The 144179-nt window shown below is 38.1% G+C and overlaps 2 protein-coding genes across 9 annotated transcripts in view; both read left to right on the top strand.

Annotated features, from left to right (window-relative positions):
* The first annotated feature begins 21566 nt into the window (after nucleotides 1-21566).
* Nucleotides 21567-105286, top strand: LOC131536430 (BAH and coiled-coil domain-containing protein 1). Of its 7 annotated transcripts, none has more exons than XM_058769328.1 (29): nucleotides 21568-21869; nucleotides 24267-24571; nucleotides 62747-62929; nucleotides 69170-69292; nucleotides 69504-71684; nucleotides 71991-72105; nucleotides 72195-72400; nucleotides 72546-72701; nucleotides 74884-75128; nucleotides 75686-76031; nucleotides 76752-77618; nucleotides 78146-78315; nucleotides 78619-78755; nucleotides 79171-79284; nucleotides 84655-84769; nucleotides 85013-85229; nucleotides 85621-85815; nucleotides 86914-87087; nucleotides 87175-87449; nucleotides 87836-87916; nucleotides 88136-88265; nucleotides 88381-88498; nucleotides 91237-91312; nucleotides 93768-93876; nucleotides 94185-94295; nucleotides 94894-95031; nucleotides 95213-96426; nucleotides 96912-97148; nucleotides 98625-105286. In XM_058769328.1, the coding sequence occupies exons 2-29, from the start codon at nucleotides 24400-24402 to the stop codon at nucleotides 98832-98834; spliced, it is 8415 nt and encodes a 2804-aa protein (XP_058625311.1). In that variant the 5' UTR covers nucleotides 21568-21869; nucleotides 24267-24399; the 3' UTR covers nucleotides 98835-105286. The 7 variants fall into 7 exon arrangements, with proteins under 7 accessions (XP_058625316.1, XP_058625311.1, XP_058625317.1 ...); XM_058769334.1 differs by having other exon boundaries at nucleotides 78149-78315; XM_058769327.1 differs by having other exon boundaries at nucleotides 69167-69292; nucleotides 98625-105285.
* Nucleotides 105287-140755: 35469 nt separating this feature from the next.
* fscn2a (fascin actin-bundling protein 2a, retinal) overlaps nucleotides 140756-144179 on the top strand; it is a 5056-nt gene continuing 1632 nt past the window's right edge. Inside the window, exon 1 of one of the 2 annotated variants that reach the window (XM_058771232.1) lies at nucleotides 140756-141608. In XM_058771232.1, coding sequence (XP_058627215.1) covers nucleotides 140789-141608 — 820 coding nt within the window. In that variant the 5' untranslated portion in view covers nucleotides 140756-140788. The remainder of the gene's footprint in view (nucleotides 141609-144179) is intronic. The other variant, XM_058771231.1, reaches the window with a different exon arrangement.

Genomic DNA, 144179 nt, shown 5'->3' on the forward strand with positions numbered 1-144179 from the left:
CTGTCAGCTTAACTATGTTGATGGCTGAGGACACTCAGGCTGTGCAAGTAGTTAAAGTTGAAAACTGTCAATGTTTATCTAGCTAGCAGAATAATTGCATATTTGGGTAAATCAGAACTCGAGGATGTTAGAGTTACCTTAAAATATGCATGCTGTTATATACAGTATGTTGTTATTCAGTCTGAGATCAAACTGTCTTCATACTGTTGTTCCTCTGTGACAGTAGTTTGAAGACACTGTAGCAGAAGACAATTAGCGCTAATGGCCACTTATACAGCAGCACTTTTGGCGAGTACTGTGTGCTTCTGTTACATTATAGTTTGTATTCTGACACATTTCAGAACACAACGGTGCATGAAATTAAGCTTGTATTGCGAGATGTTTCTGCGCTCATATACCTGCGGATTTATCTCAGGCCATACTATAAACCGTTAGTCCGCTACGCTGGCCTGTTTTAGTTGTTTTAAAAACCCGTTCTTGAGGTCAGACAAGAGTGGGGTCACTAGAACAGCAGGCATCCAGTAGACAGTCGGAGACAGTGTAGTAGACAGTAGTCTGAGCTTGTCTTTGAGTTAATGCTGTATTTGTGTAGTTGACAAATAAAAATTGGACTATGTCCTATGGTGTGACATAGCAAAAATGTAGAAAAAAAACTTAAAATACAAATAACATGAGAAAAATGTATCTTCATTCTTAGAGTTACAAATAGCATGAGAGAGGTTTATCTTCAATGTTAGAGTTTTTTTTTTTTTTCGTTTTTTTTTTTACATTTTTCCATCACACCATAGGACACATTGATACGTCAACTACCCATTTACACTTCACTTCACTGTTGTTTTTCAGTAATTTGAGTTATGTAAGAAATCACGCAGCCTGGCTGGTGTTTGTTGCAACAATAAACATTTGATCTTTCGGTAAAACGCTCTTGCTATCATCTGAAGCAACACATTAAACATCTGACCTCGAGCACACTAACTAGAGAATTTACAACCATCGTATATTAGAGAGCCACAAGACCTTATGAAGTCCTTCAAGCAGTGTTAGTTTTCGCTCTCCGTCACGCTCTGTTAGTTTTCTCCCCTGTTGCTTTGGAGTGCAATAGCTCTCTCTTTATTTTCATTGGCATTTAAAGAGTGAATGTGCTTGTTCAATGCTGGTGTTTTCAAAGCACACGCGGCGAGCACTGACCCACTATACTCAATGCCCACTATGATAAGTATGAAAGCATTTCTGCCTGTAAACGCATGTCATTGAGGGGCAGTAATTGATCGGTTTGGTTCCTTTCTCCTTTGTGTTTGCTCTGTGCTTCAGAATTCCTGAAACTTTGTGATTTCTATTGAGTTTTTCTTTTCAAATGGGTCTGAGAGCAGCAGTCTAGAAACACACACACACACACACACACACACACACACACACACACACACACACACACACACACACACACACACACACACACACACACACACACACACACACACACAGTCTGGTATATGTGGTTTACGGGGACTCTCCATAGGCGTAATGGCTTTTATACTGTACAAACTTTATGTGCTATTGTCCTACACCAGCCCTACACCTAAACCTACTCCTTACAGGAGACTGTCTGTATTTTTAGATTTTTCAAAAAAAACACCATTTAGTATGTTTTTTAAGCCTTTTGGTTTACAGGGACATAGGCAGTGTCCTCATAAACCACCTTCACATTGTAGTACCCATTTTATTATACAGATGTGTGTCCTCATAAACCATATATACCAGTTCACACACACACACACACACACACATGTCTGGATTGCTATCCTTGTGGGGACTCTCCATAGGCGTAATGGTTTTTCTACTGTACAGACCGTATATTCTATTGCCCAACACCAACCCTACACCTAAACCTACCCCTTACAGGAAACTTTCTGCATTTTTAGATTTCCAAAAAACTTAATTCTGTGTGATTTATTAGCTTGTTTACCCGCGGGGACCTCAATTTAGGTCCTCACTGTGACACGAGTCCCCATGAGTCTGTGTGTATTCAGGTTTAAGTCCCCACCTGAATAGAAAAACTGGTACACATACACACACACACACACACACACACATACATTCTCTTTTGTTTGCTTTGTACCTTTACTATTTCAGTATATTGTCCCAGAAGAAAATATTGTGTAGATGTTGTATTTTTTATATATAGCTCCGTAGACTTACTGGAGGTCCCTATTAACTAACTATTAACTATGACATTTTCAACACAGTAAAGTCCTAATTACTGTTTATTAATAGTAAGTAAGGTAGTTGTTAGGTTTAGGTATTGGGTGGGGATCTAAAATATGGTCATGCAGAATAATGCATTAATATGTGCTTTATAAGTACTAATAAACAGCCAATATGCTAGTAATATGCACACTAATAAGCTACTAGTGAAAATTGGCTTTTAAAATAAAGTATTACGGTAACAATTTATTTTAGGGTCTCTTAACTAGTTGCTTATTAGCATGCATATTACTAGAATATTAGCCATTTATTAGTAGTAATTAAGCACATATTGATGCCTTATTCTACATGACCTTATTCTACATCCCGAATCCTACCCAATACCTAACAACTACCGCACTAACTATTAATAAACAGCAAATTAGGAATTTATTGAGGGAAAAGACGTAGTTAATAGTGAATAAGTGTTCCCTATTCTAAAGTGTTACCACTATTACTAAATAAATAAATATAAATTAATGTGATAGAATGATGATATATTACTGGAACTGTAAAATATTATGGGATTATTTGTATGCTACTGAGAATTTTCATCGAAAATAATGTCACACAAAAATGATCTGTGTTTTCCTGAGATTCACCATGACAAATCTGAGCACAAACTGAGACATTCTTCAGCTCTTCTGAAGCTCTAGAAGAGACACGTGAGGTTTTGGGGAAAAATGGGGAAAAATCACAGCACCAAAAGGCTCAGTTTGCTCTCCATCTAATATCCTTGATTTTTAGGAGAAACAATTTAGATTCCTTCGTTTCCGATGGGATGTCATCTTCTCTCTCTGAGTTGCAAAAGCACTAAATGATTGCTATGCATTTTCTTTAGTGATTTTCCTTTTTTTAAAAAGACAGATTCAAAGTGACTCATCACATCACTCACAAAACAGATGTTTTGCAGATGTACATCTGGCACAGCTGGAGAGCTGACAGCATCTGTGGCCTCCCAAGTGTGTGAGGTGGCAAACATTGCCTTTTTAATATCCCAAACCTCTGATAAGATATTATTGCATATTGGACTCTGCGCTCAGTCGCAACACATGACCCTACATGCTCACTCACGCTCTGAAGCCAGACACAATGCACAATGTTGTGTTTGTCTGCAAGAAGCCAACATGACATTCCCCCCAGCCTGCCACCACATGATCTCATTCTTGGTCACAGTGGCAAAAATGCTGTCCACAGCTTACTGGTGTTTGTATAGAAAGAGCGCAGAAATTACAAAGTGATTATTTATCATCACAGCACCCAAAACCCCTTCTGACAAACAGGTCGAAGAGACAAAAAATATGCGACTAACAGAGACAATGACCTGAACTTTGTCCTTTTACTGTAGAGAGTTCTTCAATAGGCTACTTTGAAACAGAATTGAGTTGACTCAAGTCATGAGTTGAATCTAATCTAATCTCAGACTAAATGTATTAGTCACTGCAGCAATTGTAGTGTTTTTAAAAAACTGAGTCGAATCAAATCAAACTGAATCGAATCAAATTTACATTAGTCACTGGTCCACTTCACATTTATTTTCATCCACACTTATTAACCTGGTTTTCCTTCTAATTTTTCCTTTCCTCTGTTTGTTTTTTTCTTCTCCTGTTTCTACTTCTGCTCTAATGATCCACACATCTCCTGAATCATCACATGTGCTCAGGAAAGTTTAGACATGAGTGAGGATATGAGGAACATTCAAATTAAAGGGAACGTGGAAAAGTTAAACAAATACACATGAAAAAACAACAACAAAAAAAAAAAACGTTAGAACTACTTCACTGCATGTTTGATGTATGCTGGATGCATGAGAAAAAAATGTTTGAGACACTACGATCCTCATTTTTCTATTTCATTATTCTTGCCGTATAAACAGATGTGACTCTGTCCTTGTTCTGTGCTCTTTTTATTGATTTAGAAAGGACTCCAGTTCAGTGTCAGAAGAAAAGATGCATGATTTGTTTCCTTCTCAGTGCATCTGAATCCTCGGTGTGTCTTCACAGTCTCAGGTAATCATTTACTTGTGTTTTTCTTTACTCTCAGAGCAGGAATTGGCTATGACAAAGCTCAGCTCTTTCCACAGCTGACAGGCTATGTGTTTGGTTTTAATTGAGCCCCATTTTCATCTGCTCAAATGGAAAGCACATGGAAAAAGCCGTGCACCTGGATCTGATCAGCTACTGAGTCAAACAGTCACACACCCAAATTCCCAGAGCCTGAAGACTGAGAAGAGAGATTCCTCAGTCTTTTTAGAGAAGATCTAAACTGAATGTTTTTATTGGTCATTATTTAGTCATTAGGCACAGATGTGCTATGTAGGGTATAAACCTTCATTACCTTTGACACAAGAGAGAGTATCAATCAATGGTAGATTTCAGTTTCAACCACCAGAGGGAGATCAGCACACTGTACTTTCATTCATATTAGACACATATTCTGAGCATGCAAATTCAATTTCAAATTAGATATTTAACTTTTAAAGGTACAGTGCACTCAAAAATGCTAATTCTGCCATTGTGTACTTATGTTGTTCAAGACATGTATGACTTTCGGCTATGGAACAAAAATGAGGATATTTTGAGAACATTTTTCCAACAGAAGAAATAGATGTATGCTATTTTGGAACACCAGGTGAGCAAATTAAGAGAGAATGGTCATTTTTCAGTGAACTATCCCTTCAAATGACTCAAATTATTTCTTATTATAAAAGAGTTAAAAGGGTTCAAGTTTAGGTTTTAGCTTTGGTTCTGTAAATAAACAGAACTGAACAGGATCTTTGGTATTTACAACCCGAATTCCGGAAATTTTGGGACATTTTTTAAATTTGAATAAAATGAAAACTAAAAGAATTTCAAATCACATGAGCCAATATTTTATTCACAATAGAACATAGATAACATAACAAATGTTTAAACTGAGAAATTTTACAATTTTATTCACAAAATGAGCTCAAAATAGTTTACCATGGTGTAGCACCTCCTCTTCCTTTCAATACAGTTTGAAGGCGTCTGGGCATCGAGGTTATGAGTTTCTGGAGTTTTGGTGTTGGAATTTGGTCCCATTCTTGCCTGACATAGGTTTCCAGCTGCTGAAGAGTTCGTGGTCGTCTTTGACATATTTTTCGTTTAATGATGCGCCAAATGTTCTCTATAGGTGAAAGATCTGGGCTGCAGGCCAATTCAGCACCCGGACTCTTCTACTACGAAGCCATGCTGTTGTAATAGCTGCAGTATGTGGTTTTGCATTGTCTTGCTGAAATACATGTCATCTGGAGGGGAGCATATGTTGCTCTAAAACCTTTATATACCTTTCAGCATTCATAGTGCCTTCCAAAACATGCAAGCTGCCCAGTATACCGTATGCACTTATGCACCCCCATACCATCAGAGATGCTGGCTTTTGAACTGAACGCTGAAAACAAGCTGGAAGGTCTCTTTCCTCTTTAGCCTGGAGGACACGGTGTCTGTGATTTCCATCAAGAATGTCAAATTTGTCTGACCATAGAACACTTTTCCACTTTGAAACAGTCCATTTTAAATGAGCCTTGACCCACAGGACACGACAGCACTTCTGGACCATGTTCACATATGGTTTCCTTTTTGCATGATAGAGCTTTAGTTGGCATCTGCAGATGGCACGGTAGATTGTGTTTACCGACAGTGGTTTCTGGAAGTATTCCTGGGCCCATTTAGTAATGTCAATGATAGAATCATGCTGATGATTGATGCAGTGTCGTCTGAGGGCCCGAAGACCACGGGCATCCAACAATGGTCTTTGGCCTTGTCCCTTACGCACAGAGATTTCTCCAGTTTCTCCGAATCTTTTGATGATGGTATGCACTGTAGATGATGAGATTTGCAAAGCCTTTGCAATTTGACGTTGAGGAACGTTGTTTTTAAAGTATTCCACAATCTTTTTACGCACTCTTTCACAGATCGGAGAGCCTCTGCCCATCTTTACTTCTGAGAGACTCTGCCTCTCTAAGACATCCCTTTTATAGCTAATCATGTTACAGACCTGATGTCAGTTAACTTAATTAGTTGCTAGATGTTCTCCCAGCTGAATCTTTTCAAAATTTCTTGATTTTCCAGCCCTTTGTTGCCTCCGTGCCAACTTTTTTAAACCTGTAGCAGGCATCAAATTTGAAATGAGCTCATTTAGTGGATAAAAGTGTACAATTTCTCAATTTAAACATTTGTTATGTTCTCTATGTTCTATTGTGAATAAAATATTGGCTCATGTGATTTTAAAGTCTTTTAGTTCTCATTTTATTCAAATTTTATTCAAAATTTTTTTGGTAAAAAAAATGTGATGCACAAATAAATATAAATGTTTTTTTTTTTTTAACATTTCTTCCATCTACTTATATTTGATATATTTTTTTTTCTTTCTTAATAAAAAGTGTCTACAAAGACCAGTGTCCCACAGTGGGGAGCTACACTGCAAAGCCTTTCTTTACGCCTCAGTAGAATCTGAGCAGGTGTGTGGAGTGACAGCTGTGGCCGGATCCAGATGTTTAGCAAATGGAATCCCATATATCTTGATGAAGGTGGGGAAAAAATCTAGTGATGCATGAATCAAATGCACACACTGTTACACAACTGCGACATTTATTGCATTTCACACTAAAATTCAGCTTTAAGAAAAAGTTATGCTAAAAATAAAAAAATAATTTATTCACTCTCATGTCATTTCAAAACAATGGAAGCCCATTTCTGCCATGAAAAAAATAAATAAATAAAGATAATTTCAACTTTTTATGTCTCTTTATTTGTTGCAATTATGAGGAAAAAGTCAGAATTGCGAGATATAAACACAGATTTGTGAGTTTATATCTCGCAATTCTGTTTATCTTTCATACTGCACAATAAAAAAAAATCATAAAAGTTTCACACAAACAGTCCATATTCCAAGTATTTTAAAGTCATTTGATAGTATTTTCTGAAAACAGATCCACATTTAAACTATTTTTCCTTTGAGAATCTCCCATTCTCCTGCAGTTCTTGGAAAAGAGCATGAATATTCTGCCTAACTTCTATTGCCTAAAAAATACTTTTATTATTATTATTATTATTTTTCTGGCTAAACTTTTAGAAGTAGTATCTGTGTATGGACATATACTCCTCAAAGGTGACCAAGAAAGCATCTGCACTGATGATACTTTTCCTCTTCTCCTTCCAGCTTCACTGTCCACATCTGGTTTGACCATCCACCCCCCAAACGCACCTCATCAATCCTTCGTGTCATCATTACCACAGTCTCTCTCATTGCCAAAGTAAGCTGTGACACACAGACGTGAAAATGATGAATGGATTTTTCCGGACAGGAAACGACGGCCTAGGAGACACCCTGCATACTCTCATCTCCACAGCAATTTTTCATTCAGCTTCCCTCTGCCATGTCTCCCCAGCCCTGTCACGGCTCTATAGACGGCGTACAGCAAAATCACATCAAGATACCACAAAAAGGTCTGTTTTTCCTGTTTTGTTCTTCTTAGTATGGTCTTAATCTCACGCTCATGTGAGGCTCCTGCCGCCCACCAGCCACGGGCGGCATTCCTCTGCAGGGTGGACTCGATGTTGGTCAACACAAATAATAGTGAGAAAACTCCAAAACCGGCCATCCTCTCATTTCTTCTGTCTATATTTAAACTGTACATCGATTTGGGTGGAACGGTCAACCAGACTCCTCCACTGTCTGGAGGACATTCACATCTAAAGAGAGTCCAACTACTCCTGCAGAATGAAAACAGAGGTTTTTATACTTTTAAAGGGATAAAGTTCACCCTAAAATGAAAATTCTGTCATCGTCTACACACCCTCATGTCGTTCCAAACCCATAAGACTTTGGTTCTGAAGCACAAATTAAGATATTTTTAATGAAACCTGAGAGGTTTCTGTTCCTCCTCTGTAAGTCCATGCAACCAACACTCAGAAGACCTAAAAAAAGGTCATAGAACCATAGAGATTTAACGTTTAGGCTTCATTAAAAATACTTGACTAGACTTGAGCTGAATAAGGACACTGTTAGATACTACAGAGCAGCTTCTAGCTGAATTGAACTTGTTTCATAATTGACAAACTTTTCACAGTTACTAAATCGAACTGAACTCAAGTCTGAACTCAACTGAGGATTGTTTTTTAGGGCTGCTTTACAGCAGAATTTCAAAGTTTGCATCATTAATCCTGTTATTTGAGCCCGGTCTCATGAAAATGCATTTAAATAGTATGCGTGCATATAAAACGCAGTTTTCGCGTGCATATTGTGACGGAGGAGCCAACGACAGACATAGTGGGTGTGGCGTCAGGCCTCGGAGAGGCTTTTATTAAACAAAAACAATAAAATAAAGTGTCCAAGGGGGAAAAAAAGTGTCCAAAATAAACAGGGGGTCTAGTGTCCTCGTCGTGCTGCCTGGCTTGTGAAGGAGGGCAGTGTTCTGGAAGGGAGGGTCCAGGTAAGGGGCGGAGTCCGGCGGCCGCACGCGCTCCGGATCGGGTCCGGGGCGCGAGGGGCGGCGGCTTCATTCTAGCGGCGTCTTTTCCTCTTCTTCCGCGGAGTCCGGCGGGACTTGTACGGCCCTGCATCCTGGCCCGACGACCGTCCACGGGTTCGGCGGCTCACGTCTCCGGTGGCGCGGAAGTCCCTCTACGCTCCCTTCCTGGACCCACGAGGACACCAGCGTGCATGCACGGGGGAAGAGACCGGTCTCTCGAGGAGAGGCGCGCTCGGCATTTAAACAGCGGCGGTGATGAGGCTTCATTCAGTTCAGCTGTGCCTCATCACACGCCGCCAGCCCTCTCTGTTTCCACGCCCCTCCTCTCTCGCACACCCACTCCCGTCGGGAGCCTGGTGAAGGGCGGCGAATAAGGGACGGGGTGGTGATGACAATAAGGGGGGAGGCAACCGACTCGTCACAATATGATACGAAATTTGTTGGCGTGCATATGATACGCATCTACCCCACAACCCTAATCCTACCTATTGCGTAGCATAGACACGCCAAAGTCCATTTTTGCATACCAATACCACGGGTTTTTGTTTTTATTTGGCAAACTATTTATACGCACTTTCATGAGACCGGGTTGGTTATTTTCCTGTTTGTCTTCAATAAACAAGCTAGTCCAAAATATAGCTGCTAGAGTTCTTACACACTAGAAAATATGATCATATCACCCCAATTTTACAATGTCTGCACTGGCTCCCATTAAGTTACATATCGACTGCAAAATATCGCTACTTAAAATTGCTACAAAATCCATTGCACTCTTTAAGGTTCCAAAAGTCTGGACTTCTGGTAATACCTAGGATAACAAAATCCACTATTTGGCTCTTAAACTCTGGAATAGCCTTCCTGATCATTTTCAGGGCTCAGACACAATCTCTTTCTTTAAATATAAATGAAAGACACATCTTTTTAGCCAAGCATTCACATAATCCATCTCATAACCTTGCACTCCAGTTGCATCTGATCAAATGCACATGAAAAGTCATGAACAGCAGCTACGCTAATTATTCTTATTGTTTCTACATCGAGATGCCCAACCTGAGGTAACTAGGGATTGTGCCTCCAGCATCTTATGAAGACTTCAGATGACCCACCACCTGAGAAGAGATGACACCTCAGGACCTCAGAGGACCTCAGATGACGCCAACTTTGAATAAATATACAATACTGCCAAATTTTCCTAACATTATAATAATCGTGATAACAACATGTAATCAGTGTCTTAATTGTGTCATTGTTTCTGTTTGGAATTTACTATAAAGGCATTTGAAATGATATGAAAAGCGCATATCGTGAAAAGCACTATGAACTAAAATGAACTGAACTAAACCGAATTTATTGCTGTGAAGCTGCTTTGAAACAATCTCTATGGTATGAAGCGCTATATAAATAAAGGTTGACTAGACTAGTGACCAGTCAATAATCTTCTAAAAATATGAAAAAAAAAACTTAAGAAAGAGACAACGCTTAACATTCAGAAACTGCTTGCAATTTAATTGAATGACCTAATTTGATGTAATTAAAGCAGAATGACATATAATGTTATATTATGTATTATACGATTAGGGCAAGGTTTGGATTCTTCCTGTATTCACATATGCTCATATTTCATCATGCGACTATACAGTAGCCCATTTTTCTCTGGAGACTATGAAGCAGTCATTGTTGCATCCAGCCATGCTAGGTCTTCTGTTCTAACAATGAAGTCCATTGATGGCTGATTTTTGGATATTTGTGGTTTGTTGGTTGTTGATCTAAACGGGACAAAATTTAAGTCATATTCCTCATTATGCTAAGCTACCTGAGGTGAATAGAATGGTATGTTTAGTGTTATATCAGTAGTCAGATTGTAGTGAGGCATTTTTTTTTGACTCATACATTCTGGATAAATGATTGTTCTGGTTTTCTCAAAATCAACATTACCGAAAAATTTATTTTAATTCTGTAGTGTGCTGTACTTCAATGTGCAACAGTGTTAGGACTAAACTTTATTTTCCATAAACAGTTCGTATAGTGGTAATGGGCATTACACACCAGTCTGTATTTGAGTTTTCATGTGTGAAGGACTTCTCTTTGTGTGTGAAATGCCATTAGAATAATGTTAAAGTTATTTTATACTGTTAAATGTATTTTGTTGTTGTTTTTAGGTTGTTATATATGCTTGTTAAAGTCTTTGTTTACGCCTTATGGTAAAGCCAAAGACAATACAATAGAAATGGATAATGTAAGTAACTAACTTCATCAGCACATTCCTTTGTCTAGGACATGGAAGCTGAAGGTCAAGTTATTCATTATTTTCATTAAGGTCATTATTTTCTAGTATTGCTGTAACCTTTAAAACATTACTATTGAACACAATTACTGCAGTAACTATTGTCAAGAAAGGCTGCATCACCTTCAGTTGTAACCTAAAACAAAAGCTGGGTTATTTGGCAATAAAACAATAGTGCAATCGACAATTATTAGCCCAAAAATGATAGCCATTTTAGAAGCAGAGTAAATTTAGACATTTGGTAACACGAACCAATTCTCACTATTAACTAGTTGCTTATTAGCATGCCTATTATTAACATATTGGCTTTACTTATAAAGCACATATTCACGACCATATTCTACATCCTTAATCCTACCCAATACCTAAATTTAACAACTACCTTACTAACTATTAATAAGCAGCAAATTAGGAGTTTATTGAGGCAAATTGAGGCAATTGATGGTTTGTTAATAGTGAGAATTGGTCTTTAAAATAAAGTGTGACCAGACATTTTTTTTAATTATAATTATTATTTTGATGAAGGATTACGAAGACAAACATTTTATTTGTTTTGATTTGAGTTTTGATTTCACATATTTCCTATATTAAACTATATGAGTTTTCAATACATCGACAAAAGAAAATCCAGTTTAATTTAGTTTGGCATCATTTGGTTGATATCAAAGTTTTTTATTTTATTTTGTATTTTTCCCCGGATTAATTTCATATAGGTTTACAGCAATAAAATGATAACTAAAATACATGCTTACTGTATCATTAACACGAATCTGTAAATTTGCATGAACCGTAAACCGATGAGCTTGAATGCACCAGACTTTAAAATTACACAAGAGAGTTTCACCTCGGCTGCATGTGCATTGTGACATTAAAAATAACAATTTAGCATTTTGTCACACTACACTGCTACCGCTACAGAAAAAAAAAAAAGTAGCTCATTAATGTAAAAGCTCCACAGTTTTGTAAAAAGAGTGCCTTCACTACTGGTAAAATGTAGTTAAATTAGGATGCTAAAACTTTTGACTTGCCAGAACAATTTTTGTTTTTAATCTAATGCAGTGGCATTCAGACATTTTCATGTGTGACTTAAGTGTCATTTTCTACTGCATTATCACTTACAACACACTTACACATGAGTGCAAACACACTGAAGAAGTAAAACTTGGAATTACTAATGATTTAGAAAGTTGCTGTATAACATCAGGCAATTTCCAAATGGTCTTTTTGCACCCTTTAAGGACGCCATTTAGGCTGTTCCAAACAAATGTGAACGCCTGAATCCTTTCATGAAGACTCTTCAACAAGTATGTTAGCAAAAGGTACATGCAATGGTCACTTCAAGGAAGTAATTTTATAATTTATGGTCATGTGACCCAGGGTGGCAAGTCCTTGTGATTCATTGTAAAGCTAGATGGTGGGAGAGTTAACATATAAACAGAATAAAGTTGTTTTGTTTTATTTGTGATATTTTACACACATTTTCATCATGCATTCCATATGAAGTTTTCATAAGTTTCATAGGTATGAAATGTGTTTAATAGTGAACTGCAATTCCATTAGTAATTGTGTCTATAACATAATAACATAATAGTAATTGTGACTCCATACAGTGTCCAAAGAAGTGACAGCAAGTTTTTCAGCTGAGGGCAGAGATGGATAACAAACTTGGAACCCATCCATCATCAGCAAGCCCACAATTAAAACCACCTGCTGATCAAACAGTTTGTTGTTCCTCTGCAGAGACTAGCCATCACCTTCATACTGCACCAAAAACAGCAATGTCCCCTCACTATTAAACTTCCAAACTGCTACGGCTGTAAAGACTTCTTTGTTTTCAATTCACTTTTGTCATGAGAATGAAAAATCAATGCTGGGATGTTGCAGTTTTATGGACACTATATAATGAAAATACAACACTCAGCACAATACACAATAAAACACAATAATCAGAGTTCGGTGTAACGCATTACAAGTAACGCAAGTTACGTAATCAGATTACTTTTTTTCAAATAAATAATAAAGTAACATTACTTTTCAATTTAGAAGAAAATATCTGAGTTACTTTTTCTAATAATTAACTCAAGTTACTTTGTTTTCCCTATTGACTGACAGCTCTCCTGTCTCTTGTTGAGAGAAAGTGGGAGTAAGTGCAGAGGCATTGTGTGAAGAACATAAATGTGAACATACATTTACTCACTTCACTTGCACAAAAACAGATTCAGCAAGAGTGAAATGCAGACTCAGAATATGATGCAAACCAGCAATAAAAAAATAAATAAATAAATAAAAAATAAACACTAACCAGTCTCTTTGCTGCTGACCTTCAATGATCAAATTTAACCATACTAATAAAAATGACGTGATACATTTCCTTCAGCCTGAGGGTTAATCATTTCACTTTTGGTATGTGTGGGTTTTACATTTGCCAAAAATAGTACTTTTTTATATTAAAAACAAACAAGCAAGCTCAGCACAGATTATAAAATGTAATGCTAAAGAAACATAACACATTACTTTCCAGAAAAAGTAACTAAGTAACGCAATTAGTTACTTTTTAGGAAGTAATGCAATATTGTGCATTACTTTTAAAATCAACTTTCCCCAACACTGATAATAATAATCTGTCTTTAGGTATATGACAAACCATGTCCATTTGTGGTATTAGAATCACCTGCACCATGAATCCTTTGAATAGGTGAAAAACTTTTCCTTCACTTTTTTTTTAGTTTAGAAACACATTATTCTGGTTGGGAAAGCAGCTATGCTATATAATTTCACAAAAGCAAGCATCAGCTTTCAGGCTTGGTCTCAAAACTGGCTTCAAATGGAAAGATAGACTATGGGTCAACATGCACAACAGGTTCAAATGGAGGTGTAAATGAATATGTGTCACAGCTCACTAGCCAAAGTTTTCCCAGCAGAGCACTTCGGGCCTTCCTCAGGCAGTCAGAAAGGCACGGAGCAACCTCAGAATCACATATGTGGCTTTCTTACCATTTGTCTGTTTTGTTCAGATTTAGTCAGTGGTGATTTAGGGGGAAATGGGCACGCTGTGATGTTTTAAGAGCGATGATTGTGCGGTCAGAGCAGCAGACAGCAGATGTGGATTTACGTCTTAGATTAGAAAGTTACTGATGTTCATACCTGCTATACTTCTGCTGCTCCCTGCTCAGAATAACAGAGTGGCCGCTCACCAGAATATTGTTTTTTGGTGGCTGGTTCCCAGCATGTGTAAGTTTGTGGTGTGCTGGTGTCCCCACCAGGTGCCTGCACCACAAAGCCGGTTTAGGTTGCTGGCCACACATCACTCACACATCCCAAATAACTGTGCGCACCAGGACGTTTCTGACACAGTCACTCCTCCTGTCTCTGATGCTTTAAATAAAAGCACACTGCAATAGTTCAAAATCAGATTTTCATTATAGTAATTCATTCAAAAGATTAAAATGTAAAATCAAAATGTTGGTGTAAAATCTAAAAATAGTAATTATATTAATGTTTTAATTTAATTTTTAATTAATACATAAACATTAACAATCCTATATTTTTTTGTTATGGAACTATATAAATTTGCACAAACATTAAAGCATCAACTATTTTTGTATTTTATTTAGCGGTTTTCTTTTCAACAGTCCTCTCAAGCTTCTGTGGCAACAGTGGTGTTTATTCTTGCTGGGTAAATGTTTTTAAATGCTTCATAATTTTACGATGATTTATTGCTCTAATGTTCTATAGTTGATCTGTGTGTTTTCATTCTTTACATTCATAATGATTTTATCACTGTTCATTGTTTGATTATCTCATCATCTTATAAGTCAATTGCAATGTCATTCTTGCTTCACGCTATGGATATTCATGGCAAATATCACCTTTTCCTGTGCATATTCTTATGAACTATTCAGAAACAGACTCAAATTCTGAGCTGACAGAGAATGGTTGTATTGAATGTACTGCTTAAACCAGGATGTATTCATTTGGTCTTGTCAACTTAAAACCATCTTGCAACCCTGAGTTTGTTTTTACTTGCTTCAAAGTACAGGCCCTAAGCCTCATCACTATAGCATGGCTATAGTCCACTAGCTAATCCACCACCACCACCAAGATAGATTGTGTTTGATTTATCCCACCCTAAACAACTCAATGATATATGAATTATTTTTTATATACTCCATAGTGGATTCCAAGTTATCAAGGGATTAGGACGTTCCAATTTAGCCCATTGCAAGAGTTTGCAGTAGTGGGCCTTCGTGCAACGTAGTCAATAACGTACCTCAATGAGTCAATGAGATGGACAAAAGTTAGTGAGGGAAGGTTATAAAAAAACCATCACCATAGCATTGGACGGCCAATGAGGATAGCCAGAGATATGTGTGATGTAAATTTTACTAGCAAGGTCCATGCAGCCCAAAATTTATAGTGTCACACTTCAACATGTGCCTGGAATTGACTGCATGAATGAGTAGGTTCAGTTGGTGGTGAAGCTCATATTCACAAAAGTCTGTTGTTTCTAAAAACTAGATTATGCGGAACAGCAATAAAAACAATAGAAGTAAAAGATTTGGGTTTGTACAGGTTGTGTTAATTAGATGTCCTAACTGGTCCTCTACAGGTCAAGTGAAGTAACACAAAGCTGTTTACTCCTGGTATTAAGATGAGTTGATCCGATCACAAGTGCTCAGCCAAGACGCATTACCATTTACACCTGGTCTTAACATGCATTTCTTTAAATCTGTCTCCTGTGATGATTTGCATTCAGATTTCATCTAGACCATTCCCTCTTATTTCGTCAAACTCTAAATCACTTTTGCAGGAGCGCTGAGCTGCGGCATACGAATATGATTGAATGAATGAATGAAGGAAGTGAGTGGCAAAGGTACGAATTATAACTGTGATTTTGATAAGAAAAAAAAAGGTACCAAAACTGCCACTGGTTACTAAATTGCACCATTTATATAGGTATTACTGTGTACCTTTAACATACTAAAATACACCGTTTTAGGGATAAATAAGGTACAAAGGTTTACCTTTTGAAAAGGGGCCACCCCAGTGACAGCTTTTGTACCTTTTTTTCTGAGCGAAGTTGGAATCGTTTTTTGGTGAGCTTTCTCAAAATATTTTCTCAAACACTCTCACATGTTAGGGCAGTAGACGGCAAGAAGGTGAATGAGTTTTCGAAGCGGCTGAAAGACTCCATTTACACTTGTATTTAACTCCATCCACTTGTGATCAGATCCAAAAAAAAAGAAAACAAATCTTAAAGCCAGGTGTAAATATGACCTTGGCGTCAAGTGCGTCCATACAAGTTCATGGTCAATGGAATACCAATGAAATGTCAACACACAATTTCATAATGCAACGGCAAATACATTCTCAATGTTGAAAAAGGGGTACTAACATGCACCTTTAAGGGGTAGATAAGATTCAAAGGTGTCCCTTTGAGGGTACTGCCCCAGTGACAAGCTGTTGTACCCATTGAGGGAAATGTTTTGTACTTTTTTCTGACAGTGTGGCAGCAAAGCTAACTACCTGAATAGCACATTTAGTTCAGTGGCACAGTCATGTTAATCTAACTCGGTTAGCACTGAGGTGGGTAACCACCACAGCAAGAACAAATGTTATGCACAATGGGACCGACCACGATTGCAGCAGTGGTTCTCAAACCTATTTTCAAGACCCCCAGTACTGCACATTTTCTCCCTTATTGGACAGACCCAATTCAAGTCTTGTAGTCTAAACCAGGATTGCCCATTGGGCCACTTCTTTAGCCTCTTCAAGTGTGTTTAATTGTGGCTGCAGCTAAACTATGCTGGCCCTAAAAGATCAGGACTGGACATGACCAAACCAGTGATTCACAACTCTTTTCCTGGAGGCACCACAACTGTACACATTTTGGAAGTCCTATCTGACCCATCCTTGGAGCCTCTACTAATGAGCTGATTCAGATGTGTTTGATTAGGAAGAGTTTGGAAAAGTACATGTCTTGTGGTGCCTCCAGGAAAAGTGCTGGGAAACACTGGTTTAAAAGTGTTTCTCACTCTCATTTCTTATCAACCACCTCCCAGAATGTTTTAAATAACTGACATCTAAACTTGACTCAGCTCATCAACTTGAATCAAACTTGATTTAACTCATCAGCTTGTTAGTGTGTTAAATAGAGAGACATATAAAACATTCTGGGAGGTAAGTGCCAGGGCCTGGAGTTGAGAAACACTGGTCTAAACTGATGAGTTGATACAGGTCTGTTTGATGAGACATACAAATATGAGCAGTGCGCTGCTCCTAGAGAGCTTCCATCCAGAAGAGTTTGACGCCAACTCTAATCAAAAACATCTAAACCAGCTAATCTAAGTGTCCAGGATTAATTGAAAATAACAGGCAGGTGTGTTGGAGCTGGGTTGTTATGCAGAAAGGTATGCCTCCAGAAGCAGGGTTGTCTACCATGATCCTTTAAGGCAGTGTTTCCCAGCCCTATTCCTAGGTCGTGTTCCACTTCGCTTTTAGACACACTCTCGTGAACTTCCCTAAGCACTTCCCCTCGGGGAAATCCCTGCTGCCATTTTGAAGTGTGTTCCACTTTGTGAAGTGGATGAGGGAAGTTTATATGGACAGGCCCTCAACCCTTTGATTTTGACCAAGGGAGCGAGTGTACTTAATATGTACACTTCAGTCAGCTCCATATACCACAATGCAACACAATTGTGACATCAAGGCAGATTGTGTTTAATTTATCCCTCTCAAACAACTCTATGATATAAGAATTATTTTGATATACTCCATAGCGGATTCCAAGTTATCAAGGGCTTAGGACATTCCAATTCAGCCCATTGCAAGAGTTTCACCAGTAGTGGGCCCTCGTGCAACGTAGTCAATAATGCACCTCAGAGTCAATGAGATGGAGGGAAGTTAGTGAGGGAAGGTTATAAAAAACAAAGTGGAATGCAGCCCTAGGCAAACGAACAATACATATTTTGGATGTCTTATCTGACCCACCATTTTAGGTCTTGAGGTCTCTACTAATGAGGTAATGAGTTGAATCAGGTGTGTTTGATTAGGAAGAGTTTTAGAAAATTTGTACTGGTGGTGTGCCTCCAGGAACAGGGTTGGGAACACTGCTTCTTAGGGATCGAAGGATACATATGTTATTGTACGTGAAGGGGTTTCCCTCATAGGGGCAGATATATGCTGGTCAAATAATGCTCACTTTATGTCAGTAACTCTCATTATTTTACACTTTTGCTTGTGCATGATGTTTCATCCACACCTTTAGGTGTCAGCATAAGCCCTGAATAACCGCCATATTGATCAGCCCATACCAAAATAAAATTACTGAGCGCACCTTTTTTTCACAGAAAAAGTCATGCAAGTTTGGTAGTCATACATTACGGTGAGTAAATTAATTTTCATTTTTGGGTAAACAATCCCTTTATGATTACAAATGCTTAACTGAATGATGCTTGAAAGTGTGGAAGTGTATTTATAAAGTGTGCAATACTAAGCAATACATAAGCAAATTTCCACACAGACAGCATATTTTGAGAGGAAAGCAGAAACTCATCACTTTGGTTTATTATAATCTTAGATATGCATTATATACATATGAGAATGTATTTTAAAATCCTGCTGAAATCTGTTGCTTTTTATTGTTGTATACAATTTCAGATGGATTATGCTTCATGATTTTGTGTCATCAAATTCCAAATTCCAAAGTTTCCAGGTTTTGTCCAAATCCTGGAAACACTTAAAATCTAATTTAATAAATAAATAAAATCAAAGTACAGTCTGACATTTGTTTATTTCCAAACAAAAAGGAAGCACATCAGTGTGGAATACATAAAACAATTAATATAGCCTACAGAACATAGAGATACTCAAATGGCAGGAAAGGGGTTAACTGAGACAGCTGACGTCAGTATTTGGGGGTTGGTAAATTTAAAGTTACAGAGTGATTGTTAGTACCATCCATCTAGGATTTATTAATAAAATATTAAACAAAGTTCTCAGATAATCAGCATTGGTAAAACTGATCTGTCATATGCAAACACATGATCATATATGGCAGATCAATTTTATATCCCTTACAATTGTTTATTAAAGCAAGCAGAACACTGGTCTGTAAAAAGGCTTTCCCAGAAATGACTTGCCAGCTGGTCTGTCCATGTTGATATTCGTGTTTAGCATCTAAGTGTCAGGTTATCTCAAAGAACATCTAATATTCACATTTAGACAAGAATCAATGAGTACAAAAAATAATCGAATGTAATGTAATCGTGGTTACACGTAGGCCTACAGTTTAATAACTGCACATACAGATGTCCCACCTCTGTAGTATAGGCTACCAAATAAATAATAATACGTTTTAATATTGCATGTTTCATCAACCATATTTTCACTGAAGTGTATAGAGAACAAAGCTTTTTTTTTTTTTTTTTTTTTATCAGCATAACCAATGTGTACTAAATTATTCTGTGCTACATTTAAATTCAGACCTAACACAGAGAAATTGTCATTTGGGTGTAAAAATTGTTTTGAAGTGGCATCGTCAGCAAAATCTTTGTTTTTTTTTAAGCGCTTCAGAGCAGACTTTATCAGATGCAAACACTTCAGTTAGGTGTTTGGGCCTATGCAGTCCTGTCCATTGGTTTATTTAATCCATCTATATTTTAATACAACTGGACTGAATGTGACACACACACACACACTCACACACACATTGCTCTCTGTATGCCGATTTTTTCCCTTTCTTTCTTTTTTTCATTCTTTTTTCCTTTTTTTTTTTTTTGAAGTAACAGATGGCTGTATCAAATGAATTACAGTAAAACACACAAAAATTTGAACTGTACAGACAAAGTAGTTAAAAGACAAACAAAGCCGTTTTATTTTATTTTATTTATTAAAAAAATAATTGCATTTGTTTTGCATACATGGAAAACCATGTCCAGGCTCAATTTGTAAGGTGGACCAACTGCACGATAGCATTATTTTTGGAAAAATACCTTATTTGAGTGATTTTTAAAAGGTGTTTGGTCTATTTAGTTTTATTGTGTTTTCCACCATTTCCACAAAAACAGAAATATTGTTGAACCCTTTTGTATCTCCTCAGAGAAACAGTTCTTGCTTCCTTTGAGCTGGAGAGATAAAGCTGGACTGTCAATCAGATTTTATGAGAGTTATTCTTGACATGTTATTCTTTCTATAGAGAAATCACTCATTCTGTATCTACATATATACTGTACATAGGTTATAGCCTAATTCATGCTGACACATGGTCACAACGATGAGGAGAAAATGCAATGCATTAAATGTTTCTCAATACACATTCCAGAATATAAAACAGTTTTTATTTTATTTATTTATTTATTTTTTTTAGACTTTTGCCCAAAGAGCTGTGCATGAGACCTGGAAATCTCAAACATTACGAAGCCAAAATGAAAATATAAATTTGAATGTGTGATTTCAGTATATTATTTAAACATACTAGGCTATATATAAAATCACATTTCCTCTTTGAAGAGCACATACCTTTCAGCGAAACACAGTCGGATACATTTTTTTCTTTTCTTTTTGTCTTTTATATATTGTCATAAACTATCTAGCATAGCGTTTTCGTGCATCCTTGTTTCAATTCTATCGGGCATTATTCTTCATTTGTGTCGCTCAGAATAAACGAGTTCGAGTAAAGCTGATCCAAACACTTCTTTTTTCCCGTTTTTCTTCATTCTTACCGATGTGTCCAGAAATCTGTATCACGTTTCTCCGTTCCAGGTCTGAAAGTATCGCACAACGAATGTTTAATCCTTCAACATATTGAACATTTCTTTCTGCACTTCTTCTCGTGTTCTCCGAGTATAGCTCCAGGGCCATAGAGGGTCCGCCTTTTGGAGCGCCTTGAAACGGTTCCTTCTTATCTGTTTTCATCATCTAACCTGGGACGCCTTGAAACCGCAGATCCAGTTATTTCTTTCTTTCTTTTTTTTTCCAGATAGCCCAATGCGGACTGGCGAGCAGCCAATCAGAGTCTTGTTTACACTCCTTGAGTGACAATACGCTGGCAACGTGCCAACCAATCAAATCCTCCTCCAAATGGAGCCTTTTTTTTAAAAGCATGTTCATAAACCCACACATGGGCTATTAGCGTTAAATAAACTCATTCAAACTATAACATACAGCGCAGTTGCAGTCATTTATACACTTAAGGTGTATATGGATCTGTCACATTTATACCTGGATTTTTGGAGGCTCTGTAGCGTTTACTCCTAATAGTGTTTGTTTTAATTCTTTTTAAATTATTATTATTATTATTATTATTTCAAAGAAAATACATTATAGGCGTACATACCTGCTGGATGTTGTTTTTGAAATTACTACATAGTAATTTTCTCCAGGTCGGAATCCTGTGCTCGTTTGCAAAGGACTATTTAAGGTTTTAACACATTGTAACATGTCTTTAGTATTTTGCTTGAATTTGCCGCTCGCCTCATTGCTCTCGCTCTCCACGGCGAATTCCTATTGGTCACAGATTTCGACCAATCAGAGCGGGGAGTGTCCCCAGGCGAACTACGCCAGCTCATTATCATTCGTGAATCTGGCCAATCAGCGCGTGTGTTTACTCTCGCGGAGTTGAGAGGCACGATCGGCGCCGGACAAGAGAATCGCCGCTGCGAGACTCGATTCGCGACTTCAGTGGCCTATAAAGCCCGAGACCGGCGAGCGACAACTGCTTCAATCGTATGAGGGGAATTAGGACTGAACCACTGAAATATGCTTTTTAAAATAAGCGACATCATTGCTCTGAATACTTTTCTTGATTTCTAATTAAAATTATTTATTGTTATGCAAGGATATAACATACCAGTAAGTAATTCATTTATTTTTTATGTCATGGTTGTGTCGCCTAACGTCGAAAATCAAAAATCAAAAAGACCTTCAAAGAAATAAAGAAAATAATGTTAACTAAACAGCACAAACAATTATGGTGCAACATCCAAAGGGGAAATGGAAAGCCTATAAATATAAAATAATTAATAAATATATACACTTAATCACCGAGGTAGCTATACAGTCCGCATTTATTCGCTTCATTTAAAGATTCTTATTTATATTTCTAAGGCATTTGTTTAATAAGTAATTTTGCGAAAATATTCTTTCTCAGTTAAAGCTTGCACGGCCTTGTTCAGTTTACTACTCAAATTACCAATTATATTTTCATGAATATACCGTAATCACGTAGGCTACATGTTTAAAATTCCATCTGTTTTGATATTGCAGTAGCCTATATTTGCGCTTTTCTGCTCACTGTTTATTATATCTACAAGTGAATAATTTTTTATTGTTAAATTTAAAATATCTTCTCTAAAGATATTGCATCGCAGTCCCTGATTTGAAACATGACAAGGAAAAAATAAAAGTGAAACGTGCATCATCCACATTTCCAGTTGTCCTTTATTGTCATATTCAGATCGGTGTTTTTCTTCGCTGATCAATACTTAGGCTATTTGTAATGATCAATTCTGATTTATTTCGGATCGGCATGAGAGAGGCTCGTTTCACTGCTTGTGTCCGGGCAGCGCGTTCTCCCAGCCGAATAACATTACCGACAGACAAGCTATATAAATAATGTGATTGTCTTTGTGAGTTTCTGTCTTCGATGAACACAAGATTCCCAGTTGAGTTATGCTTTTTGCTAACTTTGATATGTAAAGACACATTTTCTAGCATTTTACTATGTGCATTGTCATGCACGAGACAAAACAACTGCTATTTGCATCGGGATTATACAAATATTTAACCACATTCACGATTCGGCTGCCGATACAACGCATTTAAGTATTCAGTTGCATGCAAAAGCTTAAGATTAAAACAAAGCATGCAGCGTGTGACTGAATGTTGTGTGCTCGAAATGGACGGCTGTTGTGGAGTGTTGGAGCTGCACGGTAATGGCTGACGGAGAGCAGCAGTCCTCGCACGGAGACAAAAGCTGCTTGCTGTAAGGCCACCTTGGTTTGTATGCATGGCCTGCTACAGCGGAAAACACTGAATTTATTGCAGTTGTATATTTTTTGAAAATGCATTAATTGATAGTAGTCCGCGTATATCAATTAAGGAACCCACTGAAATAATTCATTTATTGTGTGACATTCTGCATTTTCTTCAAATCTAGTCTACCAGAAAGAGAGAGCACAAAAGGCTTGTTGAAGAGATAAAACAAAACAAATAAATATTAGTAGGCTACAATATTAGCTGGAACTCGACACTAGATATATTGAGTGCAAGGTTCTGTTAGATTTAATTGCTGTACATAAAAGCTAAAACAGGTCAACCAGATGAAAGGAAATTGCAATTGTTTACATGCGCGCGCGCACACACACACACACACACACACTCACAGACACACATATCTTGTCTTTAAGTGTATTCTGATAAAAAACAAAAAGGACTCGTACAAAATTGGTTTCTGTTAGCAAAAGGTATTTACTGGTTATATGTTGTTGCCTTTGGTTGAATCATAATGGTTTGGTGTGTAGGCTATACTGCTATTTATTAAAAGTAAATTGATGGCATGTTTATTCGAAGTGCATGCATATATCCACTATCCTACTATATGTAAAACAAAATATTGGCATTATGATATAAAATATGGTAGCCTATATAAAATACCACAATTAATTATTTTTTATAGGCATCTATTCAATGTCATAATTTTATTTTTGAGTCACATCATGCACATATCTAAAATCACTATATTATTTATTTTATCTGATTTCATTAATGTGTAAATGGTTTGTTCAAACCTTCTAACAATAAAAACAGACGGGGCTGAAGTCAAGACTTCCATTATTCTGGAAAAAATGTCACTTTCATTGTTTTCATATCGTTTGTTTGCCATCATACGTGAGCATGCTTGCACTTATAAAACATGAAGAGCTATTTCAATTTAAATAATATTTTTTTCCCGTCCTAGAAAAGGTGTCTTTATCTTTATCACGTATCCATACACCAAGGATCGGTCTCTATTAGGCCTATTCAATCACTGTCATCCATGGCCTTTTCACATCTCTTTCACATCATTTCAATGGACGCTTAAAAATCTAATGCAGTTCTTCTCTAAATGAATGTGCATCAAAATTAGGTCTCAATTTATATCGCAGTTTTCTTTTATGTTACGACTACTGAGAGTATGAAGCAGATGCATGTCAGCTGTGGTGGTGTGCCATACCGAGATTATAACGTCTCTTCTTTCTTTCTTTGTAGAAAAGATGATTGAGGACTTCAACCTGAGCAGGAGAGGCGAGCTTTCCACTAAAGCAAACGCAGACGGATTACAGTACATAGGTTTCATCTGATTTCCGCTTGATTTTGGATTATATCGGCTGTTTTCTTTGGAATGGAGGGTCGTGATTTCTCCGCTCCAGCACACCTCCTTTCAGAGCGGGCCACTCTAGTGCATCGCGCCGCCTCTCGCATCTCCTCCTCCGGCCACGGCTCTGTGCAACATGCGCCTCATTTTCCAGCCGGGAAATATTATCCATCTCACTTACCGATGGCGGCGCATTCAGGTTTGTTGCGTTTTCTTTTATTCGCTGGCGTTTCTGTGGAAGCTCAATAAAGATTTTACACTCTATTTCAAAGAATAGCGAATGTTCATGGTTAGATTAAGCCTGTAGCTATTTGATTATTGCTTATTTTGACTGTTTAGCATTTCTTATGATATACACAGCTCTGAAAAACCTCAAATGTAACAACAAAGCCATTTGAATCCACATAGCAATTCAAGAACCACAGCCTACTCTAAATTTGGTTAAAGAAGGTTTATTTATTTATTTTATATTATTATTTTGCTTATTTTAGGTGCTACAAAGAACCAACGTTGATAGATTGGCAATCCTGTATTACCTTTTTGTTGTTGTTGTTTGTTTGTTTGTTATGCTCATATCCTTGCTGAGTAAGTCCAGACTTAAGACTTTAAATCCTTGTGTCTACATGAACCGAATTGTGGAGGTGTAAATGTGATTTTGATAAATATGAGATGAGCGCGGTTTAATATGAATTGTGACAGGCAACGGTTATGAGGATATTGGGCATATAACAGCTAATGTTTTCTGTAAGGTAGTGTATAAATTGCCCCTCAAATTACGATTTAAGAACAGATTAAAAGAATGAACGTTTTGAATGCTACCAGAATGTAGGCTACGTGATATCTTTTAAATATATATTTTTATGTAGGTTATTATTTATTTGTTTTTATTTTTATTGTTATTTTGCATTTGTAGTTATTTAATATTTAAGTATTACCGAAGGAATATTTTAATGTTTAAATTTAATAACCTAAATTCGAGCTTTCTGATTATTTTAGCAAACTACAGTATTGCAGTGTTACTGTAGGAATAAGTAATTAGGTTTAGTCAGATGCAATTTCCTTAATATTTTGCGCCATTCTTGAACAAAGATCCACATGGTCTATTTTGCATTGTTCATCATTAAGGCAATATTTAGGTAATTCACCATCCATAGACATTAATAATTCTAAATCAGTTAAATGAAGACTATGCTTGTTTTGCACTACTAAGGCCTTAATGTTCCAAGTCACCTAAATATTGCCATTCAGTGTCTTGCGTTTAGATGGTTTTGGGAACAAACAGGTTTATAAAACCTATCAAAGATTATGATTTTAGAGTTATTTAGAATAATTATTGGGTTTATAGGTTATTATAACCCAATTTAGACTGCTAAAATGCATTAAAAAGAAACCTGTCTAGTTACTTCTGAATCAAATATATGAAACATATCTACAATAAGGCATTGTTCCAGCAGTTTCCATACACTAATGTATATTTATATTTATAGTGGCAGATGTGTCCAATACTCCAATGAGTATTTAGGCTAATGTTAGCTAAAGGGTGCAGGTGTGCTGTTAACCGGATATGACAATGTCTTTTGGTTGTACACTCACAGCTTGCGCCACCATGCAGCCGTGCCCTTAACTGTCATCACTGTTCAATGATTGAGACAGGTGAGGTATTGTACCTAGAGATAAAATTCGCAGAGCTCAGAGTTTTATAGCTTTCTCTGGAATATTACCGTCTCAACCATGTCTCATGCTTGATTCATGTGGTGACATTCAACCTGTGTGTTATTACCACACCACCACTGCTACGCCTTCATTATAGCCCAGGATGACGAAGGGCAATTTTACATTGTCTAAGGTTGATGAAAAGCACAGGTTTTTACATTGTTCTTTGTATCTAGCAGGACAAGTGAAAGAGGATGCACATTAATGATAGACTGCTATATTAGGCAGAATTATATTTGAGATTTGAAAAACAATTATCATTGACTGGCAACTGTGCTATTTTACACTGTTTGTGTGTGTGTGTGTGTGTGTGTGTGTGTGTGTGTGTATGTATATATATATATATATATATAATGACATCAGCCATCAAAGGTGAAATGTGTAATTTCTGTTTCCTGAACATTCCTCCTGTCTGCCATTTGGCGGCAAACAGATACCAATTGAGCTGATTAGGACGCTCAAACAATGTAATGCTTTGATAGCACCACAGTGTCAATCATAATCTCAAATGTTAATTAATAAAATTAATAAAATATTAAATACCTAAATTAAATAAATAAATAAACATCACATTTTAAAACAATCCCAAATTAATCTACCACTAATGTATATGTAATTTAACAAATACCACTGTTTATTTAATTAAGGCTAAGCTAAGAAAAGCACCATGGTCATGCAAACCAAGCTGGACGGTCACCAAACCAGTTTTTCTCTCATTAAGCGAACGGACTGGTCAATAGCGTCCCACAGGCGTAAAGGGGGTGTAGCTGCGTTAGTGGATTTGCTCTATCCCTCCAGGGACTGCCTCCCTCACGGCCTCACATGAATTCTTTACAAAGAACATGAATATTTCAGGGAATTGATGTACAAATGCATTCAGATGCAGGTTGGGATCCAGGCTCAGTGAAAGACCTTCTGTGGTGTCTTTCAGTGGCTTTATTATTCAGCTGCTATTGGACTCGGAGGCTTGTAGAGACAGAGGCTGCTGTCGCAACACTCTCTTGGCTTTGAAACAGCAATGTTCCTCAAAGACTTATGAAATGTGTGCTCGTTTTGGTGAAAGCTCTCAATTTCACTTCTCCTCTTGGTTATTTCGGTTGTTCCTTTTGCTTTGATGCTTATGCTGGGATTGAAGTTGCCATTTTGTACTAATCTCTGGGAAATATCTGTGCCATAGGACTTTACCTGTTACAGGAGAAGATATCAAATGAATCTCAATTGAGCGTTAAAAAACGTGACTTTGTCTTGGTTTCTTCTTTAGAATCCCGTTCGTTTGGAACTGAGGTGTTCCTGATTAGCATTGAGATTTGGACTATAATAGACCTTCACTAAAGGAAAGGCCATAAATAGAGACCAGAATATCATATAGAAGAACCATTTTGGGTTCCCCAAAGACCTTTCAGTGAACAGTGTTTTTAGTGTGAAAAACATTTTAATAATCTAAAGAACCTTATTCCGCTATAAAGAACCTTTATGTGCAATGGAACGATTCCATGGATGTTAAATGTTCTTCATGGAACCTTCAACGCCGATTTTTAAAAGCGTGAACTTTTTGGCTTGAGCCAATAAGTGAACACCAAAGCAACTTTAAATCAGTTAAAGTTGCTTTTTAACCTTACCAACAACCCAAGCAACCACAATCACCCACAACACCTTAGCATCAACACCACTCACATTGTTTTAAAGGAAATCTAAAAAATCTAGCTAGGCCTATTTCTACTCTTTATGTGCCTTAATTTTAACTGTTTAAACACCATCATTACTGGTTTGTGAAATTGTTTCACAGATCCCTTCTAGAAATGTTCGAATCGTAAAGCATTCTCATGTGTAAGCATATTGTTATTGAGGCTTGATGTTGCATTAAACATTTGGTCTCCATTTCCTCCAAACCCTTGATTCTCCTGTTCTTCTTACCCTGTCTTTTCTGGGGGTGGGGGGTGGGGGGTGGGGGGGTGGTTGAGTTGGCTTCCTTCCTGCAACCCCCCACACCACAAACACACACACACACACACACACACACACAGCTCAGGACCATTGTTTCCGATCACAGCTTTGTGTGTGTTTTACAGCATGTTGCTCAAAGATAAAAACACACCCTCCCTCCTCTTTTATTGTCTTGGAGGGGCAGAACGTCCCTGTCTGTCCCCTCATTCTTATATCCTGCCTGGATATCCCAGCAACCCTGCTCTGTTTACAGGTTAACCCTGCTGACTGCCGCTTACCCTTGTGTTTTACTTTCCAGAGGGGAATAAATAACTGTACTGAGAGATTTTATTAAAGGGCTCATTGCGTGAACGTCTCAGACGAGGGGGTAAGGGGATGTAAAGGCAGGCACAGGTGTTTAGTGGTGTTATGAAAGCATGTCTGGTGTTTATGGCAGACCTGATGAAGGGGTTTGTAGAGAGATATGAGGTTGGCAAGCCATAAAGCCTCTCTCACTTCCAAAACTATCTGAGATTGCAGTTTTAGGGCCCACATCAAGGGCTCCACTGATATTGTTAGAAACCATTTCTATTCTTATCCTGCATGCTATAAAAAAAACATTAAATCAAAATGTGCCCTTTTATGTAATGCACTTACCTGCTCGCTGTGTGAACAATTAATCAGTGCACATTAATAAAAAAGGATGTCTTTGTATTAATCTTTCATCAAAACATATAACAACATGCTGCACCTCTACAATAACCCTCCTCTTCAACCACAGTGCTTCGATTCTGCGATGTTACACAAAGTTTTTACAATCCAATCAGTTTTTGTTGTATAGGTGTTTTGATGTTTTGTTTTGTGTGGGCCTGCTGTGTGTTTGTTGAGGACATGACTAGACATAGAGATTCTCATGACTGGCTTTTCTATAGAAAACCCAACCTGGGGTGTGTTTCAACTATGTTACCAATTGAGTTCAGTGGAACTAACGACCATAGTTTGCTAACGATGCTTTTGGGAAACTCACCCCTGGCTGGAACTAGCACCCGGCCTGTTCACACCAAGGACAATAACTATAACAATAAAGTTTAAATAATCATTTCCAATTCAATGAGAATATGCCACAACGATAGCAATAACGACACAGAGGAACAATATCATTGGAAGCAGTTTCACATTTTTTTTGTCCAGCTGTGACACGATAGAAACATTGACAATCAGCCAATCAGAATCCACCAGACTTTAAAGAGCTTGAGCATGTAAAGCAGCAGATGACAAAACTGCAGTGCACGCTTATAATAAAGAGAATGTTATCATGCATTGGTGTGGATGCTTATATGGCTATAATTATAGTTATCTTTAAAGTTATTGTTCTTAATGTGAACAGAACTTTATTGTACCGCCGGCTCACCTTATCCCTTTTACATGAACTGGTCCAAGATGTCCATACTGGTCCAGTGTTTAACCTATTTCAATGTTTTTAGTGAATTAGCCTATGTGTCTCTGTGACATTACATCGAAACCAACAATGTATCACGGAGGTTAACAAACTATTACGTGCTGAATTCAGAAATTGTGTATGCTGCATGAGTATGCTTTTGTGTATCATTTTGTGCTTAATTTATTGACCTGATAAACAGTTATTTGCTTTGCTGGGGCAGAATCAGCTGTAGTTTTTGGTGTTTGGTCAGTGTGTTTGTGTGTGTATGTGTGTACAATTAGCAATAGAATTAGTTTGGTGATAGAACTGTCCCCAGAAGTTAGCTAAATTGGACAAAACGTAACTTGGTGACATCCAAGGACCTTTAAGATTCATAAATGAAATAAATAGCCTGATGTCTTTTAATGCAAAACATTTTTTAGGGGAAGAATCTGGGGTAACACTTTAGAATAGGGAACACTTATTCACTGTTAACTACAACTTTTCCCTCAATAAATTCCTAATTTGCTGCTTATTAATAGTTAGTGCGGTAGTTGTTAGGTATTGGGTAGGATTCGGGATGTAGAATAAGTTCACGTAGAATAAGCCATTAACATGTGCTAGTAATATGCATGTTAATAAGCAACTAGTTAAGAGACCCTAAAATAAAGTGTTACCAAATCTGGATTAGGGTTAGTCTATAGTAATTACAGCTGGCTTTAGAGAAAACAATAGCTGTCTAGATCCTCATTTCCATAGCTGTGTAAACGTGTTTTACTTTAGTTATCTAATTTGACTTAGTTATCTAAAAAAAAACAATTTGAGGACATTTTAGGACATTGTCATATAAATGAATGAATGAATGATTAAAATTCAGTTTAAAACAAAAAAGTATAATAGAGGAATTTTAAACTGTATTGCATTGTGTTTAGAGTTAACTGAAATGTCCGTAAAATGAATGGATATTGTCCTGGTAATGAGCTGGCAGTAATTGTTCTGTTATTTTACAGATTTATTTCAGTAACACTTCAGTATAGGCACCAATTCTCACTATTAACTAGTTGCATTATTAGCATGCCTATTATTAACATATTGGCTGTTTATTACTAATTATAAGGCACATGGCCATATGTGCATGACCATATTTTACATCCCTAATCCTACCCAATACCTAAACCTAACAACTACCTTACTAACTTAAGCAGCAAATTAGGAGTTCATTGTTTGTTGATGGCGAGAATTGGACCTTAAAATAAACTGACCTTTATTTTTTTTACAGTGTAGGTTTTTTGTTTAGAGGGTTAGTTTATAGTAATTATAACTGGCTTTCTATAAGAACAATGGAAGTCTGTGTAATGTTCATATTTAGTTTGATGAGCGTGTGTATGCAGCGTGGCACTGTGCCACACAGCCGTGGCGTCCCCTCGCGCTGCAGGTCAGGCGGGCACTGCAACCCTACACAAAGAAGACAAGCTGGGCGGGCAGTCCTTCCTGTATCACATAACCCGTATCACATTTTCAAACCCTGCCGCGTGTTTTACACTTCAGCAGAGGAAGCTCACACTTCCCTTAAACTACAGCAGCTTTCGAAGAATAAACCATTAAACAAGACAAGCAAAAGAGATGTTTAGTGGACCTGCAGGTGAAGGGAACCGTCTCTCTCCCTCTGTCTGTCTCCCTCTCATCAGGCGGCCTCGGGCCAACCGCCGCGTGTGGTTGTGCTGCATGTGACAGCTGTTAGACATTATTAACGGCTCAAGCAGAAAATCCAGATTACTTGTTTTTAATTTCTGTTTTATTATTGTAATCTTTCAGAGAAAAGAGCAGAGGAAAGCATGTTGTGCTTTGGATGGAGGTGGAATTGGGGTCTGGGTGTTTAGGGGTGTTTACTGACCTCAATCATGGGTCTGCCTCATGATGAGCCTCTGAGAGCTATCATATTGGTAACAATAATGTTCCATTAGTTAACAATAGTTAATGCATTGACTAATGCAATGACCAAGACATTTCTCACAATATTTATTAACTTTTGTTAATGTTAGTAATAAAAATGTTCATTGTTAGCTCATGTTACCTCAAGATCCGTTACATACTATTTGATTTTAAAATGTAAATTATTAAATGTTGAAATTAACATCGACTAAGATTAATATATGCTTTAGTTACTGATAGAACCTTATTGTCAAATGTTGCCATTATGGTAGTTATGGTATTTTAAAACAGAAACAGTTTACTATAAATTGTATAACTTACACAAAGGAAAACTAACAATTCTGCTATTTGGTCAAACAGTCATGGTTATTCTCTGATAAAAATAAAATAAAATAAATAGATAAGAAAAAAGAAAGAAAGAATGAATGAATGAGCAAATAAATAAATAATCAATCAGACTCAACCCTTAGTTTGTACAAGCAAACAAAAATGTTTTGACAGTTGTATGTAATACAACCTATATTGTCCCATTGAATTTTGTGTTTTTATTCGTAACGCATTTGTAATTGAACTTAACACATATGTTGAAATGAACTGAGAGATGCTGTACTATTTTAGGATGTTACTGTGCATATTTCATCAATTTGTTCAATCTTTCATTAAAGTGAAATTACTTCTGCTGACATTACCAATGAACAAAACAAAGCAAAGCAAAGCAAAGCAAAACAAAACACACACACACAAAAAAAAACAACAGTTAAATCATAGCTTGATATCCTTAACATCCAAATCCCAATTCCATTATTATCCATTAAATATTCAGTTTCACTTGGAAATACGTGGCATATTAAGAAAATTCATTTAGTAAATGATTATGTTGTCTTTAATAATTCCTATGCTCCCTAATACTTCATACACTCTTAAAAATGTGTTTACTCACAGCTAATAAGACGTAAGACACAAAACACCATATTGCTTTGTTTGTGTCGAGTCAGACCAGTTTCTTACTATCAGTTCACACTCACAAATGAGAATTTGTAACTAATTGGTTGTGTAAGTCATCAGAGTGACAGACTTCACTGATACACTGTACTGAGTAAGAGTTGTGCCATTAAATATACATGCTGCATTCTTTTCAAAGATGCGTCGGCCCTTTTGTGCAAAAACAAAGATTAGCATCAGAAATTCCAATTTAATCAGTCTCGAGGGACGCTGAACACAGCTGCCTGTGTCTCAAATGCACAGCGACTTGTTGCACTCGGAGTGAGCTGTGCTACTCACAGACACACAGTTTGGAGAAAAATGTTTTTTTTTTTTGCATTTAAGATAAGAATCTGGCTCAAATCTTTTTAGAACAAGGACTCTACATTTGTGGAACGGTTATAATCATATCGACATCTATTTTTATTCTAAATGGCTTATTGAGACTAATACTGATGAGTAGAGCAGAAAAAAAATAATGTTGCAATATAATGCATTAATGACTAGAATGCTCTTGTCAATCTGTGATTTACTGTACATTTTATAAGATGTTGTAAATAATCTGTATCCATCTATGTATGCAGAAAATTTTCATACTTTACATAATATATATACTGTACACTACAGAAATAGTAACAGTTGTATGGTAATATGCATAGCCTTTGTCCTCAGTCTGACCTAGTGCACACTTTGACCACTAGGGTACACTGCCTCCTTTTTCTATCTCTCTCTCTAGCTCTGATCAGTATTTATTTATTTTTTCTGTCAGATGGGAGGGTAAAATGACAGCACAGTGTCATTCTGTTTTCAAAGAAAAAAATGTGAGCAAATCTGAAATAAAGCCTTATTCACAGGCTTTATTTGATTTGAACAAACACTAAGCATTGAGTTTGGTGTTTTGCTCGTCTCACAGTGTTTGTGCTCCACATGTGAATGATGCCTCAAATCATGCGGCCCATTGAAGAGAAGTGTTCTGTTACTTTTCTAACCATTCAGGTTTATGATTTTTACCTGGCTGATCATAAAAGGTGGCAATGAACCTGGCAATAAATCTCCTAGACTTTCATGGAAGGATCCATATCTACAGACAAGAATCTCACAGACACTTAAAGCCTCTTTTGACACGACCAGCGAGAAACCACCCACAGATCATTTCAAAGCAGCTTCACATTAATAAACAGGAAAATAACAGTAATGTTGTAAAATTAATCAGCAAGTTTAATTCAGTTATAATCAGTAGACAATAGTGACACTATTCAGCTCAAGCCAGTTTATTTAGTTTATGTTTATTTAATTCAGTTCAGGTTCTCATCCGATAGTGTCAGTCCAGTTAAATTGTTAATATTACTGAATATTAATTGCCTTTAAACCCCTCCAGTGTAATCCCCTCACATTTTCTTTCTTCAATATCAGCATCTATAAAGTTCTGCAGGAAATTTGAAACAGTGGCTTTGTTTGAGACTCTGAGCTTCTAGGATGTGTGCGAAAAGCACATCGTTTAGTGTGGAGACGGTTAAAGAGGTTAGTGCGAGGGATTAGAATTGTATAACATCTATCTAATATTAAAGAGACAGCTGCGGTGCAGGAGTTAATCCCGTGCTATGGGGCAGGAGTGATGATGATTCCTCTCTGGAGGCCGTGGGGAGATCCAGGCTGGATTTATGACTCTGAGGGTGTATCGTGGCGGGAGCGGCCCGCGCCGGGCCTGCCTGGACTGATCAACAAACACCCCCCACCCCTCCCCAAACTCACTGTGGCAGGTGTTTTCAGTAAACGGCTGCGGGTCCAGGCACAGAGCCCACTGTACGCAACCAGAGCCAGGTGTCAACACCTCACTCTATCTCTCTCTCCTTGATTATTTACATACTGAACGATATTGCAAAAACCGTGCCGTATCTATCTATCTATCTATCTATCTATATATATACATATCGATTATTTGACATTTTACAATATTGTCAAAACATAAGTATAAAAACAGTAATAATAATATACAGTAATGACTGCATAATAAAATGTGAAAATAAAAAACAAACAAAAATAATAACATTTAGATAAACAAAAAGTATAAATTTATATAATTAAACAAAAAGGCTTAATGGCAAATGTCATTGCTAATATGTCGTTTGTTGATATTGTTTTAAATATTGTTGTGGTGAATTATTTTGATTTAAAGATGGTATCATCTAGCTGGCTAAAATAGATGGCAAAAAAATGATTGTGCTGAAGTTTCAAGAATAATTAAAATTTGCCCCTTTTTTTCAAAAAATGTTATGTTTACTGGAAACCAAGACCTTAACCATAATGGTCATCTTCATTTAAAGTAATAAAATGATTAAAGGGTTTAAAGTGATTTATGCAAATAAAGAAAAACATAAGTACTATACTTATAAATTCTAGTTATTTTACTAAGTAATCCATTTGTATTACAAGTTCACACACACACACACACACATATTTATGTATATACCGTGCCTTGTGAAAGTATTCACACCCCTTTGTTTTTTTCTTGTTTTTTTCTTCAAGTTTTATGCCATATAACTGTTTTAAATGACCTTTTTCCCACATCAATCTACGCTCCATAAACAATACTGACAAAGCAAAAAACAGGTATGTGAGAGCTTTGCAAATTTATTAAAAATAAAAAGCTGAAATAAGCACATTGCATAAGTATTCATACCCTTAACTTAGCTCAAGCACCATTACAGCCTCAAGTCTTTTTTGTTTGATGTGACAAGCTTTGCACATCTGCATTTGGCAATTATCTGCCATTCTTCTCCTCACCTCTTCACCTCTCAAGCTCTGTCAGTTTGGATGAGGGCCGAACAGACACTTTCAGGTTTCTCCAGAAATGTCTGATTAGGTTCAAGCCCAGGCTGTGGAGTTGTCTATAAGCCACTCTTACTGTGTGCTTAGGGTCATTGTCCTGTTGGAAGATGAACCTTCTGAACACTTTTGCAAAACACTGTATACACATTGACTCTTATTTATATGCCCAATATGCCAAAAATGGCTGTTACATGGATTACTTTATCATAGCTTATATTTTCTATTCAAAATGGCGTAATCTGACTAAAAAAATTAGTTTACACCAATAGACATCACTTTTGGTTGTTTAACATTTCTACTGTAAAACAGTTGTCAGATATTAAATGTTAAGGTACGTATATTGTACATTACACTTTTTCACTATTAAAATGGAAGCATTGCTCTGTAAATCACGTTCAGATCACTGAAGCAGACCAGCCTAAAAATGTCAAATTAAACTTTTGTCATCCTAAAAACAAACAGAGAGCATAATAGAGTGCTCAGAGCAGCATCAAGAATATCAAATATTAAGGGCCGACAATTTGGCCATATCTGATTACTGCAGGTGACTCGCCCCTCTCAATGTCAATGGGAGTTATGGCCCTGCTGGGAACTATAAATATATATCTCTGACTCGTATAAAAATATGTTGCTGAAAATTTTTTATGGTAGGTCCAGTAATAATACTGTTAGGCAAGTACAAGCAGTGACTCAGCCAGGCCAGCAGAGAAATCCTGACTCTTGAGCCCTGAGAATAAAGCAGCGTCTCGCTGGCTGAAGTGGCAGGTGAATTAATTGGTGCTGATGGTGTGATAAGGGTGTGTTTGTGAGCGAGGTGTGAACTAAGTCTAGTAATGATTACTCTGTGTGCAATTCTGGGGGTGGAGGTGGTTAATGCTCGTGGATGGAGGCGAGGTTGAGTCGGGATTTGGGAATGGGGGGTGAGGGGTGTAGGATAGCATCTGATTAATAGCTGGGAATGCTTTGAAGTGACACCCAAGCGCAGCGGCACACTGGGTAATGGTGCTAGTGCGTTTCACTTCTTAGTCTTTATTAGCCTGCATTCTTTCACCACCATCTCTTTCCTCGGCAGGCTTCATTACTGTACAGTAATAATGGCGCTTTTATTCTTTCATCTTTTCACACGTTGCTGCCATTTTTCTCTGTCGTGCTCTGTAAAGCGACCGATTGTCTCCCATTTTCTGGCTCTCAGTTAGAAGGACAATGTGAAAAGAGGAAAATGGGTGTCAAGCAAACAGCTAACTCTACACTTGGGTTATGTTTGAAATAGCATTCTAACATACTAACATTAATATTGCTATGCATACTATGGCGTTTACAGTATGTAAATGTTCTGAATGGAGCAGATGCATGACATTTGCCAAAATGTACAACCAGGCACACTGTGTGAGAACTGTAACCCACAAAGCGAATTAATATCATATGAGAACTGTTACATCTCTTTCTCGACTCGTTATTTATTCGGACTACCAGGGGCCAGATTCGCAAAACATTCTTTAGAATAAAATAATGGAATAATATAAAAGGTAACACTCAGTTTTAAGGACCAATTTTCACTATTAACTATTTGCATATTAGCATGCATATTAATAGCACATTGGCTGTTTATTAGTATTTATAAAGCACATATTAATAGCTTATTCTGTATGAGCATATTTTAGAACCCTTAATCCACCCCATACCTAACTTAACTACCGTACTAACTATTAATATGCAGTAATTAGGAGTTTACTAAGGCAAAAGTTGTACTTAATTAGTTATAGTTATAGATTATAGGGTAACATTTTATTTTAGGGTCTCTTAATTAGTTTCTTATTAGCATGCATATTACTAGAATATTAGCCATTTATTAGTAGTAATTAAGCACATATTAATGCCTTACTCTACATGACCTTATTCTACATCTCTAATCCTACCCAATACCTAAACTTAACAACTACCTTACTAACTATTAATAAGCAGCAAATTAGGAGTTTATTGAGGGAAAATCGTAGTTAATAGTTAATAAGTGTTCCCTATTCTAAAGTGTTACCGATTATAGTTATAGAATATAACTTAAGTTGTTATAGATCTCTTAATTAGTTAATAGTGAGAAACCTTAAAATAAAATGGACCAAAATTGCCATTTCCTAACTTTTAACTGTCATTTCTTCTTCTTTTTTTAAATTCAGAAAGTTAAGAATATTTTTACCAAAAAACAAAAAAGCAAACAAAAAACATTAAAAGATTTTATCTTTTGTTTTACCACGATTGTTAAGACACAAAGAACTTCGTAAATTGTAAATAACGTATTAAACAACAAAAAGCAAACAAACAAAAAACTAAAATATTTTATCTTTTGTTTTACCATAATTGTTCTTAAGACAAAAAGAACTTAAATTATTGTAAATAACTTATTCAAATTATTTAACACCCATCCCCAAAAGTAAGATGTTTAATGAATGAATTAAATTAAGCAATTTAGCATTACAACATAACGTTGCATATGGTTGTGCACTATTACTCTGAAGTTACACCAACGATAAAAAATGTAAACAATACGTGACATGACTTTTTGTTGGATTCAATATTTAGAAAAATCCTTACAAAAATATGTCAAATAGAGACATATTTTAAGTTTGTGATTGTTATGGCATAATAATCTATCTATCTATCTATCTATCTATCTATCTATCTATCTATCTATCTATCTATCTATCTATCTATCTATCTATCTATCTATCTATCTATCTATCTATCTATCTATCTATCTATCTATCTATCTATCTATCTATCTATCTATCTTGTGTGTTTTTAAGAATGTATGTGAGAACTCAAAGACTTCTTGGAATTTATCTTAAGGACTTTTTCCTGAAAGATTTCTATGATACCAGTCCCTGAGTTTACAATATACGTGAAATTTGATTACAAAGACTAAATTATTGTTTATTGCAGACGCTATGTGACAGCAATGTAGCATTCTGCTGTTTGCAACATTTATCATTGCATGCTGCATACTGTTTCACTCCTTGTTTTAAAATAGTAGTCAGTATATACTGTGCGTTATTCAGTAAGTAGTCAGTTAGTATCCTCTCCAAACATAAGCTTGGCTTTGGGAGGGACACACACTTGCTTTTGGTCTGCTTGTGTTTGTGTGTTGCTTGGCTGTGAGTCGCGAATTATGTATTAGTCGCAGGACAGCGTGCTGTTTCCTGCGAGATGGCGATAATTGCAGAGAGGTCAGGCTATGATTACAGGCTGCCTGATGCTCTGATGTGTCTTCCTCTTTCTCTGGCGGTGTGTCAGTAGCTTGCTCAAGTGGCTGAGAGCCTCTGGCCATTCCTTTGTAAAGATGGGTGTGTGTGTAGTGTTTTGTTCTTTTACAGGCTGTTTCGTCTCCTCAATTTTCAGCTTGTTGTTGCGCTTAGTCTCGTGTAGCCAGACCTTTGACTGAATGGTAAAGGTCTGCTCCTTATTGCAGCTTATTCTGGCAAAGAACCACCCATTTACACAGAAAGATTGAAGTGACTGACATGGAAAACCAGCGATCAGTCACAGTTGGTTTTGTTTTTATTTGCCGTTTAGGGGTGGATTTATCTGTGGTAGATTATTACACAATAAAAGACATTTAAATAATGATGTGGCATTTTACACAGACTATTTAGAAGACACTGAAATGCTGAAAATAAGTACAGACAACTTCATAGCAGAGAAGAGAGTTCTGAATATATAGAGTTTACTAGTTCTCGTGGTATCAACATAGTTTTCAAGTTTGCCTATTAAAAAAGTTATTAAATTATAGTAAATGCTTTTGTCATGATTAACGTTTTAACACTGCTACCAAATTTATTGTATTATAAGTATTAGAAATAAGTACATTTAATAATAAGTGAATTTTATATAGATCTATATATTTAAATATATTATTATTGTCATTATTATATGATTATTTTATGCTTATTGCAGAAAAATAACAATCACATGAAATGTGCAATTTAAATTTTTGGAGCTGAAAAATGGGAAAACGTTATATAATAGATTATATATATATATATATATATAGTTTTTTACTTCTATTATATAAAGTTTTCCCATGGGTGTGTGTATATATATATATATAGCTTTTATACATATAGCTTTTACTATTAAGTTCGACCTGTTTTGTAAAAATGATTAGTTATAATTTTTCACAGAAAATACCTTATTCTTTCAGCTTTCAATAAAAGTGTTGTACTTTTATGTCCATTTAGCATAGTTTTTCTAAATCCATACCACATTTTCTCCCGCAAAATACAAAATAAGTGCAGAGTCTTCATATTCTGTCTGGGTGAGTTTATCAGTTGAGACATGCTGCTGATTCACCTTGTGAAACTTTATGATATTCCATCAAATTTAAGTGATCAGTAGTTACACAGTGTACTTGTTCCTTGCAGAAAATGCTTGTCTCTACGTTTATAGGAAGGCTGTAACTATAATGTGAATTAGGACCTAACCAGTAAAGCATAGTAAAATCAGGGTATTACCTGCAATCATTGGCTTTACGGAGAGATCACAGGATCTTGTCCCGGGCCTTTTACAGAGGTCATTACATGGCTCCGTTCCAAATCCTAGTAAACCTTATCAAGAGTGTTTGCACTTTTGCAAAATTTTAGTTGAATTTAATCAGAAGGCAGCATCTTGACTGATGGAACCATGGAACATCATAAGTGACAGGCCGCATTTACACGGCAGATCTTGATTTGATTTCAATTATGATTTGTTGATTAAACTGCTTTTTTTTTTTTTTTTATGACCAACTTACATCATCTTTTAAAAGTGACTCATATCCGAAATCTGCATTTACATTGTACACTTGGTGAAATAACCATAGGTAGATGTACTGACCCATAAACAGGGTTGCCAGATCTGGGAAATAAAACCAACCTAATTGACCCCTAGCAGGGAGCTTGACTGACAGGTGATCTGACCAATCATAATGCCGAATCTGCCATTTTGTCCGACAAACAAATCAGACAGGAGAGTAGATTAACGTCAATATACTTCAACAATAGTGTATATTGACATGTTTTTGCGGTTGAAATAAAATATGTTCTGATATTCATTCATGTTTATTTTATGCTTTAAGTAAATATGAAAAGATGATTGGTTCACGTGCCACTGAGGCAGTACCATCTGTCATGACTAATTAAAGAGACACAAAATTATTTTTATTGTATTGGTATTTATTGTTTGAATTTCCTAAACAATGACAAAATTTGAAAGCTCTTGTCCGTTGCTGCGTTGTCAGTTTACTCTTTGCTCTGCAATGTATTTTTCACTATGTGAAAACATGAAGTGTGAAAGCGCCATGGTTTGTTGGACATAGCAGCAGTAACTAAGGAGGGTGGGTATTTGTGATCAAATGCTAATTAGCCCAAAACTTGCCGGTGGGCAATGTCACATTGTGGAAGGAGGGGGGAGGCTGCTTTAACCCGCGGACTAAAAAATGATCTGTGGCAAAAGTAGCCCAATTCCACAAGAAAACTGTAGACTTGGCAACACTACAGAAAAGCGTCCACCTGAGCTGACGTCAGTCAGCACCGTCATTTTTTCAATGACGTACGACTCGCATTGACTTGGGAATATCCCATCTGTCCACTTACATGGCAGACACAAATGCACGTATCTGACTTATTTTCACATTTGAAAAAGGCCTGAATCCAATCTGAGAATATCAGAATCCATGTGCTTTTTTCCCCTGCTAACATGTTCGTGGGTCATATCCGATCTGTGCCACACGGGAGGAAAAATCGGAATTGGGTAACTTGAACCATGTAATGTAAATGCGGCTTGATTTGGATCACTTTAGATATGCAGCAGCTCCCTGCACCACACAAACAGTGTGCAACTTGAGATGTAAATGTGTTGCGTTTAACAAGCACCCAGATATTAGATAAAATATTTTTTTGTTATTAAATGCATTTATTTAGCCGACTTTGCCCTTAACAGCAGGAACATTTTTACTGAGCCTGTCACAATGCATTCTGGAAATGCCTGCCTTATTCGATAAATACGGTGAAACAAATTTTCAGAAGCAAGCCATGAGCCACCACCACTGTGTCCTTGAGTGAGACACTTAACCCCAGGTTATGCCAGGGCCTCTATTGCTGCAGTGAGTTCACAGTACTGCTCTATGGCAACATGGTGTGATTATTGTGGAAAAAATTCCATCAGTCTTGGTCAAGTGGTTAAACATCAAGGAAAAATGTTTCAAAATATGACACATGCCAGATCTGAAGCTACATCTCCCCAAGAGCATCACAGCTTAACATGATTCAAAGTCAACAAAGCAATATTGGCCTTACTCCTAACCTAAAATATTGCCAAAGCATACAAATTTGTATGGAACAGAAATATATTTAATTTTTATTAAAGGCACAAGACAACATAATAAAATGGAGATACAACTTTAGTTTAGGGACCAATTCTCATTATTAACTAGTTGCTTATTAACATGCATATTATAGCATATTGGCTGTTTATTAGTACTTATAAAGCACACATTCTGCATAACCATATTCTACATCCCTAATCCTACCCAATAACTTAACAACTACCTTACTAACTATTAATAAGCAGCAAATTAGGAGTTTATTGAGGCAAAAGACGTAGCTAATAGTGATAAATTGGTCTCCGAACTAAAGTGTGACCTAAGTAGTAAATACTGCTGGTGTTCTGCTGCATACAGTCCCATTGTTTGAGCTGCTAGCTGCTTAGGCAAATGTCTATAAGTCTATTAGACTGTGGTCCCCTGACAGGTTTGGTGCTGTTGTAGAAGTGTAAATGTGTATATGCATATATGTTTCAGCAGATACTGACAGTCACATTGACAGTTGGGATGTGCTTGGAAAGCGAGAGCTTACTGGCATGCAAATGTGTCCATATATATACATACACACACACACACACACACATAGATCTCAGGCAGTGTTCTTCAGTGAGACACACTTATACTGCCACTGAACAGATGGCCTCCTAATGAACACTCGTATGAAGTCCTTCAATTCTTTATCATCAGTTTACCACATGGCCGCAGTTACTTTCATTTATATTCCGCCTTTTAGTTGAATCGTGTCTCTATAGGCGGACTCTTAAAGTAATGAACTGGATACTGCATTCAATTTCATAAAAAATCTGACCTGGGATGGATTGGACCCTGAGCTGTACTTCTTGTGTTTATGTCTAAGATGTAGATGTAAATGTTTAGATGTTTAGTTAACTTTTATTTCTTATTGCTAGAATAACCATGTACTAATGACCATGTTGGAAAATCCATTAAAAGCCCTTCATCTCATTATTTTTATTTTATTAGGAACTTGATTGATGCAAACCAAACATAAAATGACAAATAAATCTGGCAAAAACAGATTCACATTATATAACACAAAAATGTAAAAAATTAATAACATTATAAAATGGATAGTTTAAACTGAATGTAAATAACTATTATAATGTCAAACCTGTGCAACAGTGGAATAATGTATTACAATAATACACTCTTAATAACAAAGTTTCCATTTAAGGGAATTTTCACATTGATGCCACATTGAATCATCATTTTGGGTTCTTAAAAGAACCCTTTTTTAAGGTAAAAATAATTTTAATAATCTAAACCACTATAAAGAACCTTTTGTGCAAATGGAAAGTTGGATGTTAAAGATTCTTCATTAAAAGTATAGTAGCTGATTAAGAACATTTTGTTTTAAAATTGTAAAGAACCTTTTGTGGAATGGAAAGATTCCATGAATGTTAAAGGTTCTTCATGGAACCTTCGATGCCAGTTAAGATCCTTTAAGTGTATAGTAGAAAACATCACCGTAAACCAAAAAATTTACATTTTCAAGGCATAAAAATTGAACAAGATCAACAAATTTAAGATATTTAGTGGTAAGCGAAGTAGCAACTGACTAAAACTCTCTCTGGGACTATGGGCCATCCTGATGGTTGAGCCCTGGGAATTTTATCACCCTCATATAAACAGTACAGCAACACCATTGCACGATATATGCTGTCATCATGCCACCCCAAAAACTAGCTCCTGTTAGCTTGCAATGCCAAGGTCACGGGTTTGATTCCCAGGGAATCACACATACTGATTAAAAAAAATGTATGCACTCGAATAAATAATACAAATTAATAAATGCAAATGTAATGCATGAAGGTGAGTTGCATGTGTTTGCAGTATCTGTGTCTCTCACCTGAACATGTAACGGTTGTTTTTATGTGACAGCGTGTGTGTGTTTGAAGACGTGCTGCTCTGAAACACTGCTATAACTGTGAGTGATTTTATGAGCGTGCCAGAACACCCCGCCAACTCACGGTTTCCCGGCGGGCCGGGCGGCCGTTCCAGCACGCTCCATCTGGGGAGAGTGTGCGTCATGTGTTGTGTAAATCAGTGTGCCTTTACAGTATGTGGCACGTGTGTGTGTGTGTGTGTGTGTGTGTGTAATGGTCAAACAGAATTTTGTGATCTTGCAATCCACAATCCCCAGTCAGGGCTGCAACAGTGACAAAAAATTTAACTAAATAAATAAAACTTGGTGACTATACTTAAAAATCCAATCATCATTTGGTGGCAAATCGGAAAACATAAAAGGGAATTAAAAAGTGAATATGAATTTTATGAAATTCATTTTCTGAGAACGAGTTAGTTAATTTAAACTAGTGCTGTCAAACGATTAATCGCGATTAATCGCATCCAAAATAAAAGTTATGTTTACATAATATATTTGTGTGTACTGTGTATATTTATTTTGTATATATAAATACACACACATATATGTTATATTTATATATTAAATATATTTATATATGATATAATTTATATGAATATAAATATATATACATGTAAATATTTTCAAAATATATGCTGTATGTGTGTGTCTTTATATATATATACATAATAAATATACACAGTACACATAGATATATTATGTAAACAAAAACTTTTATTTTGGATGCGATTAATCACGATTAATCGCTTGACAGCACTAATTAAAACATTTTTTTCCCTGCCTTGCTATTTAGTATGTTTATTTTGTGCACACTGTACACAACAACGAATAATGCAACAATGTCTATTTCACAAAAGAATGACTCTTATGAGCCTTTTCTTTTAAATGAGTCATTTTTCAATGACTGGTCGCTTTGAATCAGTGTAACAACTGACTCACTCACTCAACTATGAATCATTTTCAATCATATAACACTGACTTTAAACATAAATACTGACACGTTAAGATGACTGTTTGTGCTTAAGGATACAAATTTATAACAGAGCTTTGTTGTAATACATGGTATTGTAGTGGATAATATATTCAGTATGTGTGTTTTTTCATTTTTATTTTTTAGCTTATTTAGGCTCAATTTTAAGGTTGAACTGGCTATAAGGAAGAACTGTAGAAATAAATGTGTAAAATGGGTGACAAAGCATAAATTCATAACTAAAAAACATCAGGGCTGTTAGTTGATTTAAAATAATGCATTTAAATTATTAACCTAATATGCCCATTAATTAATCAAATTAATATTTGCAGTGAAAGCTCCCATTTAAAGATTATACAAAGACTTTCTTCTAGCAGCTAGCAATATCATGTTTTTTATTTTTTATTTTTTTAATAATTGATCATAAATGTGTGCTCACATTAGTGGAATTTCAGTAAAATTGTCAATAGTGTATCTAAACTTTCGATCGTGAAAAACCTCCTGATCGCGCAGATTCCTATTGAAATTACTGGATTTCACCTGCAAAATTTTGGCATATAATGCATATATAATTTGACAGCATATAAATGTGACCGCACCCTCAGTCTATCATTTATCTACAGTCTGCAGCAGTCCATACAGCCTGCTTTGCCAGCTGACTCACAAAACATGTCCTTGCATTGTGTCTGTGGTATTTTTTTTTTAATTGTTGTATTAAATTGCTGGTCTAAGTACACATTTGTATAAGAAGTAGTATTAGTATTATTAGCTCACACTAAATAATTGATGGCCCTAAAACAATCAGTTGCCTTCTACATGTTTAATTTTAGGATCCAGTGGCTGCCTATTCATTCTTAGACTAAAACCCTGCTGACTGATGGACTTAAAAGAATAATCTTTTTTTTCTTTGGCTTATAATGCAGCACTGTTATCATTCACAGTATTGTGGCGATTTCATGAAAGTGGTTAAGGGCTTTATGGAAATCCTTTGTGTGTGTGTGGCGGTGCTCTCTCATATGTAAATGATATACACCAGCTTGATAAAGACGCTGTGTAGTTTAAAGGTGGCGTCTCACTTGGCAACTCAGAATAACTTGATTTTGGAGTGTGATACCAAATCTACCAACTGCTTTTGCTGAAATCTCACTCTTTTCTGTCAGAGATCTGTCACACTCACCGATTAAGAATGAAAAATGGGGTGACAGACTAAACGCCTGCCTCTGACGTTTCTCTCCCATATATTGTCACAGACTGCAGAAAAAGAACTGCTGTATTAAGCGAAAATTAACAACTGAAATAAACTGAATCGGTATTGTCCTAGAAAGTACATGTTCATGTGCAGCTTCATTCTCTCCTTTTTATTTGTTCCCTGCTCTTTTGGTAAGATTTTAGATAGAAGACTCCCAAACTATAAAACATTTTCATTAAAACTGTATTTTATTAAGAAAATTGAAGTTAAATTCTTACACCAGTAGATATAATCCCTGTCAAGGTTCTGTGCTAACAATTTTAGTTCTTGGAATGCTAGTGTGTGATTATGAATATTAAACCTAAAATGGCCCATTATATAACAATCTGTAAGTTCTTATTATCTCTCTCACACACACACACACACACACACACACACACACACACACACACACACATGCACTGGGTTTCCATGTTTTATGTAGACAGTCAATAGGTGGAATAGTTTTGATATTGTATAAACTGTATATTTTACCCCCTTACCCTAACCGTTCCTACCTCATACAAAACTTTCTGCTATTTTAGAAATTTTTTTTTTTTAAATCTGTATGATTTATAAGCTGTTTTTCTCATGGGGACCAAAAAAACAAAAAAAGTCCCTACAAGGACAAAATTTACTCGTATTACTGTCCTTGTGGTGACATTTGGTCACCACAATGTAGGGAATATCTGAACTACACGACTGTACCTCTGTTTTAATCAGTCAGAGATTAACACCCAGAGCTAGAACTATCTGTTATATAAATTATACATAACCAGTAGCTCTTGGTTAAGTTTTGGCCTGTGTGATTTAGTGGAGGTGTCTATCTACCATTTGAGTTCTCTGGTCACATTTGCTGCTTTTTTCACTTCAGTACATCTTAGAAGGTCTAGTTCTGCTCAGTAGCCTTATATTACCCTGAACACTCATCCTGCCGCTCCGCAGACACTTCTGACTTGACATGAAAGGCTGCTGAAACATGTTGTTCTGCTTTGCTGCGTGAGAAAGCTTGTAGAAATGCTACATCCCCCTCACCACTCATTCTGCTCTCCATCTGATATTCCCAAGATCCACACCAGTACTCATGCCTTCCTTCCAACCCCTCTGTCAACACTCAGCCAGGCCAGCTGACATGTTTTATGGGAATAAAGCCTCCATGTAAAAATGGCTCAGCTAATACATGCTAAGCCACACCTTCAAAGCTCTGCATTTACTGTAATGCCTGTGAAGGGAAACTGAGCTTCATTTAAGATAAATGGTGCCAGCTCTGTGAGAAATCATCTGGAAAAGTTGTGTTTTTGGAAGCTGGGTAAGAGAATTAAAGAAATAAAGTTTTCTGGAGATCTGGAGAGAGCTTGTACCTCAGTCATTCATTTGCAATGCAATTTTACAAGACAATATAATGTTTTTAACATCTTTGTGATTTTATAATTACTTTACAAAAAGGGTAAAATTATAATCAAGTACTTTACATGTGCTTTAGTATGTCAGTTAACAAAAAACGTGTACTTCTTTAAAGCATGACAAGATTATAACGTGATTTAAAATGCACTCGAAATGAAAGCATTTCATATATCATGACATTCAAAACTATCACATTATACAGGTTAATTATTGTGGTAAATGGTGAAATCACCCTACTGTGTGCAGTGTTGGGGGAAGTTACTCTTTAAAGTAATTTTTACATTACATTATAGGTTGGGCTTGCTTATTTGTTTTTAATAACAAAAAACCCAAAGGTTATATTTTTAGCAACTGTAACGGCTCTTTCACACCAAAAGTTAAATTAATCAGTGTTCGACTGAAGGACGTACCTCTGCCTCTGCACCTCACCCTCAATTTCTCGCAACATGAGGACAGGAGAAGAGTCAGTGAATAAATGGGAAAACAAAGCAACTGGCATTACTTATTTGAAAAAGTAAGTATTTTCTTGAAAATGTAAAAAGGAATATGTTACTTTACTAGTTACTTGAAAAAAGTAATCTGATTACATAACTCGTGTTACTTGTAATGAGTTACCCCAGGGCTGGAGTGGGACTCATTTTCAGCCCTGGAGTTTCATGCCTTAGACCGGCCCACTTTGTTTTTTTTTTGTACTGGCTTTTTCCCTTTTTTTAATCTTTCTTTTTTGCTCGCATATCTCCAACAACTAAGGTTTTTTTTTTTTTTTTTAGCAAGGTGCCGCTGTCAGGGGAGTCAAAAGATAATTACATCATATTAGGGTTGCCAATTAACTTCAGAAATAGAAAATAAGGGACAATTGTGATTCTTTATCTTTTTTTCTTTAAGAAAATAGTGTTTATTCTTGTATTCTTGTAAAAAATGAGTGTTTATTCTATAAGAAAATAAGGGACAGAATAAGGGACTCTCCAAATATTTGTACTGTACCATAATGTATGTAATGTATGTCTGCCTGCAGTTAAAAAGTTCCCAGTAATATTGCTTAACCTATATGTACAATTATTCTAAAAATAATTTTAATGTCATACAAAAAATGTCATCGGCCTTAGTCAATTGTACCAATATAGAATTGTACCTTAATAATTTAGGAGGTGAAAATACTGTGAAATTACAAATGGCATGAAATTTGAAAGCATAACAACTGAAGGTCTATGAAACGTCAATCAATAAAGCATTAAACAATGGCACAAAGTTTTGAACTAAAATAATATTGCAACCATAGCCTTTGAATGAATGAAAATGCATATTTTTCAATTAAAGAAAACTTAGAGAGTGTGGGCTGCTTTAATAATGAGGTCCAAGTTTAGGAATAGGTTATGGGTTATAGGTTTTCTTTCTCTCTCTCTATTTAACAGCATTAACATACAATGACAGACGTCTTCTCTCTGGTAGATTGAATGTTTTCCTGCCTTGCTGGATGTTGGGCTCATGATCAATAAGTTGTTTGCATTTGCCCAAACTGATCAAAAAAACGGACGATGAAGGGAATTACCGTTAGCGCGAGTCCCACTCGCTGTGAAGCAGGAGCAGTCAGCAGAGGATTATACTTGGTCTTAAAGCCTTGCCTTAAACGGCTACTTCACTAATTATCAATTAAGAATTTGTTATTGATATGGTCTAGTGAAAATAGTAATATGGGCTGCGAGAAAATAATAAATAAAAAGAGTGGGGCTGCTATGAGTGCAGGCAGTCTAGGGACAGCATCCATATTTCAACCCCAGTGGAATGACAACACACTGGCCCTCGCAGCCAAAAAAGCAGACCGGCCCACCGGGAATCCTCCCGATTAGCCAATCTGGGTCTGAGTTACCCCAACACTGGCCGTGAGTGTGCATGCAATGTTGTTCATTTGACAGTCAAAGCGGCACTCTAACCCATATGTTTAAATGTGTGTTGAAGCCCTGACACAATGACTTGGTAACTAAATGAATTGATTTCTGCCTACGGACTGTGACATTGGGCTTTCTGTGACCCTGTGTAGAATAAGGTGTTTGGAAAATAGATAAATGGATGAACCATTCTGCTGAAATGAATAGGACTCACGAGGGAACAAACTTTCAAGAATACTGAATTTGATTGTTGACTCAACTCAGTTCTAAGGCTACCCAACACAATGTGACACTACATCACTGCTTTTTTGGGGGAAAGTGTGTTTGTGTGTTGTCTTTTATATCTTGATGCTTTGATTGCAGTAGCAACCTCTGTCCTCAAGCACATAGTCCAGATGTACAGCATCTGTGTTTTGCTTTTTCACCGTCTCAAAGGACATCGGCTAGAAACCTGTTCATTCTCAAAAAGAAACTCTGTACAAACATACAATAAAAATAGCTGAAAAGATCACACAAGACACACAGCGTGAGACCATGTTTGGACTGTGTGCTAACATCACAGTAGAAATCTGGCAACTTGTCAAGACAAGAAAGTACTTAAGTAATGCAATGTGATAATAAATTCAATTCAAATTCAAAAACTTGTGAATTGAAAGGGAACCAATTGTTCAATTCTAAATTTTATCCAACCCTGTAATTGAGTTTTAAATTACTTCAAATTACACGATTTTATCTGTACCGCACACTCCTAGTGTACTCCTCCAAAGCAAAACATCTCAACAATGGGCCTGTGTTGTACCAGATTCTGTCCTTTTAATTTCACACAGGCTTGACCAAAAACGCTAGAGCAGTTTTTACAAGCAGCACTGTTTTATGTTTCTCTTCATCCACTCCTCTTCCAGCTGCCATGACCTTCTATCTCTTCTACAAATTTCAGGAAACACTCCTAAATTTGCTCATCCTCCAATGAAGGCCCCATTCGGGCAGATGTTTAACAGACTCTAGAATGACATTCCATGAATGACCAGCATCTGTCCATAAGCAGCATAACTCAAGTTTAATGCAGGTTCTGGCATATGCAGCTCATGTTTAGTGAGCTGATTGACCTTTAGTTAGTCACAAGACAATGGATAGAAGAGAAAAGATAAAGGCGGGTGTGCTAAGTCATATATGTTCGTGAAGGAATACAACCTAGTGTTTACAAACATGGAATTCTAACATCTTCTAAAATCTTCCAAAACGCTTCAGAATCAAAAAAAATTTGGAAATTGATCACATAAAACCAAAATATGATTGTTTCTGGTGCAAGAAGTCAAGGGCTCAGTGTTAGCCCCTGCTTGTAGATGTCATAAATACACAATCATGCACCCGAAAAGCCATTTCTTCATTGACAGTAATCTCAGAAATGCATTCTTATGAAATAATTCCTTATTTCATTACATTAAAGTAGATGTTTCACCTGTGACATTAGCAAATTCATTAGCAAAGATGGCAACATGCAGGTGACATACTTTCATGGGTCCTGCACCATCCATTGAGATGAATGGGAATGCTAACGGATAGCTCTCCAGGTATTATAGACCTTGCAAGAAACCTTGACTATAAGTGAAGTGTAGGAGGACAAACTAAAGCAGGACGTTACAGTTCTTTGTCGTACTGGGACTCTGATTTATGTGGATACGACAACACAGCATACCAAGCCTCTCTCAAACTGATGAACGAGCCAGCGGGGCCAAAGACAACGAGAGAGAGGCATTTGTAAAGGAAAAGGACTTTAAAAGTTGAAGGGTGATAAGAAGGAGGAGGAGAAGGGAGGTGAGAGGGGAGGACAGGAATGGGAGATACAGACAGTAACAAAGGAACGGTGTAGAGGAAAGAAAACTGAGCAATGGGGTTGTGGAAGAAAAAGACACATGGAAGAAGTGAAAAGAGGAAACATAAAGACATTGAAGAGTAAATCAACCTTGAAGACGGAAGAGCTCACAAGAGTAGTGTAGAGTAGATTTATATAGCGCTGCTCCATGTATCATACATTATCCATACAACAGCCTCTCTGGAGATCCTTACTAAAAACTAAAGTGACTGGAGCTGTGTTTATGTGGCTGTTTGTACGCTCAGGTTAATCTCATGAAAGCCAGTCAAGAACATGTCTTGATCTTATGTTGCCCCCAAGATCAAAAGGAAAATAAAATATTAAAAAAATGAAGCCAGAAGGTTTTGAGATGTGAATTGTTGTGCAGTCTTAGGATAGTTCACCCAGAAATAAAATTTCTGTCATCATTTACCCTCGGTCCAAACCTGTATGAATTTCTTTATTCTGCTGAACACAAAGAAAGGTATTTTGAAGACTGTTGATAACCAAACTATGGAAATTAATGGCTTACCGGTTGAGTAAATGATGACAGAATTTTCCTTTTTGGATGAACTGTCCCTTTAAGACTTGTTTCAGAGATATATTGAACCATGTTGTCAAAATTTAGTGACATTTGTGCTTCAACAATTTTAAAATTGGGTTACTTCAGTGCCCCACCACTGAACATTTTGGATCTATTCAGGTCTTTATTAATGGAGTGTGATTTTGGACCAATGAGATTTTCCATGACTCGGCAGAAGTAGAAACCAAGTAATGGCCAAAACCTTGCTGCTTATTGAGACTAGTTAGAAGTTTTAATCCAGACTTTAATTTTAATGGAAGAGATTTATTGAGTGGTTAGAACACAGAGTTGCGGTAACAATAATTCGAATTTTTTTGGCAATATACTAATGAGTATTTGATGAGAAAATGTGTTTAATTGGCCTGAAAATAATCTCATAATGTAAACAACGTCTTAAAAATCTTAATGATCTTCATTTGATTTTAGCATTGATTTTAATTTCTTTCTTTGTTTTGGGGAAAAACATGACCCAGACATGATTTGTGAGTTTCACCCACTCAGTCTAGCTTAATCCAACTGAGTTACATATGCACCACAGTGCAAACCGTCTGGTTGTCCATGGTTACCTGTTTTCTTGAGCTTATTGGTCGCACAGCTGAAAAAGACCACCCAGTTTTTGACTGCAGGGGGACCTTTGATGTGGCGAGGGTAAATGTGTGGGCCATGGGTTTGAAGCCCTCTTAAAACACACTCGCACACTTTAACAGCCTCCAGAGTGGCGTCAGTGTATGTAGTCAAAGGCTTGAGCTACACACACAACTCACTTTTCTTGCACACATTTGGATCATGTGGTCAATTAATTGGAAGAGAAATAAGTATGCAATCTGGACATTACACTAATAGTCTATTTTTTAAATTAAACTCAGTTCAGGAGTAAAAACAGCAACGGTATTTCCGTGGGGCTCCCACACAGTTGCTGTACCTCGACTCTAGAGACTCTGGCCCTCTAAACATGGCATTCATTCTCACCCCCGCATGCAATGAGAAACCAACGGATTGAGCAACAGCAGCCGAAACAAACCAGATCCGTTAAAATTCCCCGTACTTTTTCCCATACGAGTCATGTGAAGTCCCGTTTGGGTGGAATAAGTGGCTGGATATGGGAGCTCTGTCAGTATTGAACATGATGACTCAAGCCCAGCTCAGTTCAAACAGATGGCAGCTCTTAACAATGGATCAGAGACACACAGATCTCTGTGTTCTTGGAGCCCCAACTGAGAACCCACACCACCTACACTGCTCTACAGCCGTGCTTCCAGCTTCAGTCATGCCTGTGAGAAACACACCTGACAGTAGTTTACACTGTTCATCTCTGTCCACCAGAGCTGTGGTTGTTCAGGGTGAGCATGAAGGTCTTTAACAGAGGATTATGATACTTGGCATTTCTTTCACTTAACATTCTTATCCTCACACCATCAAAACTTTGCTCTGGGATAGTTTTCACCTTGTTTTGAATGATTCCATTAAGTCTCTAATAGCTCTGCTGACTGTGACTTGTCATTTTATTTGGTTGTATGTATTAAAGCAAGGGTACAGTATATAAGATCCCATTTACACCTGGTATTAATATCTGTTTTGGGTAATCCAATCAACCAAAACACCCCAGACCATAGTAAAGGGCTGTGCATTTACCTGTCAATCCATTGTGCTTAAACAAAAGGTGCTGTATGTAATTTTTGACCGCACTAAAGCATTAAAAATACCATAATATGTTTGCAGATATTTCGGAAAAATGCGAAGTTTACACTTGCTTCTTTGAAAAACAGTGCTTCTGCCAGTTATTTGACTTTGAATTGTGTGTTCTGTGTCGGAATGTCTGTTTTTGTTTTAATCTTCGTGATTCTACCATAGACTGTAAAAAAAGATGGACGACGCGTCTCCGCTTCCTTCCACTATAGAAAAGTGAAGCCAAAGGATCTCAATGTGGCAGTTGCCATCTTGAGTAAATGAGTCTGCGCAGTAGAGATTCATTTGGAGCCCGAGTCTGCGCCGTATAGAGATTCGTTTGGAGCCCGAGTCTGCGCAGTAGTATCGTGAGGTGGAGCCGTGGAATCAAACTCCCGCAGACCCAATCAACAATAACGACACGCCCCGTTTTTATAGCATCAAATTACTAGCTAAAATTAAACTTATCACAAAAATGAACAATTGAACATATATTGAACATATATCAGCGTGATAACAACTACCTTAAATGACCAAAACCATATTTCGGAAAACTGTATTGGAAGTGTAATTTATTTTTTTATTTTGACTCAAGTCCCATTCGTTTACATGGAGAGGGCGGGGTTTATGACCTGTACTGCAGCCAGCCACCAGGGGGCGATCAAAGAGCCCGCAGCTTCACTTTCACCCCGGATTGCCAGATGTTGGAAAACACAGTGAATGGAAGCCATCAAACGAACTGAGTCAGAGATCGCAGATTCTACCGGACCCAGAAAGCCTTGGCATCCATTTAAACAGCTCTTTGACCAGAGGCATGTTAAAATGCAGATAAATCAGTTCTTCGATTTAAAGTGTGTAAGGCTCATCGCTATCCATTGTCAATGGTGTTCATTCCTAGTGCGTGTCCTTAATCTGGCAACCTGCGTGAATGTCGAGTCTGAGGAGGGGACCGGAGAAATAACACTCTCCAATATTTCGAATTTGGACTGCAGTACCCATTTCAAACACTAGCTGTAAATATTACATACTGCACGTTTAAACATTGTGTGTGGTTTAACAACAACATAACCATCCAACTGAAAATGCTGTACAAGACTTCACACAGCACACAATAACTCAGATCATGTGAAGAACATCTGAGGTTCAGAAAATGTAGCTGATCAACTAAAAAAAACAAAAAAACAATGACTGTCATACTAAATAGTATGCAGTTCTTTATCCAGTAATACTTCCGAAATGTACCAAAATCTCAAGAGTACAGTGGCCCAGTAGTGCACAGCATAACGAAAACTCAAACGAAATCGCTACAACACAACGCATAGGACTTTTAATATGTTTAATAACAAAGAAATAAATTACTAGCAGTATTTGGTTTTTCTCTTTTTATTAGTATTTTTGTTTTATATTAATGAATTATACAGTATTAACCTGTATATACAATGCAAGACCAAATGCACAAATTCAAGATTTTGAGACGTGCCAAATATTTTCTGCCACCTATTTACATTCTCTTATGACAAACTGTGTCTCAATATACTGCAGATAGAAGGACTGTAGTGTTGTATATTTATTTATTTATTAAATTCATACTGGAGTACCTGTACTTCTAACATTTTTAATGCGTATCAGTGTCTAATATGTTGTCATCTGAGTCCAGTAGTGAGAAAGAGTGTGTCTCATTAGTCAAAGAGCCTGAAATAAGCTTTCTGGGTCTGAGCAGCTCTCTGAAATTATTTTCCATATCAGCACCACTGCACAGGCCCTGTGGGGGAAGAAATCGGATTTTCTCTCCGTTGTGCCAATGGGAAGCATCATGGGAAAGGGGAGCAGATTGGATTGTAGGGAGATGGGCTGACGCAGCTGTGGGCGGCTCTTTATATGTGTGTGAGAGTTTGAGAATGTGGTGGATGAGGCGGAACACAATCTAAATTTTGTGTCACTGAAAAAGACTCGGAATTCTGAAATCAGGTCTAGGTGAAAAATGTTGAGAGCTGAGAGGCACAAAGAAAAACTATTTTTATATCTCCCTATTAGAATATTTTCTGAGCCGGTACATTTCATATGCTTTAGTGCAACGGTGTGAATAAGAGAAAAAAGACGAAGTAACATCAAGTCCAAAGCAAGTTTTTGTCCTACCCAGTCGTGACATGACAAGCATAATTTTGGCAATGGCTTTTTTGCTCACAGTAAAATCTTATTGGTCCATCTGCTGTTCACATTAAACATCAGATATCATCTGACTGGCTGTGATTTTGTCACATCAAACAGCATTTTCAGTGAGGATAGAAAAATTGTTTGATTTGAATTACAGTTATTAGCATCCAGACGGCTGTGATAACATATATGCACAGGCATATTTGATATAGACATGATTAAATTCTAACCTCCCCAGGCAAAACTAGTTCTGTCAGAATATGTCTTCAGAGAGTTTGTGCTACTGGTGTAGACAGCTCCATTGATAATAATAGGATTGTTCTAGTTTTGTTGCACTATGTTTCTCGCTCTCAGTGTAGACAGGATGCTAGCTGGTGGAGAAGAGTGGAATTTAATAAAGTGAGAGTGGGATGAAAGAACAACATGAGGTGTTTGGAGAGAAAACAGTGTGTAGCGGGAGTCCACTCCTCTCTGCGCCAAATGGCAGGAATCTGGCGTGAATCGCGACTCCTGTGAGGTGATGTATGTAGTAAAGCTTTCGGGAGGCTGAGAGTGAACTGACATGGGTTTAGTTGGCTGATTCTATACATATCATGGCCAATGGCTGCTGTGTCTTAGCAATTAAATGGAATTTAAAAGCATAGTTAATCTGAAATGTATTCATCTATTCATCTTCATATCAAAGCATGTATGTCTTGCTCCTCCTTCCACACACCAAACATTAGAGAAGTTATTTACACCCATGCTCTTTTCCATTCAACATGGATTGCTAGTCTAGTGAACGTGTATCAAGCCCCAAAAAGAATGTAAAGTACCTTAAAAGTAGTCCATACAACTCGTACAGTATGACATGTAAAGCATATGATACAGTGACTGTTTTTCAACAATGTGTTGAGAATAAACAGACCAGACATCGTTCTTTTGAGTCTTTGCTAGCTATGTAAAAAAAAAAAATATCTGATGAAACAAGTGTCAAAAAGACTCACAAACTCACAAGTAATCAGACTGAATCATTTTAACAAATTACTCTCTGAATCTAGCAAAGTGGTTACAGAGTTAATGTCAAGTTACTGACAATAATTTTGTTTGCTTGCACTTAATTCATTATTAGACATCATGCAAACTATTTTCTTATGCTGTTTAAGGGATTCAGAGAAAGCAGTAAAACATCTGGGTTTCTGATGGATAACGTGGCTTATGTAATTGTGTAAATGCATAAACAAGAGTTCTGACAGGTTTTTGAAAAGTATGCATGTTTGTGGGATAATTAAAGTAACTGAAAATGTGGAGAGAGCGGCTTACTGATGGCACCGCATGTATACTGGGGTTAAGAGTACAACACTGTAACACAGCATGTAGCTAAATCTAGCAGTAAGTGGTTTTCTGGTGTAAATGTAAATGCAGTCACTGTGTACTTAATTAACAAAATAGTTGTTTATAATAAATGCAAAAAAAAGAGGATACAGTAGCATCATTTTGTTTATTATGTCCATTTGTTTACTCGCAAAATGAAGTTTTGCAATTTGGGTGAACTGTGTGTCTTAGTGCACTTGTGTGTGCAACTGAGAGAGAAAAAAATCGACCAGGATTAACTTTTTCCTCAATTCTGTTGATGAATTTCCAAATTTGGAACAGCTTAGTCACAAAGCATGAATCAGCATCCTTCAACACACCCCCTTTTAGCTGGTCACACTTTATATTATTATTGCAATAACAATATATTATTATTGTGTTGTTGTACTGAAAATCTTCTAAGCCTTGTGCTATGGCTGATATAAAACAGTATGGACTGCCTACATTTCATTTTTGAGAATGTATCAGATTGAAATGCCACTACAACTGTAGATTGATTCAAATAGACTGACTTTACACAGACAATCCCAGCACAGAAAACCTATGCTCTTCTTGAAAGCTATCATTGTTTGAGAGTGGATAGACTTCCTGCCATGGCACTGCTCATTCCGGCCCTGTTATTTACCGTTCCCATAAAACGTGTCCTCTGCAGAGCTTGACATCCAGACAGCCATCCATTAGCCTGTTTGTCTGAGGTTTGAGCCCCTATCAATGAGCGATCCATGTGCAAATAGAAATGATTTTTTTTTTTAAAACTGAACCTCAGTGCACCCTAGGGTGAGGTTGACACAGCATGTATTCACACACATGTTCCTGCAATCAATACAGTTTTATTTTATATTTCATTTCTTTCACACTCGGTTCATATGAGGTTAGCTGGTGGCTATTTAGTCTCCCTTCTACAAGCTCAAACCATCCCTGATCATTAAAGCTTAGTTCTCTTAAAATGAAAGTTCATGATTTACTCACTCCCTATGACAAACCTGACTTTTTTTCCATTAAAAATAACAGGAGCATTTTGATTTACACAGCTGTTTTCCATACCATGAAAGCATGATAAATGAATGTTAATGATTGTGCACTATATTCTATTTCATATTTTGCAGACAATCCACAATCCATACTTATTGGAAATCTTCCCGACCACTATACCTCTTAAGTCTTATTTTTGCTTCTGCATATTAAAACTTAATGCATGATAACCAATTGTGTTGAGCATCATTGAAGTCAAACTTGCCAGGACGTGTCCTTATATGCACCATGTTTCAATATGCTTGTATATTATGTCATTAAGTAGATGCACTTGCTATTTGAAGAGTTTTCAACCCACATTGAGACTTGTGTTGACTCACTGAGGTTTAGCTTGATTTATCCCCATCTTGTTGGCTCAATGAAAGTAAACAATCAGGGTTCAAAAGTCTCATTAGTTTTGGTTGAAGCTATGTGTCAGTTCAGTTTACATTAGACAAGAAATCTTGGACAAGAAATACTTGTCACACCACCCTCTTTGATTTTGAGTTTCGTGGCTAACCACCAAGCCACTGTGCAAACACTGGCTGCCATCTCACACACACACAGCCTCAAATTCACCACTTCCTCTGCCCTTATCGTTTTGTCACTTTTTTCACTTTATCCTACTCTTCTCTAAGTAAACACCCTTCTCTCTCTCTCTCTCTCTCTCTCTCCATTCGTCAACACCCACGGACGGACCGCATCCATACTCATCTGACAAGAACGCACTGAGTGTGGAGTGTCGGAAGCATGTGCAACCGATCCCTCCTCTCTCTTTTTTCACGTGCTTTCCTCCTCTTCCCACACGAGTCCTGGAATCACTCCAGCTTGACTCACTTTGGTACTGGTCAGACCGGGACCGCTGTCTGACCAGCCCCCTCCAATTTACATGCTCACCCACTCACCAACTCACACACAGATTGGCCCCTGAGGGTCCCTCCACTTCCCGCTCTACATGTCCCTCCAGCATTGTGAAACAGGAGCGCCATCCCAGTTGTCTACAAACCAATAGGAATGTTTGGCTACCAATTCTTTTAATGTTTTCAAGATGGCTTTGACTCTTATAAGGAAATCCCCCCAGTTTAGTAGCCATTTGAAATTCCTGCTCCTTTTTTACAGCAAGGAAGTGTTTTCTGAGTCACCAGTCGTGCGCCCCAGTCTGTCCGAGGCTAGGGAGTTTGGAGGAGCGCTCGTGGTGTTAGCTGTCGGTACACAAGGATCGTACGAGGTGCCGAGACTCTTATGAGAGTCTGAGGTTCTGCTTTCTTGAACTCTACATCTAACATCTGTTTTCTATAAACGATAAAGAACGGAGGACTCAAGTGACCCTTACGGGATGTTTTTACTGGGTAAGTCAAAATCAGACTGTTTCCCCACTGCTAAAATACTTTTTTGCTTCTATTCCGACCACTGTAGCCTGTCGTGTGCGGTTTGCATGGAACGCAGTGGTTACTGAACCAGGACTGTTTCTTTAGGACCCTTACTTCTTCATTAGGCACTTTCATTTACTACCGGAGGGCTGATTAGACTATTTATACATAATTTAGTCTTCACTTGTTAGTTATTCCATTATTTGGAATTCTATTGTTGATGCACTGTAGGTCACAGCTGCTTTGTTTGATGTTAGTCAGTCTGAATTACTCTGAACTTTTCTGGCAGGATCTGCAACCTGCATGTTCTTGTGTTAACCACTTCTAGACTCTACAGAGGGATAAGCAGTAATTAAAGTTTGAAAAGTGTGTGTGTCTCTGCTTTCAACAGTGATGTGGTATGAGTCCATGGTTAATATGAGCAATCCAAGCAGTGAGTCCAAACTGACGATGTCATGTCTAAGTGTTACTTACCGCCTTTGACACAGGCCTACGATCAGTTATTGCCCTCTAAGGCTTCACTCCACCAATAGAAGACAAACTGCTCAACTTTCATCAGATCAGTGTAAAAGAGCAAGTTACCAACACCCCAGACCGGCTCAGCCCACAGAGCGTCTGGTTTGGATGAGGCCATGCTGTTCTCACTCATCTTTCCCGTTCTTGCCATCCCCATGACAACAGCACCATCAGACGCCTCCCTCTGAGCTGACTAGGAGCTGAATGAATCTTCCTGCCTCCGTTAACGGGTGGCAGGGCAATGGCATCCACTGTGGCGGCACATGCGATCCAGTGTGTACACATAGGATGTGCCAGGACCCCGCTGGTTATTACAAGCCTGTGGGTGTATGTGTGGTTCCTGGGGATTCAAGGATTCGCTTATTCCTGTGTCGGCAGTCCATCCGTGCTTTTCAGATATAATGGGATTTTTTATATAAAATGATATAATAGGATTAATCTTTGCTGTCACGGATCGACACCGATTATGATGCACGTGACCTGGATGTTTCTTAAGCTTTCAAGGTAGCACCAGACTGGCATGACCTAAGATGTAAACAGTGTCGGGTCAGAAAAAAAAGGTACATTACGAGTGTTGGCTTAGCTGAGCAGAGTCTCGTCTTGCTTTTAATAACCTGCTAAATAAACCCCTAGTCTGTGTTCCACTCCAGAGCTTGCTTTCATTGGAATCCACCCCTGGTTGTGTGTTTACACCTCTACCCATCAGCTCAGTAGCTTTTTCTTGAATAGGAAATCTGAATTGTGTTCCAAATTAGCATTTTGAATGTGTGGCTGAGGCAGTGACCCTGACTTGGTGTTTGTTCTGACTACAGTATGTCCAGACCAATTAATTAAACAACAGGTGCGGTTATGCTGATTTAGGATTACGTTTTTAATGTGAATGGGTGGGGCATGGGGTGTGGAAAAGCCTCTGTCCTGTCTTTCATCTGCCCAGTGTGTTGGTACAGCCAACATTTGTCTAGTTGGATACTGTGAAGGGCAGGACAGAGAGTGGGTGGCTGTCTAAAGTTTGTAATTACAATACTCCTCCTGTTAGTTCCTAAGAAGGCCACTTCCATTTCCCTCCACCTCCAGTTTCCTGGATGCTTATCTGTCATGGGATAAACTGCAAAGTGTACATTAGTGTTTTTGTCCTTTGTTCTTCTGTGATCACACTTGATTGCCTCTGACATTGGAGTGGCCTTGTTTTGCTCTGTTGCATGGAGTCACAGTGAGACGTCTGTGTTCTGTTAACATCAGACTTGCTTTGTTCATGTGTTTTGTTTGGAGCCTCGCCTGTTCGGTTTTGTGCGTTTGGCTCTATATGATTGAAATATTAGCTCCTAAGCTTGGTGTATTGAACATTTTTAGTAAGGCTGCAAATATTTGTACAGTTCACTGCCGTGGTCACTGTTTCTGTTATGTATTGTACACTATTACGGAATGAAGGTTAAAATGAAACGATTGCAATACTTTTCACAATTTGCAAAATCTGGTCCACACAGTCAAGATTAGACTGGCAATCACATCCGTTCACAGTGTTTTCCTGCCTTTGGCCTGAGATGTTGGGATTGGCTCCAGCATCCCCATGTGGCATATTTATCCAATACCACAACTTCAGAAAAGTCATGAGATCTACAAGTGGAAAACTGGGAGTACAATTAAAACCATGCTTAATCAATGTGTCTTTCTCTCTCTCTGTCTGTAGTGAATAATAGTCCATCAAGCAGTTACAGGGGTGTTGCTCTGACTGGTCAATTACTCATCTTTGTCTAGCTGGCAAATGCAAGGGTTGATATAATTCTAGCAGCTATTATGAATAGAGGCAAACAGGGTCATAGTGAGAGCTCAAAAAGGACTCACTACATTTTGTAGTCACCATAAAATGTCCTTGTGTAATTATGATGCAGTCTAAAGCCAAGACTACAGGATTTACGATGCCAGACTGAAGATGTAGAGTCAAAGGTTAAAATGTTGATTTACTAAGGCTGTAAATTCTGTATAAAGTGTTAGCTTGCTTAGGTCAGGCTTGTGAGGATCTCATCATGCTAATATTCTCTCCAGATCAGTGGTTGAGAATGTGTTTTTGCAAATTCTTTTGACCCGCAAAGAAAAACATGGAGATGTTCTGGAGGGTGTCAAACTGATGCTGTAACTCTGAGGTCGAAATGCAGCTGATTGTTTTTTTGGATTCTTCATATACAGAGCGTGTGAGAATGAGACTGGAGGATGGTGGGAAATTCCAGCAGGACAGAAGAAGGTACCACAGTGGAGAAGGCTGCTGACTGAAATAAAGAGAAAAAGGGAGTAGGGTTCAGGGCGAGAGTGAGGCCGTGAGAGTGAACAACAGCAAAAAAAAGAGAAGAGGGTAATGGAGAAAGGGGGAGGAAAAATTGGTAAGGGAATTCACAGGAGAGAGCGAAAGAAAGGAGAGAAAGATAGGGTGTGCATTCATCTGTGAGATGAGATATCTGTCCAGTGATGACTTGACGTATCTCTGATGTCCCAGGGCTAAACTATATTATGTATGTGTGTGTGCTAAATGGGTGGTGTCCACTCTTGGTTGTGGAGAATGAATGGATCTGGCAGACATTACCAGCTAACCTCTGAACTGATCAGACATGCTTCCAGGGCACAAGAAGTCAATTTGATATTTTTTGCTTAAAAAAGCAACCCAATAACTAGTCTCAGCTTAAAACATACACCATCTTACAGACCTTTTACTACATAGAAAGTGGCAAAAAAAAATAAAAAGGATTGTTTGAGGCACTTTGCAATAAGAAAAGAAGATATCCTTGAGTACAACAGTATATTCTACATTGCTATTTATTTCAGATGTATGTGCCATTGAACATTAAGTAAAAAAGCAAAAGGTGGTTGGTTAATGAATATGTTGTTCTAATGGCCTTTCCTGTATAAGTTGGTGGCTCTTGGCCAGAATATTCAACAATGTGGACTAGACCAGCGTTTCCCAACCTTCTCCTTCCTGGAGGTACACCAACAATACACATTTCAGATGTATCAGTTATCTGACCCATCCATTTCACATCTAGAAGTTTCTACTGAGCTGATGGATTGAATCAGGTGTGTTTGATTAGGAAGAGTTCACAAAATGTGCAGTGTTGGTCTGGCTCCAGGAATAGGGTTGGGAAACATTGCATTAGACTTTATGCTGATAATCAAATTCCGAACAAGCTCCAAAAGAAAGCCAAGAGTGTATAGGCAATAGGAACTGCCTTATTAAGTCCTTGAATCCTTATGCTCAGATATGTCCACTGTCATGCTACAACACATTGTTCACGTGCCAATCAGCACACCTAACCCACTCCACCTTCCTTCCCCTCTTTACACAGGCAGTGGACTGATGGGCAACTCTTCAGCCTCCTTCATGGGGACGTTCCTGGCCAGCAGTCTAGGCTCCCCTCCCTCACACCCACCACACCCCTCCAGACCACCGTCTTCTCCCTCCTCTCCTCCTTATCGTGGGGGTCCTCACTCCAGCGCCTCTCAGATCTGGTTCCCCCACTCACATGAAGGTAAGATGGCTCCGTTCCACTCACCTGCTCATCTGTCTGTCTGGATATATCTCTATCCATGTGTTTGTGCCTCTGGACTTTCTCATCAAGAGGAAGCAGCTCTCTCTTTTTTATGCACTGTGAAATGTGCCGCCCCAGTGGTTTTCGGCAGCGCAGAAAGGGGACAAAAGTTCAGCCAAAGAATCTTGTGGTCTGTGATGTGCATCAACAAGAATTTATGCACACAGTGTGCAAACTCAGACACACACAAAACATTGGAGGAAGAACAAGCTAAATGGTCAACAGCATCGCAGCTGTCGTGTAAAAGCCAATGTGGCTTTTCTCACCATGCCTTATACTAGCTTGGCCTGAGCCACACCCGGCCCCCAGCCTGCCAAATCAAGAGCCGGCCTTCTCCAAGCACTGGCTGCAGATCCCTACAGATGACAGACTACTTCAGCTCCACAGAGAGAGCAATATAGAGAGAGACTGCAAGAGTAGGAGATGCCCAGGCATGCCCAATGCCACTCGGCACTTATTCACACATAAATCCCCTCCGGGCCACGTCCAAATGTGCCAAACAGTCATAAACCATTAGGAGTTCATCCGTATGTTGTTTGTGTAATCCTCAAACTCAGCCTCTCTGAGCGCAGCAATATCCCCATGCCTGTTATCACTATACCCCAGTCTATTTTCACTCTTTTCTCCACATAGCCTCCCTTCTGGTATGGTGGAAGACATTTCATTTGATGTTCACACTTGGAGGAGGTGTGTGGAGATGACTTACCTTATTGAGCATATCAATCGTCCATTTTGAATATTTTTCTGGTCAAGGACCACCAATTAAAACAAGTCGAGTTCAGTTTTGAGACTTAAAAACCGGTTAAATGGTGCCATAAACCTCACAAACCAAGGCAAATACATAAACTTGTTCTTTCTTGTTCGTCTTAATATAGAAGACTGGTAAACTGTTGGCAGCCCGATAAAAGCATGTGAACCCTGACTCCAGGAAATTACATAAAGCCAGCCAGTCAGAATGCAATTTTGTGAAACCTTTTCCCATTTTTATGTGCAATATGCATCAGATGGTCCGTGGGTGTTCCTTCTAAGGCTAGGACTAGTAGAGGACTAGCTCACCGATATTCAAGACATGACTACCCAGAAATTGCCCATATGTGCACCACGCAATGTGACAAAACGTGCACTACCTGCCAGGCCATGAAGAGACGAAAACCCAGAGATGTTGGTTTGTTCCTTTGGCCAATGGCACATTGATCATATACCCAAAGAAGCTGGACAGTTTTAATAAGAATGATGATGATAATGGTTACGTTACTAAGTAATAAGGCTGATTATGAGTGGGATTATGATAGCAAGTTATTATCTGTATTGCAGTTTAATTGTGCGGAACGTGGTGTGAAAGTGATTGAATCCCGGCTTGCCATCAGCATCATTCAGCTCTCTCCTCTTTAAGATAATTGCAAATTGTCTTTTCTTCGGTTTGCATAAAAAAGCAAGTGATCAAAATGAGAAGCACAATTACCCAGCCTATTCTCTGCACCCTGTGGGACGGAGTCTCCCGCCAGCAGCAACATAAGCGTATCTGTGAGAGTACTTTGAAGATATCCTAAAATTCCTTATGCCTCAACGTCTGTGAACAATTTATTATGGCATTCTGCATATCAATGTAACATATTTCTGAATATATTGTGTAGCACTGTGTGGTGTTATTGTCTTAAAAATATTTTCTTTTCTTTTTTTTTTCCCAGTATAAATGTTCTTGACAAGCAAATTGAGTGTCATTTGTTTTTCATAGGATATATCTTTAAGTCTATTCAAGCATATATCTTGAATTAAGGATTTTACTCCTCTTGCAAACAAGCATAAACATAACTCTAACAAAATGTAACTATGAAAAATGTCAGTTTGCAGCAGCTCTTTAATCACAGTTTTATGAATTTCCTTACTACTGTAATGCCCAAGGACACATCAGATGCTAATCTGAAAACTACAAATGTCTTAAAGACAAATCACCATACTGTAGTTGCCAAATACATTTTGCATTGACATGCATTACATTAGCTGTTTTAAATAAAAGTAAAATTTTGCAGTTACATAATTGGATTAAGCTGGTATTAGATCAGTAAGAATAAACATTTAACTTCTGCAAAACTGCCCTGGGTTCCTATGGGACTTGACTCTCAAAGGAGTTGACTGCAACTGTGTTAATCTACTGATGCATGACCCCATAATGTCATAACAGTGCGTATGAAGTAGCATACGTTCTGATCACTCCAGCCCATAAACAACAACTACTGTATATTAAATTTCTTGTAGAAGGGGGAAACTGAAATACAGAAAACACAAGGGTAGCCCAGCAGGCACAGTGCCAGCTGGTCTGTGTCCAAATCACAGCTTTAACTGTGCCAAACAGAGGCTGCCATCCTCTGCTTTCTTCTACCCCATTTTTTTTTATGAAATGATGCTGGTTCTTGTGCCGGAGCTGGTGCTTGGATGTTCAAGGATTGGCAATGGTAGTTTCTCCACTGACTTGAGAACCAAACATAACAATCCCAACCTGCAGTCTTACAAATTGTGACGTATTTTAGTATCTAAAGTAATTGTTATGCTGTCACAAGCTGCTGCAAATAAAATTATTTTAAACATAATCACAAACTAGAAGATCTATAATTTGAACATGTGTTGTATTGCCAAATTACATTTCTAGTGTAGCTATGTATAATTATAAAATTGTTGTTGCGGATGTTGCCTAATTTTAGCAGTTCTTGGTTCAAAACCCTTTTGGGGCCTTTTTTTTTTTTTTTGGCAAAGAATCACCTTTTTCATGGTGGAACAGTTGCAGATTGGCCACCAGGTCCCTGGTGGTGGAAGAAGGGCTTATGTCTCTTTATAGCCCTCATGCATCACTTGTTTCATCTCTCTCAATCCAATCATGTCTGTTCTCTGTCGGTAGAATGCAGGCTGTCCTCTCCTCCCCCTCCTCCATTGCTAGGCTCCATCACTTCCTTTCAATTAGCAGTCCTGATGAGTACCATTCACCTCCTCCCATCCTCCTCTGTCTTTCCTCTCCACCCTCTGCCATTTTTGTACTGCTCTGTCACTTCTTCTCAATTTGCAATCTCGACAGGCAGCTTTATCTGCCCCTCTCTGTCTCTCCTTAAACAATTTACTCTGGGCTATTTACAGATGCGTGCTTGTATGCGCTGTCATGAGCAGACACAGGGAGAACGATTGGCTGTCCATGTGAACAGGAAGATTGAGAGATAGGATTAGCAGGAATGTGCAAATTGTGTACCATTAGCATTTGTAGAAGTTCCAGCTCTCTTCAAAGAATCTGCCCGCGTAATAACAGCTTTATTGTCTGGGAATTAGCCTATTCGATAAAGTGCTTTTCAACTGGTTTGAGCAAAAAATGGCTCTTATTTAATTCATGAGTTCATGAAATTTGAAATTTGCCACAACCCACAAGCTGGTAAAATGAAATTTGAATCGGAATGACAGGAAGAGGGATTTACTGAATTGTAACTAAAAGAAATTGAGCAAAATCACAAGGTTCTGCACAGTCAAAATAATTAGGAAAGACAGTAGAACCATTCAGCACTATAAATTAACACAACATTGTTTTCAGATAAACAATTTAGGCTTATTATTAATAATAATAATAAGCAATTAATGAGTAACAGCAGTTCTAAATTATTTATACTACTTCAGATTCCAATTTGAATTCTGCATCCTGAATTCAAGCCAGCAGCCATGAGACATCAGCACTGTATCTGTGAGCAAGGCATTTAATCTCAAGTTGCTCCAGGGGGACTGAACTGGTAAATTTCTTTTTTAAAAAGTACCAATCTGTGGCAAAACCATATGAAAGTTTTGGAAAAAATATCATCGGCATGTTTCCAAATGTATTATAGCCCTGGTGTGTACTGGTAGGTACGGTGAGCCTCTAGCTCTTCTTCTTCTTCTTTTTTTTTTTGCTGATTTGGAGAAAAGCCTCCAAAGTTTTTCCTGTAAATATTCTGCAATAAGCTGCAGTAGCATCCTGCTCAGATAATAACAGTTCTGCATGTGCTGAGTGAGCTGGTGTCAATCACTTACAGACAGCTGCCGTCTCTGTGAGTGCAACAGTGTTAGCAGCATTAATGTCAGCACTAAGCAGTAAAACCTGCCTCATCTAGCCTGCTGGCACAGCACCTTCCCTTGTCCTGGCCAGATTAACGGCTGAATGTGCAGTGCAATGCCCAGCGGCGCCTGCTCACCTGCCCTGAGAGGCCTCTGCCTAGCATCGAGCAACCAGCCACTATCGGGCGCAACCAGACGTCACTGTGAAACGGGATTACGCTGCCAAGTGTCATGCATAGAAATACAAAGACACCAGAGAAACATCCGAAGACTGATTTGCATAACGCAAGCTTGTATCACACTTTTGCATAACCCACAGAAGTAATGTATTGTTCAAAGGGAGCCTTATTTTTTCCATTCTTAAATGAATTGGCATAAATGAATATGCTTATTAATGCTGACAGGCAGTGAGAATAAAAATGGAGCTTGCAATTATCACCTTCCTCTGTGCGTTTAATAAAATGGAGCCGCTATATAACTGGAGGGTTTTTTTTATTCTTCAGTCTGAACTGCATTATAGGGATAGTTTATGGGGAAAAAATATTAAATTACTCATGTCATCCCAAACCTTTTTTTCCTTCTGTGGAAAACAAAAAAGATATTAGATATTTTGATCATTTGATATCCTGTTTTTGCCCATACAAATTCAGTGTGTCCAAAACAACAGTCTTCTATTGTACGGCAAAAAATAAAATAAATAAATAAAAAGAGGCAAAAATGAAAATTGTCATAATTTACTCACTCACAAGTTGTTCCGAGTTACTTTCTTCTGTTGAATGCAAAAGAAGATATTGGTAACCAACCAGTTGCCTGTCCCCATTGCCTTCCGTAGAATGGGAATATATATATAAAAAATGGGGACTAGATTCTGTTGTATTTACCAATTTTTCCAAATATATTTGTGGTCAGCAGAAGAAGGAAATTCATACAGGTTTGGAATAACTTTAGCTGAGAATTTTCATTTTTGGGTGAAATATCCCTTTAAAGACTGGACATTGACCACTCTAGGCAGATTCACTGGCTTTTTCAAGCAGGGCAGTTTGCAGATTACTATTAATATTTACTATTGTTGTTTTTTTCAGGGAAATTTATAGAAGGTAAAAGACATGGTTATCCTTCCCAGCCTGAGTATAAAAAGTAAAACTAATTGTTAATAATAATAAGAAGAAGAAGAAGAAAGAAGAAAAAAGAAGAAAAAAATCAATCAATTAATCAATAAACAAACAACTTGACAGAAACCTAACTGAGTGGCTCTGGTAATTATTACTTCACCTTATCTCCATTTATAAACATAGTACTATCCAGGTTGCAGCAGGTTAACTGTTTTTGATAGATCAGGAAATATATTATTTTCCTCAGTAATGTAATGTACTCTGAAAAATGTCATAAATATCACTCTCGTGTAAGTATTTTAAATGTCACAGTCAATCAGAGCGCTATAATTGTCCCAGAAAGTTATGAGGCTAACATTTATCACATATTTAAAGGTTAAGGTCTTCTTCTTTACTAAGCTTCAAAGGCTTGTGCTTGAAAGGTGTTTGGTTTTCTTGTAAATTCTTTCCCTATGGCTTTGTTGTGTTAGTCACAGATTTTGGAGAGTCGAGACAGCTGAAATAAAGTTGATCCTTGGCCTTTTTCTCAAATCACCACATGTTCTGCTGTGAGGACTCTTTGCTTATTGTTTTACTGTGTTATCTCTTACCTCAGCAATGGGAACTTTGTGAGATTAGCACGGTGAGAACCATATGTTCAGGAGACCGAATTCATCCATTACTTGAATCCCTAGGACTGAACTTGTGTTCTTGTTTGCATTGCAAACCCAAATAGGAATGGCAAATATGACATCCAAAGCCTGTGGTTATTGGTGAATATGGAACACCAGCTGCATTGGAACAGGGGGATTAGATGAATGCTTACGGCCAAAAAAAAAAAAAAGTGTCTCAGTGATTATTGTCTTGTTATCAGAGCTTTCCTTGCCTTATTGCTCTCTCTTCTCCTTCTCACACTCTTACTTTCACTTCTTCTTTTGCTACTGTATTTTATGTAATGCAATTTTATCTTTCTAGACATTTCCGCTAATATGATAACCTTCTATTTCTTTTCTTTTTTTCACAGCAGTCCCAGGTTATCCTCGCTTCTCAGGGAGTCTAGCCCACACCTTTCTTCCCATAAGCCATTTGGATCACCATGCCAACAGTGGGGTCCTCTATGGACAGCATCGTTTCTATGATACACAAAAAGGTGGGCAAAATGATAATTCTGGAATTGACATTTCTGCTTATTTCATAAACTGTTATAATGATTACGTTGCATGTTTTATATGCAGCTCTACTTCTCTGCTGTAGTCTCCAAATATGATAGTTCTGGCATAGTTCCATAAACTGACCCTCAAGGAAAGCTTAAGTTGGCACTAGTTTAAATGATTAACAGCCCCATCTGATCTACTTTACAGAGAACTTCTATTTAAGAAGCCTCCCGTCCCAGCCCCCACTCATCTCAGCCAATCACAACATCCAGCCAATGTCAAGGACAGGATCGGGACAACCCCAGGGCTCATGCAGCAGGGACAGAGATGCAGGAAGTGGGATGAACCTACAAAAGGGTCTTAAAGAACCTAGCTTAGAGAGAGGTGTGGTTTCATCTGCAAAAGATAAAGACAGGCCTAGTAATAAACATGATTCTAAAGACCGCCATCATCACCAACTACCCCATCATCACTCCCATCAACCCCAGCTCCACCCACAACATCCAGCCTCTATGGAAGAGATGAACAGCAGGGGACACAAAGCCACTCTGCCTATGGAGTATAAGGAACATCCACAGAGCATGGGAAAGCCTCTTAGTGCCTGTCTGCTCAATGGAAAGATGCTAAATGGGGACCATGGAACAGGGGCAAAAGGTTCCATGACTACTTGCGGTGGGGATGGGGTGGGTAGAGGTAATGTAGGGTCCAATAATGTCCAAAACAGACACGTGGGTGGTGGCACTAACGGGCGCTGTGGAAAAGAGGCGATAAGTGGGGAGATGCGGATCAGTGAACAGCCTCCTACAGACTGTCTGGAGCGAGGTCAGGCACTGCAGCATTCTTTGCCCTACTCAGTGCCTCCTCCACTGCCCATGGCTGCTGGAGGGGGGCATCCAAGTGGCTTCCACTGTCTGCAGCTCCATCCTGGCCACCCCCATCACCCACACCAAAATCGCCACACACACCATCACCCTGACTTTTTCTGCCCTCCACCGCCAGCCCCTATGGGAAATCCTTCCTTGCACGATAAAGGAATCAATAGTGGTGGCTGCAGAGACCCTAAAGTGACTGGAGCCACATTTATTCCATCTGTTAGCCACCTTGGGGAGAAAACTGGAGGCCCCTTCCAGATGGGCAGCTCTGAGTGCCAGGGGGTTGGGGGTGGAGGGAACAGTGTCAAGGACAAGGCCATGGAAAAGACTGGCAATGGGGCGCATCATGGTAACTGGCCCAGGAAACAACAGCATCAACCTCCGACCCAGCAGCAGCATCCCTACAGAAAAGCTGAAAAAGCTCCTGACTGGATGCACAACCACAATCACCACCATCACCTACAGCAACAACAGCAGCAACAACAGCAGCAACAACAGCAGCAACAGCAGCAGCAGCAGCAAAGCCATTCCCAGCAACACCAGACTGTGCGCTCCCGCAGTGCTGACTGCATCAACAGTATGGAAACAGACATCTTCAGATCTACACTGACTCAAGAGACAAAGACTGTTCATCCTCTACCCAACCAAACCAACACCAATTCCCAGCCCTACAGAGACTGCTCACACTCCGGGCCTCCAACCATTCCCTCACCTCTTGCTGGGAAGACCATGACTCAGCACACGGGTGGAGGAGGACATGGAAGTTGCTCTATGCAGCGAGATGGACAGAAGGTTGCCCGCATTCGCCACCAACAGCACAGTAGGGCTGGCCCCGATACCCCAGGCACAGACATGGCCCAGGCTAATGGGAACCAGGAGATGAAGCGGAAGATGGAAATGTCTCCTTACGCCTACAACAACAATGTGCAGCATCACCCACATCAGCAGACATCAGTGCCACCTTGGGCCATGCAACCTCATCACATCCACTCTGAAGAGAACCAGCACAAATCTTACATGGAACCTAACAGTGGAGCTGCCAACAACAGACCGCCCACACAACAGCAGCACCAGACGGCAGGAATGGGTCCTCCTCCTCCTCCTCCCCTTCATCCAGCTCCTCCTCAAAATCAGCAGGAGGTCACAAGCTCACAGGGAGAGAACAGTGCCATGAAGAACCTTCTGAAGTACAGCAACCAGCAGCCTCTACTTCTGTCCCAGAAGAGCCCATTTGGAGGGCTTGGGAACCTCAAAACAGCAGCTAATGGCACCAGCTGCTCTATACAGGGAGGCAAGCAGACCCTACCCTCCAGGAAAGGCCAAAGCCATGAAAGCGAGCGAGCTGATTGCGGTGGACGTGGCCGAGAGATAGGAGATGTCCCACATGTAGAGGGGGAGGTGCGACAGCCTCCGGTAGGAATTGCAGTTGCTGTGGCAAGACAGAGAGAACCTCCATGCCAAGCATCAGGCAGCCATCCCAGCAGCCGACAGGGGCGGGTGCACTCCACCATGAAAGGTAAGCTTGACCTTTGATCTGTCAGGGCCTTCCTAAACAAACAATGGGCAGTGACACAGAGCAGTTTGTTTATTTGTGACCTCTGGAAGACTTCACTGATGAAAAATAAATAGCAGAACTTGCCAAGACCCAAAGTGGAAACAGCTTTTCCCTCTTACAGCTGAAAATACCGGTGCAGGGGGAAAAAGAGCACATGCCACTGTAGAGAAAGGCTGCTCAACAGCTGTTTGCATGCTGAGTGCCAAAGACAGTGAGAGTTGCAGATGAGAGAAAATCACTGATGTAAATTTGTTAACCATTTTGTAGGCACCCCACGCTCCATGTATCCTTCAGATTCAACTGGAGAGGAGGAAAGGAAAAGGATGAGCGTAGAACACATGGGCCACCGGTGCCTAGAGAGAGAACGAGACGTGTATATCAGGTGAACGATCCACCCCTCTCACACTTCTTTTCACTTGTCACACATGCTCACGCCCTGACCTTTCACCTGTCTCCAATCTGGCTTTGCAGGGATAACAAGGAAAGGGTGGAATTTGCACACATCCATCCCTCAAACAGTTGCCATGGTGACCTCACCTCTCACATCATGGTGCCAGGTGGCACTTCCATGCAGTCGAGCCAATTAGGAGACCCAGCTGCACATACACACTCTGCTCACCACCACTGGATGCCACGTACAGGAAGTCCCTCCCTTTGGATGACAGGTCACTCCTACGGTCAGTAATGTCGAGTATAGAATCTTCTTGACCTTTTTGGCCATTGTGATGTTCAAATGTTGATTTATGTTTCTACTAATGAATTTGTTTTAAAAATGATAAACTTAAAAATGTTAAATCCTTAAAGTTGTCTTGTGTTTTGTAGGTATTGGCCACACAGCTCTGCATCAGAATCTCCCTCCTGGGTTTTCTGCTGCTATGCCTGCCCCTCTTCAGCCAGTTCTACCCCTGCCCCAGGACCCCTCCACCCAACTGGTGGTGCTGCCCAGTGAGCCTGCTACACACCCGGCTACTCACCTTGGTATACCATGGTGTTTTCTGCATAGTATTCTCATTTCCTCCCATATCCTCAATTTATTTGCCCTGCTGAGCCTGACCCATTTGTTAGATTTAGCATTCATTCTTTTTGTGAGGCACACAGCAGCTCTCATGGGCTTCTACCTGAAGATTTTACTGTCAGGTTGCCAAGCCTGAAAAATTATGCTCTATAACAGTGATTCCACTCAAGTTTCAAGGATACAAGTTCACTTTAAACCATGTCCACTACACGACTCAAACTTGTAATTGATGCTCTTATAGTGTGCACACTTCGAAAAGTTTGCTTTGTCTAGTTTCAGGCATTACAGTGGATTTTATAATTTCAGATTTGTTTGAAGTCTAGTCGACTATTCTTCAGGTGTATACAATGCCCCAAGGAATGAGAGAACAGCAATGAATAACAGCCAATAAAATTTCTAAGATGAAATAGCAGAAACAAGCAAGAGGAGAACACACAATATGCACACAATCACACAAACATTTTCCTGTCAACCACCTGCTCCACCCCCACATGATCTGGGTCAGGATGCTTTCACCACCCCCCTCAAAGCTATTGCCATATGTGCTCTAAAACACGCTGACGTAAGAATACCTCCCAGCCTTAAAAGTCTACACAGGCCTCTGCTCTGCAAACAGGCTGTGAAATCTAATTATCTTCATGTCTTCGAAGGCACACTTCCTTCCGTGCTCCACAGGAATTCCAGCTGAAAGGGGAAGTGCATCCACAAAAGCCTTCCCCCGGGAAACATTAGTTAAGCTGGGTTAATGTTCCAGAGCAAAGGTCCGTGATGCGTCAAGGCAAGCACAGGGGAGGGAGAAGAGGGGTCAGGCTGAACATGCACATTAATGATGCTATGTGAAATGGGAAGAGTAGAAAAACACATTTGACTTGCGGAGGCAGAGGCTGAAGATGTGTCACTGTAAATGTGCACGGCTGGATTTCGGTTCCTGCCAGGGGAGCGGCAGGAGTTTATCCCTGACATGGGAACTAAGAAGTCGCATAGACTACATGCTGTAGTATGGGTCCACTGTGGTTTCCAGAGAAGGGGATTTTTCAAGGGAGGGAATATAGTTTGTCAAATGCCAAGCTTCTCATGCTAATATTTATTCTAATGGGAACTGCTTCCATTTGTTCACTTTCATCTTATTCAAATAATTATTATTGAAAGCATGTATCATTCTGTGCTCACACGGCTGCACTTTTGGGTTGGAGACTTCTAGTGTGAGAAAAATTGTGGGAGGAATGTAGTAAGTGTGAGAAAACGAAAGTGGTGAACAGGGAGCAAGACACCGAAAAGAGCGTGGGAGTGCTGGTTGATGGGTCTCTCTGTCCCGTGCACTCAGTGTAGGCCACAGTTATTATAGATATAAAAATCTACCAAACTCACAATCGCCTATCTCTCACAAGGCATTTTGTTCTCAATTTCAATTTAATTTTAGTTTTAATACTTTGAATGACATTGAATTTTTTAAATATATCTTGTGATGAAAATATATAAATTTAAAAAATGCTAATTCTGTCATTATTTACTCACCCTCATATATGACTGTACAATACTTTTGTTTGTCGAACATGAAAGATTTTTTTTTTTTTAATCTTTTTTTGTTTGTTTGTTTTTTGAACATACAATGGAAGTCAATGGTGACCAAAAAAAACTACATTTTTCAAAACATATTTTGTGTTCAGCAGAAGATAGAAAGTAACATGGGCTTAGAACAATGTAAGGTAATGTGAGTAAATGACAGCAGACTTTGCATTTTTTGAGTAAACCATGCCTTCAACATATCACAAAGGGCCTTTGTTGTCTAATTGGGAAGTTATTTTTGATAGAACACCCACAACAGTCAGAAGTTGAATAAATTGAATAAATGAAACCAACCAATATCAAAGTATCCAAACCTTTGTATCTATACCCTCTACTACTTCACTACTAGTTGTATAATATCCTCAGTATAGGCTGTGTTTGCATAAGATGTAATTAGGTGTCTCATCTCTATAAGTACGTCTATGTGTAATAAATTATGATCATGTTTAAGTGGTTCAGAACAGGTAAAGGTGATGATCTCTATGTGAGACCCTATGTGAGATATATTAACATTCTGTTGCCTAACATGGCCTTCCACATGATTCCACACAACACTAACACTTCTATTTCTCTCATTAGATGTGATGGAGCAGCCTGGCCTGTGGCCCCCAGTCTACAGGGCCCGAGGGGCCCACTCCCACATGCAGCATCCTGCTGTGTATCCTCGCTCGCAGTTTCTACGGCAACAAGAGCTTTATGCTCTCCAGCAACACCAGCAGCTGCAGCATCAGCAACACCCCAGCCATCACACGCCACCACCTCCATCACACAGAGTAGCAAACAACATAGAACTGCAGCAGAGAGCCGCAGCCGACCACAGCCAGGTATACAAAACACACACAACCCCTCATATAACCATTGTACAGCAGTGGTTTAGAAACAGCTGGGCTTTCAAATGAGCTAATGCTTGACACCTGATACTGAGAGAGGATGCACTCCTCTCTGTGGAACTAGACAGTCATTTTTGTGTGCAGGGGAGTAAACAACATTTGGAGCCAGTAAATCATGAGTTTCATTTAAAAAATCCCCTATAAAACCACAACTGCTCCCTAGGATCCATAACTTCCTCCAAGGTCCAGTTACATTTTAGACATACACAACCAAATGCAGCCAACAATGGACTGTGGTAAGATTGGGCCTAGCACTACTCTTTTTGATTGCAGGTCTAAATCAATAGATCTGAGCAAGCAGGGCCTAAATGAAAACCTGATTCAGCAAAACAGGGGTGCCAAATTGCAATTACGTTGATGTGGAGATTGCATGACCTGGCGGACTTTAGAATATTTGTCAATTCCCTTTAATTAACCAAACTGCCCAGATCTCATTATGGGGCTTGAATTCTCTTTATGGATTTTTTCCATCTAATTCTTTCAATGCCTAGGTGCAAAAGAAGCCAGAAGAACAGAGCATGGAGCTAGAAGACATTTTGTCTGACCCCAGGACTCCCAAACCTGCTAAGTGCTATGCCTACGGCCCATCCAACCGAGCTTCCTCACCTCCCAGGGGCTCCACTGCCCACTTGTCGCCCTGCTGCCAGTCCCCTTGTTTGCGGCCTCACCCTAAAAGCACACCCTCTACTCCCTGCCCCGCCCCAAGTCCAGTAGCTGCAACACCCCGCTCACCAGCCATCAGCCCTTCTCCATCACAGATGCCTAAAACTGTTGAGTCCCAGGAAAAGAGAGTGGAAGGGCAGCCACCACAAGACTATCCTCAATCCATGGAGCCTGGTAAAGTTATTTTCTTTTACATATATAAATATTAGAAATGCAATGCAATGTTTTAACTTGTTGACTTGGAAAACTTTTGTCTGTTACCATTAAGAGGCGATCTGGAATTTGTGTGGTCGTTCACTCTAGATTTGTGTCTTTGTCTTGAAGCTTAGGTGCCTGCTTCAAGTCATCGTGTCTCAAAAACACATGAGCCACATATTGGTTGTTATTCATGCTGAGCCCCTCATGCAGAAACAATCAGGGCTTTTTTTAGACTCTGTGGCTCTGTGTGGGCGGCTATATAGGCAGGAACACGATTGACTAAGCTGCTGATAGATGCAGAAAATGGCTGCCAGCTCAGCTCCCAGCGCCATCACATCAGTAATGATGGAGAAACACCTTGTCCAGACTCACCCCCACCCACCCAGGCCACACCCTCTTTATCATCATTAACACCTCACTAACTGTTACAGCGTGCCAGAGGGTACAGCAGTGTCAAAAAGAGAGCCCTGTTTTACCTCAGAATTACCCCCTTAACAGCTGCACTTCTTAAAGTTGAATCAAGATCAAGGCATAGTGTCGCTGTCATGTGGAATGAAATGTGTTCTTGTTCAGACCTCTGGTGCAAAACTTATTAAAAACGTCACCCTTTTAAGGTTGTCAAAAATAAGACCGTTTCATATGCTGATATTTTTTAAACGCTGCACAACTGAGCTTTGTTTATGTTCCCTGTCACAGATCTACCACCTGGATATACCTATCCAGAAATCAACATGGGATATAGGAATATCTCCACCACTCAAGAAGTAGAGCTGGCAGAGCCTGCTGATCTGGAGGCTGTTCAGACTGAACCTGTTGAGCATCCTCCTCCAGCTCTCTCCAGCTTGGGAGAGGGCCTAGAATGTCATGCAATGGTGAGGCCACTCCAAGAACCACAAGAGCCAACAATGGACGTTGATGCCACTAGTCTAATTGAAGAACAGCCTGAGGGTGTGTTTGTGCAAGGGGAGGATGTCGAGACAGTCATGGCCATGGGTTGCTGTGAACCCATAGAGGGTAATCAGGAAAAGGAGCATGCGGAGATAATTTGCACACCTGCTGAAGTTTCAGGCTGTGAAGTAGGACAGGTAACTTCCCTATCGTCTGAGGAAGTAATCCATCAAGAAGAACCGATTGTTACCTTTGAGGAAAAAGTGGGTGAAGATATACCTCCTCAAGAGAATGAAGACATTGACAGACTGAAGAATCCAATACCAATACCACAACTATGTGTCTCTGATTATTCACTCAACCAGCTGCCAAACACCACTGCCCAAGCAGATGTTGCAGTGGTTGCTGAGGAAGATGAAGAGAAAAACTGTGTGAAGGTTCCATCTCCAACAACGACTAGCTGCTCCCAGAGTCTCACATCAAGTTACTGGAGTTTGGAGCTCCTGATTGCAGCAGCCTTCTGTGGGGACTGTCCTCCTCCCTCTCCACCTTCCCCTTACCAATCCCAGAGATACTGTGGCCCACTCAACTCCACCTATCATGGCATGGAATTGCTGAGTGAACTGGCTGATCTGGAACTGCAACGGTATCACCAAAGTTGTGGTAAAACTCAAGGTATGTTATTGGAATGTTTGCGGGGAGAAAATGCTCAATTTAAAAAAAATAAAAAAATCGAATTTTACTCCTTCAGGGCACTGGTTTTGGTTCAGGACCCAGATTTTCATGACCAATCTCTAATGTTTCCCTTGTAAGGACCATATATCTGTGTCGCATCTGTTCTTTTCTCATGCTGTTAAACTTTCTGCAAACAGTGGTCCTGTTTGTCACTAAACAGTGAAAAGGTGGTTTGAAATCACAAAAGCAGTTGGTGTTTTCACTCTAGAGCATTGTCTAAGCTAATTAGCAATTTGACCTCTTGTTAAAGCTTCCTTCATATTATGATGGGGTTTTTTTATTCATGCAAGAGGATGTAAAGTCATAAATGAAGACATATCAAGACATAAATTAGCCCTTCATTTCAGTCTTTCCTACAATGCCTGTTTCCTGCTAGCGTAGCTACCAGATAAATAGCTAATATATGTTAGATTTCACAGTATGAAAGCTTTAATATATTATTGATGTGTTTCTTTTTTTCATCAAAGAAGAAGATCAATGGATTTTTGACCTGCAGAGTCTTGCTACTTTGGCAGCAGCTCGTGCCCTTGAATTGGGCTCACAGGAAAGCAGCACCACAGATGCTGAGAAGCAGTTTCCTGCTCGAAGAACTCTCAACTTGCGCAGAAAATGCAGCTGGACGCCTCGCCATGAGCCGGTAACACATTCATGTTTTTTTCTCATATTCATTTTAAAGATAAGCAAACGCTAGAATACATGAACATTTGTTCAGTTTTATAAATGTAGCCTATCCAGCAAGAGAATATAAGACATATGTAATTTGCATCCTACTTTACTGGCATCCTCAGTCTAGTTAAGGACTGTAATTAACTCAAAGTTAATAGGATAACAGAACTGTATTAACTCAGGGATAGAACTAGAATGTCATCCAAGAGGTCATCCAAGACTGGAGCAACTGACCAGCAACTAAGGGAAGGGTTGTTTGATTTGGTTGCTCCAGGTTTGCCCAGTGAAAGGTACCATGGACAGTATGGATGGGCAGGAGTTGGCGATGCGAGTGAGGCTAGCAGAGCTGCAACAGCGTTACAAAGAGAAGCAGAAAGAACTGGCCAAACTCCAGAGGAAGCATGATCACCAGTAAGCACTATCCACCATCACAAATCTATTAAATCTTTTCACTCTTTATGCATAAACTGTGTGAACACACAAGCCCTCATAGTCCAAATTAGTCCTCCTTGAAAAGTGAAGTGTGCAATTTTATGTTAACTTACTTTCACCTATCCAAGGTTACATGCAGATTAAACTCTATTCAATAAAACCCTATTCATACCGCTAGAGCTGTACTGCAATGGTTGCTAGTAGGCGTCCCTAGTTATGGTTGCCCTAGTAACGTTTATGAGCGTCAGTACCCCAAATGTCATTCTATGCTAAAAATAATCACTTGTCTGGAAAATTAGAAATAGCCTATTTTTGCAACTACGTATTGTGCGCAGAAATTACACACTTCATAATGAAAAGATGTTTAGCAAAAGATAACCATGTTTTTCTTTAGGAAAGAGGAGACTCCTCGCAGTCCAGCACGTCGCGGCCCTGGTAGACCACGCAAGCGCAAATCAGTCCCTGGTCTTGGCTCCGGGGCCCTTAATGAGCCCCAGAAAAAAGTAAAGTAAGTATCTCCTGTTCCCTTGTCCTCTTTGCCGGCATCTCACACACACAGCAGATAAGCCTCCCATATCAGCACAACCCAGTAGACGACTCCACAAACCATAAACAGGAAACAGGAGAACTCATCTGACCTCAGTGAGAAAGTCCAGTTATGCTTTATCTCTCCTAATCAGTACTAGACCTGAATTGCATTACATGCATTTGGCAGCGCAAAGCGGTTGGCCATGTCTTCTTTGCATATATCCTTGCAAAGGTTCCACTGTGTGTTTGCTTGGTACAGGTTTAAAGACAGTATCCTAAATCTGTGTACATACACTGTGTGTGTGTGCCTGTCAATAAACTTGTTCTGTGTCTGCCAGTCGTTGATGTGAATGGCATGACTATCCTGCAGCAGCCGGGGGGGATTCAACAGGCTGTGGATGTAATTAGAGCGCTGTGAATTCTCCTCTAATCTATTTTATTGCCAGGAATGTGACAGATTCCTGTCGTTTAGCACTTGGGTCAGTGCAGGCCAGGAGAAGAGGAGGTCACGTTGACACACACATTCTTACACCGCAATTAATTAGTGTGTGAGTGTGCTGTTGTGGAGGACAGCTGCCTGTGTAGACAGTAGAAAAAAGGCGCTTTGCTAGATTTTGGAACATAGCACATGTAACGACTATGGATAGGATGACTGATTGTTCTGTGTTCCTCGATGCCTGCTGGTATAGAGAGGATCTGTCAATGTTTGAATCTCTCCGGAGCTTTGAAGAGTGTTATTGACACTCCAAACACCCCCTAAAACCTCTTTCTATCTCTTTTTCTCATTGTGTTCCCGGCTGTCCCACTGTCATGTCACCTCCTCTCTGTTTCCGCCCGCCTGCCTCTGCCCTCGTGCCAACCAGCCGCCACAACGTGATTCCATATGACAGTGACACCCAGACGCACGGGCAGGCAGCCAGGGCCCCTCACCGAGGGCAGTGTGTTTGTGTGTGTGTGTTTGTCTACTGTATATAAAGGAGGGCAGTGTGTCTTGCAGCATTTAACAGGCTAGCAGCCAGATCTTCATTGTGTACAACATCACACTAGATTTTCTGCTGTCGTGCTCAGGGCAGTGATGCATACTCACCCTTTGGCAAAAATCACTGTTTAATCCAAAATGTAATTTATGTGCAGTGATATTTTAATGTTATTAAATTATATTTATGTATTTTAAATAACAATTATTTATTTATTTATTTAATTTATGCATGCTGTTGCCTGGGTGGCTGACATGTTATGGTTTGGTTTAGTTTAGTTTATTGTCCTTTTGTAAATTCTTTTTGTATCTGTAACCCTTCAGTTATCAACAACAACAGTTGACGAATACAAACAAACATCAACAGATTACAAAACACATTAAAAATACAACCAACAGCAAAACAACAACAGAATCCCTCTCACAACAGAACCACTGCCATAGATGTAAAATGACAACTGTGATATCACAAGAATTTGTTTAACAGATGTATACTGGAAGATATAAAAGATCTTTGTGCACGGGCAGTCCCTAATAACAGTACCCTATACCTTCGACCAGATTTTAACAACTCATATTCACCATAAAGAGAATGTGATACATCCTGAAGAATTGCATGACTTTTCCTCACATGGCTTTTTTCACTGTTATGTAAAATTTTATTTTATTTATTTTTGTTTATTTATTTTATTACTTTTATATTATATTATATTATATTATATTATATTATATTATATTATATTATATTATATTATATTATATTATATTATATTATATTATATTATATTATATTATATTATATTATATTATATTATATTATTATTTTACAACAGGCGTATTGGAAATATGTGCATCTACCTACATTTTTGCAAAACTCCAAAAATGTATTTATACATATAGTTTACTTACGTGTCTAGCTGAAATGACGACTAGAGGCGTAATACACCAGCTTTTATTCCTTTTCACAGAAATTGGGGCTGATTATTGTATAATAAAGACTCGCACTGTGTTATGGCCTTAAAACATTTTTACCAAGTGCATGATTTGTAAACTAATATACACTTTGACATTTGCATAAATTAACCTGCTCCATATAGCATTTATGATATGGTATACTTGCTCTGTAGCTCCCCTGGTACAGCATTGCATTTGTGATGTTGAGTTTCGGTACGAGTCCTGTGAAACACAAGTCATGATAAAAGAGCTCCAGGACTTAAAGATAGAAGTATGTTAAAATTGCATGATTGCCTTCATGATTAATCTGTTTAAGAGCAAACTGAACATGCTTTTAATGCCACTCATGTCAAGTAACATGCAAAAAGTAAAGTAGTATCATTTAGCATAAATGTCGCCATTGGCACAATTGAACAAAGTCTAAACTAAGGTTAAAGAATGGATTTAGCAAGTAACTTCCCCACCCAAGCTTGTTTGTTTATCATGCATAATCTTTCTGACAACTAAACATAAATTTATTTATAAATCAAATAAAGATGGTACGTTAAGCTGAATCAGGTTTGGAACCAGAATCCTTAAATACTTTACAATCCCCTTCACTAACTGTGCTGTTTTGGTTTGTTGTTTGATAGTATAATACTGCTGCTGTTGCACTCATGGGTAACACAGCGCGACACTGCATTGCATAATGAGAAGCTATTAACAGACAGGTTCACACGTTCAGTGTTTTCTCTAGTGCAGGTGACTGCATTGAGGCATTGTCACTTGCTGCTTTCCATTTAGCCTTTTAAGATTGAGGGCAGTGGGTCAGTAGGTAATAACTCTAGCTCACATCCTATGTGTATGTGTGTGTGTTTGTGTCTGACACTATGTGTCTGTGCTTAAAATTCCTTACAGTGATGTTCAATGTGTGTGTGTGTGTGTGTGTTTGAAAGAGCTCTGTTTAATTAGCTGCTGTGAGCATGCACCAAGGGGAGGGGCCATGTCATGTTGTGTTTGTCAGTTCGTTGCGCAGTGGGGCCTACCTCACGGGGAAAGAACACACACTCCGTTGCACCCTCTGTCCCCTTGCCTGTCAATCACGAACACATTCTGTATTTGTGTGCACATACACACACTAGTAGGCTATTTGAGTGTCAATAGACACAGATGCATCCCAGCACAAAACATAGCCAGTCTGATTCTATCCTGCAGGAAAGAAAAATCACAAGACATCACTTTAAAATTCCAGGACAGCAATGAGTTTAAATGGAGATCAAATTGACTTTTCCTGTAAAAACCCTAGTACCCTGTTGAAAAAACCATCATATGCTGGTTAGGTATGTTTTGAACCATAGCTGCTGGTTTGAGCTGGGTTTTTTTTTTTTTTTGAGCTGGTCCTTAGATGCTCCTAAGCAACTAGCTCCTGCTCAGGACCAGTTTAGGACCACCACATGAGCAGCTTAAACCAGTTAAGGACCAGCTTAAACCAGCTCAAACCAGCAGCCATGCTTCAAAACAGGTTTTTTCAACAGGGTAATCTCACGAATTTCAGAGATTACAATGACGTCCCAAACTGAGTTCTGATTTACCAAGATTCCAGGTCCAGCATCAGAGATCTCAACATGAACTCAATCATTTCTTATCAAATCCTATAGAGATAGAATTATCTCAGCTATGCTTACCACATTTTAGAGATCTATAATCTTATGCTGTGTCCTAATGTGTTCAAAGTTTCCACTGACAAGCAGTTTTTTGTCCATTCATGCAAGATTTTGAACCAATGTTGGCAAAAAAAATGTCATGTTGACTGAGATGACTTTATCTTAGGACAACAACCATAATGATTACTTTAATATGGGTTCTAATTCTATGACAATAGGCAAGTCAGGATCAGAATATCAGAATATTTTGGAAATACTTTCATAACTATTTTTTTTTTCCAGCTGATAAATGATAAAAACATTGACAGACAATCAGAATTTAAAGAGCTCGAACATTTAAAGTCGCTGACAACATAACTGAAGCAGGTACTTAAAACAATCAGGGGTGCATTTCCCATAAACAATTATGTTTGTAAATTCTGTAGTCACCAATAGAGTTCAGTGGAACTTATGACCATATAGATAGCTAACAATGCATTTGGGAAACGCACCCCAGAACATTATTGTCCATTGTTGTGGATGCTAATATAGTTATAGTTATCTTAACTGTTATCGTTCTTGGTGTGAGGCGTAGTTGATACTTAAATGAAACACAAGCAAGATCTCCTTTATGTCTTCTGAGCTTTGAAAGAGCAAAACAGCATTCTCCCCTGGGACTACGTAAGCAGAAGCACATTACAGCAAACAAAATCACAATTAGGTTTCCACAAAGACAGCCTCTCTAGAGATGTCTACCAGCGATTAAACAGCTTATGTGACTGACGGCACACTAGCGCTCAGCTCTTTGCTGGAGGATGGAAGGTAATCTTTTGTCTGTGTGCCGTCGGTCTATCGGGCAGGTTTCCAGGGAAATTCAAGGGCATTCTCTCCCAGCCTGCATTCAGAGCCGAGGGGGACACGCTGCCTCGCTGATATGGAAATACAACTGCGAGGGCTCTGATATTCACCAAGAACAATAGCGTCAAACATGCAGTGCCCTCAAACGGCTCGCTCTGTCTTTTCAAAGCAACCGGCCCCTTTTTTTGTAGCAGGAATCTCCCCTGATAATTCACGCTGGGCTTTTTATCCGGGCAACTGCCCTCGAACAGTGGCGGGATGGCCGTCTGATCGCAGTTCCTCAAGCGTGAGGTGTGAAGACCATGCTTTTTTTCTTCTCTCTTTCGATACTCATCAGAGGAAGAGCAGGCAGCGTTTTGAGCCCACTGAGAGGCAGCTCAGCCTCGTTCTCTCTCTGATCTGTCTTTCTTGCTTTCTCTTTTCATACCGACACTGCCTGAGCTGTAGGGGTGTTTCGGCCATGAATGACTCAGTGATTTTGAACGAGTATTTTAAGTGAACAAATCATTCTCGTTCACTTCTGTTCTGGCATTTTTGTTCACTGAAGTCTCTTCTTTGAAGCACCTGATTTCGAGCAGCATTATAGTGCAGTTTCTGAAGGAGGATTTCATTGGTTGGACCCACTAGGTGAATACACTCATCACTAAATGAGACTGAACAATGGAGCAGTGCTGAACAAATTGGGTCATTTTTGTGATCAATTTGTTGCAGTTTGTGGAGAAATCTGTTATGATTTCATAAAACTTTACTAAAGGACAGTAAGAATTGATTTTTGTTGCGAACGAATTTTGAACAAATCTGTTGAGTGAATGATTTAATGACTCGCAAAATACAAAGCGACACAGCGATAATTATGTAAAGAATTCTGGGATGAATCAAAACATCCACCACTTCTGAGCTGCACTGACTGTAACAGCCTCTGTTGTTCTTTGATTGACAGATTGGTGGGGGCGGGGCTAAGTCCACTAGCAGAGGAGCACCGGGGAGGTGGAGAATCGCAGAAGAAAAAGAAAAAATTGTCCAGTCGAGGATTTGGCCGCCTTAGCTCTACACAGGTCAGTGTCCACACAAGTCCTTTCTTCTCTTGCTCCCCTCAGCCAACCGTCACTTCTGTATTTATTTATCAGCTCATGCTTTTTTATTAACCCTTTGCTAAGCTTCACCACCTTTGGTTACTATTGCTCCCACAGGATTGATTTGGAGATGCAAACAGCTAGATTTTAGGGGCTTAGTGAAAGATTTAAAAAGTGGCCCAGAATAAGTCTTAATGTTGATTCCCTCATATTGTTCTCTCTTAGATGAAGTCACAGTGTTATCGGAAGAACGGCACCCTTGATCAACAAATAACTCAACTCAAGCAGAAGGTCCCAGGTGGACGACATTCATCTGGAGCTGCGTCAAGAGACCCAGAGTTTTCCTCAGCATCTAAGAGTCGGTACTCTGGCCATAGTAACTCCAAAAGAGATTCCACACAGCTCAGCACAGCCAATGAGTCTGAGAGCCTGAGCGATACAGGTAAAACCTATCTTCTGTAATGGCGTATCGTGCCATGTGGCTTTAAAAGACAAAACTAAGATGATGCACTGTAACAATACAGAACAAAATATGACTTACTCAGAATAATAAGATAACCTAATAGTCAACCTAAATACTTTAATTTTTATCAACAAAACTATTCTTGTAGGTAAAATCAGTAAGACATAGCTCTTTAAGGTAACAATTGCAGGTGTACTCTTTTGGGTACTTGTGCAGTCAGAATAACCAAAATGCACACTTCTAGTACTGAAATTCTAAACTTTCTGACTAAATTATGGAGCATAACTTTCACAAACTACATCATGTCCTTGCAATGCAGTCAATGGCAGTTTTCTCTGATGTACTTGTGTATGCATGGAATTATTTCCAGCCACGAGTGGGGACAGCGGGACACAGGAGTGCTGGAAGAGGCACGATCCAGTGGCAGTTAAAAAAGAAAGGAAGAAAAGTCCTGGATCAGCAGGTTGTTTGCAGCAGCCAGGGACCAGGATCCCGCAGGGCAGGGGACAGGAAGTGGATGAGGACGGGGAGACGTCCCCCCCTGAGAGCGAGTCCTCTGAGCAAGGTGAGAGTCAGCCAGTTTCTGTCATCTTGGGAAAGTAAGAAAAGCTTAGTGAAGCTTTCAAATGTTTTCGACACTCTGAGTCTGTGTCTCCACCTGTCTTGGTCCCTGTCTCTCTTCTCTGTCACACAATTGCAGTTGATCTCTTTAATATTTCTTAAATGAATGCATGTGCCCAGAGTGGCACTGAGAAAAGTTGTTATTAAGCGAGAGAGCGGTGTGCGTGTGTGTGGGAAAACATTTGTCTCCTCCACCAAGTTGCCACGACTACTTGCTACTGTAAACAAAATCTTGCAACGCTTGCCCCGCCTCTGGGGTCTTCTGATTGGTCCACTGTTTTGTAACTGACGATGAGTGGCACTGCATGTAAAAGTTGAAATTCTTTTAAATTGACACAGGGTCTTGAAAACGTGGCACTCATGTGCGAGACACTGCAAAAGACACAAGAAACAAGAGCAACAGTCATATGCATCTGTCTAGCATGTCTACATAGAAAAAAAAAATAAAGTACCGCATTGAAAAACACATTCTGTGTGAACAGCCCCTTAGTCTAGAGTAAACAGACTTTTGGTAGACTTATTTGGTTCGCTTAAACAGGAAGAGATCATCCGACCAACCTATATTACAACCATATAAATCTGGTTTTGCAAAATTAGTTTTACATGTTATTTAGGTGTGGGTTTATCTGAAAAATGGATACCACAGTAATAGACTGGCATGGAAAAAAAAAAATGTGATTCTAGATTGGCAAAAAGTTTGAGAGAAATGCAGGAAAATTTGTGCCGAGTGTGATCAGAATGTTTGTCAGTCCAAAACTTTTAAATATCAATTACTTCCTTGATGGAAAACAAAAAAGAATATGAAGTTGTTCCCATGGCTGTCTAGTTTACTTGCTACTTCAGAAACCTCCTGAAAACAACACTATAACTCATTGTTTCATATGGCATACAAATGTTTGCGCAGTGAAAGATTTCCAAATTAGATCAAGATGTAGTTGTACGGCAACCATTTCTTTATAGTGATTCCAACATATTATGTTTGGATATTTATATTATAGTCAGATGTGAACAGCCATACTGAAATGTCATTTTCATGATACAGAGGAAGATGAAGAGGAAGGCAGTTATGGTAGTGAGGAAGGCCAAGACATCAAAGCACCGACGTTCAGAGATCTGCCGTTCAGTCCGGCCATTACAGGCCCCTCCTCTTTCTCCGTTGTCAAACTGGAAGCCAATCAGAAGGCGAAAATTAAGCGGGAACGACAAGAACTTTATGGTAAAGGCCATCAAAAAGCCCGGTGATTGGCACACCTCACCTGCGCTTTTGATTCTAACCTTTTGTATTTTTGTGAAACCTGTTCAGGATCTCAGTTTCGGGCTGTAACAGATGGGGACGTGAAGGTAAAACGACGACCCACCTGTAGATCCATCCCAATCACTGTCTCCAAACCACCAGGAGTCAGAAGACGACCAGGCAGGCCCAGACTGCAGGACAAACGATGGCCGGGGATCACGGGCAGGCCGGGTCATTACAGAAAGAGTAGCAGTCTTCTCTCGTTTCCCAGCAGCAGCAGCAGCAGCAGTGAGAGGCTCAAGAGAGCCACTCGGAAGAGCTCCATGCTGCGAGTAAGCAATTCGGTACAGTGGCACAATGTTTTTCATAGTTTAGGAAGATTCAGGTATTTTATTCCTTAAAGTTGTCTAGCACACTACATTGGATTGCTTTTAATAACTTGAAGGTACTTATAGTGTACACCTAGCACTTGGAAAAACCAAATATCGGATCAGGACTAGGTATTGGCAGATTGTATGGGAACTTAAAAACCCTAGTTGTAACATCTTGTTTACTGCAATTCTAATAGTTCTGTTGGAGTTATTTCATAGTTTTAAATAATTTACTACCGTTCCAAAAAGTGAAAAAGAGTAATTAAGATTTAGTAGGTGTTTACATACATTTAACTCAGATGCCCATGATTGTCTGCAACTAATCTTCAAAGTGTTTTTTTTTTTTTACCTTACTTTAGAGGAGAACTTACTGGTCGACCGAGGCCCAGTCCCAAGACAGTGATGATAACGGCAGCACTCGGAGAACCAGACTTCGAGAGGTACACACACAAACACAAGCTTTCACAATTTTTTGTGCGTTTAACACTTGTCTTCTCTTGCTGATTAAGAAGCAACTTCATGTAAAGGTGATGTTCACACGATCTGACGTTTAATCTGAAGAAGTGAGGAAATTGTTTGCTGAACGTGGAGAATGTAGAAAAGAGTTTTCCTCCATTTCCTTCAAGCGATTCAGTGTCTGTGCTGCTTCTGTGGTTCAGTCTAAAGGCCGAGCGGTCAGCCGTCTGATGGAGAGCTTTGCAGCAGATGAGGGCTTCCACCTGGGTGAGGACAGTAGCTTCTCAGAGGAGGATGAGAGGAAGGTGTCATCGAATAGCAGAAGTGCTCCAGGTAAATGGATGCTTGTAGTGATTTTACCACAACTGACAGGTGTTGTCAGGCATGATGTGAAGTCATTGGTGGTTATGTAAAACTGTATTTTGAGTCATTGCTTTTCATCTTGCAGCTCCTCCGAACTGTGTTCTGACCAAAGAGCTCCTGACAGATGGACTCAAAGTTCTGATCTCCAAAGAAGATGAACTACTGTATGCTGCTCGTGTGCAACCCCTGGAGTCGCCTGATGTGTAAGTGCACTGTATAATACACACACCTACCCCTTTAAAAATATTTACTGTTTTTGTACTAAGTTTATGGGATTTCTATTGTTTTTTTTTCTCATGAAAGAAAAAAAAACAAAACAGCCAGATAGTGAATAATGGCAGACAGTTGTTATTATTTATCATTTTTATTTTCACTGTTCATTTTAATTTTAGTGTAATGTTTATTCATTTTGTTATGTACTTGTTATTTTTATTGTTTTTTGTCATTCTTATAAATATTTCTAAATAGTTTTCATTTATTTTTATTTTCTTTTAGTTTTATTTTGATTTCCTTTAGTAATTTAAATAATTACAAATTTGATATAATGCAAATTTTAATACCGTCAACTTATTTCATTTCCTGTTTCTATTTAGTTTGAAGTTTTTTGGCTATTATTTACATTTGAGTAGTAATATTTCAAGTTGTATTTCTTTCATCTCAAAAATGATATAAAATCAATAGTGCTGTCAAACGATTAATTGCGATTAATCGCATCCAAAATAAAAGTTTTTGTTTACATCATGTACAGTATGTGTGTGTGTACTGTGTATATGTATTATGTATATATCAGTACACACACATGCATGTACAGTGCTGCTGGAAAGTATTTAGAATTTTCTATATTTCTGCATAAATATGACCCAAAACATCATCAGATTTTCACACAAGTCCTGAAAGTAGACAAAGAGAACCCAGTCAAACAAATGAGACAAAAATATTTTCTTTGTCATTTATTTATTCAGGAAAATTATCCAATATTGCATATCTGTGAGTGGCAAAAGTATGTGAATCTCTTGGATTAGCAGTTAATTTAAAGGTGAAACTAGAGTCCATCTGTGCTGAGGTGTCTTCAGTCAGTGCAATGACTATCAGACGTCAGTACGTGACCTGTTTTATTCAAAGAACAGGGATCTATCAAAGTCTGATCATGTTTGTGGAAGTGAATCATGTCACGAACAAAGGAGATTACTGAGGACCTCGGAAAAAAGAGTTGATGTTGCTCATCAGACTAGAAAAGGTTACAAAACCATCTCTAAAGAGTTTGGACTCCACAAATCCAGAGTCAGACAGATTGTGTACAAATGGAGGAAATTCAAGACCACTGTTACCTTCACCAGAAGTGGTCGACCAACAAAGATCACTCCAAAGCAGAACGTGTAATAGTCTGCGAGGTTGCAAAAGTTCCCAGGGTAACTTCTAAGCAACTAAAGGCCTTTCTCACATTGGCTAATGTTAATGTTCATGAGCCCACCATCAGGAGAACACTGAGCAACCATGGTGTGCATGGCAGAGCTGCAAGAAGAAAGCCACTGTTCTCCAAAAAGAAAATTGCTTGTTAAAGATCACGTGGACAAGCCAGAGGACTATTGGAGAAAGGTTTAATGGATGGATGAAACCAAAATAGAACTTATTGGTTTAAATGAGAAGCTATTATGTTCGGAGAAAAGAACACACTGCATTCCAGCTTAACAATCTTCTCCCATCTGTGAAACATGGTGGTGGTAGTATCATGGCTTGGGCCTGCTTTGCTGCATCTTGGCCAGGACAATCTGCCATCATTAATGGAACAATGAATTCTGAATATTATAGCCGCAAATTCTAAAGGAAACAAGGAACAAGGAAAACGTCAGGACATCTGTTTAAGAACAGAGTCTCAAGAGAACGTGGGTCATGCAGCAAGACAACAACCCCAAGCACACAAGTCATTCTACCAAAGAATGGTTAAAGAATAACAAAGTTAATGTTTTGGAAAGGCTGAGTCAAAGTCCAGACCTTAATCCAATTAAAATGTTGTGGAAGGACCTAAGCAAGCAGTTCATAAGAGGAAACCCACCAACATCACAGAGTTTAAGTGGTTCTGCACAAAGGAATGGGCTAAAACTCCTACCTGTTATTGTGCAGGACTGATCAGCATTTACAAGAAACTTTACCTTCAGTTACTGCAGCAAAAGGGGGTCACACCAGATACTGAAAGCAAAGATTCACATACTTTTGCAACGCACAGATATGTAACACTGGATCATTTTTCTCAATAAATAAATGACAAAGAAAATATTTTTCTCTCACTTGTTTGATTTGGTTCTCTTTGTCTACTTTCAGGACTTATATGAAAATCTGATGAAGTTTTGGGTCATATTTATGCAGAAATATAGAAAATTTGAAAGGGATCACAAACTTTCAAGCAGCACTGTATATATTTAAGAAAAATATGTTTATATATATATATATATATATATATATATATGATATAAATTATATGAATGTAAATACACACGCATATATTATGCAAACAAAAACTTTTATTTTGAATGCGATTAATTGTTTGACAGCACTAAAAATTAACGACAACACCTGCTTGTGAATGACAGGTGCACATTCTGTGTGTGCCTGCTTTTGGGATGTATTGCACCTATCGTAAACTCCTGTTGCTGTGCTTTGCACCAAGACACGTTGATTGACGTTACCCCAAATGGGATTATGCTCACTACCACAGCTAAATAAGCAGTGATTATCACCCACTAGTTTCCCACAGTCCTTAGCTGGATGCAAAAGTCAGCCTGCATCACTTCCTCTAAGCCCTCTGTTCAGCAGTAAAAGTGTTGCTGAAGAGAATCAGTCACAGCCAATGAAAGTGAGCCCTCCGTAGGAGTTTGACACGGATGGCCAAGCATTACACACACCACTGAAAATAACTCCTTTGTACTTTCTGCTCTCTCTCCAGCTACAGTATTGTTATCGATGGGGAGAGAGGAAACCGACCCAGAATCTACTCCCTGGAGCAACTCTTGCAGGAAGCTGTGAGTTTCCCACTTACAGCAAACAAACCTGCCTACGCTCTGAGCTTTGGCCTCTCAGGACCCACACACATCACCACATCCTCCAAAATCCCCTCTTCCATTAAAGAGCAGCGCAAAACAATATCCTCTTTCCTGAGATCCCTATACACAATGCCATTTCCTACAGTCCTGTTTCCAGCACACCTTTTGCCTCACTTTTCTTCACACCACTTCAAGCTCTACCCCTGTTCACACCTTCTCACCTACGAGACTGCACATATATCTACAAACATTAACACACATGCTCTTCTTGACACTTTCCATTAATACATCCATGGTACACTTTGGTGTCCCAGTACTTTATAGGGCTTCATAGGGAAGGAATTTTGTATACCATTAAATTAAAAATAATGCCCCATATAATGTTTAACTGATATTAAATCAATTGCAAAAAAAAAAAAAAATCCTGCTGCCTATTTATTGTAAGAAAAAGAAAAATAGCAAACAAATATGTTTTCCAATATAAATTTGTTACAGACCAGCATTGGTTTAGCTAGATCTTGTTGAGTACATTTTGTAGAGTTTTTTTATTATTATCATTAAGCATTATCTGTTTCGATATAACATTAACGGGAAAATAAATTTTAGAGCGTGAGATGTTTTCAGAAATTTAAGCATCTCTTTTTACTGTCCATTTGTTGATTTTTATTCATTTTACAATTTTTTTTTACCCTGTTCATTGAAAGTGCATCCTGATAAAATTGGTGAGGAGCATCTGTCACCATTTAGCATCCAAAACACAATCACATCTACCTTCCTCTAGTGCCCTGCACACAGCACGTCTTTATTCCATCAGCTCTGGGCCCTTCCAGCACCTTCATATTTTTTGAAATCCTACAGCAAACCTCTATAATGTGCCAGCGGGGCAAATCGATATTTCCCTCAACAGCCACCAATATAAGTGGCTGTACACTCAGGACTTGTTTGTGCAATTCAAATGGCCTATTTTATAACCTTTGGTCCATGTACACATTAACAACTAAAAGTAAATGTTACAGTATCTTCAGAATGTTTGACCATAAGCATTGGATTAAAAATTCTCATCATTAACTCACCATCGTTCCAAACCCATATGACTTTTCCTAACCAGACAATCCTGCTTAAAAACAGTCATAGTCAATTTTATGGATAACTGGCAATAAGACTAAGTGTCCCAAAAGCTGTCCTGTCTCATTTAGCTTCGCTCCATCTAGGTGTATCAGAACACAAAGGATGCATCTTCTGTGCGCACCCACTAGAAGGGATATCCTCCCTCAAAGTTAGTTATACAGGTTATAATAACATTACAGTTAATCTAAGCCAATGCACTGTAATTACACAGTGTAAACCACAGTGCATTATTGGCGCCTGTTCAGTTTTGCTTGTAATCTGTTTCCTTTGTGTGTTTATGTTGGGAGAGATCAGTGGTGTTGACTCACTTGTTTTCCACATTTAACATTCTGTAGAAGGATCACTGACACAAAACATTGACTTGTACATGTCTTCATTTACTCTACAGTGTGTATTATACTATTGTATTTTTTTTACAATAGTATAATACATACTGACCAGTGTCAACTTAGTGCACTTATTGAATTTGTCTTACACTTAATGTCTTTTAGCAATCAGTCAATACTATATATTCACATATACCACAGATACAATTTTGCTATACATACAGTATATGCTAATGCAATACAATTTAACATTAGAAAATTTGACACAAACAATAAATAGCCCAAATTGAGTATTTAAATAGTAATTACTAATTTGTCTTTAAATTATCTGAAAGCTTCAAATCTGCTCTATCCATTGAAAAAGGTGGTCAGTGCAAAGGTGGTCGTTCTAAATTGTTTGTACCTTAACTTTCTAAAAAAGAAAAAAAAAAAAATTTTGTGGTTGGGGCTCTCTCTCTCTCTCTCTCTCTCTCACACACACACACACACACACTTGTTATTCAGCTGTTTCATTGTGTAAACGGTCTACAGCAGCTGTCTCTAATTACACTGAACTTCCACTTTCCAGAGCGTTCCATTCCACCATGTACCTTTGACACCAATCTACACGCACAACCTTCCAGCTTCATGTCCCATCAGTCAGAGAGCGCCTGTTACCATGGCAACAGTAAATTAAAGAAACCTGAAAGGGGTTTGAGCTGAATGGGGGGATCTGGGCGCTCTGTTAGACAGAGAAACGCTGCAAACCTGCAATCACAGTCGCTCCATTCACACACTCCTCATTATTACTCAGCAAGTTAGTGTTTACCGCACCTCCGCTTCCGTGGCTTTCAGCCCTAACATGCTGGCATGAGATAAGTGCTGCTTTCATAAGAGCCTTACTGATTGACTTCTGTGTGTGTGTGTCATTTATCATCCTGGGAGTCCAAAACCACTTTCACTGGCATTGCCTGACAGAAGTTTGTTCCTGTGCGTGTTAGGTACTGGATGTACGCCCTGACACTGAGGCTGTGCTAAAAGAAGGGACTAGAGTGTGTGCTTACTGGAGTGAGCGCTCACGTTGTCTTTACCCAGGATATGTGCGAAGGGGTGAGGCATAGACATAATTTTCTCTTTCCTTAGAATCAAATAATCATTTTTCTTCTATGGGTTCCCTGTTGAAAAAAACCAGCATATGCTGGTGAGGTATGTTTTGAAGCATGGCTGCTGGTTTAAGCTGGTCGTGTGCTGTTCCTCAGGACCAGCTTAGGATCAGCACTTGACCAGCTTAAACCAGCTCAAACTAGCAGCCATGCTTCAAAACATACCTTACCAGCATATGCTGTTTTTTTTCAACAGGGTTAAAGAACAACTGTAAAGCATTTCAATTAAATTAACTAGTTCTGGTAATCTTCTAGGAGGCGATGAATCTAAACCTGGTGGAGTTATGGTGGAGTTTGATGATGGAGATAGAGGGTGGATCTCTCTCTCCAATATTCGCTTTCTTCCTCCCGGTTACCAAATCCAATGTAGGTCCCACTTTGTTGTTGTTGTTTTTTATAGTTCCACCTCACTTGACATTCTGATTAGCTCTGTTCTAAAATCTAGTGAGCTACCTATGTCTGCTGTCTACACAGGCAGCATCTTACCCTGCAAATGAAGACAAACATAGCATATGTTGATTTGGGTGATGGTCCTGGAAAAGGCATTTTGAATAAAAATTCAAAATGTCAACCAGTCAACTCCTCATATCATTTGAGATTAGCTAACCAAGCAATATTCTACTAAACACAAAAATTCAAAGTACACAGAAATATGGGGTGAAGTCTGTACTGATATTTCTTTAGATTTCTTTAGATTCAATCCAGTCTGGAGTGAATTTTTGCTTGTTGCAATGGGATTGCCTTATCTGGATAGATTGATTGATAAACATGATTTTAGCCATAACTAGGTATCTGAGAAGTTGCCTTTTATTACAAATGGTGCCTTAAAATGCTGCCTAGGTTGGTAATTCACTAGGACTTGGAACTGAGTTTCTATCATTGATTCTTATTTCACATATATTTGACTTTTATTGTAAAGGTCAATAAAAAAAATAAAAAAATTACACCACCTCTGACCTTTCAGGTGCTGATTTGAGACGTGGACTCATCTCTGAGGGGCAGCTTGACAAAAATAGCTCCATGCAAGAAAACAAGAATCTGAGCGAAAGGACAGCAAGAACAGACCGATTCAAAACTCAGGAGAAGCCTGTCAGAAGACCAGGTAAGACTTTCTACAATAAACCACCAGAGAATATATTTTACTCTTTGTCTCAAAACCCAGTAGGCTGCCTATCTAGACAGCATTCCAAATGTGCTATGATCCAAAAAAAAAATCCAAAAATGCTGTCTAAGAATGTTCATCATGCTAAAGTTTATTGTAAATGTTTAACTTTTCTTTAAAGGGAGGCCTAAAGGTTCAGGGCTAAAGAAGTCTCTCTCAGACAGTGTAGCCAAGAGCTCAGCACCTGCTGTGATATGGCCATCAGTGGCTGCACCCAGGAAGAGAATGCCTGTTAACTTTTTCCAGCTCAATGGCTCAGCCTCGAAGAAGGCCTTGAAAGGCAGGGTGGTGGAAACATCTTCTCGGCCTTCAGTCTCCATGACGACACCAACCAAAGGCCTCTTTAGCAGTAGCTCCTTTGAGGTCGACTCCTTCAGCAGCATAGCTAACGGTTATTCATCCTTTGGCAGCCAGACATCTGTGATTTCACTGGAGAGCAAGAGCAGTTCGTATGGTCATAAGAAGAGGACTGAGGAACCAGCACCAACTCGGGGCAAGAAAGCAGAATTTCTAGTCAAATTGGACCATGAAGGAGTAACATCTCCAAAGACTAAAAACAGTAAGGCTCTCCTGTTGCTGGGAGCCTCAGGATTTGGCTCCAATGGGGTGGGTGGTTTGCCCAGGGCAGAGGCTTATTCACACCCAGTTCTGCTGGTCAAGGACAACAGGAAAGGAGACGGCTCCCGAGCAGAGCTCCTACTGAAAGGGACAACAGTCCAGAGGAAGCCCTCACCAGCATTGCGCATGAGTGAGTATGGAGACTTGAACCTTGGCTGTCACAGGGAATGTCATAGCTCTTACTCAGACATGGATGAGGAAGAAGAAGAAGTGGAAAGGAGGACGGGCCGTGCTGCACTTGCTCCTGCCTCTGGAGGTTTGAGAACAGCCGGACGTTTTCTCTCACGCATCTCAGTCTCCTCGTCTTCCTCAGGTTCTTCCAGCTCTTCCAGCTCAGGCTCTCTCTCAAGTTCCAGTCTGTGCTCTTCTGAAAATGACTCATCTTACAGCTCGGAGGATGAGGAAAGCTCCACGCTGTTGCTCCAAAGCTGCTTGACCCCCCACCATTCTTTGCTCCAGACCCCTGAATCCCCTGTGGGACCCCCACGGCACTCCTTTGTGGCCAAAGCTGTGGCAGTGTCCAGTGCCAAAGGTGGGCATGGCAACCACAGTACTAACAACAAGCCACAGAAGAGGAAAGAGTATTCCAGTTCACTCTCCAAAACCCCTAAAGATCTGGTTAAGAGGCAACGGCTTCTATCAGACCAGACCAAACCCAGAGTGTCACCCATCCTGCCATCTAGACAGCTGTGGAGGTGGTCAGGAAACCCCACGCAAGTGAGTCATTTTTGAAAAGATAACTGCTTTGTACATTAGTTTCATAATTGGTAATCTAATTGATCCCAGTTTAATGTGCAGCATCAACTACAAGTCTTCCCAAAGAGTTTAAACACTTTAACTCTGAGGGGCTTTTAAAGCATCTCTCTGAGTGATCCTGTTATGTTACCATGTTGTGGTTCAACTAGGGATGTAGCAATACCATTTTTTAGATTCTGAGTTCAAGAATAGAGGCTTTATACCTTTATAGTTAACCTTTATAGTTACCTATGTCAATATAGTGCATCCCAACCAGTGGTGTGAGTTTCTAACCAGTGACTACATTTAATGAGTTGTTTAGTGGGTAGTTAATTATAGTGCAAACAATAGCAGATGGACCAGATTGGAAACACCAGTATCTTTTCACCTAAACTTCACCTTTAAACAAATGAAATAATTGTATACAAACATGTACAAAAAATCTGAAGCTGTCTTTATCACATTAGCGCCGTGGACTTAAGGGAAAGGCCCGGAAGCTTTTCTACAAGGCCATAGTGCGTGGGAAGGACATGGTGCGGGTAGGAGACTGTGCTGTGTTCCTTTCAACTGGGCAGCCTCATCTGCCGTTAATCGGCCGCATTGAGAGTTTCTGGGAATCATGGCAGAGCAGCATGGTCGTGAAGGTCCAGTGGTTCTACCACCCCGAAGAGACCAAGCTTGGCAAGAGACATCGTGATGGCAAGGTAAGTATTTAAATATATGGAGGCCTGTCAGTCACAGTGGACTTTTAGATGATAATGCTATAAATATTTGATTTATGTTAAAATAAGCTGAGTTACTAAGTTGTACTCAATAAATCAGTACCACTGCAGAGAAAATGAAATGGTATTGGTAGAATTGGGTCAATTGGATTATGGTCATTGGATTTTAATTTATGCTGTCACTGTTTCATAACCTTCAATACAGTCATGAAATGTAATTAATATTCATTAGCATAGTAGAAATCATAAATTAGCACCCAGGTGATAACTAATTAAAGTTAGGTGTGTTATTCAGTATTCTTATGTCAAGTCTGGTGTTAGTGTTGAAAGTAGGGTTGGGTACCGAAACCCGGTACCAGTATGGCACTGGTACCTATGTAACCGGTATGTACTAGAACCGAATCAGAGCGCAGATTTCGGTGCCTCATTTCGGTGCCATGCCTGAGCGATCGATTGAAATATTTGTCCTTTGTTTCTCCAAAACGAACGTAAGAAGAATCATCACCGGCACCTCACGTGAAAAATAATTTCCTGACTGTGAAAATGCACGTGAACTCAAGTAGGAAAGCTTTAATAATACAAGTCCAACAAATCTTTGTAGTAACGCGTGCGTGCTGTTTTCACATTCCGACTTAAAAGCACAACTCGGGAAATGAGAGCATCCGAGGAGCGCATGAATACAGAAATTACACTTGCTCTGACGGCAGCAGGTAGCCCTCCATTAACTAGCTAAGCTAAACATTCTTAAATTAAAATGCTTAAAGCTAAAATTATCTTGTATTCACGTTTTTAAACCTGTTGTCCAACAAACATTATAACCTTTTAGGGCACAACACCACTTCCTTTTGTGATCTGATGTAGCTTCTCATCACAGAATGAGGCAGAAAATATGTTCCATAGGCTACTAATACATCGATTGGCAATGGATTATAAATATACTTAATTATTATGAAAATACCAGAGATTGCATGAATAGCACAGATAAACTATACATTGTCGTAGTCCAGTGTTTATTGTATTTGTTTTATCATTCAAAACGTTTATATCTTGTTTACTCAGTTACATCCATAGCAATGCATTTGTCCATATTGGGGATTTCCTGGAGCTTCATGAGTTCTGCTACTTCTGTGACTGGATATGTGGATTTTTTTGTGCGAGGGCGCCCTCTGGCATCCAGTATGAATGAAAAAGACATCATGTCTTTAGTGCTAATGGCCAATCCAATTATTAATTGGTAATTTTTATTTATTTTTTATTATTTTTAAGTATCGGTTCAGGCACCGTTTAGGCACCGATACCATTTTAAAAGTATAGATTTGGCACCGGTATCGAAAAAAACCCCAAACGATGCCCAACCCTAGTTGAAAGCCACTGCTGAAATGTTAATATTGTGACAGTGCTAGCAGATAGCAAGAGATGTTGAAGGAAATTTAAACGATAACTTTTCATTGTTTTCAGCATGCTCTGTACCAGTCATGCCATGAGGATGAAAACGACGTCCAGACAATCTCTCATAAGTGTCAGGTGGTCACACGTGAGGAATACGAGCGATTGACCCACAACAGGAAGTCTGAAGGGAGCTATCATGACCTGTACTACCTGGCCGGCACTTACGACCCCACCAGTGGCCAGCTGCTCACTGCAGACGGGATGTCTATACTCTGTTAGCACTGGACTTGCATGCCTACGTATACTACTGAGCTGTCTTTGGTCCAAGTCAGAGATGTTGCACTGCAAATAAGAGGCTGGAATTTCAGACAGAGGACCAGGAAGTAGACTACCACCCTCATACCCACAAACTCGGTCTACTCTGGGGAGATATGTGCATGCTCCTCCTAGCGATACCTTACAGTACAGTAGATGCAGTTTGTCCATGGTCCTAATTCTCTTCTGAGGTTTTCTAATGGACATATTGTGGATCTAATTTTGTATGAACCGTTACCTGATCTTAGATCACCAAAGCAAAACTCTTGGTTTGGAGAACATGGCAGATGTTTATGAAGACTTGAGCCATGTTGTAGGCAGTGGCAGTGTGGAGCGCTCTCCGCACGTCACTTTCATGATTCCAGGGATATTTAAGTACATATAGATCTAAATATATATTAAGTTCATTTATGTATATATAGGGAAGTATTTCCTATCAAGCCATACACTTCAGTACCTCTTAACATGTCTTTTTATTCAGGTGTATATTGTACAGGACAGGTTGCTGGTGTTTTTTGTTTTTTTTTGTTTGTTTGTTTTTGGTGTTTTCTTTGTTGTTGTCTATATGTAAATATTCGAAGCTATTTTATATAAGTGTAATGTACAGAGGCTTATCTTACCATGTTCTAATTGATTTATTTTTGTATAAGTGGCTGATATAGTAGTTGTTGATTTCTGTGAGAGGGTGGACTGATGTTGTATGTATGCATTGCACTGCACAGGGCCTGCTGATACAGTGAGAGAGGAGTCGTCCCTGCCCTGCTTTCTCTCTCAGGGAGTGGGGTTACACAGGGCACCATCCTTTTATTGGCTGCACTTTGGGCATTTGTTCCTCTAATGTCTTACTTCATTTTTTTTTTTTTTTTTTTTTGGTTGCTTATGTTAGCAGACTCAAAACACTTTAATGTTAAAACAAAGGGAAGAACGTACTGACACCTTAAAATGGTTCTACAAATTTGACATTCAGTGACTAAATTGAATCAGTTTTATAAAAAGTAAAATGGTAAAACTCAAAGAAAGATTATATTTCATAAAATCATGAAGGGATCACAAAGCCTGATTTTAGGAGCATTTAAACTGATGCATAGTGACATTAAGCACAATGTCATTCTTATTACCATAATACAGTAATGAAAATCAGAAGGTCTGCCTGGACACAAAGATTTCTTGTTCTTGGCCTAATTTGTGAGATTCACCTTAAATACTGGTAAATAATACTAGAAGGAGCTGAAAAAATCTGATGTGTTATTACTGTATCTGATGCATTTGTTTTTCTTTCAAATGCATCCTGCACTGTATTTACATATTTCTTTGCTTTTCAACAAAGTTTTTACTGCATTTTTAAATTTAGCACCCATCAAAAGGAGTATTTCTATTAATGGCGAAATACACCTGATTCTTTATCTTAGTATACCAGGGTCAGGACACTAAAAGCAAGAGATTGCTAGAGCACTAGGCACAGCTTGAGTTCATAGAGAAGTTGGTGTACAGTCAGACTGTAGTCCATGCACTCATTTTTCACTGTGAGGGACAATCGCATTCATGCATGAAGGAGCATCCACTGTTTGAAAGGCTCACACAATCATAGCATTCTTCTTTTGTGCCAAAAATAGTCATTTCTAATTATGCAATCTTCACTGTATTGTACAAGTATTATTTTTTGAATGTTGTTGTTTTATCATTAGTGTTTATTTATTGCCAGTGTTACTGTTTCATTGCAAAACCAATAGATCATGATGAAGATGTCTTATTTGCTGGGATCTATTTGACCCAAAAGTGTCGTACTAACGTGCACATGGCTTGAGCTACAGTCAGACCTTCACCTCTTGCCACCCCATTAACAACAGCTTCAGCCCTGCAGGGGAAGTGACGTTGTTCACTGACCCTCTCCGTTTCCTGACCGTTCACCACCATCCTTTCAGAAATACAAATGAACTTCTAGAGTCTCCCCAATGCCACATTTGGCCTTGTAATTTGCAGAGAGCCTGAAAGAAAAGCATATGTGTGGTTATATGTTCGGAGTAGCACACTTTTCTTACTGCTGGAGTATATAGTATGTATACTGTGCACAGTATCCATATTTTCTGTATAGAGTACCTGGATGAGCTACTACATTGCCAAAATGTGCGGTATACGTAAAGCATGGAATTCTGTATCCCACAATGCAATGCGCTCACCTTGACCTTCCATGACGACCGAACAAGTATCAGCTATCTCTTTCCTGACTAATTATTTGATCAAAATGCCAAATTTGAATTACACATAAAATTTGACTTTTATTTTCGATGCTTTTTGCAAACTAGGCAGTAAACAGTATAAACAGCACAGTATTTACTAAGTAACACACTGCTATTCCATTTTGAACATAGCCTGTACTTATGACTTGTTCCCCCATTAATAGTTTGACATCGTATTTCCAGTATGATTTATATGTAGGATGTTAGGATTTGTTTAGATTTGTTTATTTAAAAAAAAAAAAAAAAACTCATGTAATCAGAGCAAGGTTTATATAAAAGGTCTGTGTGTTTGTGTGTGTATGTGTGCCTTTTTGTACTCTGCCTTTATGTTTGACTGTTTTGACAAAAGAGGGCACTGGATAGAGTTGTGAATGTACTTAGCATACGTTAAGCATGCTTATTATCCAAGGACCTGTCTGTATGTCACACAGCTCTAGTGGTTACACACAGATTCAGAGTTGCTGATGGTTACAGTCTCCTTTTAAGTCAGGGGAGAAACTTAATTAGTGTTCCCAAATGAAGGTCAAAGGTGTTTTGTTGCGGAGGGAACAAGGGTATTCAGGTCAGCACGTCTGATATGTTACAAGAGCAGGTCACTTGTTCATGGCAAAGGTGCAATACTACTTTGGCTAAATATTTGAACGGCACTCAGCATTTCTAAGCTTTTTGCAAAGGCTGGTGGGTAACAGGAAGTGATAAGGAGGACGCAGGAACGTCTGTCCTATTAAGCAGCTTTCTTTAAATGCCGCAAGGCATGTACTTAATATTCCGCTTGTCCAAGAATCTCTGATAAATGAGATGTTATAACTTTGTTAAATGAAAAATTATGTATATCTTTATATGTTTATTTTGTTCCATTATATATTTTTTGTCTCTCTTTGCTTTGAAACATTGTAAAGATTGTACATGTGTAAAGTAAGGTTTGATTTTGGGGTAAACATTTTACAAAAAAAAAAAAAAAAAAGTACTTTACAAGTATCAACTGTAAACGTGGTTTAGTATTACAATTTTTTATAGAGGGCTTATGAATAAATATCACATTAAAAAATCTGTGGACTTTGATTTAATTTGATTAATTGGTGGAGTACTTCTACAACACTTTGGATAAGACCAGGGATATTTAATTATTATTAAATATTAAATGTTTAATTATTATTAAATAGTTTTAAAAAGTAAATGGGTCAGTTTTTATTTCAAGTTGAGTTTAAAAGCCTGTTCACTTTCCTAATATAAAATTGTGTGTGTGTGACATATGAGGATACAAATTTGTATAATGACATGGGTATGACATAAGTATTACAAGGAGAAGGTGACTTATGAGGACATTTCCCCATGTCCCCATTTTTCAAAAGGCTTATAAATCATACAGAATGAGTTTTTTCAAGAAAGTAAAAATGCAGAAAGTTTCCTGTAAGGAGTAGGTTTAGGTGTAGGGTTGGTGTAGGGCGATAGAAAATACAGTTTGTACAATATAAAAACCATTACGCCCATGGAGAGTCCCCACAATTCACAAAAACAAACGTGTGTGTGTGTGTGGTTCGGGTGGTTTAAAATGTCCCCACAGTGATAGTCATACCTGAAATCTTTGATCTTATGGGGACAATTTCAGTCCCCATGAGGAAAACAGCTTATAAATCATGTTAAATTATGTTTTTAGAAAATGAAGAATGTTTTCTGTGAGGGTTGTGTTTATGGTTAATATACAGTTTATACAGTACAATAATCTATGAAAGAGTGTATGAAAAGAGTGTGTGTGGTTCAGGTATTCACTGCGTTGTGGGGATCAAATGTCCTGACAAGGATAGTAAAAACTGAAATCTTTGACATTGTGGGGGAAAAATGTCCCCATACTTATAAATCATACTAAATGTTTTTTTTGTTTTTTTAAAGGGGTCATTGTATGTGACATGCACTTTTACAAGTTGTTTGAACTGAAATGTGTGTTGGCAGTGTGTGTACACAACCACCATTTTTTTCTTCCAATCTCGTTAAATCATTTCCCCTTTCTCAAATCAAGCCGTTCTCAGCTTCTTGGCTGTGTGACGTCACACAGACCCAGGCCCCTCCCACGATTGTTGATTGACACTGGTGTTTTTCCTTAGACCCGCCCTGAGTGAGCTGTCATCAGTCCACCATTGTTTTGACACCGGAGCAGATGTAGACAAGAATGACTCCTAAGCGATTGAGGTGTTATGTTGTTGGATGTAATGATGATCATAGCGCAGTCGTCATTTACTCCCGACCTCTGAGCCGCTGAAGACGCAGAGGATTACTTTTGTCTCTGAAGGGAATGCGACCCCCGATCTACCTAAATGCGTTTATGTTCACACAAATCATTCGTCAGCCTCACCTACAGAAGAAGTGAGTATAAGGTTTTTTATGAATCTTTGCAAATCGCCTTTCCTAATAATGTGCTAGTTAGCAAATTTCACAATGAATGCGGCTAAAGTAAACCATCCCTCAGAGAGCGGCTCGGAAAAGAGGGGTGTGGTGAGCAGAGCTCATTATCATTTAAAGCAACATGCAACAAAACGGATTGCTCTGAAAAGAGCTGTTTTTGATAGGGTAAAAAGGGTGTTGTTTTACACTACCATTGAGAAATTTTAGCCAATGTGGAAAATGGGCATCCAATATCTCCTTTAATCGCCCGCGGCTAAAAATAACTATTGTTCTTAAATGTTCTTAAACAGCTGTTCAAAAGTTGTAAAGCGGAGATTTCGTGAGATATCGCATTTGAGTCATTTGGCTATTCAGAGGCTCCGTAGTATACGTGATTACGTCATCACATTTTGACAACATTGATTCGTCATTGATTGACACAGAAACTATTGTTGACGCTTAGTCCTACCCCCATGCCCAGTTTGGTTCAAACTGTCCCATATTCAACCAATAAACATAGGTTTTGGTCTTTTGAACCACTGTTTAGGATTTTTCATTGTAAATTTTAATGAACGCAAAGTGAAAGTAAAGTCTGTCGCGCATGCATGAAAACAAACACAAAATAACACATTTGCATAAGAGAACTCTGAAAAATCACAGAAAAACACAAGAATGAGTACTTTGACATAGAACAAACCAAAAACAAGGATGAAACATATCGGAAAAAGCACTGGAATTCATGTCTTCGCGTCGCTAGGTGATGTCTCGGTAAAATCGATTCTGAGGCAGAGTACAGCGGATCGATCCATTTATATTATTTATATTGTGTAAACAATAATTATATAGTTCATAAAGATCATTTTCACTCTTTTTTCTGTTGCACTCTGTATATTTCTCACTCATTTTGTGAATCATTTGCACTGTTTGTATTTTTGTTGCAGAAGAATTTGTGCAATTGTTTTTACTATTCGCTGCACGGTTTGTGTTTGTTGTTGTTCATACTCAGATTGAAAATATATTTCTCTGAAAAAAGTCACTTTTTTACTGTGTTTTGTTATTATATAACACTGATTCCATTTTCTTTACTCCCTAAACGTTTTTTATATACAGTAGATATTGACACATCTATATTGTTAGTAAATTATATAGACCTGTTTTTTCACTGAAAATCGCTTATAACAATATAGTAATAAATGGCTATGATTTGCTTGGGAAATGTTATATGTAGACAAAATTTTATTTGGAAGTGTAAAACACCCAGATACAACTTTCTAAAGAAAAAAAAAATTCAGTTTGAGTACACAGTAAAAAAACACCCAATTGTTGCTTGAGTTTTTCTTAAAATTCTGGAAATTCATTCATTCTTAGAGAAAACAAAAGTAAAATTGGGACTTTAAATTATCTAGACTGAAACTTCAAGTTCTCTTTGTCTTACCGATCCCTATGGAGCTTCCTGGTAGGAGGGGCCGGCCAGCAAACAGGAAGCCATATTTATTCCATCCATGGGAGGGGAGGAGTTTATTCACTGAGAATGGGGAGAATGTTAAGTGAAGATTAGTCCAAGTAGATGGTAACTGAAAAAGGATCATCATTGGACCGTGGGAATTGAGGGGAGGAGCCTCCCTTATAAAAGCCTAACTGTTTGGTAAAGAAGGGAGAGGGTGGACAAGACTGAGTTTTAGTTGGACTAGTCGCCAACGGTTTCTTGTCAATATGTAAAGTGCCAATCCTTTGTGTAAGTTTTCTTTTTGATTTTGTTTCATTTGGTACTTTGTTTTGTTTTTTTCCCATTTTTGTTTGGAAACATATTGGATGACTATGTTCCATTGCTTGCTGCAAGCCCGAAAAGCCAATTAAAGCAACCTCAAGAAACTTCAGAGTTGTGTGCTTGTTTATGCTGCCTACCTTGCCACTGTTAAGAATGGCCTCCAGACAAAGGGTTAATGTAAAAATGCATAATGTTTTTTGTAAAGGTCAGGTTTATATCTATGCATCATAAAATCCCAACGTATGTGTGCTTGGCAAAGCTGACAAGCTCTCCTACCACAACTGCATCCAGAATGGCATGAGGTAGGTCTTCTCCAGAGTCTCTTTAAAAAAGTCATACCAGACGTTAACATTTGCAGATCTGTGTAATATCAGTTTCTCAACATCGTTTCTCAATGTTATAGTAATTTTATGGTTACAGAAAATTTAGTTATTAGTTGTTAATAATCCAGAACAGTATATTAACTGTATTACAAAAAATAGCAACAAGTGAAACCTGTCATAGCAAGCACATTTCAAACAAAGCATAACTCAATTTCTTTAGGCAGATCCTATGAATAAAATATATAACCTTCTTTCATCATAATGCAAGTTTTGTATTATGAAGTTTAATGAAGCTAAAACCATCAGTAGGTGTGGCACTCACCGCGACAGGATTCCTTTCTTCATTCAAATCCTTCTCCACAGGCCAAACACAAATTACAACACCAACATCATTTGACTTATCTATCACGACATGTAGCATATATTTATGTTTAAAACTATGGCTTTAATAGCAAATTGTCACTGTCATTTTGATCGTAATTGATTTTCACACGGTTGCCTCATGTAGACCGCAGGATGATTGATTGACAGGAGGTGGGTGGGACCATATTTATTTGTGAATAGTGAATTTTGATAGTGAATTTGTGATGTCCACTGGTGTTAAATATTTGTCATATTTTATATGAATAATTCTAAATATTTTCCTCAATTAGCTTGATGCATGCAGTCAGTAGCATACTGCTGTGGAAGAAAACAGTCTTATTAGACTGAATTTACTTAATTTTTGTTTTTTACTGTAATAAAATCTGCAAAATAAAGTTTGCTTCACGTGTCTCTTAGCATCTTTTCGCTGAATTCCTGGTATTCATCTTTTTTCTGGCAATAGGAGCACCAATCATCAATTACATTTTTAAAAACATAAATATTAAATGTTTTCTATATTTCCACTAGGTTACAGCAGGTTTATCAGTTCATCCTCTCCACCCTCTGGCCATACTGTTTGTGTTTTAGTTCATTATTGGACAGCAGCTGCCCTCCATTAACTGTTACATTGTGGTACTCAATCAGAGAACACAATTCAGGTCAGTAACCTTTTCTGAGTTGTGAGGGGTATGTTTGCAGGGCTGTATAGTGTATGTAGATTGTATCCTTCCACATATTTAATGGAAACCCAAAAGTCCTGCACAGACCTCATCCTCATTCTTAACCCATGAAACATGCAAGGAGATATTCTGAAAAAGTTCCTGCTACTTTTTCCATGCAATGAATATTAAATTACTTCAAAGATACTTCAAAATGTGCATAAAAACAGGGTGATGGAAACAGCTATTGATATCAAACCTGGGTTTGGAATAACATGAGGGTGAGTATGACGACATTTAGGTGAACTTGTTGTGGCAACACACTTAAATGTTAATTGTTGAGTAATTTGTATTAATTCATACATCTAATTTGTAAGATGTCTTACAATCTGCTCATGTCCCATTACGTTTAAGGGTTTGGTTTAAGGATGGAGTTAGGGTTGTAAACTTTTTTGGAAATTTCAAAATTTCACTTTATATGAATTCATACAAAAATTCATATTTAATACGTTTTCTCATGGGATCAGTTTGGGTATGAAAGCCCTGTCCACTATAAGTTTAAATACTGACTACATAAAAACTATTAAAGACTTTTACAAAAACACAGCTTTTTTTATTTTATTTATTTAGTGTTTCTAAGAGACCTTTTTAATTCTTTAAAAAAAGCATCCAGCAACATACCTCACCCCTCTTCATTTCAGGTGCATTGCCTGTTGTCTACTAGAGAAATGCCATCCAGGACAAATATCAGCACCTCATAAATGTCTCACCCTCTGCGTGACCCTGTTTGCTCCGGGTGTGCAGAGGGCTTCTGAGAGCTCAATGAGGTGCTACAAGACATGAACAGGACCAGTGCTCGACTTACACACTAACTCAACTTTAATGGGAATTTAATGATCTCTCTTGCTGGAGGACTTGTGCATATTACAGAGCTGGTGGAAAAACTGGAGCTATAAGTACTGCTGGAGCAAATGCTGTAGATGAGACAAGAGTGCTGTTTGTGACGGCTTTCAGCCTGGTGCTCACTTCAGAAATATTTACAAGGCCATATAACGGAAATACATTTTATTCTGCTAAAACTATGTAAAGTGTTGAATTTATACTGTAAATAAAGGAAGAAAGGAAGGCCAACTGGGTCAATTAGGCACCACTTTGGTTTTCACAGTATTTTTAAATAGGAAATATACATGACTAAATCAAGACCTGGTTTATGTATAGTATATACTACACACACACACACACACACACATATATATATATATATATGTGTGTGTGTGTGTGTGTGTGTGCGCGCGTTTTTGTGAAAAGTCAGGACATAGATTTGTATAATGACAAAGGTAGGACATAGGTATTACAAGGTGAAGGTGACTTTTCAGGACATTGACCCATGTCCCCACTTTTCAAAATGCTTATAAATCATACAGAGTGAGGTTTTTTGGGGGAAAGTTGAAATGCACAGTCTCCTGTAAGGGGTAGGGTTAGGTGTAGGATTGGTGTAGCAATAGCACATACAGTAAGTACACTATAAAAACCATTACGCCTATGGGATGTCCCCACTTTTCACAAAAACGAAAATAAGTCTGCACTGTTTATCCATTTGATCTTCCATTTATTTAATTTTTTTAAAAGTCTAACCTTTAATTTAAGTTAAAAAAAAAAAAAAAAGTGAAAGTGAAGGAAAATCACTTTTACTGGTACCTCTAGAAATTCTTATGATTAAAATATCTAATATGAAGTATATTCCCATTCATATTTGTATTTTTTATCACACCAGGGTGACTAGGAACATAAAGTTGTCCACCCATGACTTCCTGTTCCACAGGATTATAAATATGAGGAACACAAAGGCCAAATTCCTTAATCATCCATCACAAGGAGTAAAACCTAAGAATATAGTTCAGATGTGCAGCAAAAGATTGTTGAACTTCACAAATTTAGAAAGTGGCTGTGAGAAAAGAGCTAAAGCATTAAAAATCCCCATTTCCCCCATCAGGGCAATAATTAAGAGGTTCCAGTCAACTAAAGATATTACAAATCTGCCTGGAAGAGGACATGTCTATATTGTCCTAATGCATGGTGAGAAGGAGAGTTTGAGCGGCTAAAGACTCTCCAAGGATCACAGCTGGAGAATTGCAGAGATTAGTTGAGTCTTGGGGTCAGAAAGCTACCACAAAAAACCAAACCAAAAAAAAACAGCCCCTACATAACCACATGTTATGTTATTGGGGGGGGTACCCCATGCCCACGGTTAAATATACTGCTGGATCTTTAATGTTGTGGGCCTATTTTTCTGCAGGAGGTCCTGGACATCTTGTTTAGATACATGGCATCATGGATCCAAATAAATACCAACATATAAAAAATTTTAAACTGACTGTCCATGCTAGAAATATTATAATGGCCATGGTTGGATCTTCCAACAGGACAATGATCCACAAACAAACTTCAAAACCAAAACAAAAATGGGTGACTGGGCACAAAACCAAGCTTCTGCTATGGCCATTCCAGTCCTCTGACCTGAACCCTATAGAAAATGAGTGGTGAACTGAAGAGAAGAAGAAGCACCAAATTGGAGCTGGGAATCTAAAGGGTCTGGAGTGATTCTGGATGAAGGAATGGTCTCTGATCTCTTGTCAGATGTTCTCCAAACTTATCAGGCATTATAGGTGAAGATTCAGAGCTGTTATCTTGGTTGCAAAAAGGAGGTTGCAAAAAGTATTGAATAAAAGGGTATGATTAATTGTGGCCAATGTGTATCTCCCATTTTAAATTCTTATTCTCCAATCAAAGGTTAGATTTTTGTAATTTTTTAAAATAAAAGCTCAAAAGGATTAATTAAACAGATTTATTTTCACAGCCGCCTTTGACCATATTTACCATGGGTATGAATAGTTTTGAGCACAACTGTATATATTTGCAAATTTGAATTAAAATAAAATAAAGAAATAAATGTATTTATATTTTATTAATTTATTTATTTAAACTCATCCCATGAAGCATTTCAAATGATATGATATATGAGGATAACACAATATCAGTGTCAATATAATTGACTTAAAGGCATTGTGTTTAAGTAAACAGTTAGACTAAAAACTATAATATAAGGTTTATTTAAAAATGTTTAGTGTTTTATTGTTATTGTTCTTTAGATTTTTACAGGAATGTACAGTTAAGCCCTAATGATTCAATATGTTTATTTTTTCATGATTAATGATTAAAATTAGTGCTGTCAAACGATTAATCTTGATTAATCGCATCCAAAATAAAAGTTTTTGTTTACATAATATATGTATGTGTACTGTGTATATTTATTATGTATATAAAAATAAAATAGACACATAGAGTATATATATTTGTTTATATTTACATGTATATACATTTATATATTTATATTCTTATATTTTATATTATACGTAAATATATTTAATATATAAACATAACATATTTTCTTAAATATATACATTCATATGTTTGTATTTATATATACATAATAAATATACAGAATACGCACACATATATTATGTAAATAAAAACTTTTATTTTGGATGTGATTAATCATGATTAATCGTTTGACAGCACTAATTAAAATGCAACAGACTTCTACTGAAGCATATTATGACTTAACTGCACAGCTCAAGGTAGGTCTTAAAAATGTATATGTTATCATTATTCAAATCAGTTTCTTTTTTCAATAAATTTAAGAAATAATTGTGAATACAACTTAAAGAGAACAACATGATTATTGTCATATTGTGCTGTTCTGTGTGTGTGTGTGTGTGTGTGTATGAGAGAGAGAGAGAGAGAGAGAGAGAGAGACAGAGAGAGAGCATCAGGCAGGACTCCGATCCAGTTTGGTTAGTCTAATCCACATCTCTTCTGCTGATTGCTTTAGACTTGTACTGTAGACATAGATTTGGTTTCAGCAATACTCACAGCTTTACACAAGATTACAGACTCTCCCAGCCGCATATGTTTCCTCTCTGTGTAAAGCAGTCACTTATACAGTGTCAACCCCGCAAGTCTCTGTTATTTCCACCTGTTATTGCCACTTAAATTTGTTATGTCTGGATTGAGACAGTTTAAAAACAGGCCAATAAATTTTGTCTCAGCATTTAAAGCCAGTGCACTCTGGATCTTGTTAGTGTTGCACTTAAAAGAAACTTTTGTTGAAAGTCACAGAGAAATGAAATGTTCAGAACACATAAACAAGAGCCTGGCCATCCTAAAAAGCTTTGTGGCAATATTTGTGCGACATACTCCAAATTTCAATCTGTTTCATGCAAGCAATGCTTTTATGAGCTCTAAAGAAATTGTTTTGATGTGCACAGACACATTATACGTTGAACTGCCCATCAAGTCAAACTAAAAGCGGTCTTGAATGAGACCTTTGTTTGGTGCTGCACATGGCTGCTTGTTGATTAGGGAGTTCCTGTTTTCCGAGCATTAACTCCGACCCAGAGGCAGTGCTTGGAGTGGCCCCATGGGGGTGCCATGAGGCTCTGGAGCAGAAAGGATGACTGCACATCAGTGGTGAAGGTTATCATGGGAAATTAAAAAGCCAAGGTTGTCTATGGGCTAATTCCAAATGCCATTTTGGTCCCTTTTAGGGGATGCTATAGGGTTGTTCCAGACGAAGAATCCCTTCATGAACTGTTCATCTACAAGGCCATTAGCTAAGTGTACTTAAAAGACAATTTCTTTATTTGCCTCATTGTATCTGCTTTGCTATGTCAGATTTAAAATGACTTTGTATAGGGTGTACTAAATGCACACAGATGCAGGTATCATGTGAACAGGCTCATAGTAGGTGAAAAACAGCATATGAAAGAGTATGTTGAATTCATACAAGGTTCTTTATTGCCATCTATGGTTCCATTCTTTTGGGAACCCAAAATGGTTTTTCTATGGCATTACTGTGAAAACCCCCTTTATTTCTTAGAGTATTCATAAAACAGCTGGCAAAAAGTACCTGGATGATCTACTTCCAGCGAGTGTGCAACTGACATTGACATTGTAAGTCACATGATAATGAGAACGTTATGAATGTAGTGCATCTGCACACATTCATAACATACTATTTAAAGATCATGAAGTAAGTACTTATTCAAAGCACATACCTACTCAGAAAGTATGAGATTTTCGGGAGCATACTGCTCCAGGGGCTTGACTAGGCCCTGGCTATTGGGCTATTAGTCCTGAGTTTTCTGTTAAATTAACAAAATGAACATGAATGACACTAAAGAAAACAGTCTTTCTTAAGGAGAGAGAAGTTTATTGACCCTGTGGGTGACTTTCAATCATTCTAACTACCGACAGAAAAAAGATAAATATAGGGGATAAAAGAAGGCTTTAACTACTGTTTATAAATGTGTATTATGACCTGATGAACTCTGTTTGAGCTCTCAACAGATCATTGAAGATTACATTGGCACCTTTTTAGCAAGTGAAGAAATTCACTGATTATAACTGGTTTGTTTTTAATTGCTTGCAGTGTAGATGCGGCCTTCATTCTGCTCACTCTCAATGTGTAAAGAAGTAATTTTCACAACAGTCCAAATGACTCCCAAAAGACACAGTGGACATCAGCAACACAACAGGTTTTGGTAAGACGACAGTGCCCTAGTCATTATTTTTGTTTTCTTTGCGCACAAAAGATGTTCTTGTAGCTTCATAAAATTATGGTTGAACCACTGATGTCACATGGACTATTTTAACGATGCCCTTATTACCTTTCTGTGCCTTGAACGTTTCAGTTGCATTACTGTCTATGGAGAGTCGGAAAGCTCTTGGATTTCATCAAAAATATCATAATATCTTAAAGGTTTGGAACAACATGAGGGTGAGTAATTAATGACAGAATTTTCTTTTTTGTGTGAACTATCCCTTTAAAACAACAACATTGTGCGTAGAGGTCTGCCTGTGTAATGTTCACGGACTTAATTAACCCTGAATCTGTGGTGGCATCACGGAATCGCCGAAAATTCCGTGATGGGCTCACAGAAGGCATCAGCCGTGGTCCATGCACGGATTCACTGGTTCAACACCAGCGCTGCATCGGACCACGTAAAAAGAGTGACTGTACCTGTGAGAGTACCTGACCCACCCCTACCCTAAACCTACCCAGTTCTGAACAATAATGATGACGATAAATTTCCCAGTATCGCGTCGGCATATTGATGCTAAGGGTTTCCGTGCGTGGAGCACGGCTGATGCCTGTCACTGACTTACATTGCTATCACTTCTGTGAGCCCATCACGGAATTTTCGGCGATTCCGTGATGCCACCACAGATTCGGGGGTTAATTAAGTCCGTGAACATTACACGGAATTCTGTGAGATCATGTTGGCGCGGGACTGTTTTTTAAGTCCCGCTCCCGCGAGATTATATCCCGCACCCGCCCGCTCCTGCGATATGTTTACTCTTTGTTCACCAGCTGTCCGCTTTGAATAATTTTCTTCCCGACCCAACCGTTCCCGCTAAATTTAGATCTGGCTTCAAGAATCACACATTTAAATTTCCTCTATTGAAAGAAAGACAGATAGGCTAACAAATAAAAATGTAGTCTGCACAAAATTTTTTATTGACAGCAAAATGTTAAACGAATTTTGTGTCTTAAGACACGAAATTCGTTTAACATTTTGCTGCCAACACAGTAGGGGAAAAAAGTGTCACAGAGAAAATAAAAATGTACAAAAACTGTATTCCTTATTTTTATTCGTCTTGTCAGGATACAATTCGTTTAACCTTTACAACACAATATAGGAACAAGTGTCGCAGAGAAAAACAAAAGATGTAGGTTGTACAAAAATGGCCTATTATAATTTTATTCGTCTTGTCAAAATACTAAATTCGTTTAACACCTGCCTGTTCTGTCTGCGGGCTGTAGGCTATATTCACTATAGGCTAGCCTGCTCTGAGCATGCGTGCAGCGCGTGCATAACAGTCCAGTGCATGCTGTACCGGTGCTTGAATAAAGCGCAGATATGCTGTTCTGAAAAGACGTCGGGAACGGGGTATTGTTAGACCGCCCGCTCCCGTTCAAATTGCACCAGAGTTACCGACCGCAACTGCGTTTATTCGGGAATTTAATCCCGCGTCGCAAGAAATCTGATCGGGTCCCGCGGTTCCCGCAGGACAGCCGCGGGAATGCAGACCTCTAGGCTAGCCTGCTCTGAGCATGCGTGCAGCGCGGGCATAACAGTCCAGTGCAGGCTGTACTGGTGCTTGAATAAAGCGCAGATATGCTGTTCTGAAAAGACGTCGGGACAGCCGCGGGAATGCAGACCTCTAATTACAAGCATCAAACCCTAAACAAAACCTTAACCCTATAATAAGTAGATGTTGTTAATCAATACTGTTACAAGGAGAGCTTAAAATATTTTTTTCCTTAAGGTATTTATTTTATGCAGTTAGTTCCAGTACTCAAATCTGATTGGATGAGCAGAATGATAGTCCAACAGCAATGAAACTTTTCACTGTTTATGTCAGTATGCTTGTCTTGTGTTTGTGGCTGAGCACAGGGCATTGCAGCAAACATTATTTCATGCATTGTATACCAGATATTTTGACAAATGTAATACATTATACTGTATGTATTTACAAAATTTCCATAGTGTGCACAGTGTACGGTACATACTATAGATATAATAGTACCAACAATAGTAAAAGAAGTAGTTCATTTGATTTAAGTTGTTCATTGTGTTTTATTTATCAAGGCTTATTTATTTATTTATTTCAATTGAAAGCTGAAAAAACAACTTTCTCAGAGTTTCTAAAGTCAGAATTATAAATACATCACATGACCATCCACAATCATCAATAATGTCTGTTGGTTGAGCAGAAACTTGACCCATCCGTCCGGTCATGCTGAGGTTGACTGGAGATGATGGAGATGGTCCTGATGCTCTTGGAGGTGTGTGTTGTGTTTATTCCACACTGAGCAGCAGCCTCCTGAAGCCCGGCTGTATTTGCACAGCACTCTGGCAGTGTTTACTCAGGACTGCAGGGCTGTAAACAGCTCAACGAGAGAGAGAATGATAGCTGCACACTCTCTCCTTTAGCTCCTCTTCTGCTGTGATATCTATTCACATTTACATTTGGACAGCTGATTTCATTTAAATTATATTTTCATTATATGGCTTGACAGCAAAGATTGTTCATGATCATTAAATTATTTGTTTAAAGACAAGTATCAAAATAAACAATGTGATTAGAAATTGCTGTGAAATAGAAATGAATGTGGATAGAAATTATTATTTAAATATACTGAAATCACTATTTAGGTCTATGTTTTCAATAATAAAAAAAAATAATAAAAAAATACAGATTTTAACTGAAAAGATTTAGTTCTTGTTCCATATAGAATTTTTCAATTTTTCTTATTTCCAAAAAAGATGTAAATGTTATCCAATGGTCAGCTTGTACTGTTAAGCTGGACTGCTCTCGCTATTAGCAGCAGGGAGTGTATGTGTGTGAGTGTGTGTGTGTTTGGATGTGCGTGAGCAACTCTTGCTGAGTCAGTTCAGCGAAGGAAGTTGAGAGAAGGTCAGCAGGCCTCTGAGACAGAGCACCTGACATTAATCTCCACACAACATCCTCCAATACACCGTGTCTGTGTGCACCTGCACTGGAGTCGAGTGAATTTGTCACATCGCAGAGTTCAAGGTTTGTGATGACTAGAGTGACAGTGGCTGTTAGCAATGCAGTAAAAATAAGCTTAATGCAAATGAACAGCAAAGCAAAGCAGTGACTACAGATGGTTGTACAGACTCTGGAGCTCATATGATCTGCCTGCTGTTATACCAGCCACTTGTAAGTGAGATTTCAAGCAATAATTTTTTCGAAAAATCATGTTCATTTGCCAAATTCCCATTGAAGAACTACACTACCCATTACACTATCCATAGCACTGGTTTGTTTGGTTTAAGGCTTAAAACTCTTAAAGGGGTCATGAACTGCAAAAAACAAACAAACAAACAAACAAACAACAGCAACAAATACTTAATTTAGAAGTAATAGGCTATTTTCTGTCCTGTTTTTGACCCCCCCTCATCAGAACGCGCTGTTATAGGCGTGGTGTATTGTAGACTCGGAAGTAAACGCCCACTGCTATGATTGGCTAATAGTTGTGTTTGTTTGACAACATAGATGGATGCTGATGTGATTTAAAAACACATAAATATTCAGTACACATCAAACAATCTGTAAGAAGAGACAAAGCAATAGTGATCAATAATGCAATAAAGCTACGAAAAACCGCGTTCATAATCACAGGCTTGTCAGTGATCTACGGCTCTGTGTATTAAATGCCACTCCATTGTAAAGCACGTGATGGCGATTTACTACTAATCACAGAACCGGCTTTACTGACGAGATGCTCATGACAATCACATGCGATTAATTGCACAGCCCTAATTTCTGCATAGACCTGCGTTAGCTGCTCTCGTTATTTACACTTCGTTTGTGAATCGGTGGGCGGGGCTACACAAGCAGTGATGTGGAAGCAGGCGTTGATCTTCTGTGGAGGTGGTGCTTATCCACACTATTGCATCATAGAGTCATATATTTCACAAGCTGTCGTTTTGGCAGACTGCCTTCAATATAAGCCGTTTTTAGACTAACGAGAAAGTTTTGAGTTCTGAAACATAAAGGATGTTTTTATAGCACATTGATCTCTTATATATTAAAAGATTAAGGGAATTTTGATTTGACCCCTTTAAATGCTAAAATAATTTTCCGAAATAAATAAATAGAAAACATACTAGAACTAAGGTAGCTGAAAAAGTCTCTGGAAAAGGGATTGTACTCTGCATTCTCTGTTTAAGTATTCTACAAGCAAACAATGGTATAAATATGACTTTATGGCTATGGATGTTTTTGTTTGTTTGTTTGTTTGTTTGTTTGTATGAAGATTTTTCAAGAAATAAAACATGGTGACAAAAAATTCATGTTTGGGTGAAATGTATCTTTAACAGAAAAACCCATAATGCTGAAGACAAATCTAGCAATTAGAGCACTGGCAAACTACTATACTACAATGAAATTTTAGTTGTACATATATAAAACTTTTAAACGATAACATATTTTGAAATCAATTATTATTGAAATAAATAAATGAAAAACATGCTTCTACAACCAAGGCAGCTGAAAAAGTCTCTGTTCAAGTATTTCTTTGACAGTAAAACCTCCGTACTTACACCTACATTTAAGGGCAATCTGCATTGTACATATAATTTTTAAAAAGCACAGAACCGTTCGATCATTCCACGGCATACCCTCCTATGAATAATGACTGATGATGTCATCGTTGTCATGGTTACAGCAGCCAAATGTCACTACACAAGGGCCTTTTAACATGTGCATAGAGGCCTAATCACATTGGAGGAGTTCTGGAATTCATCCAAGCTATTATTCCTTCTATCCCTATGAATTCCATATCTTCAGTCGGCGCTCACAGAATCACTGCGAGCGATTGTACACCCACCACATCTGCTCAGTGAGAGCACTTAGGTCTGCTCAATAGCTCATTGTGAGATGCTTCACCAAACCTTCCGCTTGTTTCTCCTCCCCCTTCCCTTTGCTCTCTCTCTTGAATTTTTTTATGTTGGTTTTAGTCCAATTTGCCCTCTTGTTCTGTCCAGGGTCAGAAATTAACCAGGGCCCTGGGTCAAAAATGTCAAAGAAAGTGACACAAACATCCCGTACATTTAAAAAATCGAGGCAAGGGATGATGACTGGTCAACTCCACATTGTTATATTCCACGATACAGTAACAGCTTTGACCTGTTCACCTTTATTTATTTAGTGCAGTGACTGTAGTGACCCGCAGCTGTCAAATAACTGCAGAGTCTTGTTGAATGTGGAACTAGAATGAAGTGTATTTTGATGAGGAAAAACAGAGGCAAACACTCCCAACTCCAACACTTGAAACAACAATTACAGCAACATTTTCTGTGGGCTGTATAATCTACACAAACAAAAGGACTGTAATTATTTTAATTTGAACATGTTTCATGTATCAACAACTGTATTTGACAAAGTATTTCACATAAATGGATGACATTCTGTGTGGTTTTGGGTTGTAGTAATTAGACCAAATGCAGACCATGCGATTTGTGACTGGCTGTAATAGATGTTGTCCTGTTGCACTATTAAAGTAGTCTTTACTAACTCAAAACAGTAAAATAAAATAAAAATATTTTGCAGAATTGCAAAATGTTTAGTTCTTTGCTTTCATTGATAGTGGACAAAGCAACAAACAAAATATATACACATATACACATATACACACACACACACATATATATATATATATATATAGTCTCTATTAACAAACAATTAACTATGACTTTTGCCTCAATCTCCTGTAGTTGTTAAATTTAGGTATTGGGATTAGAAATGTAGAATATGGTCATGCAGAATATGTGCTTTATAATAACTAAGTAACAAACAGAAACAACAAAACAAACAAAACCACACACACACACACAAAAAAAGTGTAAAAAGTGTGTAAAATGTCATTACATCATATACGTATATGTTATATATATTTTTTTTTTTCATGTGATGAATATTTTATTTTTACATTGTAAAAATTGCTGTAAAATGGCTAAGTAAATGATTAAATTGTTGCCAAAAGTTTCCAAAACAAATTTAAAAACAATAAAAAAAACCAACCCCTGTCACACAGAAGTGTCTGTAGTTCTAAAAACAGCCTTTTATATGATTACAAACACTATATCCTCATAAAAAAAATAAAAAAATAAATAAGAAGCAGCTGAACAGTCCAGGGTGCAAATATTGCCCATTAATGGAAAAGTTTTAGGACAGCCATCACTCTCCTCCGTCTGTGATAAATGATCTGTCATATTCTCTTTCTCGGTGTCTGTCTATCTCTCTCTTATCCGTCTTTTTCTGAGTAGATTAGTGGGGCGGCAGATGGGGTTACTGCCCAACTGAGACACACAGGTGGCTCATTCAGAGCTCTAATGAGTGAGAGAGTTGGGTGAGGACACACACACACACACACACGCGCGCGCGCGCGTGCGCCACACAGGAAGTTCCGTGCAACAGCAGCCTCACACACAAACCACAGAATGAGCGATGTCCCTGCGGTGTGTGTTGGGTTTGGAGGGGTGAAGAGGAGAGCGCTGTGTTTCCATAAAACTGCTGCTCAGTGTGAAGTGTAAAATAGGGTCAGCTGTTGCCAAACCCAGAGCGACGCCTGCCAAAATCACTAAACACGTCCAAACCACTTGTCTTCTGCAGATCCCGAGCAACAATCACAACCTCAGTCTCTGACAGAGCTGCTGATAAATCCATATTGTGGACTATCTTGGATCAATAAATCACACAGGATATTTTCTATTTGTTTGTTTTTGATGACTTTTTAGTAATATTTTCAGAAGTGGTTACAAATTAAACATTTTTGGAGAACCACCTGGTAGTTTTGACTCCTGGCATGAAATAATAGTCAGACAAATATTTTTTGCTTGTGTTGAGTGTCATATTTGATACTTTATTGCTCATGTGTGAATTAAGGTTAAGGACAAAAAACACCTCAGTTTTTATTGTGGGGACAAAACATATAATGCACGAGAAATGGACAAACAGACTTTCCTCAAAGGCCAGATGTATCATATTTGATACTTACATTTTAACATGATTTGTCATGGACAGTATGGATATTACGGATAACCCAGTAAACTTTGCTTCAGTTTTCTTTAGTTGCTTCAAGTGTTTATTCATTATTAAGTGTTCAATTATTACTATCAATATAAAAGGTATTCTTATGTTTACTTTGTAAAATCAAGATTTAACAGCAAAAAGAAAGAAGACCTGAAGGTGGATGTTTTTACAATTATATTATGTAGATACACTGTGTGCAGAATTATTAGGCAAGTTGATATTCTGGTCATATTTTTTTTCCAAGAACATTTTACCAATTCCAAACCACATCAATCTTAGTAACTACTATCAATTTTGTATTTAATAATTTATAAGTGATATATAATTGTCCATGAAGGCTGATAGTTAAAACTTCTTATTTCAGGTCTCCAGAATTATTAGGCAGATTTTAATTTACAGATAAAATGAGCCAAAAAAGAGATTGAACTCAAGAATAAAAGTTAAAAAAAAAATTATTAAATGCCCTTGAGATGAATGCAATACTAATGCAATAATAGAATTAGCAAAGTTAAGGCATGACCACTGGGCAGTGAAATGCTCATTGGGTCAGCACGGTCAGAAAAAACAGGTGGAGAGGAAAAGACACGTTAACTGCAAAAGAATTAGGAATTAATGTCAAGAATTTGGTGAGAAACCATCAGGAACCATTTAGTCTCCAGCACCATCATTTTACAGAACTGCAACCTTCCTGGAGTCTCCAGAATTACAAGGTGTCAGGTTCTCAGTTATCTCTGAGGCCTATAGGTTATCTCTGAAGATAAATTCTTCAAACTGTGGCACAAGAGGATGTGATGCTGGTCCTTCAAGAGTCACTCTCAACTTATCTGTCCATAAATCCTATACAAAATCAGTTTTCATGTATTTCACAACACTTCAGCATGTTATTCTTATTAAGTGAGGGCCATTTTAAAGAATTTTTTACCCAAGCAAAGTCTCTGAGAACCTGACACCTTGTAATTCTGGAGACTCCAGGAAGGTTGCAGTTCTGTAAAATGATGGTGCTGGAGACTAAATGGTTCCTGATGGTTTCTCACCAAATTCTTGACATTAATTCCTAATTCTTTTGCAGTTAACGTGTCTTTTCTTCTCCACCTGTTTTTTCTGACCGTGCTGACCCAAAGAGCATTTCACTGCCCAGTGGTCATGCCTTAACTTTGCTAATTCTATTATTGCATTAGTATTGCATTCTTCTCATGGGCATTTAATAATTTTTTAACTTTTATTCTTGAGTTCAATCTCTTTTTTGGCTCATTTTATCTGTAAAGGAAAATCTGCCTAATAATTCTGGAGACCTGAAATAAGAAGTTTCTGACTATCAGCCTTCATGGACAATTATATATCACTTATAAATGATTAAATACAAAATCAATAGTAGTTATTAAGATTGATGTGGTTTGGAATTGGTCAAATGTTCTTGGAAAAAAAATATGACCATAATATCAACTTGCCTAATAATTCTGCACACATTGTATATATGTAGAAGATTTTATTTTCCAGCAAAGTTTTGATCACAAAGGTTAGAGGCTTTATCATATCAATTTGTAAAAGTTGTGCATCAAATCTGATACAGTAGGCTTTACAGGGTTGAACTGCTTGATTTAGCTAATTTAGGAATCCTACAGTATTGAAATGAAAAGGAAAATAACATGCTTATTGTACAATACAGTTTTTTTCTTCAAATTATGCAAGTGTGATGAAAGATTCAATTGTTAGAAAATGAATGCATGTTTCTAGTACCTCCTTATGCCACTGATTAAGAACTGTATCTTTCTTAGAAAGAGACCTCCTGCTGTTACTAGTTCAAAAAAATATGCATTTATTTCTTGATTCTGGCAAGGAGTAGAAATGTCCTGAATTACTGTAAATTAATGCACCTACGTCATTACATATCACAGTATGAAATTCCCATACTTTTCATAAATTTTACAATTCTTGCTTCTTGTTTGCTTGACAACTCACTTGTTATTTTCTAGTTGTTGTGTTGTGAAGTTCTGTTAATTATATAAGTATATTATTTTGACCAGTAAATATAGTATGAAATATCTGAATAAAAACAAACAGTGTTTTGCTAAATATCAGCACTTGTCGAGCAAACAAGAGACATTTATTCTATCTAAATAATGGGAAAGAAAAACCCATTATCCTGTTCATGGTCTGAAAATTTTAAATGCTTTTTTTTCTTCCCATACTGAGAGCTTGATGCACAAACATTTCAAGAGAGTCATTTTGAATGTTTTTGATTTTTAGCACACACACACACACACACACACACACACACATTAGTAAGGGTTGAGAGGAGGATTGGAGCAGCTGTGGAGGTCTCCTCTCTGATTTACTGTGTACTTCTGAAGGACTTAATGACTACAGTGGCTGACAGCTCTTAACCCTTTGAGACTCTGAGGATAATGTAATGTGATCTGCCGTCCCCTTTTGGGCAGCTCACACACACATGCACATTTGTTAAATTGAGCCCTGACTTGCACCACCTGTACGCTGTCTCAGGGCGGTGGAGGGAGAGATGAGGGCGACCATAATGCCCTCTCACATTTCTCACACGCACACTGCCACCAACTGACCACTGCTACAACTGCACATCATCACATTTACACTTAAAGAGATAGTTCTCCCAAAAACTAAAATTCTGCTCGCTCTCATGTCATATGAATGTCTTATATTTTGAATGAGAAGATATTTTGAAAAAAGCTAAGAATCAAACCTTCAACAGAAGAAAGAAACTGATAACAAAAAAAAAGAATGATAACAAAATTTTAGTTTTGGGGGGAACTGTCCCTTTAAAGGAATAGTTTGCACAAAAATGAAAATTCTGATTATCTACTCATTCTTATTTTAGTTCTAAATCTGTATGAATTTATTTATTCTGTGGAACATAAAGATGCATGCTGGGGTTCTATCTTTTTTATATATATTCATAAAACATCTAATATACACTCTAGGTAGTAATTAATTACATGTAATCTGCATTATGTAATCAGAATAAAAAATTAAGTACTTGTAATTAGAGTATATTTTAAAATGGTCACAACTGTCATAATCAGATTATAGTTACTTTTTCAGATTATAGTTACTTTTTATGGATTACATGATTTCATATTATTCACACAATGACAGTAAATTATTCATAATTGATTGATTTTCCCAATTTTTCTCCCCCCTTTTTAAATTTTCCTTTCTAAATATTCTACTGTGTTATACCATATACCATTTCAGAAATACCATGCAAATAAATTTACAAACCATGCTTCTGAATTTGAGGAAAAATAGGCATTTCTCAAGCTATTAGACCATGTATAAAACAAATAATTCAAGTTTCTAAATACTCGAGATGTATAGCTGTGGAACACTGTCTTTATCATATCCAGTGACCCAGTGACTGTTGAATCTTTAAAAAAGAAGACTGTCAACGAATTGTCAATGTCATTGTTGTTTTCATGTTTATTAAAGTTTGTGCATCAAAAATTAAGGGATTCCCGAAAGTTTTTGTCAATCAAACCCCTTCAAATAAAATGTTCACTTAAAATATCTCAGAGGAAGTTAATATTTCAGTAATTAATCAACACATCAGTGTTCAAGTGTTTAAATTAGTTTTATTTCACAGTTTTATGATTTAATTAATCATCTTTTATCATTTGTGATGTTAATATCAACAAAGGAATGGAATATATATTTTGTTATATCAATATGTTATGTTTAATGGAAAGTATAAAACAGTTTAGATAAAAAGCAATCTAAAATTAATCTAAAAAGTAGTCAGAATACATTAACTAAAATGAGTAACCTAGTTACGTTTAACAGTTGTCATCATGTAATCTGTAACCAGTAAAGGATTACAATTTGTAAGTAATCTACCTAGCTCTGTATACACTACTATTCAAACATTTGGGGTAAATCAGATTTTTTGAGACTCTGAATCCAACTGTCACCTTAAATGAATTTATAATCCAGTTCTCTCATATTTTTTCCAACAAGGGTATTTACTCTTGGATTATTTTGGTTACACTTTTTTGATAATACACTTTAGACATACAACTAACTATAAGTAACTTTGCAACTACATGTCAACTAACTCTGTTTGTTTTAGGGTTCGGGATAGTAGAATTAGTTGAATAAGTTACTTATAGTCAGTAGAATCGCGTCTGTTGTGGGACCATCAGAATAAAGTGTTAGTAGATATTAAGCAGACAGTCTACTAATACCCTAATGACTGAGTTGGCACGTAGTTGCAAAGTTACTTATAGTTATTAGAATGTATAAAGTTGACTATCGAAAAAACTAAGTGTTACCAACTCAATGGTGTAATTCCCCATGAAATGAGTATTCAAGGGTAATAAAAATGATTTCAGTTTTCTAATAAGTTCTATTTGAAATGTATACAGAATTCAATATACATGGTTGAGTGGCAAAGCTCTTGTTGCCACTCCAGAACCTCAATGTAAAGGGAAACGTGATGAAAGGTGGCTGATGTCTTTCAGAGATGACTGCATCTCAAAGGGCTTAACGCCTCAGCAATGACCAATCAGAGAAGTTATCTGCTCCTCACCCTGAGCTGAGCATGTTATTCTTTCTCAAGGGTCACGGGTCACACTTTCTGTTTGCACCTTCACGATGCTCATATCCTCTCTCTGTCGCTGTCTCTCATTCTCTCGATCTTCTCTTTCCGTGCACAGCTGCACAAACAGGAAGGGACTGAGTCAAACAATCAGCTCAGGGATTAAAAGTGCCCTTATTAACCTTTGACCTTCCATACGGCTATTTCCAATCTAAGCTTGCCGATGTTCAGTTACACAATGTTTACGTTAAAAATGGAAAATGCAACCAAATGCAACACAGTGGCTCTCAACTGGTTTTCTAAATTGTAGGATATCAGGTGGCAACCCAACACTATTAAAAATAAAGGTGTTTCAAAAGGTTCTTCACAGCGATGCCACAGAAGAACCATTCAGTTAAAGGTTCTTTAAAGAACCTTCTTTCGCCAACAAAAAACCTTTTCTGAAACAGAAAGTTTCTTCAGATGTTAAAGGTTCTTTATGGAACCATTTAGACAAAAAAAAAAAGTTCTTCTATAGCATCATGAAGCACCTTTATTTTTAAGAGTGAACACACACTATTTATAAAAGTAAATGAAAATTTCTGATTCGACAATCCATTTTTTTGTACAGAAATATTAATATAATCACTCTACCAAGAAAAATAAGCTTCATATTTCAGCTTGTAGCTTGTTCCATTGGCTTCCACTGTAAGTGCATTACTTTAAACATGATTTTTATTTATTTTCACAAACTGAAGGACAAGTCAACATTATTTTCTATGGCAAGCTGAATCACATCACAGATGCTTTTATGACAAATGATGGAATTTGACTTCGTTTTGAGCCCAAAACGTTTCTTTAACTTAAAACTAGGAGTCGGTGGATTTTGTCCCCTGACTGGGCCCCTACTTGAATGCAATCAAAGACAGCTGGAATCATCTGTTAAATGGCTTTTATTGGAAAGATGATGGATCCCTAGAGCACATAAATTAGAATTACACTGGCTCTGGGAGAATGAAGCATATTCTGGTTCAGGCACATGCCAAACCATTGTGCCCAGCTGCCAGAAGGAAAGTCTGCCAAACACGTTTGTAAACCTCCAAGAGACAGACAGCCATAAAGAGACATGAGAGCAGAATCAGCCATGGCGCTTTCTGGAACAAACGTACACTATATTGACAAAAATCACATTCTTCTCCATCTCCAATTAGATGGAGCCCTGAATTTACCTGAATACATGAAATCCACATTATTCTCAGGGGTAAATTACATGGATTAAAAAGACCACAGTATTTAAAAGAATAGTTCACTCAAAAATGAGAATTCTGTCAGTATTTACTCTCTCTCATATATTCAAACCCATGTTTTGTTTCTGTCAAAACATTAACATTAACAGTTTAGCATAACACTCTCTTTCTCATACAATAAAAGCAAAACCAAAAAGGAAAAAAAAGTTCAATTTTGGAGTTTGTCCCATTACAAAGAGCATAAATATACAACAAAACATCTTTGTTTTTCTTGTTAGGAAAAAAACAAAGTAAAATGAGTGAGCTATCCCTTTAAGAGTCTATAATGAGATGTAGGCCCAACAGTAGCAAACATACATACAGAACAAACACAATAAAGAATCAGTCTTTCCTGGATGTTTACTGGTGTGTGACACCTTTTTAACATTTATCCTTCCTTATTCACCCCACTTCACTCGCACACATTAATTTTACTTCATGGCACTCGTTCAGGAACACTGGCCATGCGTTTGTCAGCAATTTCCTTTGGGTGCCCATCAGAGCTCTGATCCTGGTCTCCATCGCCATGCTGGATAAAATTGCCCACAGTGTGACTAGCCTGCTGTATTTATCATCAAGTGTGTAAATCAATCGTTTTTTACCACCTCTGTGTGTGGGAACGCAGTAAAAGTCATCACAGAGAGAAACACATCCGGTGCGGCCGAGTGGAATTTATAGTGCCTCGTTGGATTGTGGGAAGGATCTTGGACACCCGACTCCAGCAGAGACCTTGAGAAGGGGGCAAGGAAGAAAGTATCTTTCCTCTCTGTCTGCCTCCTACTTTTCTTTATCCATTTCTACCTTTTTTCTATAATGCAACTTATTTAACTTTGACCGTATGTACTCAAGGGTCTCAAGGGTTGATTTTTAACTAAATTAACCGATTTCAACTTTCTTGGAAGCGTTCACCATTCCTTCATTTGTTATTTGTTCTTTTCAGTTAGATTTTTTTTTTTTTTTACATATATTTTATTGTTTTACTCTTGTTCCAGAACCAGATTTGCAATTTTAAAACAGAATTTTTTTGGGAAAATATTATATAATCAAATAGGGAAATAAACCATTTCAGTATTTATTGTGTAAAATCATTAATACATTACTACATAAATTATGTCCCTCATTTGTGGCATCATTTCTATCACAAGCATAATGGATTCACTGAAAACTATTGTTTCAGTGAAGAGCATGCTTGAGATTAAAAATGAGACATAACAACACTGAAACGATTCGACACTTGTGACCAGAATATTTCTAATTTTGTGTCACTTTCAGCTGAGATCTAATTTATGCAAGTATGAAAATAGATGAATTGCATCCAAATGAAAAGTTTGTGTTTACACAATATATGTGTGTACTGTGAAATATTATATATATATATATTATATGTGTAAACATTTTTTAAATATATACATGTATGTGTGTGTATTTATATATATGTTCAAATAGACACATATTGTGTAAACGCAAACTTTCAATCGATTTGACAGCACTAAATATTGTTTCATTACGTGTTTTTAGGATACATGAAATTCTATGTAATTAACTAGATAAAGAATCACAAGACAAATAAAAATTTGATGTTTTAACATAAAAACGTTAAAATAGTATTTTAAGAAAAAAAGATTAAAATAAAACACAATACATAATTTGCAAAAGAAAAAGAAAAAGATTCTTCTGTAATACAGTGCCCATTGTTGGACATAGTAGACAAATGAAACTGAGAGAGTAAAACGTTTATTTTAAAAAAGTCTAAAGGCAACATGGACAAAAAGGCTGATAGTTGGACAAAAACCAAACAGGAAAGGGGAAATTGGAACAGGCTGTATGTGGCATTATACTTGGGGTGAGCTTTGAACAGGTGACATTTACAGTGGCTTGTTCTAATGACTGTTGTTTGCCAGAAGCACCTATTAGAACACGTGAAGCGTGACACAGTATAGCCAGAATACAGCAGTGTGTGTGTGTGTGTGTGTGTGTATGGATTCACAGCACACTTATACTGGATGTGGATTTTCCTGCAGCTTTATGATGAAGCAAGGGTTGATGTCCCACTATGCATGCTGGGTAATATGAGCGGTTCTCTGTGGTTCAGTCCAGTCTGAGTGAGGCAGGAGGCATAGCCTCAGTCTACATACATGCTGCTTTAACACACACTGTGTCTTTTTGAGTTAGAAGTGTGCATTAGTCTTAACTTCATGATATGTATTCCTCACAACTGGATCTACCTTATATTTCACACATATGAATTAGGGCAGGGGTCTCCAACCATTGGAGCAGGGTTGGAACTGAAGTCTGCAGGACGGTAGCGCTCCAGGAGTAGGGTTGTCACATCCTATGAGCTGAAATAGGTGGATCACTACCTTGTTAATGTAATCACTAAAGCATGTAAAAATAAAAACTATGATGGTTAGGGTTAGCAGCTCATTGTTACAGTAGAGTGCTGCAGTGATTATGTATTTTTGAAGGCTAACTCTAAAGTTCTCTGAAGCATCACACTGGTTCCCGCAGAAAACCCCAACGGGATTTTTCCATTGACTTTTGGATTTTTGCAGAAAATAAGTTCTGTTACCAACAAAAGCTCATGATTCTTTCATGTTTTGTTCGTAGTGATAATTTTCAGGAATGAACACAACTTGCTTAAATACAATTGCCAGAAGTAAAAAGCTAAACATAGCAAGCTAAACTAGAGTTTATCTGTTCAGTGTGATGTTTAAGTTCCTAAAGAACCTCTGTAGTCCCATTTAGCCACTTGGTAGCAACCAGCTTCTTCAAAACAGATAAAAACTTTTAAAATTCACAAGGATTACTGATGTAATGTTATAAATATCTTGAGAAATTATCTTGAGCTTGTGTTCACCACAGACCTTGTTTCAGGAATTTAAAAACCTATTGACTTCATGAAGATGGAACCAGAAGTGCCAAAATGCAACTTTTTTTAGGTTTTGGCCCCCAAAACTGTCACCTTTTCAGCTGAAATTAAATAACAACAACAAAAACCTTCTTCTCAATCCTATTTAAATTATGATTTTACTGTAATAACAATAACTGAAGCACACATCTGCTTTGCTATTACCTCATTTGCCTTCACCCAAAAGCAATTAGTATTATTATTATTTACGTGGCCTGAAGTCATTTAAAACACAAAAGCATATTTTTAAAGAATGTTCCAAACAACATTCACCATGACCACATCTATCAAACTTGAAACTTTTGAAGAAATTTCTCCTGCCCTTCTCACTCATTGCTATAAATGAATAACACTTAATAATGAACAATAAATGTGTTCGAGTCTGATCTCTAGCAGAGGTAAGGTGCACACTGGCCCTTTAAATGAGGCTTGCTGTGAGTTTGGCAGCCTAATGGATGCAAGTCTGTGGTGCTAATGGATGGCAACCTGAAAAATGGCCTTATCTGAAAGGTCCAGGACAGCTATAAATGAAACAGCTGTGTTATGCACATTTATCTGTGTCCTGGTCAAAGGAAGAACCTTAAAGAACCTATTTGCTCCCTAGAGTTCTCTCCCACACACTCAGTGTCTGTCTGTGTTTATAGAAATGTGTGTGTGTCTCTATGGCTTCTAACTAGGGTCTTGAAAATATGTAGACCTATATTGATACCTTGTTATATGATTAATCTTACTGTATATCAATGTAATGGCAAACAGATATAAAAAGGATCCCTCACATGATTGTGACTTTTAACGCCTGAGTAAACAAATAAAAGTGTCATTTGATATAATTTCATCTGCCAGTGACATTTATTAGCATTGCTACAGAAAGGGCTTGTAACACAGCAGTAACTCAAAGCATGTGTCCCGTCACAGGAGGCTGTTTTTCCCCTGTCAGCAGTTTGTCTGGACGTCTTGATTAAGAGTCATTCATAAAGAGAAGGAAGAGGTCATAATGGAATCAGAGTGGAAGTCCTGTTTCCTTGATGTAATCAAAGACTGAACAGAAGAATGATTGTTTTGGGTGGACAGTTTCATTCATGTATGAACTATATTTACACCATGTGATTCTTGTCAAACACATTACACCATAGTTAAAATTCCTTTTAGGTCTTCCTGTGCTAAACATCTCACTATCAATATTAAATCAAACTGTATGTTATCTTTTTTTACATGATTTATTCTGTGTATTTTGGGGGCCTTATTTGTTTTCGATTATCCAATGCATATTGCTAAATAAAAGCAAAGTGTGACAGTGCCAGAGTCTGCTGTTGAAGGTTTTGCAGGCTGCACTGCCCCCATCTGGTCATTAAAATAGCAAAATACTCAAAAATACCAAAACACTGCCATCTACTGGTCATTAACAGATTAGTTACTATCATGTGAAGGAAAAATGAAGAACGTGTAAACCTACTGTCAGCTGAAAACACAAGCAGAACCTGATTTTTCCAAGTGCGACATGATCCTGGATCAACATATTTGTTGACCCTGGAACAACATTGTGATTAACCAATCAGATTTTAAGAACCAGTTTATAGTTTTTGTGAAATTTAGGCTTACAATCAATGTTTGGTGCTTGTACATCAGTTTCATTCATCTGTCATTTACTCTCATTTTAGGGATTACTCATGGTTAAGGTTAGGTTTAGGTGTAGGGATATGGTCAAGACTAAATTTTTGGATTAAAATGTTGTTCCAGGGTTAACAAAATATGTTAATCCAGGAACATGTCGCACTTGTGTTGTCAGCTGACAGTAGGTTTACACCAGGCTTAAATTTAGAGTCATATATATGGAGCGAATTTTGTGCCAATATTCATCAAACAAATCCAGTGTTTTGCAAACAAACAATCTGCTTTGCAAAGAAAAACTCGACTTTCAAACAAATGCAAAGTGATTTGCAAATACAAAAATCTATTTGAGAGTAAATGCAGAGGTATGGACAAATATATGTATTGTGTGTTACAACTGTGAGACTCCTTTGCCTTTTTATGAGGAAACGTGGCTTGATTTTCTCACAAATGCGTGCAGGCTGATTTTCTCACACGTGCAATTGAGCAACTTTCTTTTCCAAAAACAGCAGATGGCGCTGTCGGTCAAGTTACGCTAGTCTCCCAAAACACCTCTTTAACTTTTCAGAACAGTATGAGTGGGGAACAAGTGAGTTTCTGTCTTACTATCTCTATAATTAACCATTTAGATGTTTTCAAAAAGCGACCCCACTACAGTGTCAGTGAAATTCACAACAAGTGCTGTAAAGTTGTTAACATGATTGATTAGTTCAAAAATCAGGAGTGACATGACTAAACATTTAACTAGGCAGTCTTTCCCTATAACTGATCCCTCTTATCCTCTGATGGATCGCGGGATATAGAATATACATATATTGATACAATTGTTCAACATTCAAAACAATGCAGGGGTATAACAATATATCGTGTCACAATATATTGTAATACTAAAATGCAAATGTATAGTGGATAGCGACAATATTGTGTACCAAAAATGAAAGCATTTTGAATTTTATTTTTGCGTTAGGTCAAATAAGATTTATTGTCTTTCTGCTATATATGTTGAGACATAGCCTCCAGTGGAGAGAAATGTTGTAGGCTACCTCTGCAGTAAAAGTTTAAACAAGTATAAAACTACACATAGACAACCTACTGAAAGGAGTATGCTAATCTAATTATACAAATAGGCTATATTGAAATGGTAACCTGCAAAAAAAACATGATTACCACACTTTTACTATAGTAAAACCAACTTTAATTTTCATAAGGGATATCATAGTTTATTATCATATTTATGTTTATATATATAGTATAGTAATATACATGCCTTGTACAACATGTAAAACTAAAAGTGGCCTGTAAGGAGATGTTTCATATTTCAACCAATATACCAGCAGATTTTAGTCTGACAATAGCCTGTTTGGAAAAATCCAACTAAAATTATTTAGCTTTTTATATTTGGCCGAGCAACATTTTAACTCATGAAGTTAAGAATAAAAGGCTACCGTCAGGAATTATATTAGTGGCTCTTTAAAATGCAAACGTTCGTCATCTGAGTCACTCCGAGAAGAGTCCTCGCTGTCCAGAGTGTGTCTTCACCCGTGTAGCATGCTGTTTATTAAACCACTGTTTATTAAAATGCTGAATTTAGTATTATATCAGCGTGAACTTGTTCCTTCTCCCCAATTCACAGGACAAGAGTGACACCAGAAGAGAAATATTCATCATTTTGCTTTGCTAAAAAATACGTAATTATTTTAGACAAATGATAGCACAGTGTTACATCATTTTAAAAAAGTTTTAGATATTGTACTAAATAATGTGATTTGATTTCATTTTTTTTATTAATAATTAATGACCTCTTGGGTGATATTACTATATCTGATACTAAATTAAATTGTCTAAGCTTTTATTTTTGGTACACAATATTGTCGCTATCCACTATACATTTGCATTTTAGTATTACAATATATTGTGACACGATATATTGTTATACCCCTGCATTGTTTTGAATGTTGAACAATTGTATCAATATATGTATATTCTATATCCCGCGATCCATCAGAGGATAAGACGGATCAGTTTTTATAGGGAAAGACTGCCTAGTTAAATGTTTAGTCATGTCACTCCTGATTTTTGAACTAATCAATCATGTTAACAACTTTACAGCACTTGTTGTGAATTTCACTGACACTGTAGTGGGGTCGCTTTTTGACAACATCTAAATGGTTAATTATAGAGATAGTAAGACAGAAACTCACCTGTTCCCCACTCATATTGGTCTGAAAAGGTAAAGAGGTGTTTCGGGTCTCGGGAGACTAGCATAAATTGACCGACAGCGCCATCTGCTGTTTTTGGAAAAGAAAGTCGCTCAATTGCACGTGTGAGAAAATCAGCCTGCACGCATTTGTAAGAAAATCAAGCCACGTTTCCTCATAAAAAGGCAAAGGAGTCTCACAGTTGTAACACACAGTACATATATTTGAAAGTGAAAGTGAAAGTGAAGTGACATACGGCCAAGTATGGTGACCCATACTCGGAATTTGTGCTCTGCATTTAACCCATCCAACGTGCACACACACAGCAGTGAACACACACACACTGTGAACACACACCCGGAGCAGTGGGCAGCCATTTATGCTGCGGCACCCAGGGAGCAGTTGGGGGTTCAGTGCCTTGCTCAAGGGCACCTCAGTCGTGGTATTGAGGATGGAGAGAGCGCTGGACATTCACTCCCCCCACCTACAATTCCTGCCGGCCCGAGACTCAAACTCGCAACCTTTGGATTACGAGTCCGACTCTCTAACCATTAGGCCACGACTTCCCCATAGGTATTTGTCCATACCTCTGCATTTTCTCTCAAATAGATTTTTGTATTTGCAAATCACTTTGCGTTTGTTTGAAAGTTGAGTTTTTCTTTGCAAAGCAAATTGTGTTTGTTTGCAAAACACTGGATTTGTTTGATGAATATTGGCACAAAATTTGCTTCATACATATAATTGTAATTGTGATATGAGATTATAGACAATTATAGACAAGTAAATGTATGGATTTCATTTAAATAAAGTTAAAAAGTAATTAATGAACATACTGTTTATATAATTCACTTCGCACAAATTTCTTTAAACAAACATGCACCTGCGCACAAACGTATCATTTAACACCCCCTTCAAACACTGCTCTAAGAATAAAAGCCTAGTAAACAGGCAACTTGAGGTGAAAATGGACGTAGAGTTGGATTACAAAACTGATGAAGGTGACATGCAAATACAAAAAGGCACAAGACACTTCAGGAAGAAAGTAAGGAGGTGTGTTCATGTTGGCTCAGAATCACTTCGAAACATGGACGCCTGGAGTGACACCGTCAGTATGATATTCCACTTGCTGAGTCCTTTGCAACTAAAGACTCATGATGCAAGAGGTTTCAAGGCAGGCATGTCCCCTGCTGGGTCTCAGTGTGCAGTTGTGAGAAGGTCCAGACTCATCATATTCAGGCTTGCAGATTCACATCTACAGAGCATTTCCATTTGGGTAGAACAATGATCTATATGAGATATCGCACTATACATGTCAGAAGAAGTGGGGTTTGTAACCAGGGTTGCCAGGTTTTCACAACAAAACCTGCCCAATTGCTACTCAAAACTAGCCCAAAACTATCCCAGTTTTTAGTGCTTCAAGGGTGTTCCCTGTTAAAAATTGCTGGGGGTAAAATACACTTTTTTTGGTGGGTTCCCCTGGTAAAATTTGCATTACAGGGGCTAAATATCACATTATTGGGGTCGCTTCAACCCGGGACATGACAAACAACCCGCGGCAACAGTGTTAAAGTAGCCCAATTCCATGGGAAAATGTGGACTTGGTAACACTGCTTGTATGTGTCAATCACTTCCATCAAACAGACGCTTACACAAAGCATCTGAGCGGCGAATTCTGTGAAAGAAAATTTCTCCCTTTGCATTGAACTTTGAGGATCATTACTTTGCAGATGTTGTTTATGCTCAAACAGCAACATTACACATTAACTAAAGTAAAAAAAAAATATATCATAATCAAGGACCCCTTTAATGGATCTGAAGCTCTTAGACCAGAGATGTCCAAATGATCACCATGATGGTGAAATTGTACTCTGTGTACACTTCCGTCAGATCTGTAATCTTTCAGGTCTATATGCTATAATGTTAAGATGGTCACACTTTATTTTAAGGTCCAGTTTTCATCATTAACAAACCGTTATCTATGACTTTTGCCTCAATAAACTCCTAATTTGCTGCTTATTAATAGAGAGTAAGGTAATGGTTAAGTTATAGGTATTGGGTAGGATTAGGGATGTAGAATATCATAATAGTGAGAATTGGTCCCTATGCTAAAGTGTTACTGTTAAGACTCATTAGGAGCATCATTAGGGGCATATATATATATATATATATATATATATATACAGTGCCTTGCGAAAGTATTCAGACCCCTTAATTTTTTTCACGTTTTATGTTGCTGCCTTATGTTAAACTGCTTTAAATTACGTTTCCACTCCATACACTCCATACACCTCCATAAACTGTTTTTTAACATCTTTGCAAATTTAAAAAATTAATAAAAAAATTTAAAAAACTTAAATGTTTCCACTGCATACGTATTCATACCCTTATCTGGGACAGTTGACAGTTGACAGCTTTGCTCCAGTTTTAGCTCTGGAGCATTCACTTTGTTGTTAGATCTTTAGTACTTAGATGTTACTACACTTCGAGTGAAGTTAACCTGTGGCAAATCCAATTGAATGGGTAAAAAAACAAGACCTGAGGTAAAACAACAACAACAACAACAAAAACTGCCTTTAGAGCTCAGAAACAGGATTGCATCTAACCACACATCTAGGGAAGAGTTCAGAGAAAAAAAATAAAAATAAACTTCTGCTGCATCGTAGGTTCATAGAAGCATGTAGTCGCCATTACCCTTAATAGAAGAAGTTTGAAACAACCAGGGTTGCGTTTCCCAAAAGCATTGTAAGCCTAAATTAATCGTAACTCCACTGGTTTCAATGGGTCTACGATGTACTTAAGCTTACGATGCTTTTGGGAAACGCAGCCCAGGACTCTTCCTAGCCAAGCTTCCTCCTGGCCAAACTGAGCAATTGATGGAGAATGGCTTTGGTTAGAGTGGTGACGAAGAATCTGATGGTCACTCTAGTTGAGCTCCATGATCATATGTGGAGATAGGAGAAACCTACAGAAGGACAAACATCACTGCAACACTCCACCGATCTGGGCTTTATGGCGGTGTGGCCAAACTCAATCCTCTCCTCAGTTAAGACACATGAAAACACACTTGGAATGTGCAAAAAAGCACCTAAAGGACCCTCAGACTGTGAGAAACAATATTATCTGGTCTAATCAACCTCAATTCTAAGCATCATGTCTGAAGGAAACAGCTTTGCTCATCACCTGCAGAGTACCATCCCAAAAGTAAAGTGTGATGGTAGCAGCCTCATGCTGTGGGGCTGTTTTTCAGCGGCAGGGACTGAGGGACTCGTCAGAGTAGAAGAAAAGCTCATTGCGCCAAAATACAGAGATAGCCTTAATGAAAACCCAGTCCAGAGCATTCAGAGCCTCAGACTGGGCAGAAGGTTCACCTTCCAACAGCACAATGACCCTAAGCACACAGCAAGAGTGGCTCATAGACAAGTCTCTGAATGTCATTGAGTGGCCCAGCCACAGCCTGGGATTGAACCCAACCAAATATTTCTGGAGAAACCTAAAGATGTGCGTTAACCCCCATTCAACCTGACAGAGCTTGAGAGGTGAAGATGTGAGGAGAAGAATGGCAGATAATTGCCAAATGCTGATGAGCAAAGCTTGTCGCATCATACCCAAAAAGACTTGAGGCAGTAAAGGTGCTGTAGTGAAGTACTGAGTTAAGGGTTTGAATACTTATGCAATGTATTTATTTCATTTTTTTTTATTTTTAATAAATTTATGACATTGTAACAACACATATATATATATATATATGTGTGTGTGTGTGTGTGTGTGTGCATTAGGGGTGTCAACGTTAACGCGTTAACGCATGCGATTAATAAAAAAAATATTAATATTTAATTATATGCGTTAATATTTTTTTAACGCAGATTAATCGTTTGATAAGGTTTGACCCTAACTTCTTCCCGTCATCGCAGCGCGGAAGGGTATCTATCATTGTGTGATGAGGGTACAGCGGACCAGTGTTGCCAGGGTAACGGCACAAATGAGCTATTTTGAAAATACAGTTGCGGGAAAAAATTACAGAGCTGTGGGTTGCGTTTTTTTGGCCTACTTTTTTAATGTACCGCGGCTGCTCAAAGTGTATATAGACAAATAAAAATTAAAATAGATCCTTTTAGTAATGTGTATTATACTTGAAATGTATACCTGGCAACTTAAGAACGGAGAGAGGTGGTTGTAACATCAAACAACGTGAGTTTCAGCAGAGCAGCAGAAATAAACATGACAACAGCCACTATAGATTATATAAGATAATAAACACACGATTACGATAGATATGGTCTGTATGTGATTTTCTTGAGATTGAATGTGTACATCTGAAATGCTAATTTGTGCAACGATATAAAAGGCTATAAATAGCATATTTTAACAACAGTAAACGACCAAATTATTACAAACACTCAATGGTGGTTTGAAGTGAGTTCTGAGTAAAATTGTACTATTAATCTCATAAATTGTCTTATGTAGCATGATGCTAATGTTAGCTCTAATGCAGCTGCAGAACAGGTCCAGTTTTCTTCATAATACATTTTGTCATAATACTTCACGTAAGGTCGCAAGAAAATGTTTTTTTTTTTTTTGTATTTATTTAGAAATACTTTTGATAATAGTTGGGTAAATGTATACTTGGATTGAAGCAATGTGGCTTGGTAAACGTTTTATTGCCAGTATAAAGGTTGATAATGGCTGAATAAAAACAAAAGAATAATGATAAAAGAATAATAAGGATTATGTCTCATACCTGGCAGAAGTGTGAAAGGTTCTGTTTCCTTAAACTAGTTTCATGCATTTCTTTTTCAACACATTTACAGGTAAATCCTAGTATTTTAAATTTGTGATTAATCATGATTAATCACAGCCCGTGACTGTGATTAACGCGATTAAATTTTTTTATCCTTCCCTATCTTTTTTGGACTCTAGTCATGGTCATTTGCAGTCATTGTTTTCCATAATCTAATCCTTGGGATTAGAAAGAAATGATTTGAATGCCCAATTGAAGAGTTTTAGGCACAATGCCACAGGTGGTTTTCTGTATTTTCATATAACTCATCTAATAATCTTTGAGTACTGAGCTTAGATTTGCCTTCCCCACATGAGTCCAGAGGTTCAGTTGAGGGCACAGGCTGTCTTGAATTCATACAGAACAGTGCTGCTTGAAGATTCCTCTTCAGTAAAATAAAATAAAAAATAAAGTTTTGAATTCCACAGACAAAATGACAGCACAAATTACATGATGGTGAGTAAATAATTACAGAATTTTAGGGTGAACTCTCCCATCAGTATTAGTTTGCGGTGGGTAAATTCAAGAGAGCACAGATAGAAACACTTGATTACCAAGCCAGTTCTGAATTTCCATGAAGTTTTGAGCAGAAAGCTCTCTCTGCAGGTATGCAAATATGGAATTTGTACAATCATAACAACTAATCGGAAATGCATGAATATAGCCATTTTGTACATATGCACTTTTAGAAGTTGCACATTTTAGCAACAGCAGAAAAGCAATTTTCCTTTTAGTATTTGTTTCATTTTTTACATATCACATACCAATTTACACACACTGTGTAACAGGTGTGATAACATGCATGTTTGCAGTTGTTCTATTAGGGGTCCATTTAGCAGTCCAAGCAGGCCAATAATTTCAAACATGAATGAACAATTATTATGAAAATGTGACATATACCGTATAAGTGGGACGCAAACAATCAGCCACAAGGAGCTGTATAACAAAATTTACATCCAACCCTGCTCCTGGAGAGCTACTGTCCTGCAGATTTCAGCTCCAACTCAATCAAACACACCTGAACCAGCTAATTAAGGTGTTCAGGTTTACTTGATAATTACAGACAGATGTGTTTGAGCAGGGTTAGTGCTGAAGTCTGCAGGATGGTAGCTCTTCAGGAGCAGGGTTGGAGATCCCTGGGCTAGAACCTAAATTACTTCCAACCACATCAGAGGTTCCCAATCCTGTTCCTGGAGATCTACTTTTCTGCAGTGTTCAGTTCCAACCCTGATCAAACACACCTGTCTGTAATTATCAAGTTTTGCGGAAGATCTTAATTAGTTGGTTCAGTTGTGTTTGATCAGGGTTGGAGCTGAACTTTGCAGGAAGGTGGATCTCCAGGAACAGGATTGGGCACCCCGATCTACATGTTTGAGAGATATCATGGGATTTCATTTTGCAATTTGAATTTTCTTTAAATTCCTTTTTTGAGCCTCTCCTATAGCCAGTTTGTCTTTTTTGCACAAAATGTTTGGCAGATATGAACAGAAGACAGCATGAACACAATACTATTTTGTACCCTTTTCATTGAAAAGTGATTGCTGCCATGAAGTGCATCATTAAAAAAAACACACAATTTAATAGTCATTTGATATGATCCTCAACTTTTTATGTTGATTTTTAGCACTGTGTAGACTGTGGATTACCCAAGAATGGGGCCTGTTTCATAAAACAAGTTTACCAAATAAGCCAGGCTTATTTCAGTTAGTCTGACTTATTTTGAACCAAATCAACTGACAAGAAGTCAGACTAACTGAAATAAACCTGGCTTATTTGGTGAACTTGTTTTATGAAACAGGCCCCTGGTCTTTAATGATTTACATATACCTTAATGCAATGTTTCCCAAAAATGTTTTTGGAGGTCCCCCAACAATGCACATTTTGCATTTTTGATGTCTCAAAAAAGTGTGCAGTGTTGAGGGGCCTCCAGTACCAGGGAACCATCACATTAATGTAATATAATATAACTCCTGGTATACACAAAAAAATATTTTATTTATTATTTATTTATTTTTCAGTTATCAGTAAAAGCATGAGCTAAACCTTCAAAACATTGTTTGTTCACTTCTCAATATTAATTGATTATTATATGATCTTATCTATTTTATCTATAAGTGGCCATCCATCTAGGGTGTTTCCCTGACTTCAGATCAATATGCTGGAATTGGCTCCAGTATCCCATGGGCTCCATTGTCGAAGTTAGGGTTAGGGTTAGATTTTTTCTTATTCCAAAGAAGTTTCTTTCTTATTTTGACCCACATTTTCTTCAGTTTCCTGAAAACAATTCTTGTGTCATTAAAGTGTAAATGTATATTGTTTTAAGTGTATTTTGATTTACTAAGTATTGTGTAATAGTCTAAAAAGTATTGTCCAGTCTTGCTGTACATGTCCATTGGGGCAGAGTGAGTTGATCAGCAAGTGTTTTCAATTAATTTTCTACAGGAGCTGATGGTGGAGCGGAGAAAGTGGTAAAAGTGCCAACATGTTGAGAGGCTTTATGCAAATTAAATTCAAACAATCTGGACAGCCGACAATTGGTTTGAGGTGCAGGCAGTTTGGTCTGGCATGAGTATTTTAAAATCTTTGTGGATATAGTGCTGAAATCATGTTGATACATATTATTATATTTACATTTGATTTCAAATGCAGTGTGTACACATTCGTTTTGGCTGGGTTAACAAAAGTGTATTAAACTGACATTGTATGAATACATTAGTTTTTTAGAAATAAAGATTTCCCAATACACTTTCCTTTTTTCAACACAACACAACACAACACAACACTCTTATACCCAATTAAACAGCTCATGCAGGTCAGACAGTCTATTCAGTTCTTGTCCAGAATAAGCAGTAATGTGAACTGGACATTTTGTTGTTTGGCATATGGGAATCTAGTTAGCTGCCAATGTTGGTTTGTAATTACATAAATTATTTGTTTGTTGCCTTTTCTTTTCTTTTCTTTTTTTTTTTTTTTTTTTTGTACAGTATAGATCTTATGCATCAGAAAAACAAGCACTCAGCCATTTTTAGAATTGCAGCAACTCTATAGCATCACTGTTTTACTTATTGTAGAGTAAACAAAACTTTTCATGAGCTTTGTAATGTTTGAGGCAGATGTCATAACAAATGTTAGCAGACTGGGAAGTTTTTAAAAAGAGTGGTTCATTCATAAATTCATACAAACTTGCATTCCTGTGGAAATACAAGCGGAAGATGGAAGGTCTATATAGCAGTGAATCATGAAATCATGTAATAATACGATTACACACAAATGTGGGATATAGCTAAACATTATGATTTGTGTCTATATTGTCTAAATACAGTAACAGGTCTGGCAAAAACAGTAGGACACCAATTTGTAGCAAATTTGAAACCTTGTAGTGTAAGTTCAGTAATACCCTTATAAGGATACAGATCGGCAGGTGCTGTGTGACAGATCATACGTCATGATCATCAGAACCTGAGCTACAGGCTAAAGAATACATATTTGACTGGGAAATAAGGAAGGTCAAATAAGCAATGTTTTAAAAAAACTGCTCAGAGAATGTGACATTACCATATAAAGGCAAGAAATAAAGACCAAGTGTCCAAAAAAATATCAAAATATATATTGTATTATTTATCACTGGAACAACAATATATTTAATCCAAAATGGATACTCCAAGAGAACAAGCCAGTGTATAAAGAGAAAGGAAGAGTGAGACAAAAGTGGGGAAAGGTGGTGGTTGGGTTGGGACTGAAAACTAGGAGAGAGGGAGGGGAAGAGATAGAGAGAGATCTGCAAGAGGACAAAAGGGAGGAGTCAGAGACGTGGTGTGTATGATGTCAGCAGCTTGTTGGATTGAGGTGGTGCGCCCTGCTGAGTTTAATCCAGGCTGATTAGGAAGCAGCAAGCAGTCACCTGTGTGAATCCAGAGAAGTAGCCAGAGGTAACCTAGTGTAGCCTGGGACTGCTGCTCTAATGATAAAGGAAACTCACAAGGACAACAGCCTTAATCTGTAGTTGAGTCTGAGTGGACAAGAGAAGAAACGGGCAAGACACTCAATGTTCAGAGCAGGGAAGAAGCTTTAAATGACCTTTTAATAGCCTCAGAGGAGAGTCAAGGGCATATTGTCATCTTTTTAGCATTTTTAATCTGCAACAAAAAACATCTAAAACAAGGGAACTACCTGGTCAGAATGTCCACGAATGGAATAAGTATGGCTCTAAAGCTCCAGTTCGGACTTATTAATTACGAAAATCGTTACCTCACGGCAGAGGCATTTGGGTTCAAGGTAAATGCATCTGGAACCAGCCTGAAGAAGAAACAGATCTGGACCCTGGAGCAAGACCAGGACAGCCAGGTGGTTTTCTTGCGCAGTCATCTCGGCCGTTATCTGGCCACAGATAAAGATGGCAAGGTGAGCTGTGAGGAGGAAGTGCCAAACACATCCAGCCGTTTCTTGCTTGTGACGCAGTCAGATGGACGCTGGGCCTTACAGTCTGAGCCACATTCACGTTATTTTGGAGGCTCTGCAGAATATCTGTCCTGTTTTGCCCAGACCATTGGAGAATCTGAACAATGGGCCATGCATCTTGCCCTTCACCCACAGGCCAACCTGCTAAGTGTATCCCGCAAGCGCTATGCACGCTTGTCCACCGCAGACGACGAGCTCTGCATGGACAGCGATATCCCCTGGAGCGTTGACTCCTTGATCACTTTGGTCTATCTGGATGGCAAGTACAGTCTGAAGACCTGTGACAACCGCTTTCTCAGCAACGATGGTAAACTGGTAAAGGATCATTGGCTTAACACTAGTTTCACCTTGGAACTCAAGTCTGGCAAGCTGGCCTTTAAGGACTGTGAGGGCAAGTTTCTCTCACCAGTGGGCCCCAGGGGCACCCTAAAGTCTGGCCGCTGTTCAAGGCCAGGGAAAGATGAGCTGTTTGATCTGGAAGAGAGCCACCCACAAGTTGTTTTCCAGGCAGCCAACAAAAGATATGTGTCTATTCGTCAAGGTAATCAATGATTGTGTATTTGTTAGCATGTTGTGATGTGTTATAGTCATTATTATCCAGCTCTGTTCCTGGAGGCCCCCAACACTTTTTGCATGTCTCCTTTGTCTGACACACCAATTTCAGACCTGAATAAGGTGCTTGATTAAGGAGACAATGCTTGATTAAGGAGCAAAATGTTATGGACCTTCTGGAACGTGTTTGGGAACCACCAGTCTAAAACAGTGGTTCCCAACTGCACTCTTTGAGATCTACCTACCTGCAGAGTTCAGATCGAAACCTGCTCCAACACACCTGTCTGTAATTAACAAGTGCTCTTGACAATCTTATTTAGCTGGTTCAATTGTGTTCGATCAAGGTTGAGTTTGTAGGAAGATAGATCTCCAGGAACAGGATTGGGCACCCCAGTCTAAAACAATGTGTAGGTATTCAGCAACATGTCTGAATGGAGTGGATTCTGACGGTGGTCAGTATACATTTATATGATTTGACTTGTTCCTCACAAAACTGATAAAAGTTTGTCTGCTGATGTAGTGCTAGAACTATAACACATTGTTGTTTACTTTTTATGTAAGTTGAATTCAGGCAAATACACTGATCATAAAACATGCCTGGACTTCTGGTGATAGACGTAACTTTTCCAAACGCCTACAGTGTAGTCATCCAATATTTCCTGGATGATGCATATGTGTATTACAGAATACATTTTCAGACATATATGGGTCTGCCTGTGGGTGTATGGTCATCCAGTAACACCATTAAATCCTCTGTGTGAAACAACCAAATTAACAGACAGGTTACACAAGTTACAGACAGGTGTGTTGAATCAGGATTGGAAGAGAACTCTGCAGGTACATAGATCTCCAGGAACAGGATTGGGCACCCCTGCTGTAGCACACAAGACCTGTGGACCTTCTCTGGTGCTGTTATGGTCCATTCATTGTAACTGCATGGGGAAAAAGCAATGGTAACACTTTAGTATAGGGACAATTCTCACTATTAACTAGTTGCTTATTAGCATGCCTATTATTAACATATTGGCTGTTTATTAGTACTCATAAAGCACATATTCTGCATGACCATATTCCACATAACTAATCCTACCCAATACCTAAACTTAACAACTACCTTACTAACTATTAATAAGCAGCACATTAGGAGTTTGAGGCAAAAGTTGTAGTTAATGGTTTGTTAATAGCTAGAATTGGACCTTAAACTAAAGTGTGACCAAAGCAACCAACCAATTTTACAATTCTTCAAAGGTGTATACCAGGGGTGTCCAGTGCTGCTCCTGGAGGGCCGTTGGCTCTCTGCAGAGAGTTCAGTTAAACATACCAGAACCAACTAATCAAGGTCTTTAGAATGACTAGAAACTTCCATGTAACTGCATTGGAGCAAGTTGGAGCTGAACTCGTTGGCCCTCCACAACCAGGACTAAGACTATATTTGCTAATAGAATTTTTTGGTAGTCCTAGAATAGCATAAAGCAGACCTATTGAGTCCATTGCCACTTTTCAGACTGTTTCAGAGTCAAGAGCAAGACATCTGTCTCTTAGAGTCATTGTGGACAAATAGGAGGCTGACATTTGACACAGAGGGGAAACGGACAAGCTTTGAACACAACTATGAGCCATTATGACGAATGCTTTTCATTGTCATAGATAAATATTTGCAAGCTTTTAGCTGCTTTATCATATAGTACAATACATCATTAAATCACTAACAATAACGAATAGCAAACAATGTAAATGGTTTTCCACTACTTGGCCATAGAGCCTTTAGAACCTTTAGTGCATTACCTATGTAAACAACATCACAGACTACAGCTGAAATCGTTAAAGGCTGAATCTGTTTGGCTGAGGCTGAATGTTTCATGCAGCACATGCTTATTAGGCCCTCTATGCATTTGCTTTTCACCACTGTAGGAATTATAGCAGCAGGCTGCTGGGGTGAGTGTTAGGGATTACTCCAGTAAAAGGCTTAAGAGACAGTCAAGGGATATTTCTGAAACATCTCATTTGAATGTCAACCCACACAACCTGGCCACTTTGACTAGTTAGTATAGACGTAAGTTTGCTGGTAATGTTATTTAGACCACAGGTTCAGAGAGAGTGACAGAGATAAACCAGGTTTACTGGTTTAGTGAGACTCGGGCACATTGTAAAACAGAGCAATAGGAAGAAATCTCCAGTGAAACCTGCTGTTACATTGGCAAAAACCCTTTACACAGTTATAATAAAATAGTGCAGGCAAAAGGTGTGTTTTCTCATTGATAGGCATTCAAATGTATTTGTGCATTCTGATGAAATAAACTTGAGGTACTAAACAAGATGCAGAATTGTAATTTGATTGTGACAAAAAATTCAGCCATTGCATGTGAGGAAAACAATGAGGTTTGAAAATTTCAAAATCTGTAGATGTTATGAGCTACAGAAGAGACTGATAATCACATGAGGAGACCAGTACAATCACCTGTCTGTTTGGGGGGAATGTTTCATCAACCCAACACACTGTTTTTGTAATTTTGTAAAGGAAACGGGCATCAGCCACTGAGAAGCCATGAAAATGTCTTTG

Source organism: Onychostoma macrolepis, chromosome 03 (genome assembly GCF_012432095.1).
Source record: "Onychostoma macrolepis isolate SWU-2019 chromosome 03, ASM1243209v1, whole genome shotgun sequence".
NCBI lineage: Eukaryota > Metazoa > Chordata > Actinopteri > Cypriniformes > Cyprinidae > Onychostoma > Onychostoma macrolepis.

Bases quoted from the DNA above. Each gene is read 5' to 3' on its own strand.
- LOC131536430 (XM_058769327.1), top strand. From the start codon at position 24,400: ATGGAGGGTCGTGATTTCTCCGCTCCAGCACACCTCCTTTCAGAGCGG. The intron at 78,756-79,170 runs GTAAGCACTATC...GTTTTTCTTTAG, and splicing joins CAGAGGAAGCATGATCACCA to GAAAGAGGAGACTCCTCGCA. The intron at 88,266-88,380 runs GTAAATGGATGC...TTCATCTTGCAG, and splicing joins GAATAGCAGAAGTGCTCCAG to CTCCTCCGAACTGTGTTCTG.